Below are 144,179 nucleotides of genomic sequence, written 5' to 3'. Positions count from 1 at the left end.
CAAATGGAGTTTAATGCGGAAAAATGTGAGGTAGTTCACTTTGGAAGAAGTAACAGGAATGCAGAGTACTGGGCTAATGGACAAAATTCTTGGCAGTGTGGATGAACAGAGAGATATTGGTGTCCAGATGCATCAATCCCTGAAAGTTGCCACCCAGGTTGATACGGTTGTCAAGAAGCTATATGGTGTGTTGGCGTCTATTGGTAGGGGATTGAGTTTCGGAGCCACAGCTGGTAAGGCCACATCTGGAGAAGTGGGTCACCGCATTATAGGAAGGATGTGGAAGCTTTGGAAAGGGTTCAGAGGAGATTTACTAGGATGTTGCCTGGTTATGGAAGGAAGGTCTTACAAGGAAAGGCTGAAGAACTGGAGGCTGCTTTCATTGGGCAGAAGAAGGTTAAGAGGTAACTTAATGGAGACAAATAATATAATCAGAGGGTTAAATAGGGTGAGAGCCTTTTCCCTTGGATGGTGAAGGCTAACATGAAGAGACATAGCTTTAAAATGAGGGGTGATAGATTTAGGACAGATATCAAGGGTAGTTTCTTCATTCAAAGAGTAGTAGGGGCGTGGAATGGCCTGCCAGCAACTCGTCGACATTAAGGGCATTTAAATGGGCATTGGACATATACATGGATCATAATGGAACAGTGTAGGTTAGATGGGCATCAGATTAATTTTACAGGTTGGCACAACATCGAGGACCAAAGGGCCTGTACTGCGCTGTAATGTTCTGTGTTCTGGTGAACTGTGAGCAAGTTAGTGACAGACTTTGAGAGGGTACAGAACCTGATTCCAGTCAAATAGGGAGATACTAAAACTGATGAAGGTAGGGTTTGAGAAGTCTCTTAAAATGATCAGAAATGGAGACAGAGGAAGGGAGGGAGGAAGCGAGGGAGAGAAAGGGAAGGAGAGAGGGGGGGAAAGCAAGAGCAAGGAGAGGGAGAGAAAGAGAAAAAGGGAGTAGGAGAAAGGGGAGAGAGAGGGAGAGACAGAGAGAGAGGGAGTGGAAGAAAGAAAAGGAGGGAAGGGGAGGAGGGATGAGAGAGAGAAAGAGCGAAAGACAAAAGGGAGGAAGGGAAAGATAGAGAGAGGTATGGGGCAGCAAGAGAGAGAGAGAAAGGAAGCGGAGGGAAGAGAAGGAGAAAGTAGGAGGTTGACAAAGAGAGAGAAAGGGAGGAAGGGGGAAAGAGTACGGTGAACAGTGTGGATGACAGGTGAATGGGGTCTCAATGTGAAGTCTTAAGCACATGAATTTCAGAACCATTCTAGCTAATGGAGACTAGAAGGTACTTTTGGTTTGTGAACAATGCATTATAAATGCCAGCATTTGCTGCCATCTCTTCTCCAAATTAGGAATAGGGAAATATTAAACAAAAGGACCTTCCTTACGGGCCTACCTCGGTCTGTCTCCCCATTAGATATTTCTGCATAATTTCTACTCCTACCTCAGTCGCAACCTTGCTGTTTTATTTACTTGGCTCCTTTCCAGTATTTTGCTTGAAAATTCTTGTCTAGGAGTGGAGCTCATTTATTTCAGACAGTCAAGTATCAAAGCCCACTCTCAGGTGAGGTACAGCACAGCTCAATGCAGAACAAAGACTCCTCTCCTCAGACAGTGGGTCTCTCAGTCTCCACCCTCAGGTGAGTAACTCTTCACTTCGTTGTCATGACATATTCCATCCCTCAGATCCTCTGGGAAACTCGAGATGAGATTCTGGCATTTAATGTTGCATTTAGGGGAAGGTGTGAGTTGTTGATACCTAAAATCTGGTCAAATTTCCAATGTTTTTGTGGCCAGTATCTCATCAGTACCAACGTGACTCCTTCAAACCTCACCTCTGCGTTGCCACATAAATAAAGACATGCTGTTGAAGGTTGTCATCCTGCAGCGATCAGTACAGCATTGCAAGAATGCCAAATCTCAAAGGGAACAACAATTTATACTGCATGAAAAGAAGGTGCTAATTGTTGAGTAAGTAGACTCACTTATGCACGCTAGAAACTACACATATTCACAAGCAGGTCATAATCCTTTGAAGACAGAGGGAACAAATGCATTCATTGTCCCTTTTTGACCAAGAGAGAAGCTTTCAGGACAGCCGTTCCTGACTAAATTCCCCATGGCAATCAGAGTCAACTTCCCTGGATTGAATTTGAACCAGTGCTTGCCAGTTCGTGTTCCCTGGTACATTCTCCATGGTAACATCTCCACCAATCAGAGTCCATTTAACAACCAATCATCACACGTTTCTCGTTCAGTATAAATTGGTGTTCCCTTTGAGATTTGGCATTCTTGTGGCTCTGTCCTGATGAGCTTCAGGTGGATAGCCTCAAAAGTATGTCTCCTTTTTTGGAAGTTTTACTCAAATTCTATAACAGCCACCTCCCATCCACCGCCTGTGTCTAATCTATCAAATTCATTGACCTGTGCTCACTGGAATAAACTGGTTTCCAGCCAGAAATCCTCAATTAAAAAATGCTCCTATCTGTTTAAAAATCCCTTTGTCATCTCATCGCCCCTTTTTTTGCAAAACCCTCAAACCCTAAAATCCTCAAAATCCCCTACTTCAATTTGCCCACCTTCAACAAACCAACTGCTCGATCATCGGCAGCCATGCCTTCAACTACCAAGAGTTTTACCTCTGAAATTCCCTTCCCCACAGTTTTATCTTCATTAATCCAAACCCCCTAATCCCCTCTCTCCTCCTCCTTTAAGATGATCCTAAAAACTGACCTCACTGAACTAGCAAGTCTCCCAATGTGTGACTCATTGTAAAACACTGCACTACAAAAACCTTGGGACATTTTATCATATGAAAGCAACTGAGGGATAGTGCTGGTGATGTAGTGGATTAGTAATCCCATGTTCTGGGGACACAGGGTTCAAATCCCCCACCATAGCACGTAGTGTAATTTCAATTCAATAAACTTTGTATAACCCATCTGCTTCATTAATGTCCTTTAAGGAAGGAAATCTGCCATCCTTACCTGGTCTGGCCTACAGACCCACAGTGATGTGACTGACTCTTAACTGCCCTCTGGGCAACTAGGAATGGGCAATAAATGCTGGGCCAGCCAGTGATCATGCAAGTTGTCATAGAGGGTCATACAGTATAAAAACAGACCCTTCAGTCCAACCAGTCCATGCCAACCATAATCCCAAACTGAACAAGTCCTACCTGCCTGTACCTTGACTCATATCCCTCCAAATCTTCCTTATTTATCTAAATGTCTTTTAAATATTGTAACTGTACTCGCATTCACCACTTTCTCGGAGTTCATTCTACACGCAATCTCTGTCTAAAAAATAATTGCCCTTCATTTTGTTTAAAACTTTTTCCTCCGACCTTAAAAATATACCCCCTACTCTTGAAATCTCCCATCACAGTGAAAAGACATCTGCTATTCACCTTATCCATGCCCCTCATGATTTGATAAACCTCTAGAAGGTCACCCCTCAACCTCCTACACTCCAATGAAGAAAGTCCCAGCCTATTCTTATATTTTAAACACTTGATTTCCAGCATTATCCTTGTAAATCCCTTCTGAACCCTCTCCAGCTTAATAATATCCTTCCTATAACAGGGTGACCAGAACTGGACACAGTACTCCAGAAGGGGCCTCACCAATGTCCTGTACAACCTCAATATAATGTCCAACTCCTATACTCAAAGGTCTGAGCAATGAAGGCAGGTGTACTATGCATCTTCTTAACCACCCTGCCTACTTGTGATGCAAACTTCAAAGAAATATGTACCTGAACCACCTTGGTCTCTCTGTCCAAATACAATACCCAGGGAATTGTAGAAGTCTTGCCTTGTTGCTGTGGAATGGGCGGAACTTTGTTTTAGTGATGACCAAGATGCCCCCCCACCCCCCCACCCCTAAAATCTACGTGAAAACTGTAACAAACTCATTTCACAGAGGGCTCGTAACCCAGCCAAGGGAAGTCTTTATCATTGGAATGTAGACAGCAGAAGGTCGACAGTTAACACATTGAACTATCCAGTTCCTCATTGCCATGACCCAAGACTGGAAATGCAGAACTCTCTGATACATCAAAGAAGGAATGAGAATGCACACGGGACAGGGCTGGGTGAAGGTATGGTCAATTTAACCCAGTTATCTTCCGCTGATTTTAAAGTAAAACTTAGCAACAATGGGTATATAGGAAGAAGACCACTCAGCCCTTCGAGTCTGCTTCACGGTTCAAATCGATCATGGCTGTTCTACCGCAAGCCATTTTCTGCACTATCCCCGTATCTTAAAATATCTAATTGGTTATCTGTCTTGAACTTACTCAATGACTGAGCTTCCATAATTCCATGGAATACAGAACCCACTGTGAGTGAAGAGGTTCCCCCTCAGCTCAGGCAGGTGAAAGTGAGGACTGCAGCTGCTGGAGATCAGAGTCAAGATTAGAGTGGTGCTGGAAAAGCTCAGCAGGTCAGGCAGCATCTGAGGAGCAAGAAAATTGACATTTCGTGCTTTTGCCAGAAACATAAATTGTCCTGCTCCTCAGAAGCTGCCTGAACTGCTGTGCTTTTCCAGCACCACTCTAATCTTGACTCTTCCTCAGTTCAGTTCCAAATAGTCTACTCTTATTCTCAGACAACATTTGCTGGATCTGGACTCCCAGCTATAGGGGATACATCTATCATCCACCCACCCTGTCAAGCCCTTGTAAAAACATCAATGATTCTTCTAAAAACTCGACAGAATCACCTCATCTCTCCACCCAGGCCAGTTCCACAGGCCCAGCGGTCAGCCTGTTGAATGTTTGCTGTACATTTTGAGAGCGGTCTATCCTTCCTTGGACAAGTTCAGCAAAGTTGGGCACCATGGTCAAGGTAGAGCTCACCAAGGTCCAGTACAACAGCAACAAGACACCCTCACTTCTCTACGTCACACAGACTTGCTACAAAATGGATGTCAAGAGCAAAGTTTGCCTTTACAAAACCAGTATTCTGTATTTTTAAACTTTTCACATCAGAATAGGAATACGTGATATACTTAAGGCCATAAATATATTGATGTGATCCACATGGATCATGAAGAAGCAGCACAGTGGTAATATCACTGGACTATTAATCCAAACTCCCAGGTCAATGTTCTGGAGAGATGAGTTCAAAACCCATTGTAGCAGAGGGCAAAAATGACATTCAGAAAGATCGGGAATGGAGAACTGGTCTAATTGTGACCGTGTAACCATTGTCAGTTTCTTAAAAACCCAGGAAACTGCTATCCTTACCTGGTCTGGTCTCTATGTGACTGCAGGCCCACAAGCAGCTCTTAACTGCCCGAGGGGCAATAAAGGGCAATAAATGTACATGGAATGCACCCATGTGATATATGGTGTTGTGTCGTGGATGTTTTGCTATGTGAGTATTTTCACTTTCTGTTTTACCTCAGAGACCCACAAGTACAGAGCAACAATAAACTGTCCGTGCCTACATCACTCATCAGATCTGAGGGTCACTGAAACAGTTGATTTGTGCACACTTCTAGACAGGCAACAAAAGAGTCTGAGCGTTCAGTCTATTTACATACTTCGACATCCTACAGCTAATGCTCAAACTCTGTGTGTACATCCATAGGCTTCGGACTGGAAGGCACAGTGTTGTGTGAGTAGGAACCTGATCAGAGGCCTTCCGACCATCCTCTCCGATAAGATCACTCTCCTGTAGCCTTATTTCTTTCTCTCGCACTGAGCCTTCCAGTAGCACCTCTGCTGCTCATGTTTCTTATAAAGCAAAGCATTCCACATTCTTTGTAGACTACTCCCTTTTGAAATAATTCCAGAGGCTGGTATCCCATGATCAAGGCACCTGAACAATCCTTGAGTCTAGTACTGCCCCATTCAGAGCCAGCTACCAAAATGTCAGTGTCTCTGACACAGCCCTTATTATATGTCAGCCCGGGCTCCCTGATTGGACAAGATTAACAGTCCCAATCAGGGAACTCATATTCTATGAGGTCCAGGTGGCTGACCTTATTATATCTTTGAATTGTCTTGATTCTAATTATGAGACAACGTCCCCCAGATCCTGGAGTCCCCTACTGAAGGAAGAGGCACACCCTCCCTCGCCTGGCCTGCATTATTCGAATACAATTAGCTATTAACTGCTTCACATTTATAGAATCTAGAATCTACACTGGACCTCTCTCCTGTGTAACATCTCACAAGGGGGAGGTGATGGCCGAGTTGCATTTTCACTGGACTGGTCATCCAGAGACCCAGATAACGTTCTGGGACCTGGGTTCGAATCCCGCCTCAGCAGATGGTGGAATTTGAATTCGATTTAAAACAATAGTCTGGAATGAAGAGATGACAATGAAACCATGGCGATTGTTGGAAGAAAACCCATCTGGTTCATTACTGCCCTTTCGGAAAGGAACCTGGTCAAGTCTCCAGGGTCACAGCAATGCGGTTGACTCTTAACTTGCCCCCTGCACAATTAGGGAGGGGCAATAAATGGCCAGAGATGCATGTGAATGAAGAAGGTGAAAGAGAAACCTCAGCGGAGTTGTTGATGGACTCCACTCCATGGTCAGTGTCACCTCCTTGAGGCACCTAAAAATGGAAACCAGTTAAAGTCCACCCAGAACTCTGCACAGGACAGATCTTTGTCTTTAGATTGTTTGCTTCTTGTAGTGGAGCGCAATACCTCTGTTGAGTCACGTTTACACCTGCACAATGGCCATCACTAACCTGGGCCTAGAGATTTCCAAATTCCATCCTCTATGGTTCTTCACTTCAGTTGCCAGCTGCTATTCTGACATCCTGCACCATCTCTCAATCTTGTTATGTTAAATTGTGTCTGCTAATACTCAGTGCACGCTTTCCGTTCTCTGCCTCACTCACAGCTGCAAACCTAGAACATGTCCCTCTCCATATCTGAATATTGCTGGAAAGAGAGACACAATTCGAAAGATTTCTGTCTTACACCCATCAGGACACTTGCAAGAACACCCCATTTTCAAACAATCGCAACAATTATACCACAGGTGACGATGGGTCAGCAAGTCGACTCTGATTGGCCAAGACATCGTCATGGGGAAAGTCACAGGGGTTACTGACCCTAAAAGTTCCCACCTACTGCAGGAATGGTGCAAGGCTTGAACATTCATTTGCAGACAGTGGGACCCAACATATGTCGCTTTTAACAGAGTAAATGAACTCAAATGGTTATCTGAAATTGATTGCTGGTGTAGCTATCGGCACACTTGGATTGTTCAGCAAATGTCACCTCATCACATCGAAGAGCAAATCAAGAGTCATTTAAGCATAAAGAGCAAGTTAGGAATTATCACATGACAGACCCTTTTCTAAACCAAAAATCCAAATTCTACCTCCGAGTTCCTTACAAGTTATTTATCCATGCCAGCTAGTTGTCAGCATTGTCTTCACTTTTGCAAATAATTTCCTCAATTGGCTTCTTAAAAACTCATGGAATTGAACACCCAATGACTCCTCTCAATTTGCAACCTGGATATGGAGGCTGAGGGATGACCTTATAGGGTTTATAAAATCATGAAGAGCATGAATAGGGTTAACAGACAAGGAATCCCCTGGAATGGGTGAGTCCAGAACTAGAGGGCATAGGTTTAAGGTGAGAGGGACCTAAGGGGCAACCTTTTCACGCAGAGGGTGGTACATGTATGGAATGAGCTGCCAGAGGAAGTGGTGGAGGCTGGTCCAATTGTAACATTTAAAAGGCACCTGGATGGGTATAGGAATAGGAAGGGTTCAGAGGGATATGGGCCAAGTGCTGGCAAATAGGGTTAGACTAGGTTGGGATATCTGGTCAGCATGGATGAGTTGGACCAAAGTTTCCATTTCTGTGCTGTACATCTCTATGACTCTATGAATATACAGTAATAGAGTACAGGGACTACAGCAGTTCAAGAAGGCAGCTCACCACCGCCTTCTCAAGGACAACCAGGGACGGGCAATGACTGCTGGCCAGCCAGCAACGCTCAGGTCCCCCACGTCAATACAAAAAAGGCAAAGAAATTATCCTACACTTTTATAAATCACTGGTTACCATGCACTTGAATATAGGATCCAGCTCCAAGTGCCACACTTTAGGGAAAAAGGTAAGGTCTTGGAGAGAGTGAAAAGGATGTTTACAAAGGGAACAAGGGGCTTCTGTTACCTGGAGAGATTGCAGAAGCTGGGGTTGCTTTCCATTGGGTACGCAGTGTTAATGGGAAGTTTAATAGTGAAGCTCATCAAGAGAATAGAAACCGTTTCTAAATGCGAGGAGTCATCGATAACCAGAGGACATGGAGTCATAATAGTCAGAAAAATGTCTGCAGGGGGCTGAAATAAAGTTTCTTTGAAAACGTACAGCAGTTTGTAAAGATCTGGGACACACTTCCTGCAAAGTCAGTGGAAGCAAGGTTATGTTCAGAAGGGAATTGAAGGAATCCTTGAAGAGCAGAAATTTGCAGTGTTACAGGGACAGTGCACAGACGGTGAGACTAATTGGATAGATCTTTCAAAGAGCTAGGACAGGCAGAATGGCCTGTTTCTGTACCAGATGATCCTCCAATATTTCAGTGACTACCAACGAACATTTATATTCTGATGTGGTGTTCCATTCATTTCTTAAGCACTCCTTTAACTAGTATCAGTGATGTTTTCTAACCATGTTCTTGTCTCTGAAACAACCCTGTAAATGCTTTACACCCCCCCCCCCCATCCCTTTATGAAGCTAGAGTGTACAACATCCCAGACTCCAATCCTTTGCAAAGGAAATCTGACTCGAGTCAAACATGAGCCAGGTCATTCCTAAAGCCTTCCCAACAGTTTGGAATGTTTCTGCAAATATCAAAGAGACCTTCGAGTGCAGGCATATAGCTCCTTGAAAGTGGAGTTGCAGGTAGATAGGATAGTGAAGAAGGCATTTGGTATGCTTTCCTTTATTGGTTAGGATATTGAGTACAGGAGTTGGGAGGTCATGTTGCGGCTGTACAGGACATTGGTTAGGCCACTGTTGGAATATTGCGTGCAATTCTGGTCTCCTTCCTATCGGAAAGATGTTGTGAAACTTGAAAGGGTTCAGAAAATATTTACAAGGATGTTGCCAGGGTTGGAGGATTTGAGCTATAGGGAGAGGCTGAACAGGCTGGGGCAATTTTCCCTGGAGCGTCGGAGGCTGAGGGGTGACCTTACAGAGGTTTATAAAATCATGAGGGGCATTGATAGGATAAATAGGCAAAGTCTTTTCCCTGGGGTCGGGGAGTCCAGAACTAGAGGGCATAGGTTTAGGGTGAGAGGGAAAAGATATAAAAGAGACCTAAGGGGCAACTTTTTCACGCAGAGGTTGGTACTTGTATGGAATGAGCTGCCAGAGGATGTGGTGGAGGCTGGTACAATTGCAACATTTAAGAGGCATTTGGATGGGTATATGAATAGGAAGGGTTTGGAGGGATATGGGCCGGGTGCTGGCAGGTGGGACTAGATTGGGTTGGGATATCTGGTCAGCATGGACGGGTTGGACCGAAGGGTCTGTTTCCATGCTGTACATCTCTATGACACTACCTTACGGCCAACGCCGAGATTACTGGATCCCCACTTTATATATGTGACCAGTGGGAGCCTCCTGATCCCTCGCCCCTTTCACTAAACTCAGATTTGTGTGGAACTGGAACCAAGTATTCATTTGGCCACTCAGCTGTGACACTAACCACTAAAACTGTCATTTGGTTGCAACATTTCATGAGCGAGTCACTGCCTAATTGCTCATTGTGTACAATGTTCTAAATAGCCACATTCTGAGGGTAATTGCAGAGTAATGTTCTCTATCACATAAACCACTTGACTCCTTCACTTGAGGACAGGCCAAGTTTGTGAAGGTCAGGAGAAGACAACAGGCAATGACTGGCTCTCCCTTTTTTATTCAAAAGGACATTAGTTATAATTTACAAAGTGTTAGGTTTGACAAACGATACAGACACAAATTGATCAATCTACTCGTGTGTGACAAAGCGAGAGCAAAGAGATGGAGCGAGAAAGAAAAGGGAGGGAGAAAGCATGGTAAAGGGATAACGGGAGAAAGGAAGGAAGAGAGAAAGGAGAAAGAAAAAGAAAAGGAGAGGGAGAGAGAGGGAAAGAGAGAAGAGAGTCAGAGGTGCAATGAGTGACGGGAGTAAGAGAGAGAAAGAGAAAGGGAAGAAAGAAATGGAAAAGAGATAAATAAAGGGAAAGAATGAGAAGAGGGGAGAGAGATATAGACAATGAGAAAAGGAGATGTGGAAAGAGTGAGAAAGAGAATGAGAGCCAGCAAGACAAAAAGATGTAACTTTATCACTAAGCGTGTATTCCAATATCACATGTAGAACCTGGACTCTGCAAATAACGTAGCAAACCCTTCCTCATCTGACAGGGCTCAATCAGTTGGACTCAAACGCCTCAGGGAGGTTCAAGTCCCATTTCAAGGCATGAGCAGAAAACCCAGGTTTTCAGATTTCTCTGAGCGCTGAGGGAATGCTGCAATGTTGGAATTGCTTTCTCTCAACTCATACTTAAAACTGATCCGAGGAGGAAACCACCGCCTCCCCCCCCCCAAACCCTCCTCCCCCAGACTCCAGGCTGATATAGGCAGGCTGGTCAGACAGGTAGAACTGTAGCAACCTTTCATCCTGAAAAGTGTGAGGTGATGCATTCTGGAAGGACAAACAAGGCGAGAGAATACATGATGAATTGTGGGACCCTGGGCAGTACAGAGGGATCTTGCTGTACATGTCCACGGACCTTTGAAAACAACAGAATGGATAGATAAGGTGGTTCAGAAGGCATATGGGCTTCTTGCCTTTATGAGTGAAAGCACTGAACACAAGGGCAGGCAGCTTCTGAGGAAGTTGTATATGATGTTAGTTAGTCAACAGCTGGAGTATTGTGTGCAGTTCTGGTCACCACACTACAGGAAGGATGTGATTGCACTTGAGAGAGTGCAGGGAGAGATTCACCAGGATGTTGCCTGGCCTGGTGGCATTCCTGCATGAGACAGGATAGGTTTAGGCTTCAGGCTGAGGATGGATCTGATTGAGGTTTACAAAGTTCTGAGGAACGGAGACAGGGTAGATAGGGAGAAACGTTTCCCTTTAGTAGAGGGGTCAAAAACAAGGGGCCGCAGATTTAAGGTTGATTAGGAAATTTAGGGATTTGAGGAAAATATTTCTCACCCAGAGAGTGGTGAGTGTATGGGATTCACTCAGAAAGGGTGCTCGAGGCAGGAATCCTCAAGATATTGAAGTCCAAGTATTTAGATGAACATTTGACATGCCACAGCAATGAGCCAGGTTCTGGGAATGGGTTGAGGACAGATAGACACTTGATGACACTGTGTTTGCGTGGGTTTCCTCCAGGTGCTCTGGTTTCCTCCCACAATCCAAAAATGTGCAGGTTAGGTGAATTGGCCATGCTAAATTGCCCGAAGTGTTAGGTGAAGGGTAAATGTGGGGGAATGGGTCTGGGTGGGTTGCGCTTCGGCGGGTTGGTGTGGACTTGTTGGGCCGAAGGGCTGTTTCCATGCTGTAAGTAATCTAATCTAAATAGCAGGATGATTATCTGTGGGAGCTGGCTGCAACATTTCCTGATGTTACAACATTCAGTTGGGTGGACAGTGCTTTGAGATGCCCTGAACGGTGCTACACAAATGTAATTTTTTTTTCTAGATCAGTAACAGTGATTATTTATAACAACAGGTGGGTTGTGAATAAGGTGTGACAGAGAAGGAGGTCAGTGCAATAGTCACAGGAAGAGTTGGCTCCACAACAGACGGTGCAATTTGAACTTAATAAAAATGTGAAGTGAAGAGTCTAATGATGAGCATGAATTACTAACTGTTGGGGGGAAAAACCATCTGGTTCACTAATGTCCTTTAGGGAGGGAATCTGCCTTCCTTACCTTGGTCTGGCCTACATGTGACTCCAGACCAACAGCAATGTGGTTGACTCTTACCAGTTAGGGATGGGCAATAAATGCTGGGCCTAGTCCTCATCCTGTGAATGAAAGAAAATAAATCCTGGCAGTGCAGCACACCCTCAGTACTACACTGAGAATATTGGCCTGCTCAGGGAGATTTGAACCTGCAATCTTGTGATTTAGAGACCAGAGCTGTACCCACTGACTCACAACAACCCCGACAGCTGACTGCAACCCTGGGCTCGGTTAGAGCCTTATGGCTGCCCATGCACTGTGGCTGATCCAATGTGTTTGCAGATATCTATTCCCTATTCGAAAACTGACAGACAACCTGAAATCCACACCAGCTCATCCCACTCGTGAAAATCTAGGAACACAGCAGCTAGTAGGAATGGGCCATTTGGCCCTTCAATCCCGCTGCTGGATCTGGCTGTGTCTTAGTTCCACTTCCCTCTCACTTTAACTCTCTCAAAAAAAAACTAACTCAGCCTTGAATAACTTTAAAGTCCTAGCCTCCACTACTGAGGAAAATTCCACATCGTTCAAAGAAAAAGGTTTCTCAGTATTAAAAGCAAGACCTCCTTTTCTTATGCTCTGTTTGCTCTTTCTCACCTGTCTGTATAATTGCGTGTTTTTAACATTCAGACATGCAGAGTCCAAACTGGAATAAATGCTCTCCCAATGTTTCCATAAATATCTGCCAAAGTCTGGCGTCACAACTCACGATTAATCAGGGGATGCTTTGCTTGGTAAAAGCAGAACTACGTAGCACTATGCATCTGGACTAAGCGAACCACGTTTAATCTATCTGAAGTTAGGCAAAACCTGGGTGAATTCAAGTCAGGGGTGCGCCTTTCAGGGGAGATATTAAACTGAGGCCTCTCTTCGGCAAATGAGAAACATCCCACGGTCACCCATTTCATAGATGGCCTGGGGAGTCCTCCCTGACCAATGGCCATCCCTCTAACAGATTGGCCGTTATCACATCGCTGCCTGGGATCTTGCTGTGCACGCTGCCTTCATCACAATGGGTGATGACACTTCAGAAAGAGATCATGGGCTCTGCAAAGTGCTTTGGGAGGTGGGGGAAGGTAGAATGGAAATAGCATCACTGCCTTCTTTCTCTTCAGGTCGTTGAAGAGATGGCAGACATTGTGGCTCCAGTCATTTCCGAGCAAGTAGCTGGCTGCACATTCTAAACAACCTTTATTTCTTTTTTCCCATTTCACCCACACCCAAGGGCAACTTGGAAATTATCACATGACCCCCCCTACCCCCCCAAAACACGGGAGAGACGAGTACTAACTCTATAAATTATAACTGCTTGTTGCTTGATATCCCACAGTCTGCGTCTAACATTATAAAAACCAAAAGAACTCCGGATGCTGGAAATCAGAAGCAAAAACAAAATTTGCTGGAAAAGCTCAGCAGGTCTGGCAGCATCGTGGAGAGAAAGCAGAGTTAGTGTTTCGCATCCAGTTCTGAGGAAGGATAATTGGACTCGAAATGTTAACTCTGATTTCTCTCCACAGATGCTGCCAGACCTGCTGAGCTTTTCCAGCAATTTCTGTTTTTGTATAACTATATAATATCGGATATTACAATGACAGAAGTGCACTCTATATTTTATATTCACCTCATTGTCACCTAAGTAGAGGATTTTGCTCTCTCTGTATGAACACAGTCTGTCAGAATGCATGTAAACATTGCTTGGGAAAGTGATTGTCCTGCTATCACAACAGACCTGTGTGAAAACTGACCACTGCTTCCATGGTCCTTACTGGGGGGGAAGCTGGTCAGTTCAGATGAAGAGGATTATAAAGTTCGCCTCAATGTCAGGGTGCTTTTATCTCTTTGTAAATCATTGGGCCCACACAGAAATATCCGTGATGAAAAAAAAAATACATGCTTGCTTTAAAATCTTTTGCTTTTGACAAAGGGGCAACATTTTGCTGCTGTATCCCATGGATAGCTATACCACAGTGTGTGATATAAAGTATAATACCATACATCCCACTGACAAATACACAACAGTATGTGATTATGGTATATTACACAAAAATATCTCAATCAGAGAGACAAATTTATATTCTTCTGTGTGCCAGTGACAGAGGCATCATGGTATGTTTATAGTCTATATAATACCTTATATTCTACAAAGAGATACAGCAGGGTATGTTTATAATCTATATAATCTATATTCCCCCGACAAAGGCAGCAGGTTACATTGTATAATGTATATAATTCCCTGTGCCCCACTGACTGATAAAGGGTGGTATGTTTTATAGGCGTGCTGACAGACCCTGCAGTCCACACATTGTCTCGAAGTGGCTGGTGTTTCACCCCCTGCTCCTGAGGGGGATCTGCAGCTCCCTGGTTTCTTTGGGCTGTACCCCACGTCCCCAGTGGCTCAGCCCTGCCCCGTGTCCATTTCTTTGCAGTTCAATGCAGCACATCGAAGCATCGCTTCCCCCCCCCCCCCCCACCCCCTGCTCTCTCGCCACTCCAATCAAGGCCACAACAGCAAGAGGCTATCCCACTCCAGTGGGAGGAGGTAGGGGGTTGAATAGTGTTGCAGTCTATACTTCCAACTGGCTCACACACATATATATAAAAAAAAGCACAACTGCTTTCAATAAAGAGGAAAAATCAGGCATCCAGTTCCCTTGCACTAACTTGGTTGAAAGGAGTATATCCCCTCTTCCCCCACCCCAACAAACTACAATCTAATTTCCAGCATTTCATTTATATCTGAATCTTCCCCTAACCAGAGGAAGGGCTGAATCGAATTTATTTCGCTGTTAAGAAATTATAAACCATTTTTAAAATGCTGGACACAATATTTTACACACAAATTTACACTTTGAGATGTTGCTTCCCCCACCCCCCCAAAAAAAACACGTCAAGCGTAAAATTAATCACAGCCTTTCAAACTTCTCCAAAATTAAACTGAATGCTGTAAAATCTTTCCCTTTATGTTATCCCAAAGGGCTGAGGTGTGAGGGGGGGGACAGACTGTTATAGCATCTGGTACCTCACATTGGGAAAGAAACGGGGAGGTGGAGAGGGAGAAACAAGCAGGTTCCAGCGCTGGGAGTGACAACGAAAATCGCTTGCTTCTTTTTTTTTGTTCCATTTTGTGATCACTCCCAGGGATTAAAGACAGTGAATACATCACAACCCGCGCAAGTTAGCAGTCCCTCCACCCGCCCCTGCGTGCAGGAAAATACCTTACGACGCAGCAACAAAATAAGAGCTTTCTGTTCAAAAAAAAATTACATTCATCGATTTTTCCCTCCACCATCCCCCCCCCACCACTCTCCCTCCTGTGGCCCCATGCATCCCAGACAAGACTATGTGCAATCCTGCATTGAAACAGCATCATCGTGGACACCGAGCATCAAACAGACTCAATAAAAATCGTTCCAAACCTGTCTGCCCTTTTCCCAGTGTCTTCTCTAGACGGTATGGTCCCACATACTGTGCACAGCCGCCTTCTTTTGTGGATGTTGTCATTGTGTCCGTTTTATCCCCTTCCTCCTCTCAGTCTTGTTTTATTTTTTTTGAGATTTGAAGAGGGACCACTGTCCTCCCTTTTTGTTCAATGTCTTGCTTCCTTCCCCCACCCCCCCCCAACCCCCCCCCCCCCCCCAAACCCCACTCTGCCTCCACCTCCCCAACCCCCACTCTCCCCCAAGACCCTTGGGTTGGCAAGACAAGAGATGGAGGTTGCCTCAAGATCCTGGTACCAGCATTATTCTCCTCTCTCTATCTACTGCTCCCCCTCTCTTCCAATCCAACCTCAGCACTAAACTAATCCTGCAACCTGCTTCTTTTTTTTCTTATTAAGCTTCCATCCGGGAACTCTCAATGACAACCAGTCCTGACTTAACCCTCTGCTTCCCTGGAGCCTGCCGAGAACAGGAGTGAAAATATATCTGTGAGGGGAGAACTGGTGTTGGAAATAGGACAAAGAATTGTTCTCACTTGGAATATGTCACCCTCTGGTTATTTTTGCATGTGTCTGGCACCTGGATCAATTTTGAAAACATCACAGAATTTTTACAGCGCAGGTGGTGGCCATTTGGCCCATCATGCCTGCCCTGTCTTGTGCCATTTCCTGCACATCCTTTTAAATTAATAGTGTGATCTGAATACCAGCCATGACCCATTAAACTGACTCAATGTATCTCACCATTATTTTTCCTCAAATCTTTGATGTATCAGGCTGTGTTTGTGTTTATGGTTTCACATGTCCTCTGTGTCATGAGTTCACATGGTATTGGCAACTGACTATATGCATCCAGGTAGCACAGGGGTTAGCACTGCTGCCTTACAGCACCAGGGACCCAGATTCAATCCCACCCTCGGGTGATTGCCTGAGTGGAGTTGGTATATCCTTCTTGTGTCTGTGTGGGTTTCCTCCAGTTGTCGCCCCCAGTCCAATGCAGGTTAGGTGGATGGACTGTGTTAAATTGCCCCACGGTGTGCAGGCTAGGTGGGTTAGCCTTGGGGAATGCATGTTTACAGAGATGGAGTGGGTCTGCGTGGGATGCTCTTTGGAGGGTCAGTGTTGACTCAATGGGCTGAATGGTCCGCTTCCAGACTGAGGGATTCTATAAAGTGCTGGGATATGGATTTTATACTGTACCAACCTTGCTGCAGCTTTGTCAGGAGGTCTTAGGCTAAAGTCATTCCATTAATCTGAGCAGATAATCCAGGCTAATGAGGCAGTGCAGATCTGAGGGAGTGCTGCAGTTTCAGGAGCTCAAAATTTTTAACCTCCCTTCCCTGACAGCACTACATGTGTACTGCCACTGGCACGGGCTACAGCACTGGGAGAAGGCAGCTCCCCACATCCTGATTTGATGAGAGATTTTTTTGCTAAATTACATTCACAAACAAATGGCAAGAGCTTTTATGGGTATAGAGAGAGAGTGGGGGAGAGAGACGTGGAGAGAGAGATTGTAACTAAAGTAAATGTGGGAGCCTTGAAGAATTCAATTGGACAATTAATAGCAAGGACTAAGTAAGAAATTTAAACTAATACTTTTTCATTGGCCTTCACAGTGAGGACAGTATAAACATCCCAAATCTGTCACATGAACAAGGTGCAAAGGGGAAGGAGAGAGTCAGAGGGAAAGGGGCGAGAAGGGGTGTGAGGGTCAGGTTGGGGGAGGAGGGGGATGGAGGTGTTGATTCCCATCCTCACTCCTCCAACCTGAATGTCATAATACTCCACCCCTCACCATCCTGTGGTCTCACTTTCCATCCTCACTTACCCTGCTCTCATTCATCACTCTCATGCTCCCTCTCCTCACACCCCCATTCTCTCTCCACCCCCCAATTCATCCTCCCCAACCGCTCCCATTACTCCTCCTGTCCCCACTCATCCCCACACTCCCATCCCCATCCACCTTTGTGCTCTCTCTCTCTATACTCACTGCCTCTCCATCACTCCCACCTCTCTCCCACCACCTCCACTTCCCCCACATCACTCCCACCTTCACACCCTCCACCTTCACTGCTCCACCTCATTCCCCCGCCTTCACTCCCTCCACCTTCACTCCCTCCACCCTCACTTCCCCACCTCACTCCTGCCTTCACTCCCTCCACCTTCACAAACCCATCTCACTTCCCCGCCTTCTCTCCCCTCACCTTCACTCCCCCCCCTTTACTCTCCCCACCTTCACTCCCCCCACCTCACTCCCCTTTCAGGACTCCAGTCAGTGGTTCGAGTCTGCCTGAGCAGTCCTTTGTGTGTGGCACCATTGGAATAGCATGTGGAGATGGAGCACGTCAGGAATCAGCGTCATGCTGGGGGTCAGCAGATGTCCAATTTCTGGAGGCCATTCAATAAGGTGCCATAGAAAAGATTATTACCCAAGATACCCCACAACATGGACAGGTCGTGCACTCACCTGGACTGAGGATTTGTGAACACACAGGAGATGAATAGGTCATTTTCCAGCTGGGAACAGATACTGGGAGGGGTGCCACAAGGGTCAGCCCTCGAGCCTTAATTATTTTCTTTCGATATTCATAACTTGGAGCAAGGGGAAAACTAATGTGTCTAAAGGTGCTGATGATACAAAAATAGGAATGTGGGTGGCATGGTGGCTCAGTGGTTAGCACTGCTGCCTCAGAGCATCAAGGAGCTGGGTTTGATTCCAGCCTTAGACTGTCTGTGTGAGGTCTCTCTGGGTGCTCTGGTTTCCTCCCACAATCCAAAGATGTGCCGATCAGGGTGGATTGGCCATGGGAAATTATCCCATAGTGTGCAGTTAGCCTTGGGAAATGCAAGGGAAGAAGTCTGGGTGGGATGCTTTTCAGAGTGTTGGTGCAGGCTTGATGGGCTGAATGACCTCAAGCTGCACTGTAGGGACTCTATGCCCTTCTGGGGTGGCCTCATAGCACCAGGGTCCCAGGTTCAATCCCAGCCTCGGGGGACTGTCTGAGTGGAGTTTGCACATTCTCCCCATGTCTGTGTGGGTTTCCTCCCACAGTCCAAAAATGTGCGGGTTAGGTGAATTGGCCATACTAAATTGTCCATAGCGTTAGGTGCATTAGATTAGATTAGATTACTTACAGTGTGGAAACAGGCCCTTCGGCCCAACAAGTCCACACCGACCCGCCGAAGCGCAACCAACCCGTACTCCTACATTTACCCATATTTGTTCACAGATTTAGATTATTCTCATCAATACAAGATCAATTAATTAGTCAGAGGGGAATGGGTCTGGGTGGGTTACTCTTCAGAGGGTCGGTGTGGACTTGTTGGGCTGAACGGCCTGTTTCCACACGGTAGGGAATCTAATCTAAAAAAAACAGATGGGAGGAAATGTTGTGATTACACATGCCAACCTCCCATCCACGGACTCCCACCGACACCTCTCACTGCTGAGAAAAGGCAGCCACTATCATCAAAGACCCTTCCCAGCTCGGTGGTACTCTCCGCCAACCTCTTCTGTAAGGCAAAAGAAACAAGAGGCTGAAACACAACAGGAAGGGCTTTTGCTCGAAATGTCGATTCTTGTGGTCCTCAGATGCTGCCTGACCTGCTGTGCTTTTCCAGACCATTCTAATCTTGACTCTAATCTCCAGCATCTGCAATACTTACTTTTGCCAGGTTCAAGAACAGCTTCTTCCCCGCTGTTATTAGGCTGCTGATTGGATTTGAAATTAGAGAGATCCAATGTTGATTTTGCTTTTGTGTGCCTCCGGTGCAGTGTAATCTGTGTGTAATCTCTGTCTGAACCCTCTATGATCTATATGTCCTTGTATGTTATGATCTGCCTGTACTTCTTGCAAAACAAAACTTTACACTGTATGTAGGGACAGGTGACAACAATAAATCAAATCAAATCAAACATTAGGAATTTGCAATGGGATATGGATAGATTGAGTGATCAGGCAAACATTTTGCAGTTGGGGATGAATGTAGTAAAGTGTGAGATCATGCACTTTGCTTGGAGTTGGTATGGAGGTGCAGCAGGTAATTAAGAAGGCAAGTGGAATTTTAGCCTTTATTGCTCAGTATAAAAATAGGGAAGTCTTGTCACAATTATACAGTGTGTTGGTGAGGCCCCACCTGGAATACTGTGTCCAGTTTTGGTCCCTGGATTTAAGAAAGGATATGCTGGCACTGAAGGTGGTTTGAAAGAGATTCGTTAGGCTTATTCCTGGGATGAAGGGATTGACTTATCACAAACAGCTAAGTAGGTTAAAGCCTTTGTTCATTAGAATTGAGAAGAATGAGGTGTGATTTTATACAAACGTACAAGATTCTGAGAGGAATGAAGATGTGGGAGAGTCTCTAATGAGGGGACACAGTTACAGAATAAAGGGGACACTGATTTGAAACTGGGACATGAAGGAATTTCTTCTCCCAGAGGGGAGTGAAGGTCTCAGACTTTTCCGTCCCAGAGAGTTGTGGAGGCTAAATCGTTTAGAGTATTTTGAAGAGGAAGTGGATAGGTTTTTGAGATATTGAGGAGTTAAGGGCTACGGGGAGCTGTCAGGGAAGAGGAGTTAAAGACTGGGGCAGATCAGCTGTCATCTTATTAGGAACAAGGAACAAGAATAGGCCACTTGGCCCTTTGAGCTTGTCCCACCATTCAGTAACACGGTGGCTCAGTGGCGAGCACTGCTGCTTCACAGCGCCAGAGACCCGGGTTTGATTCCCACTTCGGGTGACTGTGGGGAGTTTGCACATTCTCCCCGTGTCTGTGTGGGCTTCCTCCGGGCGCTCTAGTTTCCTCCTACAATCCAAAAGATGTGCAGGTCAGGTGAATTGGCCGTGTTAAATTGCCCATAATGTTAGGCACATTAGTCAGGGGTAAATATGGGGTGGGGGAGTGGGTCTTTGGAGGGTCAGTGTGGACTTGTTGGGCTAAATAGCCTGTTTCCATACTGTAGGGAATCTAATCATGGCTGAGTTAATTTTAACCTCAAATTTACATTTCTGCATATCCCCGATAATCTTTCATCCCCTTGGTAATCAAGAATCTATCTACCTCTAACTGAAAAATATTTAAAGATTCTGCATCTACAGCCTTTTGAGGAAGACAATTCCAAAGACACTCACCCTCAGAGTCATACAGATATAGAGTACAGAAATTCGGTCCAACTTATCCATGTCAACCAGATATTCTAAATAAATCTAGTCCCATTTGCCAGCAGTTCACCCATATCCCTCTAAATCCATCTTATTCACGTACCCATCTAGATGCCTTTTAAATGTTGTAATTGTACCAGCCTCCACCACTTCCTCTGGCAGCTCATTCCACACATGCACCACCCTCTGTGTGAAAAAGTTGCCTCTTTTATATCTTTCCCCTCTCACCTTAAACCTATGCCCTCTAGTTCTGTATTCCCTTACCCTGGGAAAAAGGCCTCAACTTTTCACCCTATCCATGCCCGTCATGATTTATAAACATCTATAAGGTCACCCCTCAGCCTCCGATGCTCCAGGGAAAACAACCCCAGCCTATTCAGCCTCTCCCTGTAGCTCAAACCTTCCAGCTCTGGCAACCTCCTTGTAAATCTTTTCGGAACCCTTTCAACATCTTTCCGATAGTAGGCAGACCAGAAGTGAACGCAGTATTCCAAAAGTAACCTAACCAATGTCCTGTACAGCTGCAACTTGACCACCCAATTCCTATATTCAATGCTCTGACCAATAAAGGCAAGCTTACCAAATGAGAAAAGAACGGTTCCTCATCTATAGTTTAAATGAGTGACCCCTGGTTTGACACAATGACCTCCCAGTTCAACATGTTTGTTTTCAACAACCACCAGGTCAAGTCCCCTCAGGAACTAACATGTTTCAATTAAGTCACCTCTGACCCTTTGAAACTCTAGAGGCCTGGCCCATCCAGCCTTTCCTTATAAGGGATTCAGCTCATTGTCTCATCCACTTGTTGAATGTCGTTACAAGTTTGAGGGGCCAGATGGCCTAATCCTGCTCCTGTTTCTTATGTTCTTGTTCTCAAGGGATGGGTAACAGATTCTTGCCATGGTGCTCGTGTCCCATGAATGAATGAATGTTCTTTTGGGCGAACTGCATTTTGGAAAAGTACCTCCAGTGTCCTGGCCAACCCTGAAAACAGACAGCCATGTTGCTGTCAGCGGGATCTTGCTCCGCACAAAATGGCTGTCACGTTTCCCACGTCGCCATGGCAATGGCACTTCTAAATAAGCACTTCATCAACTGGAAAGTGTTTCAAGGTTGTAAAAGGGGCTATAAAAATGCAAGATCTTTCTCGCACAAACTTTTATTGACTTAGTCAGTTGTTGCTGCTACTCAGTTTAATGTTGGTGACGTTGGGCATGAGTCTTCCTACATGCCGTCTGCTTTTCACAAGCTGAAAGGGACATTCCAAAACCCATCTTTCACAACTTCAACACATCCCAAAGCACTTTCCATCCAATGGAGTGTGACTACTGTTACCTTACAACGGGGACTACTGTTCAGAAATTGTAAAGTGCATTGGGACATCTTGATGTCATGAAAGGTGCTATACAATCCCAAGTTATTTCTTAAATGATAAATCACAAGTGAAGATATGAAAACATTCTTTTTTTTTAAAACATGAAAGTTACTTCAGTGTGGGGTGCTGGATGTAAACTCGATATTTTCTAGGAAGTTAGACATTTTTCTAAGCAATCTGTTTGGAGATGTAATGACACACATCTGGAGCAAGTGGGTTTTGAACCTTAGACTTGTAGCTCAGAGGTATGGATGCTACCACCGTGCAACTGGAGTCCTCCAGTCTTGTGTTACATAGGCTGATATCGCACACTCTCTCCAATGACTGTTAAGGCAGTGTTTAGCACATTTGCCTTCATCACTCAGACCTTTGACTATAGGAGTTGGGACATTATGCTAAGGTTGTACAGGACACTGCTGAAGCTATTTCTAGAGTACTGTGTCCAATTCTGGTCCACCTGTTATAGAAAGGATATATTTAAATTGGGGAGGGATCAGAAACAATTTACTGAGATGTTACTGGGTCTGGAGGGTTTGAGTTATAAGGATAGGCTGGGTCTTTTTTTCACTAGAGCGTAAGAGGTTAGGGGTCACCTTATTGAGGTTTATAAAATCATGAGGGGCATAGCTAAGGTGAATGACAGGGTTTTTCTTCCCCAGGGTGGGGGGAGTTCAAAGTAGGGGGCATATTTTTAAGATGAGAGGAGAAAGATTTTAAAAAGACATGAGGGGGATTTTTTTTTTACACAGAGTATGGTTTGCGTGTGGAATGCACTTCCAGAGGGAGTGGTGGGCGAGAGTAGTTACAATGTTGAAAAAAACATTTGGATAAGTATATGAATGGGAAAGGTTTGGAGGGACCTGGGCCAGGAGTAGGCCGGTGGGACTAGCTTAGTTCGGGATTGTGGTTGGTGTGGACTGGTTGGGCCGCAGGGTCTGTTTCCATGCTGTATGACCCTGTGCGTCTGAGGGTACACACGTGTTTACCCCTAACTGGGAGTTGAAGCTTGATTGAGGATGTCATTTAGAGACAGGCTCTAACCGCAAGCCTTTCGTGCAGTGTCTGAACTGAGATATCACTTTTTTTATATACTGATAAAACCTGAAGTTGTCTTGGGATCGAGTCGTGAAGGAAGTTCTGGGATTTACATATTGATCAGTCAAAACCTGCATCCCCATTCTCAGTGATTAAACACTTAATGGCAATCCAGATTTGTTCAATACATCACATCCGTTCTATGACACTTCGAACTTCTACAATAAATTCTGTGTCCCATGATCTGTCCCACCTGACAAAGGAGCAAATAAACCACTTGGACTATATTTGGTGTTGTGTGATTTATAACAAGGTTCATTAAAGCAGCCAACACCTCTCTGCAAACAGTCTGGAGGTTTCGGCTGCAGCTCCAGTTGCCCTCATGCTTTTGGTTTTTGTAGGTTCTCCAGCCAAAGGCAAGTCTGACCCTCAACGCTACAATCTCCTCCACAGACTGAGCAAAGGGGCAAGTTCAGAATCCACCCCCAGGCTGAAGGGGTTCAATTCTCAGCTGTTGGCACCAACCTCATCCACACAGGTCTGTACCCACCTTCCCTCCATCCCGACTGGGGATGTTTGCTGATGACTGTACAATGTTCAGTAACATTCACAACTCCTCAGTCCATGACCAAATGCAGCAAGATCTGGACAATACCCAGGCTTGGGCTGACAGGTCGCAAACAGCAGTCATGACACACAGGTGGCACGGTGCTCAGTGGTTAGCACTGCTGCCTCACAGTGCCAGGGACCCAGCTTCAATTCCTGCCTTGGGCAACCGTCTGCATAGAGTTTACACATTCTCCCCATGTTTGTGTGGGTCCCCTCTGGGTGCTCCAGTTTCCCCCCACAGTCCAAAGACGTGCAGGTTAGGTGAATTAGCCATTCTAAATTGCCCCGTGGTGTTAGGTGGATTAGTCAGGGGTAAATGTAGGGGAACGGGTCTGGGTGGGTTGCTCTTTAGAGGGTCGGTGTGGACTCGTTGGGCTGAAGGGCCTGTTTCTACACTGTAGGGAATCCAATCTAACCATAATCAAATATCAGGCAATGGTTATCATCAATTAAAAGATGATCTAACCGCCATCCCTTGACATTCAACGGTGTTACCATCACTGACAACATCCTGGTGGTTATCATTGACCAGAATTGGACTCAGCAGATAAACACAATGGTTACAAGCAGGTGAGAGACTAGGAATACTGCAGCACAAAACTCGCCTCCTAACACCCCAAAGCCTCTCCACCATCTGCAAGGTACAAGTCAGGAGTGTGATGGAATACTCCCCAAACCCACAAGCACTCCCATCTAGAAGGACAGGGCAGCAGATACAAGGGAACACCACCCGCTGCAAGTTCCCCTCCAAGTCACTCACCATCCTGACCTGGAAATATATCACTGTTCCCTTCACTGCTGCTGGGTCAAACATCCTGGCATCCCCTCCCTAAGTGCATTGTGGGTCTACCTACAGCACAGGGAGTGCAGCGGCTGAAGAAGGCAGCTCACCCCCACCTTCTCAAGGGCAATGGGGGATGGGCAATAAATGCTGGGCCCAGCCAATGACATCAACATCTCACGAGTGAATTTAAAAACCCCATCTTCACCAAGGACCTAGGGAGACAACCAGCAAAATAACAACATTTGGAAATGAACTTGCTGGAGCTCCATGTTGAAGCAGGAATGACAAGTCACCCCAGTGTCTGATTTGTAACGTTGGCTGGCTTCTCTTGCTGGGGATTCTGAGTTGCCATGGCAACATAACCATTTACACACGTGCTGACATCTTGGCTCACAATCTGTCTGGCACTTGTTGGGGGGGGGGAAACCCGTTTTTTATAAACTGAATCTCCAGCATGAGCAGGAGGACGCAGTGCCTAAGAATGTAAAAAACAGCCAGGAGTCAGCAGTTTGAGATGTGAAGCCCCGGCTGCTAGAGGTTCAACAGGCTGTACTGGAGACCATCACCAACTAGAGACATTCAACCCACCACTCTTTGAGAATCAACAGCATTGAAACTTTACAAACAGGGGGCCAACACATTTCAGAATTAGGTAAGTACAGGGGCTCCCTGATTTACAGATGTCTGACTTACAAATGTTCATATTTATGAAGGCAATCCCATACGGGAGCTGTCATAGAGTCATACAGCACGGAAACAGACCTTCGGTCCAACCAGTTCATGCTAAACATAACTAAGCTAGCCCCACCTGCCTGCTCCTCGCCCATATCCATCCAAACCTTTCCTATTCATGTATTTATCTGAATGTTTTATAAACGTTGTAATTGTACCCATATCTGCCACGGTCTCAGGAAGTTCATTCCACACGTGAATCACAGTGTCCAGAAATTTGCCCCTCATGCCTTTTTTTTAAAATCTCTCTCCCCTCACCTTAAAAATGTGCCCCCCCTAGGGAAAAAAAATTATTAACTCTATCTATATCCCTCATAATTGTATAAACCTCTATAAGGTCACCCTTCAACCTCCTACGCTCCAGTGAAAAAAAGTCCCAGCCTAAGCAGCCTCTCAAACCTTCCATACCCAGCAACATCCTGATAAAGCTCTTCTGAACCCTCTCCAGCTTAATAATACCCCTCCTATAACAGGGCAACCAGAACTGGACACAGCACTTCAGAAGAGGCCTTGACAACCTCAACATGAAATCCCAATTCCTATCCTCAAAGGACTGAGCAATGAAGGCAAGCTTGCTAATTGCCTTTTTAACCCAGTTTAAACACATGAATGTTTCCTGTACTTATGAATGGCCCTGCATTGAGTTCCAACTTGATTAAGTTTTTTTGAAAAAGTAACAATGAGGATTGATGAGGGTAGAGTAGTAGATGTGACCTATATGGACTTCAGTAAGGCATTCGACAAGGTTCCACATGGGAGACTGATTAGCAAGGTTAGATCTCCTGGAATACAGGGAGAACTCGCCATTTGGATACAGAACTGGCTCAAAGGGAGAAGGTGGTGGTGGAGGGTTATTTTTCAGACTGGAGGCCTGTGACCAGTGGAGTGCCACAAGGAACTGTACTGGGTCCATTAGTTTTTGTCATTTATTTAGATGATTTGGATGTGAACGCAAGAGGTATATAGTTAGTAAGTTTGCTGATGACACCAAAATTGGAGGTGTAGTGGACAGCAATGAAGGTTACCTCAGATTACAACAGGATCTTGATCAAATGGGCCAATGGGCTGAGAAGTGGCAGATGGAGTTTAATTTAGATAAATGTGAGGTGCTGCATTTTGGGAAAACAAATCTTAACAGGACTTATACACTTAATGGTAAGGTCTAAGGGAGTGTTGCTGAACCAAGAGACCTTGGAGTGCAGGTTCATAGAACCTTGGAAGTGGAGTCGCAGGCAGATAGGATAGTGAAGGAGGTGTTTGGTATGCTTTCCTTTATTGGTCAGAGTATTGAGTACAGGGGTTGGGAGGCCATGTTGCAGCTGTACCGGACATTGGTTAGGCCACCGTTGGAAGATTGCATGAAATTCTGGTCTCCTTCCTATCGGAAAGATGTTGTGAAACTTGAAACAGTTCAGAAAAGATTTACAGGGATGTTGCCAGGGTTGCAGGGTTTGAGCTATAGGGAGAGGGTGGGGGCTGTTTTTCCTTGAACATCAGACACTGAGGGATGACCTTGTAGAGGTTTACAAAATCATGAGGGGCATGGATAGGATAAATAGACAAGGTCTTTTCCTGGGGCGGGGGAGTCCAGAACTAGAGGGCATAGGTTCAGGGCGAGAGAGGAAAGATATAAAAGAGACCTAAGGGGCAACTTTTTCACGCAGAGGGTGATGCATGTGTGGAATGGGTTGTCAGAGGAAGTGGTGGAGGCTGGTACAATTGTAACATTTGAAAGGCATCTGGATGGGTATATAAATAGGAAGGGTTTGGAGGGATATGGGCCGGGTGCTGGCAGGTGGGACTAGATTGGGTTGGAATATCTGGTTGGTATGGACGGGTTGGACCGAAGGGTCCGTTTCTGTGCTGTATGTCTCTATGAGTTGGGTGCAAAGCGACTTGTGAACGGATTCCAGAATGAACCAGTCGGCAGCTCAGAGACTGCCTGCACACATTACACCAATTACCTTGTGGGCCCCAGCACAATCTAAACAGGACAGATATAGTTCCTAGGGAGAAAGGGATCAAAGAGTATGGGGAGAAAAATGTGAAGTTGTTCATGTTGGAAGAGAGAACAAGAGAACAGAACATTATTTAAATGGAGAAAAGCTGCAGAAAGTTGCAACACAATGTGATTTGGGGGTTGGGGGGACTTGTACACAAAACACACAAAGCTAGCACAGAGGGGTAGCAGATAATCAGGAAGGGTCATGGAATGTTGGTCATTATTTCAAGGGAGTTGAAAGCGTAAGGGACTCTTACTGCAACTGTGCAAGGTGCTGGCGAGGCCATATCTAGAGTACTGTGGGCAGTTTTGGTCCCCTTATTGAAGAAAATATATTATTTATTTGGAGGTAGTTCAGAGAAGGTTCAGGAGGATGATCCCCAATATAGAGGAAGCAAAGGGTTATCAGGTTGGGACTCGACTCACAGGGAGTTCAGCAACACGAGAGGTGACCTCATTGAAACGCACAGAATTCTCCAGGGGCTTGACGGGACAAATGCTGAGAGACTCTGGGACCAGAGGGTATAAGTCTCAGAATAAAGGGGTACCAGTTTAAGTCTGAGATGAGGAGTATTTCTTTTCTTTCAGAAGATAGTGAGTGTTTGGAACTCCTTGCCATGGAGAGCTGTCGGGGCAGAATCCTTGTGTATACTTAAGTCTGAGATAGATTCTTGATCTGCCTGGGAATCAAGATTTACAGGGAAAAGGCAGGAAAGTGGACATGAGGAATATCGTATCATCTGATTCTCGAGGGGCCGAATGGCCTACCCCTGCTCCTATTTCGATTGAACGGGGTACTGAGTTAGATGATCAGCCATAGTCATATTGAAGGGCAGAACGGCCTACCCCGATTGGATTTTCTCTGCTTCTACGGGAGGGCAAAGAGACAAGTGAAGCTTGCCTCATCTGGTTACTGAATGTCGGGGCAGGTCTGAGGGACCGAATGGCCTGCTCTAATTTCACGTGTGTCATGGTCCCCTGATCCCAAACTATGCCAGGGACAACAGCCACTCCAAACGGGAGGGGAACCAGCAACGAAAAAGTTCAAGCTTCTTCCAAATGGAGCTGAGAGAAAAAGGCTTGAGTCTCGTCCTGTTGGGAAAACACTGCCCTCACCTTCCTTTGCTGGAAAGGTTCTTTAAAATAATAACAAACGCAGAACACGAGGATCACCTCCGAGTCCAATACCATTACAGTCAGGCACAGAACGGTCAATGCAGTTGTAGACAAATGGCCCCTGAGCTGGTTACAAGTCCCAGTGCATTATCAAGTGGACAATTATATCCAATCTTTCTCAACAGCGCTGTTAGCTTGATCAATAAAAATAATATAAGACCCACTAGTTCTCCAATCTCATCTCTGCCCCGAGCAGATCAGTCACAAATCATCTGTCAAGTAGAGAGCTAATCACCGCAGCCATCAAGAAATTATCACTTTTGACAGTAGCAGGAATGAAGGACTGAGGACAATTCTTCACACATTCCATCTAAGATGTTGTGAAACTTGGAAGGGTTCAGAAAAGATCTATAAGGATGTTGCTAGGGTTGGAGGATTTGAGCTATAGGGAGAGGCTGAACAGGCTGGGGCTGTTTTCCCTGGAGCGTCGGAGGCTGAGGGGTGACCTTATAGAGGTTTATAAAATCATGAGGGGCATGAATAGGGTAAATAGACAAGGTCTTTTCCCTGGGGTGGGGGAGTCCAGGACTAGAGGGCATTGGTTTAGGGTGAGAGGGGAAAGATATAAAAGAGACCTAAGGGGCAGCTTTTTCATGCAGAGGGTGGTATGTATATGGAATGAGCTGCCAGGGAAGTGGTGGAGGCTGGTACAATTGCAACATTTAAAAGGCATTTGGATTGGTATATGAATAAGAAGGGTTTGGAGGGATATGGGGTGGGTGCTGGCAGGTGGGACTAGATTGGGTTGGAATATCTGGTCGGCATGGGCGGGTTGGACCGAAGGGTCTGTTTCCGTGCTGTACATCTCTATGACTCTACTTTTGATCTTGGAAATTCAACAGACAGTGCAGGAGGGTGTGCCAGGAGCAGCACCAGGTATATCTGCAAATAATGTATCCGTCTGGTGAAGCTACCAAACAGCACAAGCAGCAAGTAATAGACAGAGCTAAGTGATTTCAAAACCAACAGATCGGATTTAATCCCTGCAGTCCTGCCCCATCCAGTCATGAATGGTGGTGGAAAATTAGACAACTCTCTGGAGGAGACGGCTCCACTAATATCCCCATCCTCAATGATGGGGGAGCCCTGCATTTCAGTGCAAAAGGCTAAACTCGGACATTTACAGCAATCTTCAGCATAAAGTGCCAAGTGCATGATCTATCTTGGCCTCCTCCAGTAGTCCCTAACATTACAGATACCAGTCTGCAGCCAATTCAATTCACTCCAGTCTGAAAAACACCCCTCCACCCTCACTCATTCTATCGTTAAGCTAACTTTGTATCCTATTGGCAAGCTCACCCCGACTCCCACGTGATCTAACTTTACTAATTCGTCTACCATGCAGAATCTCGTCCAAGGTTTTAAAAAGTCTAAGTAAACAACATCCACTGCTCTGCCCACATCAATCTTCTTGGTTACTTCCTCAAAAATTTCAAGTTTGAGAGACATGATTTCTCTTGCATGACTATACCTAATCATTCCTTGCCTCTCCAAATGCATATATATCCTATCTTTCAGAATCACCGGCAATAACCAAAGCCAGACTCACCGGTCAACAGTTTCCAGGCTTCTACTTACATCCCTTCTTAAACAAAGGCATAGCATTAGCCATTCTCCAGTCCTCCAGCACTTCACCCAGGTTATAGGTGAACAAATATTTCTGCTAGAGGCCCCACAATTTTCTCCCTCACCTCCCACAACATCCTGGGTTACACGAGAACAGGGTCCCAGAGATTTGTCCACATTTATATTTTCTAAGGCATCCAGCACTTCCTCTTCAGTAATGTGAACTGTTCTCAAAACATCAATATTTTCCTGAGTTCTCTAGCCTCCATTTCTTTCTCCACTGTAAGAACTGATGCAAAATATTCATTTAACGTCTTTCCCATTTCTGGAGGTTCAATGCACAGACGGCCCTGTTAATCTTTAAGGGGCCCCATACTCCCTGTCGTCACTCTCTTGCCCTTAATGTACTTCTAGAATCTCTTTGGATTATCCTTAGCTTTTTCTGCCATTCATCTCAATTGTTATTTCATATTCTCTCTTTGCCTTCCTGATCTCCCTCTTCAAAATGCCTCTACACTCTTTATACAATTCAAGAGATTCATTTGACCCCAGCTGTGTCTAATATCAATTTTTTTTATTCTTGACTGGAACCTCAATAGCTTTGTTCAGTGACTGTTCCCTACTCTTACCAGCCTTCCCCTTCACTCTAACAGGAACAGAACGTCGCTGGACTCCCATTATCACACTTTTGAAAGACTCCCATTTATCAGTTGTCCCTTTACCAGTGAACCGTCTACGCCAATCAACTTTTGAAAGTTCTTGTTTCATGCCATTAAAATTTGCTTTACTCCAATTACAAACTTTAATTTTTATGTAAGGCTTATTCTTTTTCATAACTCTTTTAAATAATTAGAATTATGATCATTAGACCCATAGTATTCCCCTACTATCACTTTCAGTCACTTGCCCTGTCTTATTACCCAAAAGGAAGTCAAATTTTACTCCTTCTCTATGAGGAACATTTATATCTTGAAGATGTGTGCTCTAGGACTTGCTGCTCCCATAGCAAGCTCTTCCTGTACAGTTACAACACTGGCTTCTCCCTAACAATGAGGAAAATTGCCCAGGTATGTCCTGCACACAAAAAACAGGACAAATCCAATCTGATTACCGCCCCATCAGTATATTCGCAATCATCAGTAAAGTGATGATCTCATTCTTCTACATCCCAATGAGTACAGGCTCAAAATACTCAACCTCTCCTCAGAAGAAATTCTCTCCATACCCAGAACCGTAGAAATGCTAGGCAATAATCATCCCCATTAAGCGAGGGTCAAAAAGTCAAAGTTTCAAGCATAAGCTCTTCATCAGGCATAAGTTTATGCCCGAAAAGTTGACTCTCCTGCTCCTCGGATGCTGCCTGACCAGCTGTGCTTTTCCAGTACCACACTTTTTGACTCTGATCTCCAGTCCTCCCTTTCACCCATTGAGAGACAACCCAACCATCCCCCCCTTTTGACATTCAATAGCATCACCATCACTGAATCCCCCATTAAAAACATCCTGGGATACCATTAACCAGAAACTGAAGAGGACCTGCCTTATGAAAATCTGTAGCTGCAGGGCAGGGAAGAGGTTGGGAATTCTGTGACAATTAACTCACCTCCTCACTCCCTGAAGTTTGCCCACAAGGCACAAGACAGGAATGTGACTTGCTTGGATAAATTTAATTCCAACAAGACTTAAGAAGCTTGGCTCCATCCAGGACAAAGCAGTCTGCTGGATTGGTATCCTAACACCATTCTTCAACCCTCACTCCCTTCACCACTGAAGATCACAGATGGCAACATGCCCTTTTTAAGATGCATTGCAGCAATACACCAAGGCTTCTCAACCAACATCTGCCAAACCTGCAACCTCTACCATCAAAACCAACACTCACAGATACATGGGAACACCACCTCCTCCAAGTTACACACCAGCTTAATGTGGGACTAGATCAGCTGTCCTTCACTATCATTGGGTCAATCTCCCTCCGTAGCAGGGGTGTGTGTGTATACACATCTATCCCACAGGAATGTCAACAGTTCAGATTGGCAGCTCTTCACCACCCTCCTGACAAATAGAGAAAAATGTTCTATGCAAGTATCTCACTGACAGGTTTGCATGAGCTTTATCACTCAGGGTAAGAACTCCATGCAGACCCGATTGATGGTCCATGTCAGATTTGTTTCAAGCTTCCTTTCCTGATGCTTGTCAAAGTGCTCAAGATCCCCCTTTAATCCCTTCACTTGTCGCACCCTCAGACCATTATTCCTTTGGTTATTTAATCTCCCCACTCCTGATGATAGGCCATCACAGAATCCCTACAGTAGAAAAAGAGGCCATTCGGTCCATTATGTCTGCACACACCCTCTGGCCAACATCCCACCCAGACCCATCCCCATAACTCGTCAGTTCCCACGGCCATCCACCTCTCCTGCACATCCCTAGACACTACAGGCAATTTAGCATGGCCAATCCACCTAACCTGCACATCTTTGGGCTATAGGGGCAAACACACACAGAAATGGGGAGAACAAGCAAGCTTCATACAGACTGCCACCCAAGGAATAGAATTGAACCCGGCTTCCTGGCACTGTAAAGCAGCAGTGCTAACCACTGGGCCACAGTGCTGCCCATTGATCCTGAATGCTAATTTCCCTTCTCTATCCCCAGCTATTGACTGGTCTGTGAGATGTTGCTGGCATACCCTGGTTTTCATTAATTTTGGTGGTCGAACTTTGATTTCCTTGTGCTGACGTTGACCACCACTGTTGCTTCTCTTCCGCAGAGATGGGCAGGCTCAGCACAGGACAGCTTCCTTCCTGTAAAATACTGCCCCAATGATCCAGCTCCAGTAGCTGGCCCCTGCCATCAGATAGAATTAGGATGAGAGTGTGTGTGGGTGAAAGATACCAACACGGGCTATAATTTTCATTTGAATATTTGGCACACAGTCCATTTGGCACGGCTAGTCTATGCCAGAGTTTATGGTCTACCCTAGCTTTCTCTAATCTATCATCATAGTTCTCAATTTCTGTAGTTTCTCCCACAAACACATCCAGGCTGTTCACTCTAACCACTGGTTACTCCCCCACTCGAACCATGCTGCTCTGGGAGAAGGCAGTGCTTTCTGAATTCCCCAGTGGATTTCTTGGTGATGATGATGTCGACGGTTTCCAGCTCTATCCTTAACCCACTGAAACACTCACTCAAAACCTTTCAGAATTTTAAAAGATCTCTATTCGGTCACCCCCCAGCCACCTTTTTTGCAAGAGAAAAGAGTGAAAGATAAAGATAAAAATAAATCCAACTTCTCAATCCTTCCTGACGTAAATCTTGGGATACCTTGTACCATCTTTCTAAATTTTCATGACGCTCTCCCTCATTTAACCAGCCCATCCCCGTGTGCCTTGATATCCTGTCTTTAATAGTGTCCACAACTGCACGTAGTACTAAAAACATGGTTTAACCAGAATGATACATAAACTCAATCTTCTTAGTTAATTTGAATATGGTTACTAATGTCGTTTAAAGACTTCTATGTACATACTTTACATCACCAACGCAGGCTATTCGGTCCAACTAGTCTATACTTTTTTTAGTCATTCACGGGATGAGGGTGTCACTGGCTGGCCAGCATTTATTGCCCAGAGGGCAGTTAAGAATTAGCCCCATTGTTGTGGGTCTGGAGTCACATGTAAGCCAGACCAGGCAAGGATAGCAGATTTCCTTTTGGTCGATATGAACAAGTTGGACCGAAGGGGCTGTTTCTGTGCTGTACAGCTCTATGACTCTAGGGACATTACTGAATCCAAGTGGGTTTTCCTGGCAATCAATGTTTTCGTGAGATTCTTAATTCCAGATTCTTTACAGAATTCAAATTCCCCTATCATGGTGGGATTTGCACCTGGGTCCCCAGAACATTGGTTAAATCTTGGGATTAATATTTTAGCGATAATACCACTATTCTATCGCCCCTGAGGCCTATGTTTCATGTGAGCCTCCTACTTCCATCTACTTTATCCAATGCCATTACCAAAGGTAGAGAGAGAGAGAGAGAGAGAGAGAGAGAGAGAGAGAGAGGTATGACTGGTGGTGATTTAATTTGAGGGTCACCATGCCTCAAGTGAACAAACAGGTTGAGGAGAGTCCTCACTGACAGTACAGGAATTGAATCCATGCTGTTGGTGTCACTGTGTATTGCAAACCAGTTATCTAGCCAACTGAGCTAACCAACTACATTATTATAGATTTTACTCCTATCATTCACCATCTTGCTCGCTCTTAATTGCTATTCAGTGCAGCTACCTTTTTAGCTGCATATGGGTGTCACCCTTTGCCTATCCTGAATTACCCATGGACATTTGTTCATAACCAACTCTCTCAGCCCGCTGCCGTTTGGATCATGTGGGGGAACTCAGTGCTGTTAGGGAGCTCCAGGATTTTAACCCAGGACAGCAACTGAACAGTAACATATTCCCAAAATCAGATGGCATGGGTCCTGAAGGAAAACTAAAGACCATAAGATGTTGGAGCAGTAGGCCATTCAGCCCATCAAATCCAGGAACATTAAGGAGGTGGCTTTCCCATCAACGTGGTAGCCACTTTCCATATTCTAATTACTTGCTAGGTAACTAAGTTTCCCCAAAGTCCTTATTACGTTTATTAATGACTATCTTATTTACTCCCTGGTTTCCCCCACATGCTGAGACACCATCAGTACCATTAAAGCCTTTCATCACTTACAGCTTCTTACTCAGTCACCCCTCGGCCTTCTCTCGGTTGGATAAAGGTGCAGTAGCCTGTTCAGTTTTCCCTGATAGTTAAAGGCTCTCACTCCTGGCAGCTGCTCTGACCTAGATTCAGGCCATTAGCTCGATGCATTTTGGACAACTCTACCCACCCGGGGATTATAAATGGCTCCTGAGTAAATCCTTTGCTCAGCTATCTATATTATTTCGTCTTGTTTTTGTGATTGTACATTTTCAAAAAGGAGGCACGATGGCCCAATCAGTCCATATTACTCAGTGTTAGCCAGCAGCATGATCACATTTGCCCATTTTAATTGCTGCTTCTCTTTCTTCATGCACCCATTCATTCTCACCTTGAACATCGGGACAGCTCTTGCCTCAAAGCACCCATTCTGGAAACGAGTTCCACAGAACGTAAAAGGAAAAAGGCCTCCCCCATCCCCTTCAATGATGGGATAGTGTGGGGGAACGGGCTTAGGTTAGTTCACAGGTCGGCGCAACATCAAGGGCTGAAGGGCCTGTTCTGCGCTGTACTGTTCTATATTCTATGTATATATTCTAGTTCTTGAACATTCACCGGTCTCTCCTTGGTGCTGACCCTTCAGCAGCTCGGTTAAAGTAACCCCAAACTATTTAAACACGGGATGTAGGAGAGGAAGCAGACGCTCCCCACTGCAAATTAAAATCCTTCGCAGAGCTGGCTTCATTCTGCATTTCATTTCTCTCATGCTTTGACTCTGAACAACACAATCAATTAACATCCTACTGCTGTTACTGAATAAAGGCAACCCTAAGCAAAAGCTCAAAGTACGCCATAAGGAACTAGTCTGTCAGGAGACACAGGCGGATGAGAGTGTGGATACTTTTGGGTGTCCCATACAACAAACAGCACCAATGACCTGTGAAATGCACAAAGGAAGGAGACGGCACGGTGACACAGTGGTTAGCACTGCTGCCTCACAGCGCCAGAGACCCGGGTTCAATTCCCGCCTCAGGCGACTGACTGTGTTGAGTTTGCACATTCTCCCCGTGTCTGCGTGGGTTTCCTCCGGGTGCTCTGGTTTCCTCCCACAGTCCAAAGATGTGCAGGTCAGGTGAATTGGCCATGCTAAATTGCCCGTAGTGTTAGGTAAGGGTGGGTTGCGCTTTGGCGGGGCGGTGTGGACTTGTTGGGCCGAAGGGCCTGTTTCCACACTGTAAGTAATCTAAAAAAAAATTCAGCAACAGAAATTGCTGGAAAAGCTCAACTGGGCTGACAGGATCTGTGGAGAGAAATCAGAATTAATGTTTCAGGTCCAGTGATCCTTCCTCAGGAGGAGTCTGAAGGGTCACTGGACCTGAAACTTTAACTGTGGTTTCTCTCCACGGATGCTGCCTGACCTGTTGAGTTTTTCGAGCACTTTCTGTTTTTGTTGTTGATTTTCTGCGTCCACAATTCTTTTGGTTTTCATTGAGAAATTCAGGAGGTCAGGCAGTATCTGTGGCAAAGAGCTCCAGTTTCAAATCTGACACAACCACCAGATGAAGGAGCAGTGCTCCGAAAGCTAGTGCTTCCAAATAAACCTGTTGGACTATAACCTGGTGTTGTGTGATTTTTAACTTTGTCCATCCCAGTCCAACACCGGCACCTCCCAATCACGATTCTTAATACAGATGATGTCTTTATACCATTAGCACTGTCCACATTCTTGACCCATACTCAGTCTCCAATACAAGGGAGTTGGTAAATAAATTGTTAACCATCAATCATTTCGCGTCCTGGTCTTGTTGGTACCAAATGCTGCTGCCTGCAAGTTTATTTTACGCTTTTGTTACTAACGGTTAAATGAAAGAAGTTACACATCCTTTAATCCAGACAGTTTGTAGCGTTCCGATCCAATGCATCATAATACAAATACAAGTGAGTCAGGCCAAGGAAAAAGTTATGGCAGAGAAGTCAGCAGTGGGGGATGAAGTAAGGAGGGAAATCAGTGGGGAAAAATAAAAGGATAAAAGGGGGATGGATGAATAAAATGTTGGGAAATGGGAAAAGAGAGAAGTAAAATAAAGTTCGTGTAATTTTCATCTCATGGATTATAAATTTATTTCAATTTCCCCGTTGTCTGTGATAACTCATGGATTTCTGATTCCTTACGCAGTCCCTCAAACTATACGACCAACTGTCTCCTTCAGCTGGATAGAGTTGCCTGTGGCCATTTGTGGACAATGACTAATTACCTATCATCCTACTTTCATCAACTACCTCTTTATAGAAATATATACACATACACACACATCACTGGGGCTGTTATGGTGTGGTGGTAAGCCCCTACCTCAGAGCCAGGAGGCCCAGGTTCAAGAGCCACCAGCTCCAAAGACAAGTCATAACATTTCTGAACAGACTGATTAGAAAGCTTATTGATCTAAGCCCTAAGGCTCTTATGGTGATGCAGTGACAGTGTCCAGGTCCGAGTTCAACCTGCTCCAGAAGTGTGTTATAACATCACAACAGGTTGAGTAAGATAATTATACACATCTCAGTACTTAGGTTAATGCTGTAATATCAAACAAACCCATTTTCAACACTACAAAGTTCTGGTACCCCAAACCCTGCTTCATTCTTTACCACTTGAAGTCCTTTCCTGCAATTGGGAGTTGGGAAGTCTTCAAATTTTAAAGTCACAAGGTCATGAATCCATTGATTTAGCACAACACCTCTCCAATATTTCAGTGCACGATATAGGCAGTGGCATATTGTCACATGTAAACTTTGTATTATAAGTGGATGTAGTAAAGGGACAGCAGGGAAATCATTCAATTCACTTAACTCTCAAAGAAATGCACTAATTAACCCATTAGGGACCTCACTGCGTGAAATTGGTTATCATTTTCCCACTTGAATTCATCACCGATGGAAGTTTTAGGACGTCTGAAAGATTGGGAAATCATCAAGTCTGAATACTTTACCAAATTTGAAGCCTACCAAGGACTATCGTGAGAGTAGACAGGGCCTCAGATGAACATCTTGCCTAAAAGATGGCATCTCCAACATGACAGTTCTGGTCATTCTGCTGTAATGCACGTTTCATTAACACGAATCCGCTATAACATAATTGACAAATTGGGGATACTGCTTCTAAAGTACTTTTAAAACGTGTGCTGGCTGGAACACGATTGCATCACCAACACTTTAAGTGGTGTTTCTAAAGCGCGGTTTTTCTGTAACACAGGGTGGCACAAGATTGCAACCATCACGCTGTAGAAGAAGCATCTGTGCTCCTTCAGTCCTCCTCAGCAAATCAACTTTTGGTAGCAACTTCAATAATAACTTTCAAAAGGGGGTAGAATTACGGTTATGAGGAAAGAGCATGGTAATGGGAGTATTTGGTTAGTTACTTAATAGAGGCACAGACACGATAAGTCAAATGGCCTCATGCAATATCATATTAGCGTTTGTAACAGTCCTGAGGTGCAGTGGTAGTGTCTGCACCTCTGCACCAGAAGCACTAGCTTAAAGCCTCACCTGCCTTAGTAACAAGCCATTGGTTTGTGTCAGTTGTATATAGGAGCTTAATTAGAAGGGATTGTTGTGGTGCAGTGGCAGTTTACTTACCTCTGAGCTAGGAGACTTAGCTTAAGCCCCACTTCCTCTACAGAGGTGTCTGACAACTTCTTTGAACATTTGGACTAGGAAACACCTGAGGGGAATTTCATCAATTTAGCTGCCAAAATAATGCAGCAGAAGCTCTTGTGATGCAGTAGTAGTGTCATACCTTTGATTCAGAAGACCTGGGTTCAAAACCCACCTGTACCAGGACTCTGTCATAATATATCCAACCAAGTCGATGAAAACAGGGTTGATTGCACGTGGAGCATTTTGGGCAGTTTTGGTCTCTCTATCTTTGCTGAGCTATTATACCATGGATGGGGGTGCAACAAAGGCTCATCAGCTATCTTCCTTAGTTGGTAAGCAAAGAGATTCTGCCTGCTTTCTCCCAAGTCCTGAAGAGTGAGAGGTGAGCTTAGAGACTTACAAAAGGGATAAACAGGGTAGATACAGATGAGACACTTCCCCTGGTTGGGGTCTAGAACCAAGGGCAAGTTTATAAATATAAGGGTGATGTCATTTTGATTTAAGATTTGTTTTAAACTCGGGGGTATGGAACATTGGATTTTCTATACCACCGAGGGCAGTGGTAGCTCAGTCCTGGAGTATATTCCAGGTAGAGATTGATAGATTTCTGATTATTAACAGAAAACAGGGATAGGAGGGTGAAGATTAAAGGCACTGAAGTGTTCAATCAGCCATGATTCCATTGAATGTTAGGGCAGGCTCGATGGGCTGAACAGCCTTTCCTTTAAAGCTTGTTAAACACAAACAATGCACTGCACAAAAGGTTAATTCAGCTGATCAATCACTTGCCTGAGAAGCAGAAGGGATTGTTCCCAGTAATTGCACTCCTGGCTTGTAAATTGATCTTCAGGCATCTCAGAACCTGCCCAGATCAGTGGCCAAGTATTCAAGCTTATACAGTTTGAGTTTCAAATGAATGCTCAGGGGAAGAGATGGCTTAGTGGATTAGATATTGAACCATACCTAGCACTGAAGTCCCAGATTTAAAACCTGCATATGCAGCTGACTTCAGTCAATACTTCAGAGACAGAGCTAGAAAACAGCAGGGGTTTGGAAAGGCAAACAGTCAAGTCCCTTACTTATGATCATCAGTCACTTCTGTTCACTGCAATTCTGGCACCACTATCGCTCCTCCCTTCGTTCAGGTTCTGAGGTGCACCCACTCGATTCTTCTCCAAGCTGGCCTGACCTTCCCGGATCATTCACCTTCCGCTGTTGCCAACATCAGACTCCCATCTAGTCTTTTCAGTTTTAGTTATATTCCATTAAAAAGCCCATGGAACACATGAACATTATCACTGCCCTATAGACCCAAGTTGCTCACTCACACCTATCCAAGAGGTTAAAAAGCAGATTTATGGGAAAAAGGTTTCAATGTGAAGTTGCAGAATGAACAGGGTAACCTATGACAGATTACTGATAAACCTTCAAATACTGAATGTTTAACCATTGCATCAGATTGCAATTGGAGTTCCTTGTCTCCAACCAAGAACTACTTTGTGGTTTTGAACAAAGTGCTGGAGAAACTCAGCAGGTCCGGCAGGATCTCTGAGGAGAAAGCAGAGTGAACATTGAGGGTCCAGTGACCCTTCTTCTTTAAATAAGGCGACCAGAACCGTACACAGTCTTTGAGACACAGTCATACTAATGTCTGAATAGCTAAAGTATAACCTCCTGATTGTTGTATCCAGGTTCTAAAGTCACTGGACTCAAATGTTAATTCTGTTTTCTCTCCACTGATGCTGCCAGACCTGCTGAGTTTCTCCAACAATTTCTACTTTTGTTTGTTTCAGATCTCCAGCACCCTCAGCTCTTTGTTTTCCTTAACTTACAGCTTTGGCTGGAGGGAGAGGTAAACTGCTGTGATTAAAGAAGATTGAACAAGTGTAATGCCACTGACACTGTTAGCCATAGCTGTGTGTGTGTGTGTCACACTGTTGCTGAGATGCAAAGTATCTGGTTCAAGTTCAACTCTGGGGCTTGAGTTCATAAATCAAAGCTGACACCACAGGCTAGGAGGACGGAGTGCTGCACTGTCAAAGGTAGCAGCTCCCAGATGAGAAGATAAACTGAGGCTCCATCTAGTTGGGTAGTTGTAAAAGATTCTGTGGCACTTTGGCCCAGATGTAAGATGTGCTGTAGCTAAAGAGGGAATGGTAGAGGTACAGTACCTAGATTTCCATAAGGCATTTGCTTGGCTATCACTATGGTTATTGTGAAAAATAAGAGTTTATGCTGTGGAGAACAACATATGGACATGGATAGAGGATTGGCTTGCTAACAGGAAACAGGGCATGTATAAATTGGTAACGTTTCGGTTTGCAAGATCACTGCTAGAGAAAACTTTTTATAATTTATCTAAATAGCGTGGATGAAGGGATGGAAGATATGACTGCTAAATTTATAAGAAGCAATTTAATTGAATTGTTTCAGATCTTGCAGATTATGCAGGGTGGATGTCGAAAGGATGTTTCCTCTTGTGGGAGATTCTGTATGGGGGGGGGGTTTCACTCATCTAAGACAAGGTAAGGAGAATGTATATTTTTCTTCTGGGTTGAGTGTGTTTGGAACTCTCTTTGAATCTTAAGACAGAGATGGATAAGATTTTTGATAAACAAGAGGGTGAAAGATTTTCAGAGGTAGGTAGGAATGTGGAATAATCAGATCGGCCATGATTACACTGAATAAGCAGACCCAAAGGGGAGGAGTGGAAATTCCTGTTTCTAATTCCGAGATTGATATGTACTGTTTTGGAAAGGGCAGGGGAGTTCTCCAGTGTCCTGGTCAACATTTAATCCTCAATTGACATCATGAGAAACATATTACTGAGTCATTAGCACAAAGTTATTTCAAAACTTAAAATTCAAAGTTTGTGCGTAAACTGGTTTCCTCTGCCAGTGACTGCGTCACAAATGAACTACTTTTTGGCACAAAGTACGGTACTTTGTGACATCTAATTGCTGTGAAAAGCGATAGATAAATGCAAGCCTTGTCTTCTTTTCTCAGATGTTACTTAGGATGGGAAGTTTGTTAAATTTTCCTTTATCTAGCCCATTATCATTTCTTAGCCTTGTTGTTGCTTGGATAGCTAGGACCATTGAAGAGTCCTGGACCCTCAAGGCAAGGTGAAATTCAACTCTTGCCTCTAGTAGGTAGGTTAGGTAAAAAAAAAATCACAATTTGATCAGCCAGCGGATTAGAATGACAGCCACCAGTAACTCTGGATCGAATTACATCTTGTTTGTGGAAGATGCTCTCTACAAGAACCATGGCAGAACTACTGGCAGCTGTTGCTCAGCCAGACCAGGAACTTAGCAACTTCTTTGTTGAAGATGAAAATGAAAGGCATTGGGTCAATTCTGAGGAGAGACAAAACCAAGGCTCAGCTGCTGTCGGTTGTGGATGGAAGAAATACCCAAAGAGCAGCAAGAGTTTCTCCAACCACCGTGTACCCTGGCTAACATTTATCCCTCAACTAACACCACAGAACGGGGAAAGCCATCCATCCTGTTACTGCCTATGGAACTTTACTGTTCACAACTTGCCTGCTACAACTGCCTAAGCAGCAGTGAATGCTCAATGTCTCAGGATGCTCCACGGTGAGAAATATAAACACGTCGTAGGCCTTTTATTGCATTATCATCTTAACATCTACTCCACGATTAGATAGGATCACGGGTGATTGACTGCCTCAACTCCCATTTCCCCTGCTTGCTACTCATTTCCTTTGAAGGCCCTTTGGATGTGTACAACTGGGGAACATCCCAAACTTGCCGGGGTAGACTGTTCCAAAGGTTCGCAACTTTTGAAGTGAAGAAATCTTTCTGCTCGACCTGAGATTCAGATGATCAGGGTTCTTAGGGAGTTTTAAAAAGAAACAAAAAAAAAATCAGTAAGAATAAAAATCTAAGGTACTCTCCCCATATTTTAACCACAGATTTACTCAAACCAGCATCACGGGAGTCTCAAGAGAACACATAAATTGCACAGTATCAGATATCAATGAAGCTTAAATAAAACACTCAACTCTCCAACTCCTATCAACACTCTATGCCCTCCTTTCAATGCAATATAATTTTAACCAAACTCTAGTGAGATCTTGGATCATTGTCAACTTGCAATATTCAAACTGAGAGATTAAATATTCAATAATCCTTTGAAATTGATAGAATATTTTATTACAACAGTCAGGTTTGTACAGCCCTACTAACGTGTTCAAGTCTGTACAATTCTGGTATATAAACAATAACATTTCTCCTAGAATATACGTTTACTTTTACAACAAAAAAATGCTTTCATAGATTTTTTTTCTCTCTCTCCTCAGAATCTCCTTTTCGTTTCAGTGTTCATTACCAAAGGGAACAGTAATCAGCCAGACAGACACCTGCTCTGGTTTTATATTTTATTACGATTTGCCGCACACTTCAAACATCAATAATCTTAACAGAGACGGGATTTCCCCTCACTTCAACCCACTTTTGGCTGGATTTCAAAACTGCTTGCACTGGAGCTGATTACAGATGCTGACTTGTGTGTTACCGTCCAGTGTCCACGGCACTGGGCTCCTTTTCAGCTGGCTGAACTTTTATCAGTGATCCCGCAACAATTACAACTGTTCATCGAGGTGGTCAGAAACAGAGATCCCTCATGACTAAAAAATGTCCTACCCTCAGAAAAGGGGGGAGGGAAAAAAAATGTTAAGAGTGAACCTTCCAGAAACCCTGGCTGGAACTTTCCACTTTGAAATATCCCTCCCGCTGCTCTCACTGAGCTCAGTTAACAGCAGACGTCAGGGATCAAACTTTAGATATGGTATAAATAGATTACTTACAGAGAAATGGAAGGATTTCTAGGCAGCAACGTGACTTGGGGGATTCGGACACCCAACTTGTTGAAGCTTCACTCCCATGGTTTAAAGCATCGTTTGAAATCCCTTTGCAAAGTTACAAGCTGGTACCCGTTATCCGTCACGCGATTGTTATTTGTCTCCTTCACCTTTATCATGCGAGGTAAAGCAGGTTAAGAAAACTGTCTCAAAACAGAAAAAATATGACTCCTAAGTGTGTTTTTTTTTGGCTTTTAGTCAGCTGGAGAGTCAGGTTCGGTTGATGACAGCGGCAGTCATGATATTGGAGCTGACTTAAAACAATATGTCGAATAAACAAACCATTGGTAAATGGCTTGTGAGCTGATTGCTGTCAGTACACCATTCACATCGCCTCACTGACTGCCTCTTGTGGGAGGAATGGAGTTTTACAGCAGGACAGCAAGTGGCTGCAACATAAAATTCCAATGAATGATTCTCCTAGACCTGGTGGCTTACCAGCCAATTAAACTGGCACTTAGGTATGAACTGCTTCAGACATCTCACACCCAGGTTTGAGAGCAGAAAACTTAACATGGAGAATTAATGTATTTTCCTCTTTGGGCAGAGGTGCTGACTGTATAAGCTGCATTCGCTCTCTGAACCTCTGCAGCAGACCACCTAACCCCTGCTCCTTGGGAGTTTCAAACAGTCGCCTACAAGTCAACACGAAACTCAAGAATGCCGTGTCACAAGCATATTCCAACAAAAGATAAAAAATATCCTCATATTACTGGCTTTAAGTATCCTCATATACAAGACTCAAAAGTAACAGAGAGTATTCTAAAGTTGCATCACAGAAGAGACCTACTCTTTCAGAGTCATTTACAATAAATGCCACTAAATCCACCACTGCCCAAGACCAGTGCAGAGTTGTTGGGCTACAGTGTGGTTTGGGGTACCAGGATGACAAACTAGATGATGAGTAAACTTGTTTATTTTTTTAAGCTGCTTGCTTCCAAGAGATACTTTCTCCTCATTGACTCTCACTGCTCACCTACAACAGAGCCCAAGCTGCTAATGCACGCTTGCAGGGAGAGGTTCATGTATGGCCTGCAGTAGAAATGACTGCAGGTCACATGTGCAATTTCTCCACAGTCTATAGGTCCATGTGGTTTTAGGGAGGTTTGATAAAAGATGGACCATCTTATCCTCAAGAAGGGGGTGAGGAGTTTCTTAACGACTCTCCTGACCTGAGCGGGATGTTTTCCCATCCCCCCACTCAAGATGGCAAGGACTGGACTGTCTGTGCTTATTAATGGTACAAGGTCTGTAGATGGCAGGAGGGCAGATGATAACATGCAGCATTCACCCATGCTGCCCTGCCCAAGTGCTGGCAAACCTTGGTGGGGCGTACCCAAGAAATTCCAATACCCACTCCCAGTGGTGATCAATTGTGAGCGGTATAGTGAGCAGAGGATGGAGCTGGAATTGGACAACCCACCACCCCTCCCCCCCCCTCCCCAACTCAAAACATGCCTGGGCCCATCTGGAAAGACACCCTGCCATTCCTCTCTCTCACCCCCCCCACCCCCCAACCTCCGCAGATCTGTTTTTGGAATCCAGCCAATCCTGGACCGTGGAAGGTAGGCCCATCTCTTCCTAAAACATCATTTTGCACAAAAAAAAAGTTTCTTTTTTTTTCTCCATATGAAAATATAGATAACTCACCATTTAATATTTAACACTGATCAGCTCATGGCATCAAAGACCCCAAAAGTTTTGAAACAGTTGCACGAGAAAGAAACTGGTTGAATAGTGTGAAGCAGTTTTCAAAAGGAAAGTGAACCATTTGCCTTGATCACAGCTACTTTGGGGTTGGGTTTCAAGGTGTTTGCACTGCTGTTACTCGCTGAAGTATTTCACATCAGTCCAAGAACAAAGTTTTACAGCGGTCCATGCCGATGTTATTTACAGTGCAGAACCCCCACCCTCATTACAGTGGGGAGGTTATAGCTCACTTGACAGATAAACGCTGAACATTAATAGCCACCCGCTTCTCTCCCATAGAAAGTGTGGTGGAGCAGCACAGGATGTCAGCAGCTTTTATTGCTCCTCGTCTTCGCTCTTCGAATGTAACAGGAGTTGGAAGAGCTTCAAGCGAACAGAAGGAAGGCTTTAAAAAAAAGTCACACAGCCGGATCTCACCGTCTCAAATCCAACTTAAGGATGGCTCCTGAACTGAAATCATTGCAATGCTCACTGTACAAAATGAGGAGAGGAACACCTTGGTTTAGCGTCACACTCTTATCCACACAATGGCAGCTGGAAACTTTTACAAGCAGCGACTTCTGGGTTTGCAAGGCAAGAATTCCTGATGACACTGTGTGTATGCTCAGGTTTTAACCGCAATCGCTTTGCAGATTGAATTCAAAAGCTTATTGTGTAGCACATACAGTAAGTGACCTTTTTTTTGGGGGGGGGGTAGTTGGGCTCCCTCATTTGAGTTTTACTGGCATTACGATTAATGTACATTATGGCAAGATTAAGAAGCCCATATATGCTCACCTTTTGTGAGTGCAACTCTGTCCCTGTTACATTCTGCGGAAGTTCGAGAAAACGAGAATCTGTCCAGCATTTAATGCCAATCGCCCCAAACAGACCCCTCGGACTGTAAATAAGAGAGCTGGGGTGCTTTGTGACTTATGGAGATCCCCCAAACTTCTGGTCACATGGCTTCAAGAACCAAAAAATGAATGAAAAGAAATCCCATTAATCATTAGAGATTGAGACCCAACCAGTAGATGTATCTTTGGGTCCCTTAACTGATTACAGAGATCCCTACTCCCTCATTAATCTGGTTCAGACTTGGATCTGAAAGGAAGGTGTAAAACTGTTGTCTGATTCTCAGTATGGTTTTCATTTATCAAACTGCGTGTTTTTGTGGTGATTTGTTGGGGGGTGGGGGGCAGGGGGTGGGAAGGGGAAGCAGTTGAGGCATGAATCCATAAGATCTCTACACCAAGAGCCTATCTTTGCAAGATAAATTCAAAGAAAAATATTTAATTCCACTGCCCACCTTGTTCTCCACTCCCCCCCACCCCCCCAATATTAGAGAGAGAACATATCCCCTCTTTTCAAACTCGCCTTTGTTACAACGGGTGCAGCACTGGAGCATACTGCTTCACCTGTATACCTTTCGTTATACAGAATTCTCTCCTTGGATTCCATGAGCTGAGTTACACATATCGTATTGCTGGTTTATAATAAGCCTCACCCCCTCCCTCCCTCCCTCTCCATGCCACCCACCCTCCCTCCCACCCACCCCCTCAATCTTTGTCGAATCAGTGCAGCCCAGAGATTTGCCCCCGGGAAGGTGAAGTCTTGATGGCTTTCACGGCAATGCCCAGCCGATCAGCAGAGAGTGAAGAGACCAGCTCCCGTACCCGGACTGGGACAATCCGGGAGGAGGCGGAGGAGAGGAGGGGGTTTCCATTCAGGGATGCACCGAGAAGCACTTTCCTTGTCGTTCTCTGTGGTGTTACCTACAGAAGAAGAAATGTGATTTAAACAGAAAGGCACAAATTCTGACACAGCTTCAACCCCCAACAAGCTTTCCTTGACATACTGACTCCCACTGCAAGGTGGGTCTGTGCGAACGGTTCAAACTCATTACCAGTATCCTACTTCAACTTCAGTCTAGAATCACTCCAGTGTGAAAACAGGCCACTTGGCCCAACAAGTGCACACCAGCACTCCGAAAAGCATCCCATCCAGACTCACCCTGCTACCCAATCGCAGTAACCCTGCGTTTCCCATGGCTAATTCACCAATCCTGTACACCCCTGGACACTGAGCAATTTAACATGGCCAATCCACCCAAGTCTATACTGAGGATGTTGGCAATGCATTTGATGTAGAATGTCCAGTGTGACGTTCTACAAGTATTTGAAAGGAAAGGAGTAAATAAAACGAGGATTGTTGCACTAGAGAGTGACAATGCTGCTAATAAGAGGTCATGAGGAAATTTTTTGCTTCTGTCTACACTATGTGATTACAGTATTTATTCCAGTAACAGCTATAAATCAGGAGGTGGAAGGAAGAGGGAATCTTGGTGAAATGCCATTCACCAGTGAAGGGGTAATGAGCAAACTGATAAGAGATACAGGCTGACATGTCCCTGGTCCCTTGCTTTAAAATGGATGATCACGGAGGTTGGCTGTAAATCTTCCAAAGATTCAGTCAGACTGGAAGGTGGCAAATATAATTCCCCTCTTCAACGTCGGGATAGAGGCAGAAAACAGGAAACTACAAATTGTTCAGCTTGACTTTGCCACTGGAGTCAATGATTAACAAGGTTATAGCCGGGCACTTAAAACATTCAAGGCAATCAGGAAGAGTCAGCATAGTTTTGTAAAAGAGAAATCATGTTTAATAATTTATCAGAGATCACTAAAGATATGGAATTTACTGTGGATAAAGGGGAGACTGTGGATGTATTATATTTTTAAAATGCCTTTGAGAAATCCAAGTTCCATATAAAAGGAAAGCAATGTAGGAACTCGTACTATAGATGGTACTAGCAGGGATAGAGATGATGAAGGGCTTTTGCCCGAAACGTCGATTTCGAAGCTATTTGGATGCTGCCTGAACTGCTGTGCTCTTCCAGCACCACTAATCCAGAATCTGGTTTCCAGCATCTGCAGTCATTGTTTTTACCCCATAGAGATTTGACTGGCTGGCACAGAACAAAGTATTCATTGGAGGCAATTCAGAGAAGCTTTACTAGGTTGATACCTGGCATGAGCAGCTTGCCTTGGGGAAAGGGTGCACAAACCACCAGAGGCCCAGGTTCGACACCCACCTCGGGCAACTGTCTGTGTGGAGTTTGCACATTCTCCCAGTGTCTGCGTGGGTTTCCTCCGGGTGCTCCGGTTTCCTCCCACAGTCCAAAGATGTGTAGGTCAGTTGAATTGGCCATGCTAAATTGCCCCATAGTGTTAAGTGCATTAGTCAGAGGGAAATGGGTCTGGGTGGGTTACTCTTTGAAGGGTCGGTGTGGACTGGTTGGGCCGAAGGGAGTTTCCATACTGTAGGGAATCTAATCTAATCTAAAACCAGGCTTGTTTTATTGGAATCTTTTTAAAAAGTGAGGAATGACTTAAGAGTCATACCGCACATACAGACTTCGGTCCAACCAGACCATGCTGACCATAATCCCAAACTAAACTGCTTCCACCTCTTTGCGCTTGGCCCATTTCCCTGCACACATTCCTTATGCATGTACTTAACTAAATGTCTTTTAGCCATTGTAACTGTACCTGCATCAATCACTTCCACTGGAGATTCATTTCACACATGAACCATCCTGCGTGAAAAAAAACTGCCCCTTCATGTCTTTTTTAAATTCTCTCTCCTCTCACCTTAAAAACATATCCCCTAGTCTTGAAATCCTGCACCATATGGAAGACACCTGCCATTCACCTTTATCTACATCCCTCAATGTCTTGCACGCCAGTGTAGAAATGTCCCAGCCTCCTCCTCTAACTCTAACCCTCCATTCCTGGCAACAGCCTGGTAAATCTCTTCTGAACCCTCTCCAGCTTATTGATATCCTTTCTATAACAGGGTGAGCAGAACTGGACATTATTCCAGAAGAGGCCCCACCAGCTCCTGTACTCAAAGGTACGAGCAATGAGGTATTGATTAATTGAAGTATATAGGATTCTGAATAATCTTTAAAAGGTGGGCAAGGAAAGGATGTTTCCTCTTGGAAGTCTGCTCGGAAGTAGATGGCAATGTTTAGAGATTAGACATCACCTTTTCAGATAGGGAGAACATTTTTCTCTGAAGCTTGCACAACTTTGAAACCTTCTGCCTCAGAAGGTGGAGGAGGAGGAGGGGGTCATTGCATTTTTTCTTAAAGTGCGGGAAGATCAATTCTCATGCTTATCATGAAATTAAAGTTATCAGGGTGGATGGGGATGTGAAACTTGAAACACAAACACAATCTTACTGCTCGGCTTATTCATGCTCCTAATTCATAATTTAGGAAGCATTTCTTCATAGAGTTAAAACAAAATTTTGAACTTTCCCTCAAAAAAAAACCTCTCAGGTCAATGTAAAATTCAAAATTGAAGGACTGGATAATACTCAAAAATACCCTGTGAAAGGAACAGTGCTCAGATTTCAGGTCAATTAATTTTTGTTAGAACATTGATTTTGCCATCAACCTGAAATGTCAGTTCAGTTTCTCTGTCAACAGACACGGCCTGACCTTGAGTGGCACAGTCTGGAAGCTAGGTCGGTGGGATGGAGTGGAGATATAGACCAACCATGATGTAAGTGAATAGCAGAACAGACTCAAGAGCTGAATGGCCTCCACCTTTCCCAATGATTGTGGTGGCAGCAGCAGTGTGTCCTCTTTTGACATCTAGATACGCAGACATATTTTCCATTATGTGGAACACAAACATGGCGTATTTCACTGCCTTAGCACATAGTCAGCAAAGAGAATTGTACCTTTACTATAACCCCAGATGAGAATACAAACCTAACGCAGATTGGAACCTGCAGCTCTGATTTGTTGGTCTGCACAGCTCATTAAGGTTCGGTCTTTACTAACTGAACCATCAGAGGGAGCTGCGATTCCAATATTTCAGCAGGTGACTTTTTTTTTAAAAAACCCATCAATCTGAAGACCATTCCCTGCAGCCGCTCCAAAGAGCCACATGTCCGGGATTATGTCCGGGAGTGACATAATCAGGTCCTCTCCTCACTCTTTGACTATTACAAACCACACCGATTAATCAATTTGATGAATCAATTAGGTTCATAAAGTGACAGTGGATGCATACTGTGCTCCAGCCGGTAGCTTGTTCCAGTTAGATGGATGAGGAGGAATGGGGGTGGGGTGAGGTGAGGTGGGGGTTCACAATTTCAACATTACATACAGTCAGACCAAGTTTAAAGACCAAGTAGTGGTTCCCTAAACTGGGAAACGGTGGACACCATGCAATTTGTACAGCGGCCTCCAGTTCACCTAATCACTTCAAGCGAGAGACAGAATGTTCTTGCTTGGGGTGGACTTTACCTTTTACAAAGAGGTACTCAGGAAATTAAGGGTCATTGTGACTTCCTGCAACTGCGTGGATGGGACACAGAAAACTCTCCCAAATGCTTCCCATCAAATCGATCTGTGCTTTTAGACCAGTTTTTCACTAACTCCAGGACAGCACGGCATTTTGAGTGAGGTGAAGAGCAAAATACACGACATCAGTTACTCCCATTGCTTGGGAGGGGCAAGATGGACTACTACGTCTTTATTCAACCATCAATGCTCTGATGATGTTCCACTGCACTGGAGAGGATGGGTGGGGACACGGACCTTGCCTGTACTGCAAGGGCTGTCATACGTTTGCTCTGCAGCAGAGGTTAGAAACAAAAGCTGCAACACGTACAGTCGGAGGCTGTAGGGAAGTTCACTTTTTCCAATCACAGCCATGTCACGCAGAGATTCATGAAGCGTGAAAGATTGACCTTACATTTATATTGAGCTTTTCATCACCACAGAAGTCCTAAAACATTCCCACAGTCAACGGAAGTGCTGTGCAGTGGGAAATACAGCAGTCAATTTGCATGCATTGAGCTTCAATAGCATGTGAAAACAGCAGATAATTTGTCTGAAGTGATGTTGATTGTGCGACAAATTAACCAGGGCACCAGTGAGAGAACACAGCTGTACTGCTTTGAAATAGTGGCAGGGCTGCTTTTAAATCCACCCGACGGGGAGGCGTTCAGCTTATCATCTCATTTCAAAGTTCGCACCTCCATCGGAGCAGCACCTGCTTGGATGTTTGTGTTCAAGCGTTCTAGAGTGAGGCTTGAACCACCACAGCCTGCTGGCTCGGGGCAGGCCTGCTACCAGTGAGACAAAGCTGACTCACAAAGGAAGGGCATCTATTCTAGGTCAAGGAGGAAATGCCTCTCTCACTCCTCCCTTTATGGCCAGCCACCAGGAACCAGCAGTGACTATTTACCACTTCTCGGCCAGGGTAGATGGATGGTTCTGAAAGGGAGCAGAAGAATAAACACAGTCTCTTACTGAAGGACCAACATCACTCTCCAGGTATAAAATGCACTGCATTAACTGAAGTGCCAGATTAATTCATCCTCAATGTCACTGGACTGAGCCTTGAAGTGTGGAGGGCAGTCAGTAGTCTGGAAGGGACTGCAGTTTAATCAACAGCAGTTGTCAGTATAAACCTCTGGATAGCTCACTGAAGCAACAAAGCAGCCAGGAATAGACAACCATTTGGAGACAGAATGGTGAACTGTGCAAGGCAAATGGAGATAAGGAAGAGGTCTCAAACTATTCCTCTACCTGCCGGGTTAAGTCTTATATCGTTGCAGCGATGTGCCTTCAAGTTCAGGTGATCACACTGGAAAAAGAGGATCCTGAAGGGACTTGATAGGATAGACACCCAGAGTGGAGCACTAGGATAGGGGCTGATGATTTAGAACTGAAATGAGGAGAAATTTCCTCAGTTTGAGAGTTGAGAATCTTTGGAATTTGTTTGCAACTGCTCCAGCATTGAATATATGAGCAGCTGACAATAAATGGATCTCAGCTCGCTCAGGAAATTAAGGCAAATCAAATGGGAACAGGCTGCTGTGCTTCTGCCATTTTGATGTTGTGTACATATGGTCACTCCTCCTCTAGAAGATGAGACGATAAGTATTAGAAAGATATTGATCAGCATAGTGACTAAGCTAATGACAAGGGCATTTTGAGATGGGCCAATAGGAGCTGGTCTTGCGCGAGAAAGCAGAAAACAATGTGAATACAGTAGCCTGACAAATCCTAAAAGAATAAGGCTCAAGGGGCTCAAAGTCCAACTCCTGTTCCTTTTACTTAATAAAAATTAAGTGCTGGATAAACTCAGCAAGTTGAACAGTATCCATTCGGAGTTCCAAAGAAGAGTTATGTCAGATTAGAAACCTTAACTTTGTTTCTTCCTCCACAGATACTGCCAGAAGTTTAGTTTAGTTTGGGCTTGTGGTCAGCATGGACTGGTTGGACTGAAGGGTCTGTTTCCGTGCTGACTGACTCTAAAAGTGCTGAGTTTCTACACCACTGTTTTTATTTTAGATCTCCAGCAGTCACAACACTTGGTTTTTATTTGACAGGCGAATCATTCCTTTGCTAATCTGGTTAAGCAGCATAATAGCCTCTACCCAAAACACCTCCACAAAAGGTCTGAAGCTCTCAAGGGCCAGGCATGATGCAGGTACAGGACTCAAACACTGCTCTGACGAGATACCACCTCCTTCCTTAGTAGTGGCAGTAGGGAGAGCGAGGTAGCAGTCCTGACATCTTCAACTTGAAGTTCACCAAAAATAAAAGGTGGAATCTCAGAATACAACTCCACTCCACCTCCAGACAAAATCTCAATCCCAGGCTGTGAAAGCAGAGTGCCACTTATTCAGTCACCAATGACCCCATCATGAACGGGTACAACGCAATCCTCAAAGCTCTGGTAAAGAGCCTCAAATCCTGTGAAATAAAATTGGAATTTAACTTATTCAGTTGCAGTCAGCCAAGAGCTCCATTCCTACTCTCCTGCGCCTCTTGGTGGCGCTTTGAAAGAGATTGATGAATCAGCGCCAGCAAAGCCTCAATGTTCAGACTGCGCAAAATGGCTTTGCTGAGGATACAGAACAGCACACAGCGAGGGGTCCTTCATGGACTCCTCCCTCTGCACTGAGTTGAATCAAGGTCCCAGAGATTAAACAACAACGCTGCAACCTAATGAAATACTTATGAAGATCAGGGACAAAACTCAGAATATAAAAAGAGGTAAAGATTATAAATAGCCTGGGAACATGAGAGGAAGTCATAGTAAAATACCAATTAAAGGCATTGCAAAAAAAACAAAAACACATTAAACAGCTGGAATAACATTACACAGGTCAGGCAGCGAGAGAAGCATACCACCAGAAACTGATGGAATGAATGGGTGTGGGGAGACAGTTACCCTAAATAAAAGTACACAAAGTATGTAGCATAAGAAATAAAGAAATGGGTTTGTATTTTAGCATAAAGGTAGCCATTATAAACACCTGGTTAGAAGCTTGGCTTGATAGGGAACTAAATGTTCCAGGCTACAGGACTGAATCAGGAAAGGAGGAAGAATAGCAATATTGCTTGTAAGGCACTGTGACAGCTGTGAGGAGATAGGGCTTCATGGGAAGAATTAATGTACAGGAGCAAGAGTTTAGGTAGAACAAAAGGACAGGAAAAACTACAACACTCTGCGGACAGTTGACTACAGATCTGACTCAAGGATGTGCAGAAACTACAGAGATGGGAGGGGAAACAAGTGGAAGAGATGAGGTTACAACAGAAGCTTTGAATTTTTTGGAGACTGGCAAAAGCAGATTAATCTGAAAACTCTTGCAAATTATTAGGAGGAGTTCACTGTCCAATATGTGGAAAGGGATAAAGTTAGTACTGCACATAGAGAAATGAATTAACAACCTCAGTGAAGGAATATTATTGAGAATAGTGATGATAATATGAATAAATTTGGTATTATGTTGGAGTGTTTCAACTTTGCAAGACTACACACCAAGACCAAAGCATATATCATTCTAATGTGTGAGCTGTTGTTTGCTGATGACACTGGGGTGGCATCCTGTACTGAGATTCATCTGCAACAGACTGGGCCTGGCCTGTAAGGCATTTGGACTGACGATTAAACTTAGCCCAAAGTTAAGGCCAGGAGGTAGAGACTCCACCTTCTGTCAAAAGTGACCACCTCACAAAGTCGGCATCCTCGCATATCTTGGAACGGCTACCAGAAACATTTCCTTTGATCACAAAACCAGCAGCAGGATTATCAAGACTGCAGTTATCATGGCAAAGCTCAGAAGTTGAGTGTGAAACAACAGCACACCTCTGCAAGGCAGGAAAAGCAACTCTACTGCCTCCAACCAATTTTGGGCATCTTCTGGAAGAATAGGGAATCAAACAGGAAAGTCCAACAATGAGCAGGAATCCCAATACTGCCCCAGGATCAACAGTGACTCCATTGGCTGGGTCACAAGAACTGAGTAAATGATGGTCTCACCATGAAAGACGAGTGTTATGGTGAGCTTGCCATTGGCATAAGGTCAACAGGTTGCTCAGCCTAGGATGCAAGGATGTCCTCAAGCAGGACCGCAAGTTGACCATGGTCAGAGTTGATACATGCGAAGTCTTCACTGCTAACTAGAGTGCTTGGAGACAAGAGATCAAAAATAGCTTGGAATAAGCAGAAGACAAAAGAAATGAATGAATGATGGAAGAGAGAATCGGCAAAAGGCAAAAAAAACTTGGACAATCATAGGTCAACACTATTCATCTGCACTGGGTGTTAAAGGGACTGCCATTCATGAATCGACTTCTCCAGCTAGAACACAGACTGAATCCAGAAATGACATTTAGCCAGCAGAAGTCATCATCTCCAGAGATAGATGGATGCAATCAAGTTGCGTTGAGGGGGAGAATCATGACTCACAAAGGTAAACCTCAAAAGGATGAGAAATAAATGGACCACCTTAAACAGGGCTGAGACGCAATAGCTAAACCTACACAGTAGGCAATATTCAAGTAGTATATGTTGCAATACAACATCAGTGCAACCTCAAAATTTCTACTGTTGGCTTTGCTATCTCTTCAGAGATTTTCCAAGTATATCAAGAAAAATTGTGTTCTGGTGAATATGGGTCCAAGATGACGATAATAGAATGGGTAATAAAGTCTGAATAACTTATTCACGCTCCTATTTTTAAATAAGGAAATGTCAGAACTGTTAAAACGAGTACTCTTTGCATAGTGGGAACACCAAAAAATGCCAGCAGTAGAAGGAAATATAAAAATAAGCTAAGTGTGATATTGGTAGAGTTTCTGTGCAGTTTTGGGCAAATTACAAGAAGAGGAGTGTGCATTGGAAAAAGTGGGGAAGCAGTTTGCAAGTATTGTCCCGGGGATGAGAAACTTCAGTTGAGCACGGATTGAAGAAATTGGGACTTGTCTCTTTGGAGAGAAGGCTAGGAGGATCTGGCAGAGGTTGTCAAAATCATGAGCCGGTTTGATAGAGTGGATAAATACCTGCTTGTAAAAAGGAACGAGAACAAGACAACAAAGATTTAAAGTGATTTACAAAAAGAGCAAATGTGACAAAACGAAAAATCTTTTTCGCAGTGAGTGGTTAGGGTCTGAAATGCATTAGCTCGAAGCATGGTGGAGGCAGGTCCAATTGAGAAATTCGAGAGGACACTGGATGGTTATTTGTACAGAAATAATATGCAAGGGTATGGGAGAACAGTAGAAGGCTGGCACTATATAACAATGCTCGTTTGAATAACCAGTGCAAACACGATGGACTGAATGGCCTTGTTCTGCACCATAATAATTCTGCGATTCTATTCATGTCAACCAGTAACAAGATAATATCCTTAACGAGTTGAGAAATTAGATGACTACATATCTTAAATGTTGTGGTTATGTTGAAGCCCAGAAATTCAAAACTACATTACCATAAAACTTAATAAATGATACGTTCATGTGGAACATATTGAAATTCTATGTTGCTCAAGGACATATAGACAGGGTGGTTAAAACGGTGTTTGACACATTTGCCTTCATTGCTCAGTCCTTTGAGTATAGGAGTTGGGACGTCATGTTGCAGTTGTACAGGACATTGGTGAGGCCTCTTCTGGAGCACTGTGTCCAATTCTGGTCGCGCAGTTATAGGAAGGATGTTATTAAGCTGGAGAGGGTTCAAGAGATTTACCAGATGTTGCCAGGTAGGGAAGGTTTGAGGTATAAAGAAAAGGTTGGATTGGCTGGGACTTTCTTCACTGGAATGTAGGAGGTTGAGGGGCAATTTGATAAAAGTTTATAAAATAAATAGACTTAATGGTACTTGTCTTTTCCCTAAGAAGGGGGCTTTCAAGATTAGGGCACATTTTTAAGGTGAGAGGAGATTTAAAAAAGACAAAGGACAAATTTTGTTTACACAGAGGGTGGATGGCATGTGGAATGAACTCCCTGAGAAAGTGGTGGATGTGGGTACAGTTACAATGTTTAAGAGACATTTAGGTAAGTACATGAATAGAAAAAGTTTGGAGGGACATGGGCCAGGAGCAGGCAGGTGGGACTGGTATAGTTTGGGATCATGCTTGGCCTGGACTGGTTGGACCAAAGGGTCAGTTTCCGTGGTGCATGACTACAATTTTATAAATTCCCTGATAATATTTCTTCCAACCTTTCTTCTGTCTGAGAAGTAATAGCACCCTCATTCTTTGTTTTCTGTTCGTTAGACGATTTTTTTATTTGTGCTGATGGAGGCTCTTTTTAAACAACTTGCCTGAATTATTTTAGCATCAAATCATATCTTAAAATTTATAACTGCACACCTAATGTAAAGTCCTAACCTATCAGGTCATATTGCCAAAACGAACAGCCATTAAAATTAACTGAAGATGCATTGCCTTTAACACCATGTCAGCTGCCCTAGATTAACCTAAATACTCACTTTCTGAAATTATGTTTGCCCAGAACAGACAGACTAGTTAGTCTATAATCCTTTACTCTTTTCATGAGTATCTACACTCCTTTCTTGTTTAACAGTGCTGCATGGTATTTGGGCAACCCATATCCCATTTTTACAGAAGACTGAAAGGTTGTAACTTGAGCCTCTGCAATCTCCTCTATGACTTCCTTCAGCAACCTGGCATGTGTGCCATGATCTTTCCCCCCAGAAATTCGTACCTCTGTTCTTGCCGCACAGATTCTGAAGCTTGGGGAACTGGACTGGCTTTTGGAGCTTCAGAGCCTTCCTGTACATGTCCTGTTGTAGGTCCAACTTCAGAGGTAGTTAAGGATGTTTCCTCGCTACATCAGAAATTTAAGCAATAAAGTTTCATTAGTAAGGGTGCAGCATCTCCCCAATCCCTTGTAGAAAGCAGTTAGCAAAGTTCATTAAATGTTCATTTATATCAATAGAAAAAACATTAGCACCTCCAAAACTCAGAAGGAAAGGAAAGTTTGCATTCCTGAGGCCCCAGATTGGATGTAAAACATTCTGTGGTGCTATTTTGAACAATCGGGTAGGTTTTCCTGATGTTCTGGTACAAAATTATTTCTTCAATCAACAAAAGAACATAGGTAGTGCCCGCAACAGAAGATCAGAGGTTATGAACTTGGAAACAAGGTATGCAGCTCCTGTCCACCATTCCTGATGAAGGGCTCCTGCCCAAAACGTCGATTTTCCTGAATGCTGCCTGACCTGCTGTGCTTTTCCAGCACCACTCAAATCTAGACTCTGATCTCCAGCATCTGCAGTCCTCACTTTCGCCTATGTCATCATCTACAAGGCAAAACCAGGAGTGCGACAGAATATTCCCCACTCATCTGGATAAGCAAGAAACCCAACAATATTCAGCATCACATCTAGCACCTTAAACATTCACTCCCTCCACCAGCAACACAAGGCGCAGAGTAAAATGTCAAACTCGACAGCTGCAACCACCTGCAAGTTCTCCTCTGAGTTACACACCTTCCTGACTCCCAATGGGTCAAAATCCCTGAACTGCCCCTGCACCAGCAAGATTGGGGGTACCTCTAGCACATGGACTTCAGCAGTTTAGGGAGGCAGTTCACCACCACCCTCTCAAGGGCAATTAATAAATGCTTGGTTAGCCAAAGACACCCAAATTCCATGAATGAAAGAAATAGAAAATGAAAGATAGATTAATTGGTCATTGTCACATTGCTGCAAGTGGGAATACAGTATGTACAAAGTGGTTGCAGTGGTTCCAACATTACAGTGACTACATTTCGAATAATAGTTATTAGGCTGCAAAGTGCCTTGATATGTCTAGTGGTTGTGAACATGTATTCATTCCACTCCCCCACCCCCACCCCCACAATTGGTTTGAAGCCCTGCCTTCAACCACAGCATTTCCCTTTCAAATCCAACAGAACCAGTGCTAGTTTCACTATACATTCACAAATACTAGGGTGTGAATCCTGACTGCAATGATCAGGGTACTGGTTTGAACTAACTTTGAGTTGCTTATAAGTTGAGTTTTATTTTGTTTCTGGCTGTTTTCGTTTTGTTGTTGAATTTCTTGGGTCTTAGCATCAGGTCCCAGCAAGGGGATTGCACCAGCGAATCTCTATCCCATCACAGTACATTGTAACTCTCAGAATACAGTGACCATCTAGTCAATCTCCAACACAGAGGCCAAATGACTAATTCATTTCCGTGCACCAGACATGCAAGGACAAACATTTAGAATATTCTTCCTGGAAGCCCCTTAAGAATACAATCAAAAGACAAGGTGGGAATCTGTCACAGATGTGAGAAAAATTAAGTCCCTTCCAGATTTGTATTATGAAGTTGAGAGTGTGGTGCTGGAAAAGCACAGCAGGTCAGGCAGTATCCGAGGAGGAGAGTCAATGTTTCAGCAGGAACGAGCTCAGTTCTAACGAAGGGCTTATGCCCAAAACGTTGATTCTCCTGCTCCTCGGATGCTGCCCTGACTTGTCATGCTTTTCCAGCACAATAGTCTCGACTTTGATCTCCAGCATCTGCAGTCCTCACTTTCGACTTGTATTATGAATGCCTTGCTTTTACATGGCAGTTTCTTGCAGGTTTTTAATTAAAAAGATGTAACTCTACATTGACTTTTAAGACAGATGCAGTGTAACAGCTACCAGGTAACTGGACTACACTCTAACATCCGCGTTTCCCAGCAGATGCACTGAATGCCCCATAGCAACACTGGCTCTGGATAGCTGAGCGTACACTCTATCATTCTGCAGTTCAACTCATCAAAATGTCAAACACCTCATCACACTGCCTCCTCAAAATACAGCTTCCATTTATAACTCCACTCACCAGCCACAGCCCAAAAAGTTTGACTGGCTCTTGCAACTAAAAGTGTGAATGACCTCAGGCTGTAATGGCATTGACAAACATTTGAGTTGATGCCAGGGTTAGCTCTGTCGATCGGTTTACAACTCTGGAACCAAATCCAACATGCTCTGATGGCGTCAATTAACTGTTCAGCCTTGCTAAACATGAGCAAAGGCTACCTCGTGATCTGCAGATTACAATCAAGACAAACCCACTGCTCAAATTCTTCTGTAACAACCACTCGGACACAACATCTTTGATAAATACCTTGTGCGTGTTTTAACTTCTGGACTTTTCACGTCAGAGGGACGGACAGCTTCCGGCATGGAGCCATTGAGCACCATCACATTGTCCACCATATCAGCTTTCTCTGTACCCACATGCGATGTCGTATGCGTCTTTGCACTGGCCTCTGGCACCTTTTCACTCTCTTCGCTGCTTAGTGCAACTGGAGCCTCTGCAAAGCCATTGAAGAAATTGATTTTTACTAACACTGGATATTGTGTACCTCTTTTTCACCTAACCTCCAATTTTCTCTGTGTCACCATTGGTATACTAGCGCTAGGTCTTAGGAACATGCTCCCCAGCATAATTCAGCCATTTTTATTTGAGTATTAGCAGCATGTACTGAAAACGTTACTTGATAGTGCGATGTTTAACTGTTGAACCCAGTCTCCTCATCAGAGTCCACAGACGAGATCAATGAGGGATGAGGACAAGATCAAACTGGGAAACACTTGCTCCTACTCAAAAGGAGAATGAGATGGCACAACCTGAAAATAATCAGCAAAAGAAGCAAACGTGACGTGACAAAAAGCTTTTTCTCACATGAGCGGTTAAGGTCTGGAATGCACTATGTGGTAGTGCGGCAGAAGCTGGGTCAATTGGTGCATTCAAAAAGGAATCAGACTGCTGTCTGAAAAGAAATACATGTGCAGGGTCGCAGGGAGAAGGGAAGAGAATGGCGCCAAGGGAAATTAGGAGAGCCAGTACCAACTCCGCCTGCACTGTGACAATTCTGCTACACAAATGCACATTCCAGTGGGAGTAAGTAGATACAAGGCAAGAACAGGGACAATGGTAGATTTACAAATTTCCTAACCTAGGATGTCGAGGGTTAAAAAATCTACAATCACTCCAACCAATGTCATCTCACTGGTCAAAAGACCTTGCCATCAAACTGACCAAAAAACAGAGCTCTGCTTTTAAGAGTCAGAATATTTAATCCCGTTAAGACTTCAAGGCACATTATTCGCCCTTTGTATTTGTTCTTATGTCCCAGGGAATAACGTTTCTAAATCTTAATACATATGACATAGTTGTAAAGGTGTTCCTCCACATTTGCCCCCCCAGAAGTCCATATAGATCACGCCTACTGTTCTGCCCTCATCAATCCTCTTTGCTACTTCTTCAAAAAACTCAATCAAGTTTGTGAGACATGATTTCTCACGCACAAAGCTATGGTGACTATCCCGAATCAGTCCTTTCCTTTCCAAATACATGTACATCTTGACCCTCAGGATTCCCTCCAACAACTTGACCACCACTGACATCAGGCTCACTGGTCTATAGTTCCCTGGCTTGTCTTTACTGCTCTTCTTAAACAGTGGCACCACGTTAGCCAACCTCCAGTCTTCCGGCACATCACCTGTGACTATCGATGATACAAATAACTCAGCAAGGGGCCCAGCAATCATTTCCCTAACTTCCCAAAGAGTTCTAGGGTACATCTGATCAGGTCCTGGGGATTTATCCATCTTTATGTGTTTCAAGACATCCAGCATTTCCTCCTCTGTAATATGGACATTTTTCAAGATGTCACCATCTATTTCCCTACATTGTATATCTTTCATGTCCTTTTCCACAGTAAACACTGATGCAAAATACTCGTTTAGTTTCTCCCCCATCTCCTACGGCTCCACACAAAGGCCATCTTTGAGCGGCTCTATTCTCTCCCTAGTTACCATTTTGTCCTTAATTATTTGTAAAATCCCTTTGGATTCTCCTTAACCCTATTTACCAAAGCTCTCTCATGGTCCCTTTTTGCCCTCCTGATTTCCCTCTTAAGTATACTCCTACTGCCTTTATACCCTTCTAAGGACTCACTCGATCTATCTTGTCTATACCTGACATATGTTTCCTTCTTTTTCTTAACCAAACTCTCAATTTCTTTTGTCATCCAGCATTCCCTGTATCTATCAGCCTTCCCTTTCACCCTAACAAGAATAAACTGTCTCTGGACTCTCGGTATCTCATTTCTGAAGGCTTCCCATTTTCCAGCCGTCCCTTTACCTGCGAACATCTGCCCCCAATCGGTATTTGAAAGCTTTTGCCTAATACCATCAAAATTAGCCCTCCCCCAATTTAGAACTTCAACTTTTAGATCTGGTCTATCCTTTTCCATCACTATTTTAAAACTAATAGAATTATGGTCACTGGCCCCAGAGTGCTCCCCCACTGACACCTCAGTCACCTGCCCTGCCTTATTTCCCAAAAATAGGTCAAGTTTTGCACCTTCTCTAGGAGGTACATCCACGTACTGAATCAGAAAGTTTTTCTTGTACATGCTTAAGAAATTCCTCTCCATCTAAAATCTTAACGGTATGGCTGTCCCAGTTTATGTTTGGACAGTTAAAATCCCCCACCATAACCACCCTATTATTCTTACAGATAGCCGAGATCTCTTTACAAATTTGTTTTTCAAATTCCCTCTGACTATTAGGGGATCTATAACACAATCCCAATAAGGTAATCATCCCTTTCTTATTTCTCAGTTCAACCCAAATAACTTCCCTGGATGTATTTCCCGAAATATCCTCCCTAAGTACAGCTGTAACGCTATCCCTGATCAAAAACACCATTCCCCCTCCACTCTTGCCTCCCTTTCTATCCTTCCTGTAGCATTTGTATCCTGGAACATTAGGCTGCCAATCCTGTCAATCCCTGAGCCATGTTTCTGTAATTGCTATGATATCTCATTCCCATGCTGCTAACCATGCCCTGAGTTCATCTGCCTTCCCTGGTAGGCGTCTTGCAATGAAACAAATGGGCGGCACGGTGGCACAGTGGTTAGCACTGCTGCCTCACAGCGCCAGAGACCCGGGTTCAATTCCCGCCTCAGGCGACTGACTGTGTGGAGTTTGCACGTTCTGCCCGTGTCTGCGTGGGTTTCCTCCGGGTGCTCCGGTTTCCTCCCACACTCCAAAGATGTGCAGGTTAGGTGAATTGGCCATGCTAAATTGCCCGTAGTGTTAGGTAAGGGGTAGATGTAGATGTAGGGGTATGGGTTGGTTACGCTTCGGCGGGGCGGTGTGGACTTGTTGGGCCGAAGGGCCTGTTTCCACACTGTAAGTAATCTAATCTAATCTAATCTAGTTTACTTTATCAATCCTACCTTGTTCTCTGCTTTGTTCCTACCTACCTGACTGTTTGGCTCACTTCTTTTCTCAACTGTACTAGTCTCAGATTGATTTCTTTCCTCGCTATCTCTCTTGGTTCCACCCCCCTCCCCCCACCTTACTAGGTTAAATGCTCCCAAGCAGCTCTAGCAAATCTCTCTGCCAGTATATTAGTCCCCTTCCAAAACAAGTGCAATCCATCCTTCTTGTACAAGACACCTCTATCCCAGAAGAGATTCCAATGATCCAAAAAGTGAATCCTTCTCCCATACATCAGGTCCTCAGCCATGAATTCATCTGCTTTATCCTCCTATTTCTACCCTTACTAGCTCGTAGCATAAGGAGTAATCCAGATATTACTACTCTCAAGGACCTCCTTTTTAAATTCCTGCCTAACTCTCTATAGTCCCCCTTCAGAATCTCAATCTTTTCCCTTCCTATATCATTGGTTCCAATGTGTACAATGACCTCCTACTGGGCCCTCTCCTCCTTGAGAACATTCTGCACCCTCTCGGAGACATCCTTGATCCTGGCACTAGGGAGTCAACACATCATTCTGATTTTTCGCTGCTGGCTACAGAAATATCTGTCAGTGCCTTGGACTAGAGGGTCCTCCAACACAACCAATCTCTTGGAACCTGACTTAAGGTATTCAACAAGGATCCCCATGGCAGACTGGTTAGCAAGGTTAGATCTCATGGAATACAGGGAAAACTAGCCATTTGGATACAGAACTGGCTCAAAGGTAGAAAACAAAGTGGTGGAGGAGGGTTGTTTTTCCAGACTGGATGCCTGTGACCAGTGGAGCGTCACAAGGATCAGTGCTGGGCTCACTACTTTTCATCATTTATATAAATGATTTGGATGTGAGCATAAGAGATATAGTTAGTAACTTTGCAGATGACACCAAAATTGGAGGTGTAGTAGACAGCGAAGAAGGTTAGCTCGGATTACCACGGGATCTTAATCAGATGGGCCAATGGGCTGAGGAGTGGCAGATGGAGTTTAATTTAGATGAATGCAAGGTATTGCATTTTGGGAAAGCAAATCTTAGCAGGACTTGTACAATTAATGGTAAGGTCCCCGGGGGTATCGCTGAACAAAGACATCTTGGAGTGCAGGTTCATAGCTCCTTGAAAGTAAAGTCACAGGTAGGTAGGATAGTGAAGGTGGCGATTGGTATGCATTCCTTTATTGGTCAGAGTATTGAGTACAAGAGTTGGGAGGTCATGTTGCGGCTGTACAGGACGTTGGTTAGGCCACTTTTGGAATATTGTGTGCAATTCTGGTCTCCTCCCTATCAGAAGGATGTTGTGAAGCTTGAAAGGGTTCAGAAAAGACTTACAAGGATATTGCCAGGGTTGGAGGATTTGTGCTAAAGGGAGAGGTTGAATACGCTGGGGCTGTTTTCCCTGGAGTGGCGGAGGCTGAGGGGTGACCTTATAGAGGTTGATAAAATCATGAGGGGCATGGATAGGGTAAATAGACAAGGTCTTTTCCCTGGGGTGGGGGTGTCCAGAACTAGAGGGCATAGGTTTAGGGTGAGAGGGGAAAGATATAAAAGGAACATAAGGAGCAACTTTTTCACGCAGAGGGTGGTACGTGTGTGGAATGAGCTGCCAGAGGAAGTGGTGGAGGCTGGTACAATTGCAACATTTAAAAGGCACCTGGATGCATATACGAATGGGAAGGGTTTAGAGGGATATGGGCCGGGTGCTGGCAGGTAGGACGAGATTGGGTTGGGATATCTGGTCGGCATGGACGAGTTGGACTGAAGGGTCTGTTTCGGTGCTGTACATCTCTATAACTCTATGACATATGGACACAGATGGATACCCAGTCATAGCCGCAGAATTAGAACTCGGCTTTAAAACAAGACAACTGCAAAGAGCAAATAATCTCTGACACCAGCAGTCATCCACATATGCATTTCCTTTTTTTTAAAAAATGGAGAAAGGTACATGAAATATCAACACCCATAAACAGGACAAGAAGAAGAATTAGGAGGGGGTGGCCTGACCATGGCTATTGTCTGTGGCCTTAATTCCACACTCTTGCTTGTTCTGCATAAATGCCAAAGATTAGAGAGGCTGAGGTAAGGCATGGAAATGACAACAAATTTGGTTTGTGAAAGTCTGAAGGTTCTGAAAAGAAAGGGAACAACTCAGACAAAAATCAAACCCCCTGTGGACAAAGATGGTCGGCTTTTGTACTCAGTTTGAAGCTGGGCCCGAGGTGAAGGGTTGAAACTAATCCCACTCTTCAGAAATGCTCAACTTGAAAACAGTAGAGGAAAAATGTACAAAATTGTCTCAAGAGTTAAAAGGTTTGCAGAGAAACTACTGCCTTGTTCTGCTTTGCCGACAAGAACAGTTCATCATCTGAAATTGCAGAAGAGGCGGACTTGGCTGCTAACAGCGCTGAGAGTTGGCAAATCAACTCAGTGTTTTGATTTGATTTCCACAGTGATCTAATTAAACGACTGTGGAAGAAGCTGTGCGAGATTGGAGCACAAGACGTAATTGCTTTATTACTTTTAATTGTATCTTAATTTCGTCATCCCCAGGCAAAAGCTAGAAAATTGTGCCACTACTTCTTGTTTTGGAATAAAACAATGCTGCAAATAACTACGTAATCTATGTATAAATATCACTACATATCTAGGTCTCACCCTACTAGTCCTAGGCATATATAAATTATATCTCTTGCTGTACGCAAGATCTGAATACATGCCCAAGCAGACTACTTTGAAATTTTCACATGTAAGACAGAGCTTACTTGGTGCAAGACAGCATCTTACCTGTACGCTTCAATATCATTCTCAAACCTCTATAGCTGCAGCTCTGTTTTCATGATTATAAATTTCAGGCGAAAGCAACTCGCTCAATTCCATACACCATCAATATATATTTAGTAACAGCAATATCTACTATCTGTAAGATGCACTTCAACAAAGCTGCTTCAACAGAAACTTCAAAACTGTGACCTCTATCACCTAGAAGGACTAAGAGCAGCTGACAACGGGGAACTTACAAGAGGAAGCAATGGCCTATGGTATTATCATTAGACTGTTAATCCAGAGACCCAGGTGATGTTGTGGGAGCCCATGACAGATGGTGGAATTTGGATTAAAAAGGAAACCTGGAAATCTAATGATCATGGAAACGTTGTTGGAAAAATCTATCTGGTTCACTAATGCCCTTAAGCAAAGGGAACTGCCATCCTTACTTGGTCCAGCCTATATATGACTCAGGATTCAATGTGGTTGAGTCTTAACTGCCCTCTGGGCAATTACAGATAGGCAATAAATGCTGGCCTAGTTAGCGACTCTCACATCTATTGAAAAAAAGTTCTTCTCCCAGCTGTGCACCAAGCTGTTAGGCAACTAGACTAATGTGTCGGATCAAAATCCTGCAACGCCCATCCTAACATTACTGAGAGTGTACCTATACCAGACGGACTGCAACAGATCTCAGAAGGTGGTTCACCACCACCAGCACAATTAGGGACGAGTAACAAATGTTGGCCCAGCCAGAGATGCACACATCAATAAAAAAATAAAATCCCCTTTGGCAAAGAGAGTAACATTTGAATATAAGCTTACTTGCATTGGGAAAGACAGATAAAGAAAGTATAGGTTAAAAGAACCTGAGAGATTGTGATGCAAAGATCAGAGTGGAATAATGCCAGGAGTTGTCACAGTTAGACGACCTATAGGAGAGTATGGACTGGCACTGGAAGAGCCCCCTTGCCTACAGGTGCAATATTTAAAATGTGTACAATTGTACTGTATATATGTTTTTTTAGAAAGTGGAAAGACTATGAGTAAAATACACAAAGCACCACCCAATCCTGAGCTGGTATTTGCATACTTTAGCACAAGCCGTCCAACTATTTGTTACATTATCTCATGCACAGCGATCAGTAGCACATTTTTAAAGCTACTGCCTCAAGGCAGGAAAGTTAAGACAATTAAAGCAGAACAAAAACATCATTTTTACCACACTGACACTCAGAGGCTCTCATAGCAGTTTAAGGAACCCACTCCGGAAATTAAATAAGAATATTTCTGACTTAAGGCACAGAAACACCCATAGACATGTGGCCAAGGACAATTAATTGTTCAGTCAAAGGAATGAGCATTTGGCAACAGACTTGGCAACATAAACAAGTTTGTAAAGAAAGCAAAATGTAACTGCACAAATTGGGTTAAAATGGTTATGCTAGGACTGCCTGCTTAAGCATTACCTTCCCAAGGGCAATTAGGGATGGACAAAGAAAAAAGGACCCTGCCCATAACGTCCATATCTAGAACATAGAACAGTACAGCACAGAACAGGCCCTTCAGCCCACTATGTTGTGCCGACCACTGATCCTCATGTATGCACCCTCAAATTTCTGTGACCATGTGCACGTCCAGTAGTCTCTTAAATGTCCCCAGTGACCTTGCTTCACCAAAAAAACTTTAAAAATGATTGTATTTCCTGATGTTGGACGACCTATTTGAGTTGTGCAAAAAGTTGATGGCGTAAACACGGGGAAACAAGTTCATTTCAGAGCAAAACCCAGAACAAGGGCCGGCATCACCTTAATATGAGACCAGGCTGATCAAGAAGAGCTTCTTCACACAAGATCCATTGGAAGTCTTTTCCTCACAGAAGAACTGGCGAGGGCTATGGGGTCATGCAAAGTTTTTGAAACCGGTTGCTGGGCAAGGGTTGTAGAATCCAGCTGGGCAAGTGGAAGACACAGCTCATCCATGATTTAAACGAATAAAGGAACAGGTTTGAGGGTCTGAATGGCCACCTCACACCATTTCTACTTGACATCCAACATGTTCTGAGGAAGAGTGTGCGCCCCTGTGGTCAGTTGCTGTTGTATTGAAGATAATCAAATGAAAAGAGAATGAGGAGAAACTACTTCACCCAGAGAGTGGTGGCTGTGTGGAATGCTCTGCCCCAGAGGGCAGTGGAGGCCCAGTCTCTGGATTCATTTAAAGAAAGAATTGGATAGAGCTCTTAAAGATAGTGGAGTCAAGAGTTATGGAGATAAGGCTGGAACAGGATACTGATTGGGAATGATCAGCCATGATCATATTGAATGGCGGTGCAGGCTCGAAGGGCAGAATGGCCTACTCCTGCGTCTATTGTCTATTGTCCATTGAAAACGTGAACACTGGAATCTAACATACCATAGGAAGAGGAACTTGCTCATTTGAAATTCTATCCATAACGATTAAAGATCCTAATCCGTTCATTAGAATTCTAGCTTAATCTGCAATTGTCAATCTCACAGCACAGAAGATCCCTGTACAAAACTCACTTGTTTCAACTGTTTTGCTGTGTCCATCACCACCACTCTGGAGCTCATCCATAGGAGCAGAATTTGTTTCCATAGATACGGGAGAGTTTGTTCGCAAACGTCCAGAGGGCCTGAAAGAAATAATATTCTGATTAACTGAAGCTCGGCTGGGGATGACTGCTGCCAATTTGCCTCAAATTTGTTCTTGGGGCTTCCAGTGCTGTTTTATTAGGCTGTTATTCCTTCTTCAGAGACAGTGAACACAGCCCTGAGCTATCACAAGGTAATGGCACAATTAGCTCAAAAACAGCAGGGTCTCAAGCCCAGATCCAACCCAGGCAGTTAATTCGAGTCTCATCTTGAAGTATCTTTTCCTCCTTTTTGCCCATACATCATTTGCCTCTACCCACCACCCCCTCATGCTAAAGACAGGCATATACTAGGCAACATGCCAAGGGTAAGCCCCCCACTTCACCCTCACTAAAATGGACATGTGCAAATCCAAGACAGCAGGGACAACATTAAACTGTTGAAAGTTTGGTGGGTCAGGAGCCAAGGTAGGTTTAGAGAGCACAGGCATGATGGGTAAAAGGGGCAGCTTGAGATGAACCACAAGCAGAGGTTTGGATGAGCTCAAGTTTATGGAGAGTGGTTGATGGGAGTCAGCCCGAGAAATATTGGGAGTACTTGAATAGAGAGATATCAAAAGTACAAATGAAGGAATTAGCAGGATACAGATGGAAGTCAGCCATCTTGATAATGGAGAAGATCGGTGATTGGAAATCCTGCTCAATTCCTGTGCAATGCACTGGACCACACTGTCATTCATGAGAAAGGCTTGTATTCAGGGACTCGGCTAAAGGCATAAAGATCGACTTAAGGTGATTGGTAGAACGATTAGAGGGGACAGGAGTAAAAAATGTTTGCAGAAGCTGTTAGGTGTTTGGAATTTATTGCCCAGTTTGGTGGTCGAGGAGGAAACCATGAACTCATTTACAAGGTACTTGGATCTACACCCAATGCAATGCAACATGCAAGGTTACCAATCAAGTGCTAGAAAGTGTGATTAGAATGGATAGCTAGGCATCACACAGACGTGATGGACTGAATGGTCTCTTTTCTATGGCTCTACACTGATTGGCTCTGAGACATACCTGCTACAGAGCAGGGCAAGATTGCCAATCTGTGCCTACTGTGCTCACCTTAGCAGCCGATGGGGTGAAAGGTAAAGTGAAGTGATGCGTTCAGTTTTTACCCAGTTGGGAACAAAAGACATTGGGGGGAGAGCAGAATGTGGAACTGTTGTACCAGACGATGGTATCAGTGAGATGTAGACTTATATGTTAAATAACTTGGGTGACCTTTTAAGGGACTGTTAATTTGCTAACTTGTTTATCTGGTTTTAATTTTCTTCAAAGAGTATACAAGACACCAGGTAGACAATGAAAGATCATTAATACAAGAGTTACTAACCCTAAACCTGCCTTAGCATGAATCAGTCAGTCCTTCCATGGAGGAACTGAATGAGAATTAATAAACCCTCGCACTGGACCTGAAATGTAGACTGTGCTTTCTCTTCATGGAGTCGAAGAGTGTGATGCTGGAAAAGCACAGCCAGTCAGGCAGCATCCGAGGAGCAGGAGAATCGACGTTTCAAGACATAAGCCCTTCATCATGAATTAGGAGATGGCTCAAGGGTGCTGAGAGATAAATGGGAGGGGGGCAAGGGGGGCGGAAAGTAGCTGGGAATGCGATAGGTAGGCAAAGTAGGGGGTGAAGGTGATATATCAGAGGATGCTGCCAGACCCTCAGTTTCTCCAGCAATTTCCGTTTTTGTTTCAGATTTCCAGCATCTGCAGTTCCCTTTTTTTGTTCAGAGGAAATAATAGTTTATTCTGGTAGTTGTATATCCTACCCTGCTTGGGAGGCAAAACTGGCAAACACTGCCCATCCTTCTATCGGGGGTGGCGATGTAGCTGGATCGTTGTTGTCCCACGCACTAAATCCAGCATCTGCAACACACTGACTGGCATCTGTGTTTGCCATAGGCACAGCATCAAAGTTCGCTGTCCAACCAGCTTCTGAAAGTCAAATTAAAACTTCTATAAAAAGGAAGTATATTCATATTGTGCTTTTTGTGATCACTGCACATCTCAAAGAATTTTACACATAATAACATACTACTGCATTAATGGAGGGAACAGTAAGAATTATACTAAAAAAACTGTTTCTTCAATGAAACTCAGCATCTGACTGAGCCAGAATTTTCCACGTTCAATTCCTCATTCCCAGTAGCAAGGTAGATTAACAGTCTCAAGCCCACCTTGCCAGAACGGTTGTGCATTCTGGTTAATGTTTTTGCACCTCTCCAGATAAGGAATGTTTATGTAGTGAATGGAATCCTTTCATTTCAAGGGGCCTAATGTCGGCTTCAAAATCTCCCAGAGCAGGTAGAAATAAAAAGGTGCAGAATTGATTTATAGATTGTTGTGGTTTATTTCTTTAAAAGATATCTTGGTACTTAAGGGTATGAAATGTGTGTGAACTAACCAAACTTTGATATACATTGATCATAACCTCTTAAGTACAGTTGTCTGTCATATAGCACATCACCCCAAAATGGCTTCACAGAATTTGCCAATATATGCATAATACTTAATTAAAGAAACGCATGAATATGCACCTACAGTATATACACAACTGGTTCATGAATTACATACATAATTGCACACTTGTGTAAGAACTTGGACTTTGTCAAGAATCTAACTTAAAGAGCATGTGTGCATGTCCAAACCAGTCAAGGGCACACTGGGCTCAGTTCTGGCTCCAGTAAGTGGTCTCTTCGAATTACATAGCTCTCTCTCCAATGGCATTGAAATGTCAACTTCGATCACCAGCATTAATTATGAGCTCCTTACTTGTCTTCCCTGTGGCTCACACAGAATGTCCTGTTCGCCTCTTCCCTTCCCAATCCATCCCACCTGCTTGCCTCTTCCATCCCTGGGGCGGTTAAGTTCAGGGCGGGGTGGGGGGGGGGGGGGGAATAAGCATGCAGGAAGGTCAAAGAGAAAAGTGTAAGGGATGGCAAAGTGAATCAGCGAGCAGGATGGTCAGTGAGGCAGGATGGCCAGTAGCGGTGGTGAACGGATGGTCAGTGAGGCAGGATGGCCAGGAGCGGTGGTGAACGGATGGTCAGTGAGGCAGGATGGCCAGGAGCGGTGGTGAACGGATGGTCAGTGAGGCAGGATGGCCAGGAGCGGTGGTGAACGGATGGTCAGTGAGGCAGGATGGCCAGGAGCGGTGGTGAACGGATGGTCAGTGAGGCAGGATGGCCAGGAGCGGTGGTGAACGGATGGTCAGTGAGGCAGGATGGCCAGGAGCGGTGGTGAACGGATGGTCAGTGAGGCAGGATGGCCAGGAGCGGTGGTGAACGGATGGTCAGTGAGGCAGGATGGCCAGGAGCGGTGGTGAACGGACAGCAGCTATTGGCAAGAAGTAGTGAAGTTGAAGATGTTATTCATAGTCAGTATGTAAAGGAAATTAAGATTTTAAGAAATTGGAAGATGATTTTTGAATAAATTATGTTCCAAGAATGACATCGGCAACATAACACTGACTAAAGGTTTTCTTGTAGTTCAGTGTCTTTTTTTTAAAATAAGACAGACATCAGGAGTGCTATATGACAGACAACTGTACTTAAGAGATTATGATCAATGTATATCAAAGTTTGGTTAGTTCACACACATTTCATACCCTTAAGTACCAAGATATCTTTTAAAGAAATAAACCACAACAATCTGTAAATCAATTCTGCACCTTTTTATTTCTACCTGCTCTGGGAGATTTTGAAGCCGACATTAGGCCCCTTGAAATGAAAGGATTCCATTCATTACATAAACATTCCTTATCTGGAGAGGTGCAAAAACATTAACCAGAATGCACAACCGTTCTGGCAGGACAGGGCAACATCTGTTCAATGAAGAAATGTCTAAACTGGCTAGAAGTGCCCCACCATCCCCTCCGTGCTTCAGGAGAATATGTCCTACAGAAAAGAAATCACTCAGTCTTGCTCATTTATTTCTTTACATAAACGGCCGAAAGTGATCAACAAAAATCAGTAATGACTTTCTAACTTGCAATGGTTTCCTTGCACCAGCTGTAACTTCCACAACAAAGCCTCTGATCCAGGAGCACAATGAGAAGCTGCCACTGGTAACAATAGTTTGAGTACCTTGAAAGTAACCAGGATGAAACCTCAGCATTCACCCACCTTTATGAGGATCCAAGTCTGCCTTCTCTTCTGTGGGCTTTGTGGTGCTCTGTCCCCCATCCTCATCATCCTCCTCTTCGGAGTCTCTGCTTCCTTCACTGTCTGTACTGCCAGAGCTTCTGCAACACACACACACACAAGATTAAGCTGTAATGTTTGTGCAACCCACTTTTGTGTTGCAAGTTGTAACAGTGACAGATTAACCACCGATAAATTTGGAATTTCAGCTGTCCAGGTAGTTCAAGCTCTGCATGGGAGGACAAAGCTGACCAGACAGGCCTAAAGATGCTTGCTATCTGTGCTGGGCTAAGTGGTCTCAGGAGAGGTGTCTCTGGTGCAGAAAGAAAAATCAGTTTCCTAATCATACTGCGTCAGAAATGGATCATGAATGAATATTTGCTTAGCCAAGATGCTCGTCCAACGCAAAATAATCTTTTTTAAAAAACATTCTTTCATGGGATTTGGGAATAATTGACTAGGCAAGAATATGTTGTCCATCTCCAAATGCACTTGAACCAATTGCTCGCTGGGTCATTTCAGAGGACAGTTCAGGTCAAGCACATTTCTGTAGGTCTGAAGTCACATGTAGGTCTGAAGTCACATGTAGGTCACATTGGGTAAAGATGGCAGATTTCTTTCCCTAAAGGTCATTAAGGCACCGTAGTCAAAGACAGTTACATGCCCTTGGTTTTTCAATTTCAGCTTTTTATAGAAATCTACTGAGTTTATCAATTTATATAAATGATTCAGATGTGAACATTAGGGGTATGGTTAGCAAGTTTGCAGGTGACACCAAAATTGGAGGTGTAGTGGCCAGCCAAGGTTACCTCAAAAGTACAATGGGATGTTGATCAGATGGGCTGAGAAATGGCATATGGAGTTTATTTTAGATAAATGTGAGGTGCTACATTTTGGAAAGGCAAGTCAGGACAGGACCTATACAGTTAATGGTAAGATCCTGAGGAGTGTTGCTGAACAAAGAGACTTTGAGGTGTAAGTTCATAGTTCCTTGAAAGTAGAGTCATAGGTAGACAGGATAGTGAAGGTGGCATTTGATATGCTTGCCTTTATTGGTCAGCACATTGAGTAAAAGGAGATGGGAGGTCATGTTAAGGCTGTATAGAACACCGGTTAGGCCACTTTTGGAAATACTGCATGCAATTCTGTTCTCCTACTATAGGAAGGACGCTGTGAAATTTGAAAAGATTTACAAGGATGTTGCCAGGGTTGGAGGATTTGAGCTAGAGGGAGAGGCTGAATAGGCTGGGACTTTCTTCACCTGGAGCATCAGAGACTTAGGGGTGACCTGAGAGATTCAAATCATGAGGGGCATGGATAACTGTGAAAACACAAGGTCTTTTCCCCAGGGTGGCAGAGTCCAAAACGAGGGGGCACAGGTTTAAGGTGAGGGGGGGAAAGACTTAAATAGGACCGAAGGGGCAACTTCATCACACAGAGGGTGGTGCATGTATGGAATGAACTGCTAGAGGAAGTGGTGTAGGCTGGTACAATTACAACATTTAAAAGGCACCTGGATGGGTACATGAATAGGAAGGGTTGAGTGAGATATGGATCAAATATTGGCAAATGGGACTAGATTAATTGAGAATATCTGGTCAGCATGGACAAGTTGGACTGAAGGCTCTGTTTCCATGCTGTACATCTCTATGACTAATTAATTTAATTTGAATTCTGTCAGCTGGCGTGGTGGTATTTGAACCCGTTCCCTGGGTAGGAGCCCAGGCGCTGGATTATCTGCTGAATGACATGACTGCTATGTTACAGATTCCCCACTTGCTATCTAAGTTCACAAATAGGGTAAGGAGAGTTTACTAATTGCAGCTTGCGGGACTGTACCATGCTTGAAAGCAGAGGGTAAGAAACTGCTCTCTAACAGTGCGTACCGTGGTGCACGTGGTGCATCTGTTGCAAAACGCAGATCCTTTTCTTGCCAAACGTCATCTTCGTCTGAGCCGTCATCATCGTTGAACTGCCGTATCCGCTCCTTCCAACACTCCTCAAACAGATTTGTGTTTGGCTGAAAAGGAACAAAGAAAATTATGCATGCACTCAAGTTTCGAAATCATGCTTATTGTGAAATTATAATCTTTAAATTGAGAGATGAGCAATGAGCATCTGTAGTTTCTGTGATAAGTTTGAGAACAGAAATCCGCCTCTGTCAGGGTCTCTTTTAAACAAGCAGATTTGCTGTTAAGCGAAAGACTGTACCACAACCTATGAGTCACATCTTCAGTGCAGGCCATTCAGAGATTATAACATTTCTGGTTTACTCCGCTGGTGAATCAGAATGTAAAACCATCGCCTACGAGTTGCTGCACAGGCCAAGAATGTTTCTGTTTTAATCTCAAAGCTAGAGCAGCACAAGAGTTGCCAAAGCTAGCCTGAGAGCCGCTTAGATGAAAAGGATCAGAGATAAATCACCCTGGTTCATGTTTGCAGTTGCCACCCAGTGACAGCCACTGGAAAACATAAGTAATACAAATGTTTGGCCTGACTGCCATGCCCCTGTGGTTGAATGGTCTTAGTGCCAGCCACCGTACAGGGAAAGAATGGTGAGCTGCCTCAGTGACAGAAGGGTTATTGGCATCTCCAGAACCACAATTCAGCGGAAACATTGGGATAAAATATTAGGAGATGCTGGCCATGTTAAATCATAGAAGTACAAATGTCAGGTGAGCACAATTAGGGGCAGATCGCATTGCAAATGCTGTCGTTCTTCCATGGCAGTGGAGCAAACAGCCCAATTCATCTGCATGTCTGTGTGGCTTATCTGAGCCAAAGAATGGTGCAAATTAATTTTGCAGTATCACAAAGCAGTAAAAAGCATAAGTCGTACTCACACTGTCACTGTTGGCGTCAAAAACAAAGCTGATGTTAGCTGCCCTCTCAAATGGGGAACTGTTAATTAAATGGGAAGCAAAATGTCAACATTCATCTTTTGAAAGGGGAAATAGCTCTAGTCACCCTGCAAATCAAGTTAACTCAGGTAAAAGTAACTCCTTTACACAACTTCTGCATGTAACGAGATGTGCCTATTTGCATGTGTGCATGTGAAACCTTGCAACTGCTGGCAATTCCTAACTGGTGACTCCATATCGGCACCTTTGGAAAGCCACAGTATCTTACAATAGAAGAACAGTGCACTATGTTTCAAGGTCAGAGGTTAGTGACCAGCCCTTTGCCCAAATCCTACTTTCACAATTTCCTTTTTCAAAATATTTCCCCATTTCCTTCTCAACGCTATTCCCCCTATACAAGGGTCCTCCATGTCCTTCTAACACCACACAATCTTCTCAATCTCCCTTTTCATCTTAAAATGTTGCCCTCTAGTCACTGCTGGCTAGACATGATGCAGAATATCCCCAACTGTGTAGGTTCAATCCCCATACCATGTGAAGTAGCTCTTCAGGCCTAATTCCTCGCCTTACCCCATATAATGGTGTAAGAATGATCAACACCACTGAGACAATGACATGGTAAAGTGTGCAGCTATGTCATGAGTAATTGGGAACAGTTCTTTCCAGTTTACCTTGTTAAATCCCTCCTGTGTGTGAGGGACTCATTAGTCCTCAATGTTTTTTATATTAATAGAAGAACTCCAGTTACTTTATAATGTTTGCCAGGGTGAAAAGCATAATTAACAAAAACAAAAATTGCTGAAAAAAACTCAGCAGATCTGGACGCATCTGTGGACAGAAAGCAGAGTTTTCACGTTTTGGGTCCAGTTTTTCCAGCAGTTTCTGTTTTTATTTCGGATTTCTAGCATTCATAGGCTGGAGGAGCTTTGAAGTATGTGGTAGCTGTTGCTTTTTCCCCATTTGTATTTGAGGTTAAATAAAAGTAGTGTTTGGGGGGGGCAGTTTGGAAGGTGAGGGTTGCGACCACAACCTGATAAAGGTGTGATTTTATTGAACGTAGAGCAAGCTGGATTGACCCAATCCTCAAAATCCTAACTTGCTATTATAGCTTGCCTGTCATTCTTCCAGACTTGGTCGTTCAGAGGGTTTAGGCTTCCAAGATACTTCTAACAATATGCCCACAGTGCTCACACTTAACCTTCTCCAGTGATAATCTGCTTGATTCTGAACCCAGGTTTCCCTTGTGGAAGTGGTTGCATCACCAGCGAACAGAACTTACTTCACACTTTCCTCCTGCTCGGCAAATTCCTCATCGTTAAAGCCAAACTGATCGATGAAGGTGGAAGTCATTTGCTGGATCTGGTAGTCTGAGAATGCCTGAAAATATACCACAAGTGACACATCAATCAACCAGGGCAAAGGGCAGGTGCCAAGCATTGAGACAAACCTGAGCTCCAAATTGTAAGGGATCACCAAAGTGATTGACAGAACAGAGGAAAGCAATGGTAAATCCTGCTGCTAACGTTACACGGAAATTATTGTGGGACCAATTCCAAATTTGCCCCAATGGTCTCCATTTTTTAATTTAATAACGAGGCTACCTATACAATCAGTAAACGTAAAGTGCCTGAGACCTACCAGACCAAAGGGCTGTTCTCTCATTAGAAAGACACAACTGGTTTAATCTGAGGGTCACCGTGCCTCAGGCAAGGGGAGAGGTTCAGCAGGAGAATCATTCAATGGTAATCTCAGCCAGTGCAGGAACTGAACTCATGCTGTCAGCATCACTCTGCATCACCAACCAGCTGTCTACCCAACTAAGCTAACTGGAACACCCCCCCCCCTATCAAAAAAGTACACCTCACTAGGTAGCACTTATACAATCTTGAAGAACGGACAGAGTTTCAGGAAATTGGTCAGTTAACAGCTGACAATAATTCACCCAGAGTTCAACATATTTGTATGACAAAGTACTTTTCTTGTCCCCCCACTTTTTTCAAACCACCCTTCTGACCTGGAGATAAAGGATATAGAAGCATCATATAAAGTAAGTAAAGGTCACAGAAAAAGAACAATGAGAAAGAAAGATCAAGTTGACCACTCCACACTACTCCTAGTCATACCTGCTGAAGAACAGCCTCTTGCGGGAAGCTGAACTCTTTTAGATCATTCTCATCGTCGTCACTAGAGGAGTGCAGGTTCCGCATATTTACCTGAGCCACAAACATTAATTATTGCTTACTGCAGAAAACAATCAGTCAAAGCTTTATTAGACACCTCAAAAATATATGCATATTGGTCAATCATTCTAAAAACACACTATCATAATGACTCAGTATTAGACTTCCAGAAGGTAGTGAACATCGCAAGCTTCTCCCAATTTCAGCGAGAAGGACACTTTAACCATTGGATACAGAAGTTAAAAGGAAATGCTGACAATATTGGAGGGGATGTTACACCCCCAAGCTATAATAGCAAACAGCAAAATTGGACTTTTTAAAAAAAGGCATAGCAATTTCTTGACATGATGCCTATTTAACACAGTGGGTGGTGTGCACATGCTTATTGGTAAAGGCTCTGTTGTTGGTCCCTCACTCCTCAAACCTCTCTTCCCACTCCCAATGCTCCCCGCAGCCAATAGACAGGAGAGCAGTCAGTACAACAATGCCCTCACTGAGCCAGCGACTTGCTTCTAGACACACAATCAGCATCTCTAGCTCACTGGCTATCTACTTATAATGCCTGAAGTCTACTTTCATTTCCCCCCTGGTGAACATATCCAACGTGCTCTAGTTCAGCCCTGAAAGCAGGTCAAAATTAATTTCTGTCGATGTTACACTCTAAAATCAGCTGAAGATTTGTATTGGGTTCCTGGCCCGATACAAAGTGCTGGAGAAACTCAGGTGTGTGCAGAGAGAAGCAATGTTAATGTTTCCAATCTGACAGGACTCTCCTTCAGGTCAAAAGGAAATGAAAAATGGTGCTTTATTATACTTTTGACAAGTAGGGAAACATATGGTGTGGAGGCCCCAGTACAAAAGAGTTGTTCATTGTGGTGAAAGAGAAAGATGTAGGATGGGTGCACAAAGTGTGGAAAGAAGAAAAGGGATCCTTTCTGCTGCCAACAAAGTAAACAAGACACAAACATGACAAGGAAGGAGGTGGGTGGTGGGGTCAGGGGAGGTGGTGGGGGAGGGGGTGAGATTAATGTAAGAGGAATGGAGGACAGACATCATGTGGTCTGGCTTGGAGGTTGTGGAATTCAATAATGACTCCTAAAGGCTGCAAACTGCATAAATGGAAAGTGTGCATATGTAAAATGACATATTATTCCTCCAGCTTGTGTTATGCTCCTGCTCCAAGTGCAAGCTGGAAGGTGCACTGTTTCCCTGCCAGTTGGCAAGGTGGGACAGAAGAGCAATTCCTGTACAACATCAAGGCATCCTAAATAAAAATGAAACGCTTGATCATCTTCAGCCAGAAGCGGCGGCAGCCTTGGAGGCTGGCCAGTTGCTCTCAGTCACAATGCAAACTTACCAGATCAACAGTGTTTTTCTTGTTCATTTCAGAGAGTGATCCCAGAACAAACTTGTCCCATCGCTCCCTCTCTTCATCTGGCAGTTCTGAATAAAGACAGAAGTCCGTTGTGTAAACTCTGCACACCATTATCTGTCACAAGCTTCAGGGTCAAGGAAATATAGCCAATTCAATTTGTCCTCTCTTAAGAAGCTCATTAGCCATTAATACCTGACATCACCCTTGTGCAATGTGGTACTTAACCACTTGAAAATCATGAGTAATTTGTAGCTTCTACCAATGCAAAGATCATTACCCACCCACACTGCCAACCACATGAGCATTCAATGCTCAAATATCCAAAGTCAGAAGTCACACGACACCAGGTTATTGTTCAACAGGTTTATTTGAAATCACAAGCTCTCGGAGCACTGCTCTGAAAGCTTCTGATTTCAAATAAACCTGGTGGGACTAAAACCTGGTATCGTGTGACTTCTGACTTTGTCCACCCCAGTCCAACACCAACATCACCTTATCACAAATATCCAAAGGTCTCCTTTCACTGGTCTTGTTGCCCATGAGGAGCACAGCATTGTCTGATAAAAAGATAATGACCTTCATAGAAACTGATATTTTCCAGGGGACGTTAGCAATGCTAACATCAGGGTGCATATTGAGAGTTGCTCTCAAATTGGAATTCTTTAAAAGTGATTCTAACTTAGTTGACACAAGACATTTTTGAACAAAACACAGTAGGTATGTATTCACCATGATGAATTCACAGTCTGATATCAATACTGAATCATTGTCTTTCACATCCTACTGGCTAAGTAACAAATTACCTTTGATCATCTGTGCTATTGAAGTGTGGTTAGGACCGTTTTCTGCATTTTGTGCCATGGCGTTTGCTATTCTTGTTAAATGGCCCATGTAGCCTTTCCGCCTGCCACCTTCCGACCTAAGTTAAAAAGAATAATTTAGCACTGGACTAGATCAGATTCTCACGTCATAAACACTTGCATTAAGCAATAAAAATTCTTAGTGGGAAAGGTATAGTGTCAAACACACACAGAACACAAAATCCAAGGTCCCAGTCCAAACCAGGGGTAGCTGATCTCAAGCTGGGATTGCTCTGATTTCTCTCACTGTTCCTTGACACTTAAAGGAGAAAGCAGCTAAGGTCTCCACACTTGACATTTACCTGATGACAGAGGTGTTCCCTAAGGTTACCTCAGAATACAACAGGATCTTGATCAGTTGGACAAATGGGCTGAGGAGTACAGATGGAGTTTAATTTAGATAAATGTGAGGTGCTGCATTTTGGAAAAGTAAATCAGAGCAGGACTTATACACTTAATGGTAAGGTCCGAGGGAGTGTTGCTGAACAAAGAGACCTTGGAGTGCAGGTTCATAGTTCCTTGAAAGTAGAGTCGCAGGTAGATAGGATAGCGAAGGCGGCATTTGGAATGGTTTCCTTTATTGGTCAGAGCATTGAGTTGGGAGGTCATATTGCAGCTGTACAGGACATTGGTTAGGCCAATTTTGGAATATTGCATGCAATTCTGGTCTCCTTCCTATCGAAAGGATGTTGTGTAACTTGGTAGGGTTCAGAAAAGATTTACAAGGATGTTGCTAGGGTTGGAGGGTTTGAGCTATCGGCAGAGGCTGAATACGCTAGGCCTGTTTTCCCTGGAGCGTCAGAGGCTGAGGGGTGACCTTATAGAGGTTTATAAAACCATGAAGGGCATGGTTAGGATATATAGACAAAGTATTTTCCCTGCGGTGGGGGAGTCCAGACCTAGAGGGCATAGGTTTAGGGTGAGAGGGGAAAGGCATTAAAGGGACCCAAGGGGCAACTTTTTCACGCAGAGGGTGGTACGTGTATGGAATGAGCTGCCAGAGGAAGTGGAGGAGGCTGGTACAATTACAACAGTTAAAACACATCTGGATGGGTAAATGAATAGGAAGGGTTTGCAGGGATAGGAGCCAAGTGCTGGCAAATGGGACTAGATTAATTTAGGATATCTGGTCGGCATGTACTGAAGGGTCTGTTTCCCTTCTCTATGATTCTATGATAGATAGGGCAATCTGGAAAGCAGTGCCTGAAACTCAGAAGCAGATCTCCGCTCCATGCTGCACCACTGCATGGATGGAGGAGAAAACTTGTGGAGCAATAACTGAAGAATCCTGAGCAGACAAACAGGTTGTGGAAATTCAGATTAAAACAGCTTATCCATCTGTCACAGGGCTCGAAGTAACCGGCTCCTAAGAGCTGTCATGTTGGACCATTAACTCTCCTACTTTCTCCATAGAATCTGCCACATCTGCTGAGTTTCTCCAGCACTTTGTTTTTAGTCCAAATCTCTAGCAGCCTCAATATTTAGCTTTTGTTACTGAAAATAACAGGCACTGCTTTACTAATGACCCAATAAAACTAAGAGCTTTCTAGATTTGCATTGTTTAAGCTCGATTCCATCTGTATGCTGAGGTGTGACTGAGATAACGTTTCTCCAAGGCTCTACTTTTAGCTTTCCTTCCAAAACAGATGCAAAAGCAATGGATTATTATTTTTTCACAGAATTTGCATCTTCACTGCTTGTTTTACTTGACTTCAACATCTAGAAAGTAAATCGTTGAGTTTAACTTTTCTCCATTCCTCAGATCTCTCCTGTGTTTAGGGGTCGACCATGTCGTTTGCCAGGCTCCATGACCAGAAGCTAGGAAACAAGCAAAAGCTCAAAACGGCTATTCCTTTTCTTGGTTGATGAAGAGGCAAATGGCATTCTAAACAAATAAATTTATGGACTCTATTAGGGTGGCATTAACGTTACTAGGAGGAACACTGAATCACAGAAGTATTACAGCGTAGGTGGTGGCCATTTGGTCTGCACCAACTTGCCAAAGGAGCATTATGCCCGCCTTTTCCCTGTACTCTTGCACATTGCTTCTACTGGCCAACGTCCTTTGGATGCCACAACTGAACCTGCCTGTACTACACATCCAAGCAGTGCTTTCCAGACCCGAACCACTGGTTGTGTGAAAATGTTTTATCCCTTTTCTTCTGTTGCAAGTCACTGTAAATCTGTGCCTCTTGTTCTTGCTCCTTTTGGATGGGTGAGAACTTAAACACAGAAGTAAGGTACTGAGTCAACGGGCTAGAGGGCAAGGGCATCCTTGGATGCAGCAGGTCCCCAGGTTCCTGATTTGCTCTATAGTCTTCACTGATTTAATGGAACTCAGTCAGGATAATCATTATCAGATCACATACACAACGTGCGTTAAGAGAGGTACACAGTTCCTTATTCTGCCAGAGGCAAGGACAGAGCTGCCTTCATCCAGACTCTCCTTTAATTGCAGCTCAGAGGTTGGCACTGCTGCCTCACAGTGCCAGGGACCCAGGTTCGATTCCAGCCTCTGGTGACAGTCTATGTGGAGTCCGCACATTCTCGCTGCGGCTGCATGGGATTCCTCCCAAAATCCAAAGATGTGCAGGTTAGGTGGAATGACCATGCTAAATTGTCCCCTAGTGTCCATAGATATGCAGGCTAGGTGGGTTAGCCATAGTAATGTATGGGGCTACGGGGATTGGGAGGCCTGGGAGCGATGCTCTTTGGAGAGTCAGTGTAAACTCAATGGGCCAAATGACCTCTTTACACACTAAAAGTATTCTGTGATTCTAATTCCAGCACCCACTCTATGGGCGTGCATCGTGGAAACAGCAGAGAGAACATGACAGCCCAGTAACAAGTGACCTTTCTGGTCAAAGCTCTCCAAAGCAGCTGAACTGAGGTGGCCAGAGGAATTGCTGATGAGCTCAGCCACCTAGGTGGCTCGTGTGTGCTTCAGCACACCATCAACAGTGCTGAACCCCAAGCCCAGATCGATTCCTGTCCCAGCCTGGGTACACTTTGTGCTTGCCTTCTTGCCGTGCCCCACAGTAAAACCACACCTTAAGGAGTAGAGGGCATATATTTAGGGTGAGGGGAAAAGATACAAAAGGGACCTAATGGCAACTTTTTCATGCAGAGGGTGGTAAGTGTATGGAATGAGCTGCCAGAGGAAGTGGAGGAGGCTGGTACAATTGCAACATTTAAAAAGCATTTGGATGGTACATGAATAGGAAGGGTTTGGAGGGACATGGGTTGGGTGCCAGCAGGTGGGACTAGATTGGGTTGGGATATCTGGTAGGCATGGATGGGTTGGCCCGAAGGGTCTGTTTCCATGCTGTACACCTCTATGACTCTATGAGTACTTTGGCAACTCCTGAATAATTAAGAATGCAACCTGGATGAAGAAAGTAAACACTACAAAGTACATATAGGAACTCCCCAGCAGTGTTTCAGAAGGCAAGTGTGTTGTACAGGCAGAAGGTATATGGCAGATCTGGTCTGGAGTCAAGACTCGGTTGAAGGGGCAGTGCAGACAACTCCATGCTGCTCCTTTGACAGGGCTCGCCATTTCTGCTGCTCCCATCTATCCCTCAGGTTGGTTGGATACTTACTGCACTCTTTCATTTTCTTCCCAGGCCGACACCACTCGGTGCAACAACCGGCACTTCTGAAACAGCTGAGTAAAGAGAAAAATACAAAAATCAGACTGAAGATATGATTTCAGGTTCCACTGTACACCGATAATAGCCAGTTTTAGTTTACCAGCTTGTTCAACAACCAAGTGTGGAATGAGCTGCAATTTTGCTACATTAAACTTGGGCAAGAATGAAGCCATCACCCTGCTATAAAAACATTCCCTCACTATTGAATCCGACCCTCTCTTCCTGACCGTCACCTCAGGATACATGCAGCTGATACACTACTTCTCCAAACAACCTACTTCCTTTTTATTGATTCAAAATCCTAAACTCTCTCCTGATCAGTGTTGTTTGAGCTCTCACTCCAAATGGAGTGCAGCAGTTCAAGGTGGCAGTTCACTACCACCTCCAGTGCAACTACGGATGGGCAATGAATGCTGACCAAGCCAGCAATGCCCACAGCTCATGAATGATATTTTTAACAAAGGTGAACCAGAACAGTGCTAACATCAGCATCCGACATGATCCTTAATTGAGCTACCAGCCCATATCCTCACTGTCACAATGAGTATCAACTTTCACCTGCACAACATCAGCTGTCTCAGCACCTGTCCTTAAACTGCTGCAGAGACCTTCATTCATGCAATTACATCCAGACTTGAATCGTATAATGACCTCCTGGCTGACTGCCCAGCATTGACTCTCCATAAACTTGACCTCATTCATACACTACAGTGAACATAAGAACAGGAGTAGGACAATCAGCCCCTCAAGTCTGTTCTGCCATTTAATGAGAATGTAGCTGACCTATGGCCTAAACCTGTAACTGCTTACTCTAATCAGTACTAAGTCCTTGTAGCCATTATTTCTGGCTTACGTTGTCAAGAGGGGAAATTGGGCTTCCTTTCACAAGAGTTCAGAAACAAAAAGTTCTTACAGGGTGGACACAAGGAGGATGTTTCTCCTGGTTGAGAAGGGTCTAGAAACCAGAAAATGGTCTCACAATGAGACTTGGGACCATTTAGGACGGAGATGAAGCAGAATTTCCTCACTCAAAGAGAAGTAAACAACGTTCCCTCTAAATATTTTCTCTGACGTTCAAATCCCCGAGGTTTGCGTGCGGCAGTAGCTTCTAGCAAGAGGAAGCCAATGTGCTGGCCCACCAACGGGCAGCAGTATAGATGCACAGCTTAGAGGGAGCACTGGTGAGGGATTTTTTGCAGTCTCTACCCAGAGGGGTATAGAGGCTCAGTCATCGAGTATATTCAAGACAGAAATTGAATGATTTGTAGATATTAAGATATGAGGGGATGGTGCAGGAAAATGACATTGATGTAGAAAGCCAAGACTTGGTTGAATGGCGAAGCTGGCTCTTAGAAGAGAAGAACAACCTCCTGCTCATAATTGCAATTCAGGCAATCAGTGGCTCCTGTCAGTGACATATAAATATTAAAATTCTCATTTGTACACAAACCCTCCCCATAGGTTCAGCATTCCCTCTCTCCACAACCATTTTCTACACTAAATGCTACAGATTAGCTCCTCCAGCTCTGGCCTCACATTTAGCATGATCGAGATGATTCATAAAGGCAGCTCACCACCACGGTTTCAGGGGCAATTAGGGATGGGTGATAAATGCTGCTAGCCAATGATGTCATGCCCCACAAATAATCATGAAAATATTGTGGAAAGTACCTATTCGCTGATACATGTTACGTTTGCATTCTATTCAAAACTTCTTACTTGGTTAAACTGATCACTCAAAATTATTTCACATTAGGACCTTTACAGGCAACAGGAAAAAGACGATTTTATCCCCTTCAGTTTGGACTGGATTTGAATACAAGCTTCAGATATTAAATGTCAGTGTTGAACCCACTGCACTAAGTTTCCTTGACGCACTCCAAACTAAAATGCATATTCCCTTCACCAAGGGCACGAGATTACATACATGTTTGATGATTGGATTCTGGCGGGGGGACTCAGTGCTGTTTTCGGTGTGATTTTCCACATTGGTTTCAGTGCAATCTTCTGCTGGCGGGTTCCCCAATGCCGTGCTAATACACAGCTCCACTTGCAAATGGAGGAAGTTATTCCACACATACTTGAAGTAGAGATCCTGGGGAGGCAGACCCAATTAAAAAATGGAGATGAGAGTGGAATTATAAGAAAATACAAACTAAGCAGGATAGTGACAACTCATCAGTTGGTCACTCTTTTTACAAAAATAACAGACTTGATCTGCTAGTAATTGTTGCTATTATACAAGACGACAATAGGTTTATGATGAATCATACATACATGTCTGCCACACACATTTCTCCCGTTACCTCAAATATAATCACTGACCCTCTTCACATTCTTATGAAATGCTTTCTGAAATGCAATTACAAAGACACTAGCGGCCATGTTTCTCTAATTATTCCATTCAGATACAGTGTGCACTATAGCTGACTCTCGATGAGTGGCATGGTGGCTCAGTGGTTAGCACTGCTGCTTCACAGGTTCAATCCCAGCTTTTGGTGGTTGCCTGTGTGGAGTTTGCACATTCTCCCCATGTCTGCCTGAATTTCTGCTGCGTGCTCTGTTTTCTCTCACAGTCCAAAGATGAACAGGTTAGGTGGATTGACTATGCTAAACTGCCTTGTAGTATCCAGGTATGTGCAGACTAGATGGGTTAGCCATGGGAAATGTGGGGTTACAGGGATAGGCTGGACTGAATAGACTCTTTCTGCACTGCAGGGATTCTTCGATTCTATGACTTGAGACTATGTATGCAATGTTTCTATAAAAATTATTGGGTTGCAACAAGAGGGGGGAATTTGGCTGCTCCTCCTCTATCCAAGGTCTAGAGATTGACAACAATAAGCCAACCACAGTTAATCCCAGTCTGCAACACTGAGTGGGAACACAGATCAATGTCTGCTCAATACCCTTGTCTACTGAGGGGTCAGAGGTGCGACAGTGCAGTGTTATAATACACCACATGGCTTCAGAGAAAGAAACAGATTTCCAGAATCCAACACAACAGATGATCAAATATTCCAGAATGATGTGGTATAGGAGACGGCCATTTGGCTCAGCAAGAGCACGATGGTTCTTTAGAGAAGACACCCATTAGTCCCAGTCCCTAGCCCTTCTCCTTCAAGCAATTATTCAATTGCTTTTTTCTCAAAGTTACGACTGAATTTGCTTCCATCACCCGCTCAGGCAGTGCAACCAACTGTTGCCTCAGTGTAGCCTTTTTAGTACACACACGGCATGAGGTAAGAATAACAGATTAGTTTCACTTAAGTTTGTTTCCTTCTCTAATAGGCAACTTGCCCCACACTCACAAGAAGAACATCCAGCGTGTTCAACTCCATCAACTCCTGGTTCACTTCACTATTGTTCACTTGCAAGACACTGGTGATGAGTTTGACAACATGAACCCGTGTGTTCCCTAAAGGTGGGTCCAGGGTACCCCAGGTAGTCACCATTTTATTCTTCTGTAGAAAAAGAAAAAACAAACAAATTGGAGGGGTAAGTTAAATGAACATCAACTTCAAATGTAGGTAATTTCTAGAGTCCTGCAACTATTAGGAGGTACTTGTTAACAGAATCCTTGGATTAAGTCACAAGTACCAGAACTAGAAGTAGTTCCTCTCTCCCTTCAAGTTTACTTTCCACCCAATGAGCTCATGACTGACCTTCTACAATCAATTCTACTTTCTCTCCCTAACCCCTCAGTACCAAACTTGAGAGTCTTGAATATGATAATTGATTAGATCCATGGCCGTCTGGACAGAACATTTCAAAGATGCACTACCTTGTGCCATGAAATTTCCCTTATCTCAGCACTAAATGGCAGGCACATGACCTCAAACTAACAATGCCTCGTGCAAGACTCTCTACATAGGAGAAACTGCTTTGCAGCAACTCAGATTAATTCGAGCACAATTGCATGAAATCACTGAACACAAAATCTCACCGAAAGCACAACATCTAAACCGCCTTATAATCATTCCACTGTACAAAATTAAGACATCAACAAAATATAACAAAAATCCAAACTCAATTATTGCCTAGCCTATCCCTCAATCCGAGCAATCAGTTAAGCTGTAGACCAACTATCCAAACTCCTTGTGTAAATTCTAACCAATAACTTGCTCTTGGATACCTCTTATGCTATATATAAACCATCTGAACACCTTCATTTATTTCCAACCTATAATTCATTCTCAGGAAACCATTATTTTAGATATAGCCTGTCTGAAACCCTTAATTAAAACCTAATCTGTAACTCATCCTCAGGGATTATAAATAGACCTGATGAGTCCCATCTGAGCTTTAACTTCCATTTTGTCTATTGAATGCTCAATGCCTTATTACACTTCAACAACATTTACTCATTTTAGCAAGTTTTGAAAAGATTTGTAGCTCAGGTTGAGGTTCTGGATGTAGGTTTGCTCACTGAGCTGGGAGGTTCATTTCCAGACAATTTGTCACCCTACTAGGTAATATCTTCAGTAGGTCTCAAGCGAAGCAGTGTACATGATTCCTGTTTTCTATTTATATCTTTGGGTTGGTAATGTTATTTCCTGTGATGATGTCATTGCCTGCGGTGATGCCATTTCCTGTTCTTTTTCTCAGGGGGTGGTAGAGGAGGTCTAACTCGATGTTTCTGTTGAGAGAGTTCGGGTTGGAATGCTATGCTTCTAGAAATTCTCTTGCTGGTCTTTGTTTGGCTTGTTCAGAAACGTCTGGAAATGAACCTCCCAGCTCAGCGAGTAAACCTACACTCACTCACTCATTTTATTACAAATTCACACCAAATGATTTCACCCCCTTCCCAATAATCCACAGATCTTTCCCCCAAGCAGAAAGGTTAATAAAAATCTCCTGTACCCTTTCCAGACTATTCATACACGGCAGATGAAAATCACTGGCAAGGCCAGCAGTCTCTAATAGCCTTAAACTGAAAACGGTTTGCTTAGCCATTTCCAAGGGCAGTTAAGAGTCATTAAATTCTGTAAGGTTAGGCCAAATAAGGATGGCAAATTTCCTTCCTTAAACAGTAATGATAAACCAAATGGATTTTTACAATGATAATTACAAGGTCATTGTTACAAGCTTTCTTAAAAAAATGAATTAATTTAAATTCCACCAGCCACCATAGTGAGATCTGAACCCACAACCTCACAGAAATCGCTTGGGCCTCTTGAACATTATTCTAGTGACATAACCATCATGCCACTGTCACACTCCACCCATGGAGCTGACATCAGGAAGTAATGATAATAGAATGCATTTCATATCAGACTTGCCTTTGGTGGGTCGAGGAGTAGTTGATGGAAATCCCGCAGTCTTAATTTGATGGCGAGTAGTGTCCCGGCGCTGACCTGACTGCACGCGTGGTCCATTCCAGGGGGGCACAGATCCAACTGGCCATCAAGGTTACAGAAAAGGCCACCCATACCACCCAGATCAGACCTGCACCAAAACATACACAAGTCTGAGTGAACTGCACTGTCATTAGCTGTGACAATTTATGAAACAGAATTATTGGCTGGGTCATCAACAAATGCAAAACAGAAAATGCTAATAAAAGTCCTGAGAGGATGGTGCTCCACTGTTAAGAGATAGATGCGAAATCTGTTTGGGTACAAAACTACTGGGTGAGCACACATCTGGCTTTCAGCCAAACACAGTGATTATGATGGGTATTTGGGGGGTAAAAAGAAACAGACCTCTCAATTAGTTTTCAACTGTTGGTAAACCCGAGATTGATAGATTTTTGTTATCCAAGAGGTTTAAGGGATATGGCCTCAAGGCAGATAGGCAAAAGGAGCGAATAACTTACCTTCTGTTGGTATTTTCCCAATGGCTGAGTTACAGAAATGCAGGCTTCACTCACAGGATATGCACAGTAAGTGTCTCATGCTCCCAGCTGTATCTAATTTGATCTCAAACAGTCACCAAGGTTGCACCTATGTCTATTCATTCATGGAAGGTGGGCATTATTGTAGACCCTTCATTGCCCTTGAGGTTATCACCTTCACGAATACAACTAAGTGACTTGCCTGACAGGTTCAGAGGGCAGCTGAGAATCAAGCACATGGCAGCCACGTTTATGACACATCCCCATCCCTAAAGAGCATTAGTGAACCAGATGGGCTTTTAACCTAATCTGGTGCTTGCATAGTCAATACTTCTAATGCTATGTTTTCATTCCAAATGTATTAATTCAGTTGAATTTAAACTTCTCAAGGGCTGTGCTGGGAGTTGAACTTCTCTCTCAAATAGTTAGTCCAGGTTTTGGAATCACACATCAGGTAACATAAGTGCTATGCTACCTTACCTCATTTGCATTTCAGGAGGATGTGGTACAGAAGAAAGTGGAGACGATAAGACAATTACTATAGATGGTGTAGACTCAAAGTGATCACATGGATAACTCTGCTGAAGAAATCTGCCAGTTCCAAAGCTGACCTGGTTTATTTTTGAAATTGAAGGTAGATTTATTTTTAAAAAAATCTAGTTTGAACCAATAGAAAACAAGATCCTGCATTCAGAAAGACTGTAGAGCCTGCAGTCAACGATATAGAGTATGATACTGAAACCTGTAAAGCAGGATTTGAAGACACCGTCTCCACTGACATGTTTTCTAATTATATTTTTCCAAAAATATCTGCTCTCCTCTTCTTTCCAGGCTACCCAGGCCTTACACTTCTTTGAGCAAACATGTTCTCAACTCCACTCCTCCGATGCATTGGCAAATTGGCTCCTCGAGGTGCATAAGCTTCTGAAGTACAGACAACAATCCCCACCATGATTTAAGGGGGCATACCTAATCTCCTAAGAGCAGCAAAAGGACTGAAAACAGAGTTCCAACATGCAAGGAAATGAAATGTTCCATCCTACACCCTGTTACAGTTATTTTAGCACTTGAATCGGAACATTCACAATAGTACGACAAAATCTGACTAAACTTGCACATTGTTTTCTCTTTGACAAAGATACCTACACGATGGTCATGCTCAGTCATACAATTACCAGAGAAAGGGAAATTCCATTAGCTGCCTTATTGGCAAGGCTCAGCTCAGATAAACAGATGCTAAATTAAATCCAATTTCTGTCAAACACAAAACCACATGACACTAATAGGGAAAAATCGAGTTTGGTTTTTGAGTTAACTACCATCACTTCACTTGGACAATTAATTCACTACATGTGAAATGCTTGGAGACTTTACACAGTAAAAAAAACAGCAAAGTCTTTCAATCAAACTATAAATCAAGCCAGGAAGCCCTGCAATCCATTGTCACACAAACCAAGTGGGACACCCACTTTAGAATCTCTCAGAGTTAAGCAGCAACCTGTTACAGCAGTAAAGACAATGCAAGTGCTGGAAACTGCTCTCACCCTCCATCCCAGGTTAGGCAGAGGAGTGACCAACCAGGGCTCTCCCTCCTGATTAAATAACCTGATCCAGTGATTTAATCTGCTGACGCATTCCACAATTTTTGTATGTGGTGTAACTTGCTGCTGCAGCAAAAAAAAACCCCAGAGGCAGTGAAAATACTCACAAGTAGTCACGTGCCATGCCTTCCATTTTTTTACACACTTACCGAGGTCTACGTGTCTCCAACAGTGTCAGCAGTACCTGGATCCCATTAACGATCACTGACTCGTCCTTCTCGATATCAAACATGTTATTAAGAAGCTGCTCAATGGTCTCCTGTCTAGGAGAAGAAAATCAAGTGGAGATCATGATCAAAAAGCAAATATATTAGCAAAAATCTAGTTGCATCCTAAAAAGTATGTTGCCAATCGACGGTAAGCCCTAGTACTCAGTTCTCAATTACTTGGAAGTAAAGGGTGCTAAAAGTTGAAATTCTTGCCACAAGCAACAACTGATGCTGGATCAATTGTTTGTTGTCTTATATCACAGATCAATCACATTTTCACTGAAAGCTGGAATAGGCCCAAGGGGCAAAATGTTCAAAGCCCACTGCGATATGCTTGAAAACCAAATGGCAAGTAGAAGACTGGGAAATAGGATAGCAACTTTTGGGAGTTGTGAAACCGAATTTTTTGTTTAGATAGGAAAGGAGTACACCCACGTCCTTATAGAAGGTGAGGGTGCAGACAGAAGAACAATGAACAAGAGGAGAGCAACAAGGACAGACAGAGGATTCAAGTCCCAAAAGTGCACACTCCTCGCTTCTCTGCAGGAATTATTTTCTCATATACCATTACTCCCAAAACAATAGTTTTACCAATCGCTGCTTAAAGTTTCAGTTTGTCCAATCGCAGTAACAGTGTGACATTTTGGAGTTACACACAGCTGACAGCTGCAATATAACTTATTGTAAAATTCATCAATATACATAATCATGCACCAATTAACAGAGACATGCCATCACAGTTTTGGGGATCAAGGCAGACTGGTCAAGAGAAAGCAAGGCCAAGAATGGGTCTAAGGCTTGGATTTCTTTGTAACGCCATTTATTATGCATAAAGACTAAACATTACAATACTTGATACTCAAAGACATTCCAGGCTCTAATCTTGTTACACAATTGATAAACTATTCTATATATTCTACTGCTTAATGCTAGTTAGTCTACACCACATGTTTCTCTGCACGAGTTTCTAACATTGACATGGCTAGACTTCAGGCTTCAATCCAGCTCTCCATGTGTTTTTCTCTTCTCAAATCTGCGCACATTGTGCTATTTATATCCAGTGAACAGCAGCTCTGCAACATGAGTGCGAGGATGTACCAGGGTCCTAATGCTGTTACAGGTCATGGTGCAACACATCTGTATGCCAAGGTTTTGCAACAGACAAGTCAAGGTAAAGAAAAAAATTGCAGACTAAAGACCTGTTAATACAAGCATGATGAGAAGCATTAGTCAAAAGTGGCTGACAGACCGAGTGAGGTAAGAGGCTGAGGAAGATATATTGATGGAGCAAAGGTTAAATATTGTCAACAGATGTAGCAATAAGCCAGAGCAGGAATCAATCTTGATTATTTGCAGACTGCTGACATGAATAGCCTGGGCTCAGATATGAAGCATGGGCATTTGGCGAGGTAGTCGAAGAGTTACAGGCATGCCAGGGACAGTAGCTGCCTCTACAATATCAAATTCAAGATGGTGAAGTAATAGCCATTGCTAAAGACCCCAGTTACTGAGCTTTCACAATCAAATTCAGCCATCCTTACTTTGGAACTAAGCAAGCACAGGACAGACATCCTTTCAAAGACAATTACATACCAGAAATTCAAAAGAAAACACTAAACTTACTTCTCAAGTGTGGCCAGCAACTGGTCTGGTTCGGGACTGTCCTGAATCTGAATCATTTGTTCTCTGCTTAGCCGGATAATATCACACAGAGACTGAGACGCATTAGAGTGTTGCTAAGGTAAAGGAATGGGAAGGGAGAAAAACAAAGCTATTAAGACCGTAATTTTCATGACATTATCTATTATCAAAGTCTCATTTATATTCTCCCGTCTTATCCTGAAGGTTCCCCAAAGGGTTGCACAGCAAATGGAACATTCACCAATTTGCGCAAAGGATGAATGGACCAGCTAAATTATATGTTTTAACATTTGATGAATATTGAAAAAATTCTGGGTCAGTACAATGGGAGAATTGCCAGCTGACTTTCCAATAGTACAATGACATCTTTTAATATTCACAAAACCAGACAAAGCAGACTTTCTGGTTTCAATTGAACATCTAGTACAAAAGGTGGCAACTCTGACAGGGTAGTTTTTCTTTAGCAGTGCACTTGAGTGCAAGTCCAAATTATGTGCTCAAATCTCGATACGGCCTCCTTACTTTGGGGAAGTGATGGCTTAGTGGTATTATTGCTGGATTGTTAATCCAGAGACCCAGGTCATGTTCCGGGGATCCGGGCTCAAATCTCACCATAGCAGATGGTTGAATTTGAATCCAATAAAAATATCTTGAATTAAGAATCTAATGACGACCATGGTCAGTTGTTAGAAAAAAACAAATCAGGTTGACTAATATTCTTTAGGAAGGGAAACAGCCATTTGCACCTCTTCTGGTCTACATGGGATTCCAGACCCACAGCAACTGGCTGACTCTGAACTGCCCTCTGGGTAAGTAGGGATGGGCAATAAATGCTGCCTAGCCTGCAACATCCTCACCCCGAAATGAATAAAATTAAAACCTTGATATGGCCTTATTTAGTAGTAAGGGTAGCTAAGTTAGACAACTTGCATCATTCCAAAGGGCTACTCAATAAGTACTAAACTCAGAGTTACATCGCTGAAATATTTCTCTAATCTGCTTAAGTTCTAAATAAAATTAAATTTCTCCCTACTGTTGAAAGAAACAAATATAAAATCATCACATAATAGATACACCTTGGTAACACTGCAAAACTGGGACACTGAAAGGAACAAAATTACAATTAATCACAAGGCACAATTTACAGTGAAATGAAAACAAGTAGTACTGAAGAAACTCAGCAAGTCTGACAGCATCTTTGGAGAGAGAAACAGGGCCAAGGTTCGAGTCCAATGACTGTTCTTTCGAATAGAACAAGAATGTAATTTGATCATGAAAAATAATAATTAGTCCCAAAATCAAAGAGAGCAAATTTCAGAACACAGGTTTGAGTGATAGGTTGTTGCCAAGATGATATCGCTGGATTCGCCTTTAATTCTCAGATATCCCTGGCCTCAGAACAAAGGAGCTTTGAACACCGCCCATAGAACATTTTGCCTTGACAGTCCCCTAGGGTGAACTTTTGACTGGAAACTCTGGGCAAGACACAAAGCTGGATAGAATCAATAATGTATCTATAGATAAGGTAAGACCACGTGACACAGAAGCAGAAATAGGCCATTCGGTCCATCGGGTTCTGCTATGCCATTAAATGAGAGCATGGCTGATCTGACAACCATCATCGCCACTTACCTATCTTTTCCTCATGAATTACTGATTAACTGTCTATTGCAACCCTGAATATACTTAGCAAGCCAGCCTCATAGGACATAACAGTGCAGTACAGGCCTGTCGGCCCTCAATATTGCACCGACCTGTGGAACCAATCTGAAGACTATCTATCCTACACTATTCCATTTTCATCCATATGTCTATCCAATGACCATTTAAATACTCTTAAATTTGGCAAATCTACTACTATTGCAGGCAGTGCGTTCCACGCCCTTACTACTGAGTAAAGAAACATTTGACATCTGTCTTATATCTATCATCCCCCAATTTAAAGCTATGTCCCCATGTGCTCGCTATCGCCATCTGAGGAAAAAGGCTCTCACTGTCCACCCTATCTAACTCTCTGATTATCTTATACATCTCTACTAAGTCACCTCTCAACCTCATTCTCTCTAATGAAAACAGCCTCAAGTCCCTCAGCCTTTCCTCATAAGACCTTCCCTCCATACCAGACAATGATCCTTGTAAATATCCTCTGAACCCTTTCCAAACTTCCACATCCTTCCTATAATGCGGTGACTAGAACTGCACGTAATAGTCCAAGTGTGGCCACACCAGAGTTTTGTACAGCTGCAGCATGATTTCAAGGTTCTGAAACTCAAACCCTCTAACAATAAAAGCTAACACACCGTACGTCTTCTTAACAACCCTACCAACCTGGGTGGCAACTTTCAAGGATCTATGTACCTGGACACCAAGATCTCTCTGCTCACCTACACTGTCAAGAATCTTACCATTAGGCCAGTACTCTGCATTCCTGTTACCCCTTCCAAAGTGAATCACCTCATGCTTTTCTGCATTAAACTCCATTTGCCACTTCTCAGCCCAGCTCTGCAGCTTATCTATGTCTCTCTGTAACCTACAACATCCTTTCTCACTATCCACAACTGTACAGACCTTAGTGTCATCTGCAAATTTACTAATCTATCTTTCTATGCCCTCATCCAGGTCATTTATAAAAATGACAAACAGTGGACCCAAAACAGATACTTGCGATACCCCACTAGTAACTAAACTCTAGGATGAATATACCCCATCAACCACCACCCTGTATCTTCTTTCAGCTAGCCAATTTCTGATTCAAACCGCTAAATCACCCTCAATCCCATGCCAATGTATTTTCTGCAATAGCCTACCGTGGGGAAGCTTATCAAATACCTTACTGAAATCCATATACACCACATCACCTGCTTTACCGTCATCCACCTGTTTGGTCACCATCTCAAAGAACTCAATAAGGTTCCTGAGGCACGACCTACCCTTCACAAAACTGTGTTGACTATCCCTAATCAACTTATTCATTTCTAGATGATGATAAATCCTATCTCTTATAACCTTTTCCAATACTTGACCTACAACAGAAATAAGGCTCACTGGTCTATAATTACCAGAGTTGTCTCTACTCCCCTTCTTGAACAAGGGAACAACATTTTCTATCCTCTAGTCTTCTGGCACTATTCCTGTAGACAATTACAACATAAAAATCAAAGCCAAAGGCTTGGCAAACTCCTCCCTGGCTTCCCAGAGAATCCTATGATAAATCCCACCCGGCCCAGGGGACTTGTCTATTTTTACAATTTCCAGAATTGCTAACACATCCTCCTTACGCACCTCAATCCCATCTAATCTAGTTACCTGTATCTCAGTATTCTCCTCAGCCACGTTGTCAGTATTCACACTAGAAAAAGACAAAAAGTATTCATTCAGCGCTTCCCCTATATCTTCGGATTCCACTCACAACTTCCCACTACTATGCTTGACTGGCCCTAATCTTACTCTAGACATCCTCAATAGCCCTCTGCAATAAAATACTGCAGATTGACTACCCTCGAAGAAGTTTGCCCTCATTTCTCATCGATTCCTTCCTCAGATTATGCCCACTCGTCCTACGTTATTCCACGAGGAGAAACAACTTCTCAGCTTCTACCCTGACAAGCCCTCTAAGAATTCTATATGCTTCAATAAAATCTCCTTGCATTCTTCTAAACTCAAGTACAGAACCAATCTTCTCAACCTTTCCTCATAAAAAAAGAATCCCTCCATATGCAGGATCAATCTAGTGAACATTTTTTGATTGCCTCCTATTTTTTAACTAAATATATACATATTATATATATATTTATATGTACACATTATGTAAGATAACAGGACCAAAACTGTTCACAGTACTCTCAGATATGGTCCCACTAGCATCTTGTATAGTTTTAGCAAGACCTCCCTACCTTTATATCTTTGCAATAAAGGCCAATATTCCATTTGCCTTCCCAATACCTGCTGAAAAGATTGCGATAATCGCCACTCCACCTCCCAAATCACACTTAAACATGTGAACAGGCATACTAATGAGGCAGGAAATGAGAAATTCCAGGCAGAAATAGAGCACCACTACATTAGTAGGTCACCAGAATTGATGCAAAATATGGCTTTTTTCACTGCAGTTTAATATCAATATGGTCCTTGATGAACAAAATCGAGTTCAATACTCTGAGTTGAGTTCCTTAAATTCAGTTGAAAGAAAAGGACACACATTTACATAACACCTTTCGTGACTTCAGAATGTCCAAAAGTACTTCTGAAACAATGACGAAGGTTTGAATTAGCTACTTCTGCAATGTGGAAAAAAATGATTGTTACTTTGCAAGCCTCCTTACACCGTGCAGGATCCCACAAAAGCACCGTGATAAGGGCTGTTTACTGACTGACGGAGGGAAAAATAATCGACTGACTCGCGCAGAGAAACCTAGGCTGACACCTTCACTTCCTCAGCGGCAATTAGGTATGGGCAGTAAATGCTGGTCCAGCCAGAAATGTCCACATCTCATGAACCAATACAAAAATAAGACTCCATTTAGGAAGTGCTGTACTCAGAGGCAGCATGTTTCAGACAAGATTCAAGGTCCTCACAGTTGGCTCTGATCAAGCAAGGCACTATTTCAAAGCTGACCAGGAGTTATTCCTATGTGGGGTTGGTAAAAAGACCATTAAGAGTTTGCTGGTTAACATCCAGCAAATTTCGTGGGAAGCCAGAAATCCAGTTTAGGATCAACTTTGGTGTTAAGGAAGGGCTGTCAAATATCTACCTTTTAGGTACAATGAAGATATGGGAGTTTAGCTCCCTGTTCCCATTAACTCACATGTGTCTCAAGTTACTGATAACAACACATCTTGGTGTTCAATGAAGCAGGAGCACTAACACCAGTTTTTCCAAACAGGCTAGGAGTAAAACAGGCTTCAGGGCTGAACCAGGGCTTTAGGTGGCCCTAACACCTCAGGTTTGACACCCTTACCTTCCTCAAACATTTAAACCACTTTCAGAACCTCAGGTTACTTTGGATGAGTTTTAAAGGGAGAAGTTTGCAAATCTTAAAGATTGATGTAATATCTGCACACAATGTTCCAACAAGGTTGCTGTCCATAGATTAGACGGACTGCACTGCTTGCTGCAGCTTTAAGTTCAGGCTCAACGAACTGTTTTGGGTTGGCAACTTCACCTGGATAAACACAGGAGAAAGCGCACTACTGTAAAAATGGCACTGAAGGAGCTAGAATTCTTGGGATTACATTCTGCAGCTTGTGAATGCCAAGCCTTCAAATCAGATAGCCTGGGGTAAGACTGAAGAGTAATCACATAGGTTACATAAAGGATTGCAACCGCATTTGTGTAACTGAACTTAAGGTAAAGTTTATGCTTTCAGTAGAAGAGAAAGGAGGACAGTTGAAAAAACTTGATACAAAGCTATTCACCACTTTAAAGACATCTGTTTCTTTCTCCTTCCTTCTACAGCTGAAGGCATTCCATTCCTTCTGTACATTAAAGCAAATGGCAATTTGCTGTCAGTAAGCTTCAACATTATTCAATTTTAGAAGACATCATAATGAAGTCCACCCATCCTGATTTGACATCAATGCAAATGCATGATGAACTGTAATCCTGATAGCAAATGGCTAACTCAGAACACATCAGGAAGCAAATGTGGGCACTTCATGGTTTTAAATCAAATGAGCAAGACATGGCTATTTGAAAGCTGAGAACTTGAGCTGTAGAAAACTCTGAATCTTTTATTTAAACAGGATCCTTACATTACTGTAAAGTGAGGGTACTTAATCAAGCTGAAAAACATCTAGATTTACGACCGGAAAATGTGACAGGTAAGATTTTTAATCTACTACTTTCATAAAAATGGCTTCGACATCTGTGAACCTGCTGGGATCTTTGTGGGAGATTTCATGCTAGTTTTAACAAGAACCAGTCATTTTGTACACGTTTGGGATTTGTTCTTTGTTTCAGTTTTCCAGTTTGTAGCGTTAGCTCAGCCTTAGATTACAAACAAAAATATAAATGAGCAGACAATTTCAGGTTTCATGGTGGGAAAGTTGTTGCGGGGGATTTTGAGGGACAGAATTTATTTGAAAAGGCAAGGACTGATTAGGGATAGTCAACACTGCTTTGGCCATGGGAAGTCGTGTCTCACTAACTTGACTGAGTTTTTTGAAGCGGTGACATGGTACACATTGTCTATATGCGTTAGACAAGGTTCCATGCAGAAGACTGCTTAGATCCCATGGGATCCAGGCTAGCCAACTGGATATAAAGTTGGCCTGAAGGTAGGAGACAGAGGATGGTAGCAGAGGGCTGTTTTTCGGACTGGAGCCTATGATCAGTAGTGCACCACAAGGATCAGTACAGGGTCCATTGCTTTTTGTCATTTATATAAATGATTTGGATATGATAATGTGAGGTATGATTAAGTTTGCAGATGACACAAAATAGATGGCGTAATGGACAGTGAAGAAAATTATCTGAGTACAACTGGACCGTGATCAGATGGGCCAATGGACCAAGCAGTGGCAGATGGACTTAAAATTTAGATAAATGGGAGATGCTGTATTTTGGTAAGGCAAGCCAGGGCAGGATTCATGCAGTTAATGGTCGGGCCTGGGGGAGTGTTGCTGAATGAAGAGACCTAGGGGTGCAGGTGCACAAGGTGGTGTTTGGCATGCTTGCTTTCATTGGTCAGAGCATTGCGGACAGACGTTGGGATGACACATTGCAGTTGTACAGGACATTGGTGAGGCCGCTTTTAGAATACTGCGTACAGTTCTGGTTGTCCTTCTACAGGTAAGATGCTGTTAAATTTGAAAGGGGGCCGTAGATTTACAAAGATGTTGCTAGGACTGGAGGGCTTGAGCTATAGCGGGAGGCTGACTAGTCTGGGGCTATTTTTCTCTCTGAAGAGTAGGAGGCTGAGGGGTGACATCATAGAGGTTTTAAAAAATGTGAGGGGCATAGGTAGGGTGAATAGCCAAGGGCATTTTCCTTGAATGGGGAGCCCAAAACTAGAAGGTATAGGTTTTTGCCAGGGGTGGGGGGTTTATAAAGGACCCGAGGGGTAACTTTTTCATATAGAGTGTGGTCTGTGTATGGAACAAGCTGCAAGAGAAAGTGGAGGCGGGTACAAAGACGACATTTAAAAAGGCACCTGATAGGCAAATGAATGGGAAGGGTATAACAGGACTTGGTCCAAATGCAGCAAATGGAACTAGGTCAGATTGGCATTCTGTTCTGCTTGGATCAGAGGGTCTATTTCCGAACAGTATGACGCTCATGATTCTACGTAGCCATGATGCCAAAACAGAAAGCAATGTCCAAAGATATTCCCACAGAATGATTTGAATGTGACCATCTTCAAGTTTAGCTGAAGGCCTATCTTTTGAGATAGGCAGCACTTCTGGGCGTAAATGATTAATTCCTAGTCAGACAGGAAATGGACAACCTTTCTAAAGTGCGATCAAAGGGAAAACTCTTCAAAATATTGGTGACATAATGGGCTTAGCAGTAAAACGGTTCTGAACAATTTATCAGCAAGTCAACATGCACTAAATCAATTAAAGGAATTAACTGATTAGTTCGTTCGCCATTTCCTGGATTTTATGGAACACTTGCACTTACATCCTCATCTTTGGAACGGTGGATCATCTCGATGAGTCTCTGGATGATTTTCTCTTCGTTCAGCCACTGTTGGATTACAGAAATGGTTACGGAGGAAAGGCAAGTACAGCACTCAATGCAGGACAAAAACAAACTTTTCTGATGGGCCATCCCAAAGAGGAGCATGCCATGGAATACATGAACCTAAATGCTCATGGACACAGAGTCAAACACCGCAGGGTGGCAATTCAGCCCCTTGGGCCACTGCAAGCTCTTTAAAAGGGATAAAAGATTAGTACCGTTTCCAAATATCTATCCCCATAATTGTGCATTTTATCCCCTTCTTCAAATATTTATCCAACCCTTTTGAAAGCCACCACTGCAAGTACTTCCATTATCCTTTCTCAAATTGAAACCCTGATTATCTCTCAAGAGTTAGAAAGGGTGAGTAAATCTGAGCCAGTGTGTGCTTATTCTCGTTAATTTAACTTATTGTTTTTTTTTAAATTAGATGACTGAATCAGGCAGTTCATAAGCATAAACCTGTAAAATATCTGCGGTCAAATTAGTACACTTCATCAACTCCCATTACCTTATTCACCCTTGCCATTCCATTCCCCTCCTTCTAACATGATTCCAAGCTTAATCAACAAATGCATTTAACCAAATTATGATAAAATGCAAGATGTAATAATAATACAGTATATCAGTATCCCCTTTCCAGGGAAATCTGCACAATTACCAGTGTTTCAGTCCCTCCTTCAAAAGGATGCTTTCACATTATAGATGTCTCTCAATACTTATCTTTTGGAGGTTATCTGTGCATTGACTTGAATCTCAGGCCCTCTTTCGTTGCTTTCATTCCAGCAATATTTCAAAATTACCTTGCAGTCCAAAATGAAGAATACTAAAGACTACTTACATTCAACACATCCTGCCTGAGTTGAGGCTGCTCCACACACGTGAGAAGCCGGAGTAGGAGGTCCATAATGGCAGAGGTTCCTATGTGCTTTAACAATAAGTTTACAAAATCAACCTTCTTTCGTAGAAAATCCACTATCTGCAAAATAAAAAGTTTAAACACATGAGAAAATGCAGCCTAGCAAGTACATTACTATTTAGTTAGTGTTCTACGTGTGTTTCGACACCCAACCTGCATGGAATTTATCACAAGTAGAACAGCTTTTCTCTCTCCCTAATACACTGGTCAAAGGTGAAACTTTTCCTGCATAGAAATTGGAAGTTACCTTTTTAAAAATGTGTTAAGAGTGTGTGGAAGCTGCTAGTTAAGCTACCATTTAGTTCCATCAACTCACAATGGAGGTGTTGGTGATGAGCAATCTTCTTGAATTGCCGTGGTCTGTGGGGTGCCCAGGAGTTTAGCCAAAATGACAATGAAGCAACAGCAATACAGTTCCGAGTAAGGATGATATGCAACTTGGAGGGAAATTTTTAGGTTGTCATTTTCAAAGCTATTTGTTGCTCTTAGTCTTCTGGTTGCAGAGGTCTTGAATGGGGGAAGAGGTCTTTCGTAATCAGTGATAATGGCAGGCCTTCATCTCATAAAACAACTGTTTGTGCTGTGGTTGTTAACTCTTAATATATTGTAAGCATTATCCTTTGGGATTCAGGAGTCCATTCTGGCATTGAGGTCTCTGCTGCATTTGATAGATGAAGGCTTTGGGTTGAAAAGGTGCTTGACTCGCTGGTTTCTTTCCCCTCTGGGCCCTCCTCCTGGCCAGCTGAGCTCTCCATTTCTGCTTACTTCTTCGATTGCCGTTTCGACAGTTAGGCTTCAGAGGTCATGACTATCAGCAACTCCTTCCTACCTGTCAGCATCAATCCCCGTGATCTTCCTGTTTCACTTGGTGTGCTAGTAGCAAGGTTATGGATGCCAGAAGGTCACGGCAAAATAATGAGCTCAGCATGCAGCAGGTCTTTGGATGAACACAACGAAGCCACCACAGAGGTCGTTGGATTAGCAACAAGAGTATGCAGATGGAATTAACATATTACAGAACTATAGGGTTGGTAACTTTATCCACAGAATCTCCTAGCAGAACATGTCTAAGGAAAGATGGAAAGTCTTCTCTATCTAGCATGTGTTACCCAGGTCTCAGCCACATAGTACAACACTGAGGGAACAAACTTGGTAGATTTACAGTTTGGTTGCTGTTGTTCTACATCCTCTCACTCAGTTTCGACCTAACAGTTGCAGCATTTGTGATTTGTGTGCTGACTTTAGCATCATTTATCGGATGGATAATCATACAGCTTGGATAGCTTGTGAACCGAGCAACAATCCTCCAATGTTGCATTTTCAATACTGACAGATGGTCAAAGTTAAAAATCTCACAACACCAGGTTATAGACCGACAGGTATATTTGAAAGTACAAGCCTTTGGAGAGCTGCTCCTTTGTGAGGAGCAGTGCTCTGACAGCTTGTACTTTCGAATAAACCTGTTGGTCTATAACCTGGCATTGTGAGATTTTTAACTTTGTCCACCCCAGTCAAACACTGGCACCTCCACCCCCTGACAGATGGTAGCATGGCGACATCCTGGACAATGACATTTGCCTTCCTGATGGTCAAACTGAACTCCACAGATGTGAGGAAGTCTGTTTTGTTGCTACCGAAGGCACTTTTTTCACGGAATGCTACCGTGGTGCTATCATTCTAAAGCAATTCAAAGAGAACTTGATGCACCTTGAAGTTGAATCTCTGGTGAACAGCTTCTGGTCAGTTTTGATGTATCAGTTGACCCTCTCTAAAGATAACCTGAAGGCATATGCAGCAAAGAGAAGAATAGCTCAAAAGGTACAACAACTGGCAAATAATTTTCTTGCAGCTTTCAGCAAGGAAATAACTCCATAGTTGCAATCTCTGGGTGTCACCCTTGTTTTGTACAGGGTCACAATCAAGCACATCCTCCACCTTCCTGAGGATTTTGTGTAGGTGCTGACAAAGTGCTGGCTTCCTGTGCTTCATGAGTTCAGCTGGTATAGCACCATCACCTGGAGCTTTGCCTATAGCAAGCGAGTCAATAGTTTCGCTGAGCTCCTCCACTGAGGGTTTGACATGCAGCTCTGCCATGACAGACAGGCTTGTTGTGGTGCCGAAAGCTTCCTTGGTGTGTCCCCCTGGAGTACAACATAAGGGTATGTTCCATTAAAACTCTCCAACTGTTGAGTGCTGTCAGTGATTACCTCCACCGTTTGAATTCGAATGAAGCAGCTTTCTTTGCTGATTAAATTGATATCTTCTTAATCTACTCATACATTTATTTCCCTTCACATTCACTACTGAACCAAATATTAAAAATCACAACACCAGGTTGTAGTCCAACAGGTTTAATTGGAAGCACACTAGCTTTCAGAGCGACGCTCCTTCATCAGATGAAGGAGCATCGCTCCAAAAGCTAGCGTGCTTCCAATTAAACCTGTTGGACTACAACCTGGTGTTGTGTGATTTTTAACTTTATACACCCCAGTCCAACACCGACACCTCTAAATCAGAACCAAATATTAGTATTGACAAGGTTCGTGAAGCTACGTTTGCCCACAATGCTGATATAGACTGGTTTTGCACTGTTATAAACTGATTATCAAACTGCAACAATTTACAAACAGATCTCTTAATTCATTGAAGAATTGTAAAATCTGCAAAAATGAGAAAGGAATTTTAATTCTAACTACTAATTTTTAAGCACACCTTCTGATGTATTTTTTTATTAAAACCAGAGTCTCGAATTAGAAGCACAACATTGCACCATGACATGCATCTTGAGAGCACAGGGCACTCATCAGGAAACAGAAAAGTAAACAGACAGGAACTGTTTTCATCAGCTCTTGAGCATTTGCTGTATCATAACCCTGTCCATTTGGGTTAAAGACATGTTCATCCATCCAGAGAACAAGAGATGATAAAATCTGTCCATGTTGACACCAGTGGTCAGTTTACATGGTGGATTTATATTTAATCACAAAACACCTGCCATTGTTTAATGCCAAGCAAAACCTCCACATGTGTCAAAAGTTACTAAACACACACGAGTCAGCATAACTTTCCCAGTTTCCTAATTTAGATTAACTGGCAAGACAGGATCAGTGGTGCAGGTACTATGTTTATTTTTCACAACAGCACTTCAAATTCCCATCGCATCTTTCCCACATCATATTCATCCTGTTGCTTTCATTCCCCTCACTTCATTCCCATCTTTTCCTTTCGTCCTAGGTATTGTTATTCCAACCACCCCTTGCCACCCTCCTCCTCCTTCTCCCCCACACTATGCCTGGCCTCCTTTGCAGCAGAGTGCTTCGTGTCTTGTACAGTAATTTAGTATAACTGGCAATCTGCACCTGTGGGATGGTGGTTAGTTAATCTGATCTTTGATAACTTTACTGTGGCATTTGGGTACTCAATGTACAAACCCACCAAGTGAAGCACCTCTTAAACTGTCTAAACAGTCCAGACAGGCAAAAGTAACAGATTATCATTGTTTCATTCCACTGTCTCAATCCCACATTCATATGGATGTTCCTAAGTCACAACCTACTAACTACAATCCCAATTTCTGGCTCAGCCTAATCAAAATCCTTAAGATGAGATGCTATAGGAAGAACAGAAAGGGGGGCAAGAGAGGAGGGGAGTGGTGGCTTAGTGAAAGATAACCCAGTACAGTTGTACTTAGGTAGGATATTCCTGGGAGAACATTCAGTGAAGTTACATGGGTGGAACTGAGGAATAAGAAAGGAATTAGGATTGTATTCTACGCCTTTTGAAGAGTCATTTGAAGAGGCGACAAAGATTTAAAGGGACCTGTGGGGGGAACAACTTTTTCACACAGAGGGTGGTGCGTGTATGGAATGAGATGTCAGAGGAAGTAGTGGAGGCTGGTACAATTACAACATTTAGAAGGCATCTGGATGGCTATATGACTAGGAAGGGTTTAAGAGGGAAATGGGCCAAATGCTGGCAAATGGGACTAAATCAGTTTAGGATATCTAGTCAGCATAGATGAGATGGACCGAAGGGTCTGTTGCTGTGCTCTACAGCTATGACCCTATGAGGTGGTAGGCTACCACCACTCCACTTGTGCAGCAACAAAGGACTTGGTGTTTCTTCAGACCGTTCTCAATTTTTAAAGGTGCTACAGGTGAGTTATAGAATTGTGTGTGAATTATGTCAGACAGAGAACGAATCAGGCTTTTCTGTAAAACTTTAGTAATCAGGGACAAACAAAACTCCTCTCTGTCATTAGTTAACAAAAAAATGATGAGATTAGATTCTCTACAGTGTGGAAACAGGCCCTTTGGCCCAACAAATCCACACTGACCCTCCGAAGAGTAACCCACCCAGACCCATTTCCACTTGAGTGAGGCACTGGTGGAACTCCTGTTCAGGAATACATTGTTCTGCGAGGAACGAGAAAAAGAGCTGGCACTCTTTTGCCTCGAGCCCTCTTCACCTCCCCCTGTTCTCAGTGATCATCTCAGTGTCCTGGACGCTTAGTGAATTATATACAATCACTAGCCAGGAATGAGGATGGCTGATCCACTTCAAACTTCTACAGATCAGTCTGAGAATCTAAGCTACACTGTTACCCTTCTCTGCAGCCTCTCCACAGCAAGCATCACGATTCAAGATCAGTAGAAAGAAATGGTGGTGTATTCCATTAGAGGAAGCAGCAATTCTAGGTCAGGAAATGGAGATCTGCTTGCTTATTGATGCTGCTTCAATCACCCCCAGTCATCAGCAAAGAAGAAAATCTCCACTGTGGAGGACTGACATTTTTCCATTTCTTGCATTTATCATCCTGTTGGGCATCATTTGGTCGTATGATCTGCTGCCTGTTAGGAACATCGGTGAAAAGGAAACACAAAGGATCTCTAGTCAGCAGACCCATGTCATCTCAGTCTGGAATGTAGGTCAACCTAGATTCCATCCACTTCCTACCCACCTGCCCAAAATTCCCTCTCCTACTGGGAAATTATGAAAGGAAACAAAATCAATTTAATACTTTAACTGGCTTCAAATTGCACTGCTCCCAGCACAATTGAGTATTCCAATTCTTCTCTGCTGACCTCCTATTTTCTATCTCCATTTACTTTGTTGACTAAATTCTAAGTCACACTGTCCCTTTCACTCAACATTTTCCTATTCCCAAATCTACTAAACGTTTTCAGGCCACCATTTTAAGATCTTATAGCAGCATTTAAATTCCTCCCCATCACTGAAATCTCCTCCACTCACCAAGAACTGCAGATTCCTCTAACTCTGGACTATTATGCTTCCTTCATCCCCACAGTTAGCTCTAGTCATTTATCCCCAGGACCATCCTTTCAAAAGCATTTAATTATCCTGCTCGCAGTCAACTAACTCACTGACCAATCCTTCGGTCATATGTCCCAGAGCTGCTCTCTTTGGCTCAACAGCAGCTGTTCTTTGATTATGCTCCTATGAAGCAGCCTGTGATATTCTACTGCATTAAGAGGTGCTATACAAATGCAAATATTTGTTGTTGTTGCAAACCCTGCAGCTCTCAGCAAAGTCTGTAATTGGTAGTAGCAGTGATAGGAAGAATTCAGTAGTGTAAAAGATCTGGACAGAAGTGCATTAAATAAAAATTAAGTGCACTGGCTTAAGGACACCCAGTTTAAAAGAATCAAATCCAGTCACATACCTGTTCGCTCTTCCTGTTGATGAGGATGCCCATTACTTTACTGAAGAAGCTTGCCAACAAAGGGTTAAGTATACTGTCATTTTGCAGGAAGGCATAGAGACGGCTCAGCAGTGACTCATCCTCGCCCAGTGCATCATTAACCTGTGTCACATCAGCAGTCAGGATCTCACAGGATATATTAGGGTACCTGGATCGAGATAGCTTAATTTGTAGATTAAACATTCCCAGTGAAAGCTATTTTCTGCATTATAAAGAGGCCTTTTCAGGAAAACTACTTCATTCGCATTACTGAGATTTCAGGCACAGTACAGGGTGTGGGGAATTTTCATACTAAGCAGACCCAACAGCACAATTATATGTTTCATCCTGGCTAACTTAGTTCTGTCTGGGTGGGAGCAGTTTCAGCTACATAACATTAGGGTGATTAAAAGTCTGTAATTAGTAGTGCCAGAGATAGAAGAATTAGTAGTGTAAAGGATCAGGACAGAAGTGCATTAAAAAAAATTAAGTGCACTGGCTTGAGGACAACTTTCCCAACCCTCAGAACACATTGGCAACAACACGAACGGTTCCGATAAATCCAACAGCATATAAGGATCTCCATATTCTCCATGCAAGCGCTGCACAAAAGATACAAGATTGCTTGGAACATTCAATACAATCAAGGTAACAGTTATGGAAAAATTAGCAAATTTTCTGTTGAGCATTGCAAGAAGTACAAGCCTGTGTGAGAGACACAGACAGAGAGGGGGGGCACACGAGAGGGGGAGCACGCTCACTCTGTCTGTCACAAGAAAGAGAGAACAAGCGTGAGAATGAAAAAGCATGCGAGAATGAGACAGCACGCAAGAGAAAGAGTGTGCGTGAGAATGAGTGAGAGGGACAGAGAGAGAGAGAGAGAGAGAGAGAGAGAGAGAGAGAGAGAGAGAGAGAGAGGGGGGAAAAAGAGGGAGAGAGAGAGGGGGGAAAAAGAGGGAGAGAGAGAGAGAATGCCCAAGTGTCCCATTTGGGACGACAATGAGACAATTCTCACTTTGATTCTGCGCAAGTTTAAAGAAAATACATGAACCATCACACCGTATTTGTACTACTCCATTAAGCATTCTCAGGATAGGCATGGGATTAGGAAGGCAAATGGAATGTTGTAGTTGTTTACTGGAAGGGAAATGGAATATTATTCCATAAAGGGATATTTTGCGACAGTTGCACAGGTCATTGATGAGACCACATCAAGAGAACAGTGTACCTTTGTAGAGGGTTGTTTTTCGAAAATGACATAATTGCATTAGGAGTATTAGGAAAGAATGTTCATTCAACTGATTCCTGGCACAAAGAAATTACGTTTGAGGAACTGTTGGGCATGATGGGCCAATACCCATCGGACACCCAAGGGGTCTGTTTCAATGTTCTGAAGGGAGTTTACTGGGTGGATGCTGGAAAAACAGTTTAAAAATAAGGGGTGTCCCAGACAAGACGGAGATAGAGAGAATTTTCTTTTTCTGATTCTCTTCCCAGAGAATGGTGAAGGTGGAGTTGTTGAATATTTCTCAGGCAGAAGTTGATGCAGTTTTGATGAACAAAGGGTATTGGGGATTTGCAGAAACCTGGAGTTGAGGCCACAATTATATTAGTCTCGATCTTATCAAAAGGCAGAGCAGGCCTGACAGACAACTGGACTCCTCCTAACCCGCTTGTTTTGATTAAATGCAGAGTTAACCTTGCTCTTATGCCATGCAACACTTTGATACCAGACGCATGCAAAGCTTCCTCATCGTTCTAGTGGCCTATTTTAACCACAACTATACCCACTGGAGCACCAACTGAATGCAGCTAGTTGAAAGCAAGTATCTTTCCACTCAATTACATTAAAAGGTTGCAAAAAAAAGCAGAAGCCTGTTTGCAGTAGATCAGATTAAAATTAACTAAGTTCAGGAGCTAACTTTCCTCCCACAACCTCCCTGATGATTTAGTGGTTAAAAGTTTCACTCACAACCATACTGAGGAATACAGAATGGGAGGATCCATGGCTTGATTGCTGCTCTATCCTGAGGTTTCTAACTTCAAACAGACAAGCAAAATCCTAGCGGGTGGGAGGATGCAGTTAAGAGAAGAACAAACGTGGAGGGTGTGTTCACGTGCCGCGTGGCGCAAGTAATCAGCCTGCAGCTATCCCTCTTCCTTGCCACAATCCTTACAAACCTTGCCAGAAAATCCAGTCAGATGCCTCAGGTCGTGACAGAATTTTGAAAGATGATCCAATTAGTCCTGCTCTTCACCTTTTTACTTGGAGCCCTTCATTTTCAAACACTGATGCGCTTTGACAGTTTTCTACTAGCCTTTCGATCTGTTCATTCCAGATGGTTCTGAGGAAGTCATTTTCTTCACTCTCTCACAAACAAGGGCCGTTTTTCCCTCCACAGGTGCTGGCAGGCTTGCTGACTGTTTCCAGCACTTTGCATTTCCTTTAGATTTTCTACACCTACAGAATCTTAATTTTGCTGTTCTCTACGACAATTCTGGGGAAACACTTCATTGCGCAACATTATTAGTTAAAGAGTGCTTTGATGAGCCACTATTGCAACTGACTCTGGATCGGTAGAATACAAGCAGAGTCTGGGCTGTAGATCAACAGTTTTCACCCCAAGAATACAAATGCACAGTGTGTTCTGAAACTTCTGCATTTCAGGCCACATCAATGTACTCATTCTAGTTAAAAAACAATTTTCTCCTTTCTTTACAAGTGCCACCCTCCCCGACATTCCCTTTAATGGGAGACACAAGACCAGCTCCAATAACCACTATGGCAAGTGACATCTACAGTTCCTCCTCTCTCCAGAATTAGGGAGGAGCCTGTTACCCACAGAGCCTCCCATATACCACAACTGTGATAACGAATATGACTTACACCACACTTTCAGCAGATAGCATCATGTTCGAGAACAGTCACAGCAGCGAGCAAAAATTGCTCCTGACACGTCATTACCGTTCATTAGCTAAAGTTTGGTTTGAGTCACATGGTCATGCACTCATCCCCTCGTTTATTCGCAACACTTCAGTGCTTCACAGAGGAAGTGCTGCATCATTGGAAGTACATCTCTCAGAAGACACAGTAAACCCAAGGCACAACCTACTGGTTCAGGTGGATGCAAATGATCAATGGGAATATTTGAAGAACTGCAAGAGCCTGCTCACTAATCTGGACATTAATCCCTGGTTGGACAGTTTACTACTGCATTCCAGATGCTGCTGTGTTCAGACTCATTGGTCCATAGTAACTACACTTCAAAAGCAATTCATTGATTGTAAGGAAGTCCAAGTGAACGAATGTTCCTGTCTTGGGAATAGTTTCAGTCTCAAGTGTTTCAATACATGCCTGTTTCTGCAGAACACAGGACATTTTTGAAAAAAAGGTTTTAATGGATGTGGGTGTTAGTGGTTAAGCCAACATTTATTGCCCTTTAGAAAGGTAGTGAACAGCGTCCTTGGAACGCTGCAGCCCATGTGGTGCTGGTACTGTTTCAAAACTGTTAGAAAGGGAGTCCACAGTCTTGAATAAGGAACATTGAAGGTTGTGGCAATATAAATCCCAAATCTGGATAGTAATTGAGTTGGAGGGAAATTCACAGACGGTGATATTGCCACGTGCCTGCTGCCCTTCTCCTGCAAGATAGTAAAGGACTTAGGTTTGAAGTTGCTGCTGGAAGAGCCTTGGTAAGTTGTGCAGTGCACCTATAATTGGTCAACACTAATGCCACTGTGCACTGATAGTGGACTGAGTGAATGCTGAAGATACTCAAGTGGAAGTTGCTTTTATGCAAGTTGAGCCCAAATTTGCACACTACCAACATAATACACATTTATTTGAACATACAGGCAAAGCAAATCTCACAACTGAGCCGTGGCTCAATAAGCAGCACTCTCGTCAGAGTCAAAAGACTATGGGTTCAAGCTAATCCAGAAACAGGAGTACGTGACCTTACCTGAAACAGTACTAATGAAGAAATGCACTAAGTAAAGCCTTTCCAGCAAGATGCTAAATGAAGGCCATGCCTGCTCTTTCAGACAAATGCAATACATCCCACAGCATTAAGCAAAGGAGAGTAGGGATGTTCACCTCAATCAGTATTCTGACTAATATTTATCGCTCAATCATGAAAAGAAAATCTTTCATCATTGTTCATGGGACCTAGCTGTGCACAAATTTACAAATGCACTTCCTACATTGCATCAGTGGCTACATTTGAAAAGCACTTGAAAGTTTCAAGGTGATGTCTAGAGCTCTCTCAACGCAAGTCCTTCTTTCAAGAGGGCATGGACTTTTATTTAAAACTCTGTTGTGATCAGAAGCGTTTATTTCATAAGCTCTGACTTGTTAATAAGATTCAGGGTACTTGACATAAATAATTATTAGGAACACTGTTTTATTTATATAAAGGTTACGAATTGAAACTTCTGTATCTGGAGCAGCACCAAAATTGACCAGAGTGGTTTTTTTTGGTGGTGTTAATTGCAGGAGGAATGTTGGCAAGGACATAGAAAGCCTGCAGCTCAGTGAGCAATACTGTCAGAGGCAGTAATGTCTTCCTGATTCAGAGGAACAGACACAAAGAACCTCAGGTTTTAGGTTTCATCTGACGGACGGCATTTTTGAACAATTTAGCTCTCCCTCAGTGAGCTTTGGAATATCAATTGAGATTATGAAGTGAAACCTCTTGTGCTGCACGAATCCATAATCTTCTGACCCAGATGCACGATTGTATGTCAATTGACATACAAAGTAATAAACTTCATAAGAACCAACACCAGAAACACCAGACTGATGTTATTTTATAACTTGCTGTGGTGCATACCTAAAATCTAGAGGTGGGAAGAGAAGAAAGAAATGAAATGTAAATGTAGGGGTGAAAGCTTCAATTGTCAGGATTACAGCTTTTGCATGACCAAATGGCTAAAATTGCACTTTTATTACAGGAATTTTACAACCATTTTGTGATCTCATTCCAAAATTCTGTCCATTTATAATTAGATTCTAGTAGTTTATGGTGCTTGAATAAGTAAATTCAGTTTTTATTGCCAGGGACTTGGTATTTTTACTCATGGTATGAGGATCTTAAGCTGCAGTTCCATCCCTCCGTGCAGAAAGTGCAAATTAGCAGAGCTGATCATGTGAGATAACTTAACAAATACAACGGAGGCCATAACAACACTCAGGCCAATGATAATATTTTATCCTAATCATTTTTCATCTTCTCATTAACATTATGAATTTAAATTTTGGATTAGTGATGCTGGAAGAGCACAGCAGTTCAGGCAGCATCCGAGAAGCAGCAACATCGACGTTTCAGGCAAAAGCCCTTCATCAGGAATAAAGGCAGAGAGCCTGAAGCATGGAGACTGGAACAAGGACTGTCCCCCATACCCTATAAAGAGCCACACATGTGGGTGCCCACAGCCACTCCTTTAACTTGGCAAAAGTGAGATGGATTAAAGGAGAAATTGTTCAGTGAGCGAACACGTTCAGTCAGGTGCAGCAGCAGTGGTTGTAGATGGGGATTGTTCAGGCCTCTGGTTGAAAAAGCCGGGAGCTCTCAGACCATCCTGGTGGGGAACAAAGGTATATAGAGATTGGACACTCCTGGTGAAGAGGAGGCAGTTCGGGCCAGGGACCTGGAAATTGTCAATACGGTGGAGATATTCCAAAGCTGCACTGAGGGAGAGCTAAATTGTTCAAAAATGCCGTCCGTCAGATGAAACCTAAAACCTGAGGTTCTTCGTGTCTGTTCCTCTGAATCAGGAAGACATTACTGCCTCTGACAGTATACCTTATGAATTTAAATATTGAGTCAGACACATAATAGCAGGTAATGAAAAGAACATTGCTAGAGGAGGCAGCAATATCAGTGGTTGTGATGCCAGTTCATCATTAAAAGCATATGCCAAATTTTGATGCCAAAAATCTTGCAACTTTACTTTGACTGGTCTGTGAGAAATGAAAAAAATACGTGAGTCCAGAAAGGATTTCTGCAACGGTGGGACAGAGATAGTAGAACACAGGAAGAAGTGCTTTACTCCATGTACAGCAGTGATACATCTGATCTCAGAATGCTGGATAATGTCACTCTGTATCTGAATTGGCCAGTGGCCCATTCCCAATTTTAATATAACTCACCAGGATTTGCATTCAAATGAGTTTAAAAATAAAGAGAGAGTAAGGCAAAATTAGTTGAATTAAAATTCACCCTCCTTTAAATACTTACAGACAATATACTACAACACTTAATTTAAAGCCATGGTTCAAATGGTCCAAATAAAATTTTTCAACATTAGATTCTCCTCAGTATCAGCTACCATTTTGTGGGAAGAACATTCGTCCCAAGTCAGAGGGCTGCAGGCTTAACTTCCATTTCAAGATTTGACAAAATAAGGCTGGCACTCCAGCATTGTAGTGAAAGATTACCACACGTCAGAGGTGCCACTTTTCAGATGAGAAGTTAAACTTAGATTCTGTTTGTCCTAATAAAAACAGAAAGTGCTGGAAATACTCAGGAGGTCAAATGCTCAGGAGTTATATTAGACTTGAAACCTAAACTGCTTCTCACTCCACAGATGCTACCAGATACAGGTTTCTTTACTAATTTCTGCTTTTAGAAAAAAAATTCTGTTTTCCAGCATCTGCAAAACTTTGTTTTTATTACATTTGCCCTTTCAAGGGGATGTACAAAGATCCTACAACACTACTTCAAAGGCAAGCAGGAATTTCTTTAAACCTGCCTAATATTTATCAATCAGCCAATGCCATTAAAAACAGATCAACTGGGCATTATCACATTGCTCTTTGCTATGTGTAAATTGGCTACCATGTTTTCTGCATTACAACAGTGACTACACCACACAGTATTTCTTCAGCTGTAAAACATCTTGCAATGTTCCCCTGGCTGTAGAAGACTTAATATAAATACAACTCTGCTCTGTTGTTCAATTGAAACAATTGAAGAATGGGAGTTTTAAGAGGAAACTTGCACCCTAAGTCAAGCCAGGTCTCATTCCATTAGTCTTCATGAGTTGGAGGTGCTAGGATTGGACTGGGGTGGACAAAGTTAAAAAGAAAATCACATAATATCAGGTTATAGTCCAACAGGTTTATTTGGAAGCACTAGCTTTTGGAGCACTGCTCCTTCATCAGGTGGTTGTTCGGAAGCTAGTGCTTCCAAATAAACCTATTGGACTATAACCTGGTGTTGTGTGTGCGCGCGCGCGCGTGTATGCTCATGTGGTGGTGGTGGGTGGTGGTTGTGGAATGGCCTAGTGCTTCTCAGAGGGAACAATCCCCGCAAAATGCAGACAGGGGAATGAGGGGAAGATGAGTTTGCTGATGGTGTTCTGCTGGAGTTGTCTGAAATGGTGGAGAATGATCCTTTGAATGCAGAGGCTGGTGGAATGAAAAGCGAGGACAGGGGAGCCCGATCACGCTGTTGAGTGTGATGGGAAGGGGCAAGGGTGGAAGCACGGGTGACAGGATGGTTACAGTTTAACGGCCGTGTCAACCACAGTAGGTGGGACACCATGGACATGGAAGAAGCAAGCCCTGTCACCAGCGCTGTTTTGGAAGGCGGCAGTGTCCGAACAGATATGATGTCGGCAAAGGAACTGAGAGAAAGGGATGAAGTTCTTGAGGATGTGGGGTGTGGTAACCTGTAGTGAAGATAGCTATGGGAGACAGAGGCTTTGCAGTGGACAGCTTATTCCCTGAAATAGAGACAGAGAGATCAAGGAAAGAAAGGGAAGTGTCAGAAATGGACAACGTGAAGGTTATACAGGCATGAAAATTGGAGACAAAACAAATGAAGTTTTCAAGGCCTTGGCAGAAGTACGAAGCGGCACCAAATCGATAGGTTGAGAAAAAGACTTGTGGAAGGGGGTTTGTGCAAGACTGGAACAAGGACTGTTCCCCATACCCTATAAAGAGCCAGGTATAACTGGACACATGCGGGTGCCCACAGCCACTCCTTTGACTTGGCAAAAGTGAGAGGAATTAAAGGAGAAATTGTTCAGTGAGCGAACAAGTTCAGTCAGGTGCAGCAGTAGTGGTGGCAGATGGGGATTGTTCAGGCCTCTGGTTGAAAAAGCCGGGAGCTCTCTGACCATCCTGGTGGGGAACAGAGGTGTATAGAGATTGGTGAAGAGGCGGCAGTTAGGGCCAGGGACCCGGAAATTGTCAATACGGTGGAGGGCATCAGAGGAACCTATATCAGCAGATATAGGTGGGCAGGTTCTGGACAAGTGGGGAGTGGATTGAGACATTGTAGGAGGAAAAGAGATTGGTGGGTCAGGAACAGACTGATATGATGGGCCTACCAGGGCAGTCTGGTTTGCGGATTTTGGGAAGGAGGTAGAAGCGGCTGTTCAGGGTTGGGAGACGACTATGTTGGAGGTTCGGGGTGGGAAATTTCCGAAGGTAATGAGGTCAGTGACAGTCCTGGCAATATTGCAAATGTCTACCTACGAAGTAAATGCAAATTGATGACGACAAAGGACCATGAAGGCTTTCTGGTGGGTGCTAACAGTCTTGAAAGAAAGTGGAACTGCATGAAAAGACATAATACAGATTTCACTATCAGATTGTATTGTAATTTCAAGGGAAATTGACTAGTCAGCGCTTTAGGTGGAGGAGAGGGTCAGTACAGCCAAAGATTTGTTTCATGTGCAAGATGAGGTTAGAGAGATCAAATTTAGAAAAAAGGAGAAACCAGAAAACTGTGCAAGTTGAAGGCACTTCAAGACAGGGGAGCAGCAAAGGCAGCTGAATGGAGAGTCTCAATCTTAGCAACAAAGCAGCTCACAACTTCCTTGCAACAGAGTTCAATATTTCATGAAGCAAAAACAAACAGCTAGAGAAACTCAACAGGTCTGGCAGCATCTGAGGAGAAAACAGAGTGTCAGTGTTTTGGATCCAGTGACACAGAATTCAGAAGAAGGGTCATTGGATCCAAAACATTGACTCTACTTACTCCTCATAGATGCTGCTAAACCAGGTGAGTTTCTCCAGCTGTTTGCTTTTGTTTCAGACTTCCAGCATCTGTAATTCTTTGTGTTTTGTTTCATATTTCATAGTTTGTGCATTTCAAAATCTGATGTCAAGGCACTGTTATATAATTACTACCAACTTCGAACAACTAACGGCACTTTGAATCATTGCTGACCCAGCTCACAATTTAGACAGGTTCTGTTGCACTGTCAACTGTTGTGGCAAGGACAGACTACTGAGCTGTTACAGATGCGCTTTATGGATGCAATATAAAAAACCAAGGCAGCATCTACCTGCTCAGGTAAGACTCTAGAGATCTATTTGTTGACCAGCAGGGAAGCTTCTAGATGTTCTGTCAACATTGCCTATGATGTTGGTGCATTGAGCAAAGATGAAGATAAAGTCATCATAGTCCCAGAGGGCTGCTCTCTCATCAGTGAGACACAACTGATTGTGGTTTAACGGGAGTGTCCTGCACCTTAAGAGATAAGAGAGGCCGAGATGGAGTGTCCTTCATGGCAACCTGAGCTGGTGCAGGAACTGAACCTACACTGCTGGTGTCACCCTGTAATACAAACCAGCTGTCCAGCCAACTGAGACAAAGCAAAGGTAAAATGCCAAGAACAGATGACCTGGTTATCCTCGTAAATGCCACATTTGTTACATTTGTTAATGTTGCAAACGTTTAGGAGGCAATCTCTTGGCTGGCATTTTTGACTCCTGGGAGCAATGACTACATGTCCACAATGGCAGATGAGGACTATGTGAGTCTTATCTATGGAACTCTGTCCAAATGCCTCCATAGAATCCACAGATCCATGGAATCCCTATGGTGGGGAAACAGGACCAAAAAGTCCACACCGGCTCTCCAAAAAGCATCCCTCCAAGACTCACATGCCCTCCCACCCACCCTATCACTTCCCATGGCTAATCCACCCAAATTACACATCCCTGGACACGATGAGCAATTTGGGATGGCCAATCCACCTAACCTGCACATCTTTGGACTGAGGGGGGAAACTGGAGCACCTGGAGGAAACCCATGCAAACATGGGGATAATGTGTAAACTCCACACAGACAGTCGCCCAAGGTTGGAATTGAAACAGGGTCCCTGGCGCCGAGAGTTAGCAGTACTAGCCACTGAGCCAATGTGCCGCCCTCTTAAGTTCATCTTGCATGAGGCAAATCTTTAGGTGAGGAAGAGGGTGAATACAGCTAAAGTGCCAACCAATTTCCCTTGAAATTACAATACAATCTGATAACATACACAATCTCTCTTTTCCAGTGCTATTTAAATCAGCCCATTCAATGAATAAATGGTAAATATCTAACAGGTATCAATCATATCTTTGGTTAGAAATATCATGCAAATAAAATCTTAGATCAAATGTAGCATTTAAACTACATTTCACAGTAACAAAACAATCTTGTTTACTCAAATTACTTTGTATTTGGTAAACAGAATGGTGAGCAAAGACATTCAAGGAGAGAAAATTCATTATAAAGCAAGAAAGTAATGTTATTCATGGTTCTGGTGAAAGCTGTCAATTTGATGGAAGCATGAAAAACAAGAAAGATGGGTATTGATCTGGAAATGACAACTTGTTGAAGGACCTGCGAGACAAAGAGAATTGGACACAGGCTGGACGTTAATAAGGCAAGGGGGTCAAAAGGCAAGCTTTTTTCCAGGGAGGACGTTGGGAAAACTAATGGCTGGTATTTTGAAATATAGCTAGATAGTGACTAAGGAGCAGCAACTACATAGAATGTCAGTTTCCTGCTCAAAACCACAGGTGTGAAAAGTTGGGCTTGAACCAAGCTCTGGTGCTTTTATAGTCAAGCACCTTACTGATGCTGATGGCCCAGGATTGCATGTGAAATAATAGACACATGGATCAGATATCATTGTATGCTTAGCACATGTGAAGTCAAACTTAGCAAAAAAATAGTTACTACAGGAGAAATAGGATATAAACAGAGGTAGAAAAATATTAAAATTGCTTGGATGATCAAGGCAAAAATTTAAGGCTTCTTTACTATCTACAATCCACTAGTAGGTTCTGGTGTTTCCTCAAAAAATATTGCATAACTACCGATACTGGTGCTTATTGCCATACGTTGAGCTCGCAAGACTTTGGGCTATTTTAAGAAACAGTTAGAGAAGAATTCACTGCCCACCATAAAAAAAGGGTTACATAACTGATTTGTAAGAAAGAGGGGCCAAGGCTAACCACAGAGCAGTTCACATCAGTTTGACTCGACATGAATTTCGTGCTGCCTCACTACCGGCCACGTCATGCTTCCTTGCGCTAATGCCGAAGGTCTAATATTTGCATATACACAAATCATGGGCAGACACAAACTTTTGTTTATGAGACTTAATACCAGGATCTACTTTGCAATTGAACATACTAGATTCAAAAAGAGTTAGAATCTATGGAAGGCCGGGTCTTAGTTAAATCAAGGCGAGTTTAAAGTGTCATTGAATCATAAGAGTGCTTATATTGTGGATGGAGGCCCGTTAGCTCATCAAGTCCACACCTACCTTCCAAACACCACCCTGCCCAACCTTTACCGTTTCCCTGAAACCTCTCATTTCCCATGGCTAATCCACCTAGCCTGCACATGCCTGGACATTATGGGCAATTTCCCATCGCTAATCCACCTAGCCTGCACTTCTTTGGACGACGAGAGGAAACCAGAGAACCAAGAGGAAACCCATGCAAACACAGGAAGAATGTGCAAACCCCACACAGACAGACAGTCGCCAGAGGCTGGAATCGACCCTGGGTCCTTGGTGCTGTGAGGCAGCAGTGCTAACCACTGAGCCATCGTGCTGCATGATCAGCTGGGAAGTTTGACAAGCAGGAAACAGAAAGCTGCTCGAGGAGGTACCTCCTCCTAGAAAGTAGATGCAGTGGAGAAAATTGGTAGCAAAATAAAATTCTGATGAACAGCAATACCAAGCTCTGGATTTAAAGGCTGCACAAAGTTGGGAACAGAGGGACAGAAGGTAAGAAGCGAAGCAGACCCTACAACTGAAGATGGAAATGGTGCAAAGTTCAACTCCCAAAACTATATGGAAATAAAACTAGATTTCATATTAAGCTTTCTTGATATAAAGATTTATGCATTGAACTCATATCAATAGGGTTGCAGAGTTGTCTCATTCGATTTGAATGGGAAAATAAACCCTGTATTTGGAAGAATAATAGTTGTACCCTTCACTTTTTCACTCGGTTGGTGGATATACTGCATAGCATGGAAGACAAGCATCGCCCAAATTCTGATCCCTATCCTGAAATGGGATCTGCTGAGTCAATAGATAGTGGCACAATTGTGGGGATGGGAGAGGAAAATGTTTCTCCATCCCAGTTATCAGCCCTCCATAGTTGCCAGAAAATCCAGGGTGCACAATGGATTAATGGGGACAGTTCCATCATAATACAACTATATAGCCTTGCATCATATTCTACCTAGGCTAATAAATTAATAAAAGCTCACATGAATGAGATGTAAGAATATATCTAATACTTCTGGACTGCATGCCAATGTCTTAATAACTTTTATTAAAATTTTATAAAATAACTTTTATAAAAAGGTTTTAAAATGAATTTAATCCAGAGCCAAATTTTACAAAATCAAATGCTTTTGCCATTGCAATCAAGCGTTTGGAACAACCCCTTACTTGTATCGAACTTTTTCATCCATATCTTCAGATGGTTCCATCGTGATGCAAGTGACAAGAGCTTCCATACTACTTGGCCGTGTCAGGAATTCCACCAGTTTGCGATTATTGGCTTTGCATTCTTGTAGGACATCCTCCTCGTCCATGAGCTCAAAGAGCGTAACATCCTCACGTTCCAGGAGCGTGTCAATGTGTGATGTCGTGTGTAGGTCAAACTTCCAAAACATGATGCGCTGTAAAAAACCAAGAAACAATAAAATCAGGAACTTCAGCAAACCGTAAATGCAGTCACACTATATCCAGCCTGGAATGCTCGGGACTGAGCCACCCCGGGTCTCAGAACTTTCTGGATTGTAGAAAGACATTAGAATGCCTTACCACAAGTCTAAGCTGGAAAATACCGTAGATATAAATATTTATTCAAAATACAAAACAAACAGTATCAAAATATTTTGCCTTGGACTCGTCAGAACAATTCTCAAGAATACCAATGTAAGGGGAAAACCAACACATACTCTGAGAGGAAAGCACTAATTAGTTGGCAAGTAGACTCTGACTGGTAGAGGCAATGCTTGGGAGAATGCACCAGTCAATGATGACTGACATATAAGTGCACAGCTTTGTGAAACTTCAAACCAGGCAGGTTGACTTCCATTGGTCAAAGCCCAGTACTGAGAAGTGAATTAGCAAATGGCTGTCATGTATGTTTAAGAGTACATAAACGATGAATGGGATATATAAACTTCTGTGTTGGTATAACATCAGGTGTGTAGGTCATACATCCTGAAGATAGTATCAAACAGCACAACCCTTTGGCTGTTTGCAGAAAGCAAGGTTCCTACCAGATTCTGCTTACTAATCTCTCAATTCAATGTCCAGCGTCATGTTTCATAATTGGACAGCATTTGCTGGATAATCCTGCGTGTACAAAGAATTACACCGACAACCAATTTAGGATTTGCAGTGTGATACACTTGCATACCCTGGCAGTTACATATGTTAATACTCAGGAATCTGACTGCTGCAGACAGAAAGAATATATACAAGCACTGCATCTATTTTAACTCAACAAAATAGGTGACAGCCTACCATACAAAGTACTGTACTCAAAAAAACGCCAGGTCTGCTTAACTTCCAAATAGTAGATTTCTGAACGTGAGATTGCAGTACATAAGCAATCAGATATGAAATATAGCAGATCATGACTATTGTAATTGGGCTTTACCCACAATACTGTATCTCAGGTTTGTTCGACAGGCAGCTCCCAAATCCACAAACTAGGTGATCAGGGCTGTAAACTGCTGACCTCTAAGTCAATGTCTAGAATTTCCTACTTAACAGCAATCCAAATTATTTTTGTCACACAGACTGCAGTGGCTGAAGATAGCTCACTACCATCTTTATGCATGGCAACTAGAGACAGGTAAGCCTGACTTTGCCAACACAGCCTTATCTTAAGAATGAGCAAAACAGAACCAGGGAGGAATCAAACTGTATCAGCTGTATAGAGCAGAAAGAGGACATTAGAGAGTTAGGGACAGACCATCAGCATCAGGAAGAAATCCTTTTCGGAGAAGGCAACTTGGAAACTAGTGGCGCTCTCGTAATAACTCACTTGGTAAATTAAACTCATTAACCAAGCCCCACACATCCACCCTTGGGCTAGAATTCCCAATGTTTTGGAGGGATATATCTAGCGAGCAAGGCAAAGATGGTATTAGTTTTTCAAAGAAATCCTTTGTTAAGCACACCAAGTCCACATTTAAGTGAAATTGCTAACCTGGGTAAGGCACAGACTCCAGCGCCTTTCCCTCACCTGAAACAAAGAAAATACATTGCATCCTTAGAAGCAAAAGTCAAAGCATTTGAGAAGAGAACTGAAAAAGAGGACGTCCTTGCTTGCAGGTGGAAGGAATCTGCTGCAAGTTCTCTCACCTGTAGGGATATACTCAATCACGGTCACTCAGTCCATGGCCAGATGTGGTGCTGCTGCCCCATTTGACCTTCCACCCAAACAGTAATCACTGTACGGAAGGACTCACGAGTTGTTTTAGAATGTCATATTGAAGTATCATTTTAAGTATCATACGCATGGACCTCACTATGTCCTGTTTAATGGTGGTCCCTTTGTTAAGTTCTAACTAAAAGCTAGACCAGATTTTAAAATATGTACATCAGAAGAACAAAATTAAAGGGGGAAGAAAACCCAAACAATATAGAGACAGAGTTAAATTTCTTTGCCTGAAAATAGCTTAGCTGAAAAATGAATGAACATCCAACAATACATGGGGGAAAAAGGGGGAGCCTGAATGCTTTCTATTGGTCTAGTTCGACAGCCCATTCATCAGCAAACAGAGCAGAATGTACGCATGCATATATGTACTTCTTTAATTATTGTTGTTTATTCAGCAAAACACCAGTTTACATACATTACATATTGTGCAGTAATTTATTTTCCTGTCTCTACATCTGAGGTATTGGTTTGCATGTGTATAAAAATTTGAGTGCCAGGCTAGAAGGAACACAGACCCTTACACACTCACCCAATGTTCTATTAACTTAATGCAAGAAAATTAAGTTAGCAATCCTTGTGGATATTTCTCTCTGTCCTATTTCCCTACACTCAATTTGCTCTTAAATGTTATTAAATCAATGCAATTATTTCACCACTGTTACACTGATCAGGAGCAATGTCAAAGAAACACATCTAACCATTTCAGAATCCCTTGCAGAAAACCTTCTCAACAAATTGTCAAAACACACAACAAATATTTTCATCTTCTTGATAAGTCGTGGTTTTAATAAACAGATCATTCCTGTTTTTATCTCACCACACAGCGGGAGGACCAAGTTCAAACTTGAAACACCCAGCTACAGTGGAACTCCATTTTCAGTGAACTCAAGAGTTTCAGTACAGGTCTGGTTATAAACTACATCGCTACTGAATCCTCACTTCCACTTCTACCATCTCAGTTAGCCAACCTCTCAATTTGAAAACATATCGCACGACCAGGAGGTGCTGATCATAAACCTGCATTGGCTGGCATCATTTCAGGTAGCAGAGTGACGCGAAAATAGGTCTCAGAACCAGTGGGTTTGAGGAAAGTATAGAAGAGAGTCAGGTAAAGCTCCTGCACCTGATCTTTCCCAAATCTGAAGGCAGTGATGGGTTTAGGTCTTGTATCAAGAAAGTTCAACACAAAAATATAATCTTGATGTTAAACTGAGGCCAATTCTGCTCTCTGTTGGATATGAAGAAATCTGATGTGCTGTTTCAGAGAAATGTAGGGGGGTTTTCCCTGGTGTTCTGAGCCAATATTTATTCTTTAACTAACAACAGGACAAATTATTTGCCTGCTCACAACCATACCATTGTTTAGTGGGAGCTTGCTGTGCATAAACTGGCTGCCATGTACCCAACAGTGACTACAGTGCAAAACATACTACTGGAAAAAGACTGGAAGCACCCAAAAGGTTGTACTTTATATGAACACAAATCCTTTCTTCCTGCTGCAAAGTACACATCTGGCTACTGGGTAAGACCTAAATTAAGTTCAGCTGTAATTTCCTCCCATCCAATAATCAATAAACTTCCAGTATTCTCTGCCGAATTAACGTAATAAGAATAGACAATCAAGCTAGGTAGTTAAGTGCTCCAGGGAGTGGCGGAAATGCACGTCAGGATGAGTCACTGCCTTCAAAGATATAGCAGAAGAAAAAAAAAACACATCATAGATTGACAGAAGAGACATATAAAAATATAATTAGGGAAACCACAAATGTTGGGTCAGAGAAAGGAAAAGAGGAGATTAAAACCATGCGAGCAACAGACACACGCACACAAAATGAAATAAGTACCAAGTTTAGGTTTGCTGAAACTTAATTCTCAATACCTAAGCTGCTTTAAGAAAAAAGTTAACTGGCAAGAGCTACCAGTAATTGGCAACATATCGATTACAGTATGATCCAAAGGTAAATGGACAGGGGTAAGAAGTATTAAGCTCAACAGGTGACCACACTGGGCAGGAGACTCAAGATGAAATTCTACCATTTGCAGTTAGTATTCTATAAGCCAGATCCCATGATTAACCACTGTGCAAGACATCTGAAAATAATGTCTGTTCTGAAACATGTTAGCTGTGCTACAGAACATATGAAGATGGATTCAAGTTAGAGGTGGATATGAACAAGTCTAAAAAGATTGCGTTCTCCAGTTTTATGGCAGATGTGATAGATCGTATAGCCCACTGGAAAATGTCAGCTATTCAAAACTAAAAATTGCATCACAGTGCATCCATTTTCAGCTATATCACCTCCAAGTTACATCACACTTGCTCCAACTCCTTGAACCACAATAGACAGGATTTTAATTCAAGTGTTAATTTACCTAACATCTCTTCCCTTCTCTATGTCAGTACATTTCAATTGTCAGTCTTCTCAAGGTGATGATTGAGACCTAACTAGGAATGGTTCTTACATCATGACAGATGTGACTAGTTACATTGATTGCTGGTCTCGGAGCATAACTAAGCTCAAACTTTATCCTCTTACCTGTTGTTTACCGTGTAGTCAATCAGCAGGCTCCAACAATCTCCTAAACTCTCAATGCTACCTACCCCAGCTAACTCAGATGAGAGTGGCAATTTGTCTGTCACCTAGCAAGGCTCTAATGGTCACAGTTGCTGAAGGGGCTTCTCTCACGTTCTGGCATGAAACATTAGTCAAAGTATTTGGGGCTTTTACCCTTAACCTCAGCTTTATTCCAGTGATACTAAATAGCACATTCTTTCCGTTTTCTGCATCTCATTGAGCAAGGCAGCAAGAACCTTCCTTTTAGGCCTATGAGTGATTAGTAGGCATAGAGCCCAAGTCATTTCCTTCAGCAACTTACAAAGCATCACACCTGCACTATCTTTTTCATAGCTTCAAATAAAAGTACCCAGGGAAAGCCCACACAAGTTACACTCCAGGCTTCCTCTTATTGGCAGCCAACGTACCCAAATATTAAATATTTTCATTTTGTTCAGTAAACACCATTCTGCTTATTGGGGGAGTAAATTCATTCAGACGTTTCCTGCAATCAAACTGCTGCAGCACTTTAATGACCTCAGCCATCTACATCCACCCACACTTGGGCCACCCACATATTTCAATTCAGAAATGGCACCCAGTTCATGAAGCAGCCCTGATGGAAACACGTTTGCATTGCAAACCCATTCAGCAGTTTTATATTTTGCACAGGAAATCAAAGTCAGCGCAGGATGAAGAAACAGTGCTCGAGATGACATATTTTAACATTAATCCTAGCTGAGATTGCCATTTTTATTGAGGTTTCTTTGCTAAATCAGCTCCCTATTAGCATCAGCAGGACTTTATTGGAGCTAAAAATACACTCAAGATCCAATCCAAGTTTGGAAGCAGACAAATCTATAAACAAATCATACTGCTTGGTACTGTTATACTTTATATGTGAACGGGCCAGGAAAACATCTCGAAGCCAGCAATCCTTTGATGATTTTGTGATAAAGCAGTATCCTGCTCTTCTGGCATGCCATGATTTACACATTGCACTCACCACCATCTGCCACATCTAAAGCCAACAAGCAGAATCAAGGTTGAATGAAGATTTCCTTTTCTGGCAGACATATCATTAAAAACCTCTGCACTCCCAATAATTCCCTCACACCATCAAACTGGTAAAATGGAGAGAAAAACAGATACTTACCCTTCAGAAGTCTCCAGACATTATGCGCAAAGTGGATACTCTTCATCATTCTACATAGGTGTACAGGTCTCTGTTGGTGGAGCTTTTCCAAACAATATATAAAAAGGCCTTTATTTTAAGAGGCAAGGTGATGAGAGGGAGGGTGAGGTCACAGCTACAGTATTTGGGAGCATCCCCTGGAGTTCTTTTAAAGATGGAATTTAGTTTGCCTTATTAAATTAGAAAATGAATGCAATCCCTGAAGACCCATCTATTGATGGGCATGTTAAAACAAGCGTCTGATGCTCCTTCCTATTTTTGCCATTGTACATCCTATCCTGAAAAAGCTGACTATTTGACGGGCCATCGCTTGCAAGTGGTGCAGCTCAGTAGAACCGAAATGTCGACTACAGGCAGGTCAGATACGACAGAGGACTTCAACTCCAAGCTTTCTCCAATCAAGCATTTATATGTTCATTTGCCACCACAAAGGGTTACAAATCTCAGTTAACTGAAAGCTTGGTGTGAGATCAGGCATGCTGGCATGGGACTGGTTTACATGCTGCATCAGATTCATTAAAGTTGCACTTAATTTTGAAGCAAAGGGAAACAGTTACACTGAAGTTGCAGTACTGAGGTACATAGATCACTAGGTCCCAAGCTCAGTTTATGATATATTTGGTTTAGCTAATTCAATTTGGTTAGCAGTTAAGAACACAGATGCTAGGGATGAAGGAAATAAAATCATCAAGCTTGTTATCTTTCAGATCACATTCCCATGACCAAATGAAAATGCACATGCTGGCGTGATGTCCATCGCAGATGAAGAGCCCACCATCATTTGCCATTTATTTCTTACATAGGAAGGCTGCGAAATAAAGACAGCGTGGCAAGCATTAATCTAAACGACAATCACTGGCATCCAGATGAAATGACAATTCTCTCTTACGGACGTACTTTCCTCTTAAAATTGTTATTTAGGTATCAGTGACATCCATGCTCCCAGACTGACATGGCTTTGACACTTGCCTGTCCCTGCAGGTGCTGATGCAGTCCACCCTGGTGCAACAATTAAATCCCATCACTTTCACCCCAGCCAAATGATATGCCACAATTTCTGGTCAGGAGTTTTATAATTCCTTGTATAGCTGACCTGTTGATCTAGGAGTTTAATTCTCACTTTAGAATGATCAGTGACTGAGTACATGAAAGCACTTGGGTTCAAATTCCAAGTGAGCCTTGCTGAATTGTCACTTCCTGACCAAGTCGCAGATACTTTGGGCTCATGTGGCAGAGTGATATTGTCACTACCTCTGAGCCAGAAGATCTGGGTTCAAGTCCCACCAGCTCCAGAGGTGTGTCATAACATGTCTTAATAGATTGACTGAAATACCTATAAACTCCTTGCCTACACTTTACTACTGGCTTGAACTAAAGTTAGCTGATGCTTCTGGGACAGGAGTTCAAAAACACCACAGGAACTGGTGGAATATGAATTCAATTAACAAATCTGGAATTTAAAGATAATCTCAGTGGTCTTGTGGTGGCGTGTTGTATCCCCATCTCTGAACCAGGAGGCCAGGTTCAAGTTCCAGCTCTTCCAGAAGTGAACAATAACACCTCCAAGTGAGTGGTTTAGGAAATAGCTTTCAAGCTAGACTCAGTAATGGTGACCAGAAAACTATCATGGATTGCTGTAAATACCCATCTGCTTCACCCTTGCAAGATATGACCTACATGTGAATCTAGACCCATAGCAATGTGGTTGACTCCTAACAGCCATCTGAAATGGATCTTGCAATTTACTTTAATGTAAGGGCATTTAGGGATGGGCAAATGCTGATCTTGTTAACACCACCTACATATCATGAATAAATTAAAAAAAACAGTGAATTTTACTGGCTGCTATTTAGCTCTGCTTCGGTTTCTTTTCCTCAACCAGGCGCTGAAAGAAAGTATTAAGGGCCCAAATTCAACTGTAACCTGTTTCTAATAATTATTTGTTTTTGACAAACTTTAAATTTAAAGTTTCTTCCTCCATAACAGCTGACTAGACAGTGATTTGTAGGTATTGATTGGTGCAGTGTTAAGTGATTTGAAAAGACCCATCACTAAGCTCTCAATAGTATTAGACTAACAGCTTTCCCACAGAATTGCAAATCATTAAATCATTTGCTTGAGTATGAAACAATGAGGAGAGAAATAAATGTCCAGTCCAACTTCTATACTGGTCTTCGGGCACAGTACAAACACTTCAATAAAAAAAAATCAAAGCACATTCTCGCATTTCCACTGCAAGCAGCAACTATGATGATGTTCGGATCTATCCTGGCCCAATAGGCCATCTGTAGACATGTTCTATATTCTCTGAAACATATAGAGGTAAGACTGGAAGACACATGCATTACTTTCAAGTTTATTTCTGATCCTAATCTCCACCAACATTTCTCTCTTAACCACATCTCTGCTAAAGTGGTGAAACAAGTAAGAAAGAAGAGCCACTCTTCTGGTGTATCAATGTAATGTCCATTCATCATTAGTGAACTGATATAATGAATTTCAAATAGGAGGAGACAGAAAGGGGCAGACAGAGGGAGAGGAAAACAGTATTTTAAGTGTCAAAATCCTGCTCTCGATTCATATCCAAACAGGCACACTCCCATCACAATCATTAACCACCAAGCAGAAGTTTAAGTGATTCACACAATCACTCCTCCCCAAATATGTTTGCCTAAGGAATGCCTTGGACGACTACAGGAATAAGTGGATATTTCACTGAGCAAGAGACTGTTGACAGCATTACAATCTCACAAAACAGTACTAGGCAAGCTTTTAAGACAGAACCACAAACTGCAAGGAGGCACCCAGTAGAATATGGACTAGTGGTCCTGGAGGGATAGATGTACACACTTATTTAATTTTGAAAAATGTGGTGCTGGAAAATCACAGCAGGCCAGGCAGCATCCGAGGAGCAGGAGAATCGACGTTTCGGGCATAAGCCCTTCTTCAGGAATGAAGAATTCCTGAAGAAGGGCTTATGCCCGAAACATTGATTCTCCTGCTCCTCGGATGCTGCCTGGCCTGCTGTGTTTTTCCAGCACCACATTTTTCAACTCTGGTCTCCAGCATCTGCAGTCCTCACTTTTTCCCTCACATTTATTTAATTCTCAACATGCAGAAAGGGAAAATCTTTTGAAGTTAATATCCTTTATCTTTTGGTCAATGAAACCTACTTTATGTCAGAATCAACTTTTGTAAGCATTCTACCCAATGCTGGAAATCAACAACTACCCTTGATTAATGGTGGCAACAATGTCCCTTATGCAAACCTTCATTCACCTTAACTAGCTCCTCCATATCCCACTTCAAACACAAACACCGCTTGTATGAATGTGGAATGATACACATACATCACTATCACATCCTGAGATAGGACGTGAACCTGGAACTTTTGGTACAAAGTTAGGGATGTTACCACTGCGTCACAAGACCCTATCAGCTAAGCTTCTTTACTACCAGGCCCACCAATCCAACTAATGATTAGCACACTAACTTAATCATTCCTTCTTATCCAATTAATGCATTGTTTATAGGTTAATACAGTTTTCCCAATAGTCTTAGAAACTTTCAGGTTGATCGGTCTCTCTCAGTTCACAGAATTTTCAAAAATGAAATACTGCTCCTCTATCTACAAATCTTTTAAATCATGGCTCTCCAACATTCACAATCTTTGATGGCAGCCAACAGCTTGATGTTGTTCTCAAATTTGTACTGTTATGCCACTCAAGTGGTCAGTGTTTATCTCCCTTGTTTCTCTCTTGCTCTACTACCTGCAACTTTACCAGTCACTTCCAGATGTAGTTGCTATTTCCTAGGTCCACACCCAAAGAATTGTAGCTGTCTTGGTAACCATCCACAAAAATTCTGATGCGTAAATTTTTCTTTGAAATGTTTAATGATCATCACCATGCATATCAGAAACAATTCACAGGGTTTTAACTTGAGGTCTCTGTGATATAAAGATACCAGTAGGGACATGAGCTAAGCCTGTGCAGGCACTCAGAAATAAAGGGACAAGGAATTTGAAACGAACATACAATGAGATAGGAAGTCAAGCAGAGATCAGGATGATGGAAGTGTGTTGGGTTGAGGATAGAGAACTTGCTCTGAATTGCCATTAGGGAAGCGACACACAAACATTTTTGCAGATACTTTAAGACCCATCTTTGTCACTTCAAGTTAAGAATCTCATCAACACTATAGGAGAAAGGGAAGATGTAGAAGTTGGTCTAATCATGAAAGACAGTATTATTACAAATGACATGGGATAGAAACCTGATTGTCAGAAAGGAAAACATCAAGATTTTGATACCACTGGATTTAACCCAAGACGAAGTGGAAGGCAGGAGCTGATGAGATTTCAAAACTACATCTTTAATGCTGCCAGAAATTATGATGAATTTAAAAATTGGAACAGATAGTTAAAGTGAAGTAAGTCTTGGAGTCAAGAGGTAGCAGAATGGTGTATTTAATTGATATAACTGTAACATACAAATGCTGAAAAAGGAAAGAAACTAGGATTTATCCCTGGTACACTTATTGAGGGAATTCACAGTTAGTTAAGGCAGCCTTAAGTACCAAATGGACCAAATGGTGAACAGACTCGTAGAGACATGCTGTCAAGACATTGAATAGGGCTAGAAAGATCAAAGCAAGAGATTTGTGGATGATAAAGGGATTATAAAAATAGCCATGGTGACCAAACACAAGGTCACTCGTGACTCTAATCGTCACATCTGTGTCTTATGGGGAAAGAGACAATGCTGCAGAATCCCAAATAGACAATGAGAGAGCTGGGTACCTAGATGCAAGGCAAAAATAGATCTGAAACTTGAGAAATGCAGGAAAGATACAGCAATAACCGAAAAGGATGGTTTAAGCATGATTTTAAGTTATTTGGTTTGACAGAAGTAGGGATTTTAAGAAAGATAGTTTTATAACCTCACCTCCAGATCAGGGTTGGAGTAGGAGTTTGATTAACAAAATACAACAGGAGAGGAAGAAACAGGAGAAGGGAGGAGTTAGATTCAGGGAGTAGTAACATATATAAAACTACGAGTGGCCTTGATTTTAAACAAAGACTCTCACTTCAAATACTAAGAAGGGGTAGCAAGAACAGAGAGCAACCATGGAGATAAGTAGCACAGAATCTATAGTTACATAAGGATAACTGAAAGAGTTGAGGTCTCTGCATTACTAAAAGGAGACAAGAAGTTGATGTTTATCATTTTGCAACTTAGTCCTGATGACTGCAAGACAAATAGCTTTGACCTCTTGCCTCCTTTAGCAATGTTTAAGTCTCTGCAACATTGATAACATCAATGCCTCTCCAATAATGCTGCAATTACAGAAAGCATAACTAGCCAAGGGAGCACTGATTATCAGGAAAATGCAAAGGAAAAGATGTGGATTTTGATTTGTCTGAGAGGACAGACATTTTGGAGGTATACACAAGGGACACCGGATACAAGAAATAAGTAAAACCAACACTGTTTCCTCATCAAACCGCTCACCATCATTGGCAAAAGCTGAGGGGAAGAAGTTTGAATGTGTCAACTCAACCACAAGGGTTTGTGATGGATTTCTCCACAGTTAAAAGTCACTATTTATCCAAGTCCTATTTATAGGTAGTTGGCAATGTTCCTTTCAAGAAATATGACCAGAGCAATCTATAACAAGGATAACTTGCACACAAGTGCCTTGCAAATGTCAACTATATGAGTAACCAAAATTTTCAGCCACTCTCACATTTTGTTTCCTGAGCTATCTTAGATTTCTGTATTGAGTGCAAGCACAGACAAGAAAGCAGCCATGCATTATGCTCCAAGACATCTGCTCAGGACAATTTCTTGTATCTAACGAAAAAAAGAAATGACAGGGTGCAATCAAACAGCTGATGCCACACATTCTTAACACATTCATTCATACATTTTGGTTGTGAACAATCACCATATTACGTAGGAGTTAAATTATTCCAAATATATAATCAGTGTAGGCAATATTTCTGTTAACTCCTCGAAAATTCAATTCACCAATTTCAATTTATACCTTTCCAGTGGCCTGAAGTATTGTCGAACTTTAGATATTGTAATATTTAGATACATTGATGGGTCTACTTAGCTGACTTTGTTATTAACTGCAAAGGTTAAGCTTCATTAACCTTAACTTGTAGCTCACTGCATTTTCACCTGGGGCCTGTACTGTTTCTTTTCTCGGATGTAAATTTAGCTTGTGTGGGTATTACCACTGAACTGCACTCTAAGCATAGCTAACCAGTGCATTCTATAACTGCTATCTCTCCTGACTATACACTTCCAGGGCAGGTGAGACCTCTACCCAAACTTTCTGGCCCAGACACTATGACTGTGCCACAAGAGCCCCTTCTCTTTCCTGACTATATAACAATTTTTATTTAAAGCTTCTTAAACTGGTTCATTGTATTTGTCTTTTATCCCGAAGATGTCAGCTTTGTACAGGTAGTTACTCTCAATTTCTTTCTCGATGTGCCAATCTCATTTCATGCAGTGGTTGCTCTTTTTATGCCCGTGCTCCTTTTAATATACACGGAAGAAGTCATGATTGTTTAGTGTGTGTCAGGTTCAATATGTAATTGGAGTTTCTTTGCAAATTTTATGCTGCATCCTTCTTCCTAGAAAAGTCACTCCTCTAACATTGCGTCATTGGCAAATGTAACCAGTTCAGTACGTTAGCAGCAGCAGCCCCTCCCATTCAGCCCTATCTGGAAGAACAGTGCCTAACCTCAGATCAACACCTCCCCCAACAGGTCTGCTCAGACAACACACAATATGGGGGTATGTTGCTGGCCCAAATAGTTCAGCAGCTCAGGAAACACATGTACTTTAATATTGTTACCAAGTCTGGCAATGGGCCTTACAACAGCAGTGCAGCGCGCCAAGAATGCTCTACTTTAGATATAGTGGATGTTGCAAGAATTACATGGTTATATATTGTTACCAAGGTGATTTTATTGTAACATTTCATAAACAAAACCAGCAAGAGGGGGGGGGGGGGGGGGAAGAGAATTATTCAGAGTTTCTGGAACCAAACCAGTGGCCAGCCTGTGAAGCAGGTAAGGAAAGATTTCTTTCAGCTGTTTTTATAGAGATGTAAAGCATGGAAACAGACCCTTCGGTCCAACCCGTCCATACCGACCAGATATCCCAACCCAATCTAGTCCCACCTGCCAGCACACGGCCCTTTTCCCTCCAAACCCTTCCTATTCATATACCCATCCAGATGCCTCTTAAATGTTGCAATTGCACCAGCCTCCACCACTTCCTCTGGCAGCTCACTCCATACACGTACCACCTTCTGCGTGAAAAAGTTGTCCCTTAGGTCTCTTTCATATCTTTCCCCTCTCAAACGAAATGTTTTCTTCCTTGCTCTCCTGCTGTGTGCTGACACTTGCCAGAGTGTAGTCATCTCTGGTATATTGTCCAAGTGTTTACGCACAGGTTAATCATACCACGTTGAACCACAAACTCATCCAATGCTGTACACGCACCATTTCACTACGAAATCAGTGGACAAGACAGTTAACTGCAAGAATCCAGTGCGATCACTTGCCAGAGATGCTGAATATACCATTTTCACTGTCATACATTCAGAGATCAGATAACTCAACCTAAGGTGAGAATGTTAAACCCGCAGTTTTCTCATGTGCATGGTTCAAATTAAAACGTGCTGTTATGTGCAACAGAAAGAGCCAAGTTTTCGGAGAACATGCACTACCCTGCAAAGCTGCACACCTCTTCAACCCTTCAACAACTCCCTCCAGCATCACCCAAGGTGGGGATATAGCTAAAGCTTCGTAAGAGGATAGGGCATGTCAAAGTGCAAACAGGTTCACTATGGGATAGTTGGGCTTAGGTTCACAGTGACGTTATGAATCATTGAGATGTACTGTCTCAAACATGGCAAGCTTCCAATCTCAGCTGAGCTGCCAGTGAAAGCAAGATTGGGCGAATGTTTAAACAAAATATATAAAAGTTCCAAATACCAGGACTACAACTCAGCCAAGGGAAGTTTGGGTAATTTCTTTTGATGCTCAGAAAGGGATGTGTGTGTTGCAAAACGAATTGCCAAAGAAATGTTCCGAAACGATATAAACAGGTTCAGGAGACATTCAGACCAGGGATTAAGTGGTACAAGATGGAGGTTACGTAGGGTTGACAGTTTCCCAAATGGAATAAGCTTTGTAGAGCTAATCTTTTCTTCCTGAAAGTTCATGTGAGTTTGTTAAGCAACAATGATAAACAGTCTTTCTTAAGGTACAGAAAAAGGCACAGCAATGAAGGCTGAACTAGGGAAAGCAGTTTAAGCAACACATGGTTTACCATTCCGATTACTGTTAAAAGCTATTCTTAGTTGTTTCTAGTAAGATTTCAGATCAAACCCATTCCTTTTCCAGCTGCCATTATTGCAGGTGGTGTAACTAGGTCACTGTGAATTAGTTAAACAGCACTTGATTAAAAAGAGAGACATTGATCAAGGTAAACTAGGGAATCATGAAATCTCATGCGATATTCCCATCTCCCACTCCAGTGGGATAAAGTTACATAGTCACAAGCACCCCTTCAACCTCAAACAATCATTCACCCTTTGTGCATTTACCTGCGGAAAGCATCAGCCCACAGTCCGACTTTACATGACATCAGAGCCAAACTCAATTATCTCCTTCCAACAGCCACGTGCACATTTTCCAAAATGATCAGCAATGGAATTCATTTTAGGTTCTGGGTTCAAATGCAAAATCCCCAAACAATGCTCCAATTAGCAAAAGATGAGCATCTATTACTTTGCTGACCAATTCGGTTGTTCCAATCTTTCAACCAACACTGACAGTAAGAGAAAGATATAAAAGTGCCTAACAATTAAAAATAATTCAACATACAAAATTAAATTAGCCCCATCAGAAAACTTTCTTTAGTGAAGTACAGAGGAACCTCGATTATCTGAATATCGGATTATCTGGCAGGATCGCAATGTCCCGATGCTCAGCTAATCCACGTATCCAGAATTCGATTATCCGGGATTCGATTAACTGAACGAAATACTCCCCGCCTGTGTCCTTAAGATAATCGAAGCCCCTCTGTAAACCAATCCAATTTAGGATATAGAACACATTGAATGTGTTGTATAATATTTTCCAAAGTAAGGGTTATTGTTTGACATTGTTAAGGCAATTAAAATTAAGAGGCAGCCTAATTAAATCAGCTTCCTCATCGATAATGGTCAGTGATTCTAGAACATTGGGAGCAAACTTTAACCTTAAATCTCTCTTCAGAGTTGCAAAGTTAACCTGCAGAAACTACACCCTGGTCAGACCATGTGATTAATCGACCCAGCTATTACACTACCACTGTTCCCAAATCAAACCTTTCCTTCACCACAACCCTATCTCCCTTTCTTCCAGATCAGAGCACTTAAGATAATGCAATTATTCCCTGCACATATCAGCAAAGTACCACAGGTGAGGACACATCTTAGTGATTGGCATTTTAATAGTTCTTAATTCTAGATTAAATATACACAGAATCACATACAGGCATGTACCTTTGTGACTGAGAATGTCATTTCAGTTGAACTATACTTGTCAAATAAACAATATGGAATACTTTACACCCGATGACTCAGTTAAGCGATAAGGACCTTATCTTTCTCATCACAAATCAGCAAATTCACATTACGTACCATAACCAAAACTGGACCAGTGTAAATAAGACAAATGAACATTTATACTGTTTGGATTAAATCTCTCCAAAATTCACAATCTTCTTTATAGTGCAAACTTGGTAGCCATTCTACATTGGCAATATATCTGCAATAATAAAAACGACTAGTTCATTTGTTTACTGTGGCGCTAATTAAATAAGAATACTCCCTTATATGCTTGCTCAAACATTGACATGGAATATCTACTGGCAGGACAATAGTTTGAAGTTTCAAACAAAGGACAGTAGCTCAGACTATACAGGATTCCCTCAGTACCACTTTACATGCCTGCATCAGGAATGCACAAGTCTTGTATAATCCACTTGGATAAACATCATGAAGCCACTCGGAGAACAAACAAAAAAAATCCTCCCATTGTGTTGCACGTATCTTCTAATATTAAATCATCTTGACATTCTTCATGGTGCATACTATGACATGATAATGGAGAGATATAAAACAATTTTGAAATGCTTGAAACAATCTGTCACATTACATCACTCAAGTCCAAATAACCTGACTAACTGTGAAGCTTCATTGCTATGTAGAACACATTATTCAGCGCATGTAATTCTAAATTTCTCCAATTGCTTTTGCCCCTCTGTCCTCTGATTTTCTCCTGTGATATTAAATCTTTGAAAGGAATCATTCCCATCAACCTCAGTGGTCTCCAGTAATTGTTGTGTGCCTAAGTTATCAATTCAAGATAGATTGCAACCTCCTATCCTGCAACCTCTGTGTGGGACCAGTTGCTTCAGCAGACAGGGAACTTACTGCAGGTATTCTAAATTCAGTTGTTCAGGAGCACTCATCTCCTGCGCAGGTGATGACCTATCAATTCAGCTGTCACCCTATGCTGCTCTGTTCTTGTGAGCCTTTTGGGGCCCAAGACTAAGTCAGAACCTATTCTAATGCAAGGGAGACAGTTTTCCAGCAGAAATCATTGAATAGTGGTTAAGACAGTGAACATAAAACACACATTGGCAATGATATACTCCTTTCCCCCTCACTATCAACACTTTAAATAAACCAAATTCCATTCCACTGAACAACCAAGATCCAGCAACTAAAGGAAATTACACATTGAAGTCTACACCTTTTAAATTATGGGAACTCGAAACAGGCTGTGAACTGCCTCCTCAGCAGCACAGCAGATTGACAAATCATAGAAAAGCTTACATGAGGAAGATCTTTCATCCTCACCAGCAACTGTTTGGAATAATTTGCTGGGGGATAAAAGAAAAAGAAAAACATGCAGTCTATTTAAAATCCAACCAGATTTCAGGATGGATGAGCCAATCTCCAAAAATAAAGTTCTGATGGATTAAATGACTATTTTGATTTTTTAAAAAACATTATTTCTAACCCAATGTTTAGATCAACTCTATCATCATAATGGCTATGACTGCCACTCGGTCCGTCATCTCCAGCCCAGCTCACTACAAGCACAACTCTGCTAGTCCAACTCTTTTCTCCCCACCCACAGGCCACAAGTTATTTGAAACAATTATCTAACTCCCTTAAAAAAAAGATTGAACACACTTTTACCACACATGCTGGTAGAGCATTCTGAATCCTAGCCCACTCACCACTAAGAAAAACTATTTCTCAAAGTTATTTTCTTCATGTTGCTGTCAGTATTTTTGCCACTGAACTTCAATTGGCCTGCTCTGGTTTTCAGCCCTTCAACAAAAAAAAATTCCATGTGCTTTGTTTACTCTCAACTGCCCAGCATCTGCACTCAATCCACACCCCACATCCCTGAAGTCATTCTTGTAAACATTTTATGATTAGATTAGATTAGATTCCCTGCAGTGTAGAAACAGGCTGTTCAGCCCAACCAGTCCACACTGACCCTTCAAAGAGTAACCCACCCAGACCCACTTCCCTAACACTATAGGCAATTTAGCACGGCCAATCCACCTGACCTGCGCATCTTTGGACTGTGGGAGGAAACCGGAGCACCCAGAGGAAACCCACGCAGACATGGGGAGAATGTGTAAACTCCACACAGGCAGTTGCCCGAGGCTGGAATCAAACCTGGGACCCTGGTGCTGCGAGGTAGCAGTGCTATCCACTAAGCCACCGTGCCGCCCTATACGCTGTCTCAAATGCCTTCACATCCTTTGCAGAAATAGGATGCAGTCAAGTGAGGGCCACTCGATGAACACACTAACTTCCACTAACATTGAAATCCACAGATACCAGATACTCAAGTAACTCATCCAATTTTTGTTCTTTCTGCACAGATTTTAACAAAAGCTATTGACAAGCTATTTAACTGTGATCAGCATCACAGTCCAGCCTCATTCCCCTCTCAACTGACGATGAACATCAATTTTTTTCTATAAAACTGCCTTGGCCTTTGAATAGTGAACTGGGAAAAGATGTCAAGTTGATTTATTTTCCTGAAGAGCATCTATATTGGCGAAGCAGATCCAATATGGGCCTAATTCTGCTCTTGTCTTATAGAACTCAGACTGAGCTAACAATTAAGAAATTTAAAGCATGGATTAGGCTATTCAGCCCATCACCTCAATGACAGCAGAGGAAGAACCATCCACTTTACCCCACTGTCTGCTCTTGGTCCATAGTCATGTTGGTTCCAGCATTTCCAGCACAGGGATTCTGCCTCAACACCCTTTCAGGTCAGGCTCCAGACTGTACCATACTCTGGCTAACAGAACCCCAACTTTCACCGAAACCTTCCACCTCCAGTTTACACCCGTTCGCTGCCTAGGGAAATGCATCTCCACTTCGGCCCCTCATAATTCTGTACACCTCAACTGAATAGTGCCCTCTGCACTCCCACATATGACGCATTCCTTTCAGAACCCTGCAATCGGGCACTGCTCAGTAAATCAGCAAAACATGATGTGCCCTGAAATGCTTCGTGCAATGATTTTCACGTTTGAAAGATAATCTTGCCAGCCGCCCCCTCCCCCAGTGGTACCAGGAAGAGAGGGAGGGAGGACACACAGGAGGAGAAAGTGAATGTAAAAGTATCCACAGGTTGAACAGGCACAGCACCATCACCCCCACCCAAAACAAAAAAACAACAAACAGAAGGAGTGAAGAGGTCCCAAGCTGTGAGAGGTAGACACTTACTTTTAAATCAGGGTGAGTGGGTAGGTCCCCACCGCCAGACGGTAATGGAGGTGCTGCTGGTTGGATGGAGACGGTGAAATGCGAAGCAGTCGTCCGCCGAGAAGCTGCATTGGGCGCCCGTCTGGTCCACTTCCCAAACCTGACGGCAACTTGCCCTCCGGCTTACCCCCGTGCCCTCTCCCCCCCCACCCCACCCACCCAACACCCCTGCCCCGCCCGCCTTCCTTCACCCGCAGCCCGGCCCGGCTCGCCAGGAAAGCCCGGGGATTGACCTATTTCCGCTAGGCCTCGGCGACCAACTTCTCTCTCTCTCTCTCTCTCTCTCCTGTTCGGTCGGAGATGGTGAAAGACCAAGAACGAATATTTTTTTTTTATAAAAGATTTAAAACGGGGAGGAGGGAAAAGTGAAGGCTGGGTGGGGGAGTTGGGGAAGGTGGCTCTCTCTCTCTGTGTGTGTCTGTCTGTCCCTCAGGCTCGGTGTCCGTCTCCCTCCCGCTCGCCCGTTGCTATTTACTATCGCTCACTCGCTCCGGTTCCCTTCACACAACATGTCCGCCCGACCCGGTCCTCCAGTATCCCGAGGTGCACCGCGGTGCCGAGCCAGCCGGTTGCGTTGGGGGGGGGGAAGGGAGAGGCTGACCATCTTACACCCCCTGCACCCTCGTTAGCTGGGACATGGTCTGGGAGACCATGTGCCCAGAGCAGTGGGGAGTGCCAAAGAAGACTCAAAACCTTAATTCTGTTTTCCTTTGCTCTCTCCACTGATAATGACTGATCTCCTCCAGCAATTTATGTTTTTGGTTTTATTTTAGATTAGATTACATTACATTGTGAAAACAGGCCCTTCAGCCCAACAAGTCCACACCGACCCGCCGAAGCGCAACCCACCCATACCCCTACATTTACCCCTTACCTAACACTACGGGCAATTTAGCATGGCCAATTCACCTGACCTGCACATCTTTGGACTGTGGGAGGAAACCAGAGCACACGGAGGAAACCCACGCAGACAGGGAGAGAACGTGCAAACTCCACACAGTCAATCGCCTGAGGCGGGAATTGAACCCAGCTCTCTGGCGCTGTGCCACCATGCCGCCCACTATGAATGGTTTTAACAAAATAAAAGAGCTGGGTTGTGGCACTGTGGTAGTGCCCTTACCTCTGAGCTAGCAGGCCAGACTCAAATCTCACCAGGTCCAGAGGCGTGCCAGGTTGATCAGGAAAATAGGGGCAAATTACTGCAGATGTTGGAATCTGTGCTGGAAACAAAAAAAAAAGTGCTGGAGGTCACAGCGGGTCAGGCAGCATCTGAGGAGCAGAGAGTTGATGTTTCAGGCATAAGCCCTTTATCAGGAATGCGGTGCCCAAAACATCGATTCTTCTACTCCTCAGATGCTGCCCGACCTGCTGTGCTTTTGCCAGCACCTCACTTTTCGACTCTGACTCTGCAACATCTGCAGTCCTCACTTTTTCCTGGTGAAGTGAAGCTTCGGCTCTGATGAAAAGTCATCTAGAGTCGAAACATTAGCTTGCTCTCTCTTCATGGGATGCTGCCTGGTCTGCTGTGATCTCCGACATTGTTTTCTGATCAGAAAAATATATTGCTGTGGTATGTCCCTAACTCTGAGCCATCAGCTTCAGGCTCAAATCTCTCCTGCTCCAGAGGTGTGCCGTAACACATCTCCAAACAGGTTGATCAGAAAAGTATCTGGCATAGTGGTACTGCTCCTACATCTGGGCCAGGTGCCCCAACTCTCACCTGCTCCAGGATTACACTATAACACCACTGAACAGATTGATCAGAAAAATATTTGACGCAGTGGAAGTGTCCCTACCAGTATGCCAGGAGGTCTAGTTTCAAATCCCACCTGCCCCAGAGGAAAGTCATATCATCTCTGCTCACAAAAATAAAGCAAAGAACTGTGAATGTTGGAAATCTGAAACAAAATTAGAAATTGCTGGAAATACTCAGCACATCTGGCAGCCTCTGTGGTGAGAAAACAGAGTTAACATTTCTGGATCCAGTAACCCTTATTCAGTTCTTCAGTGAAGCAGTTAACTGCTTTCTCACTAGGTTGCAGACCTATTGAATTTCTCCAGCAACTTCCAATCGAAAAATATCTGGTGCAGCAATAGTGTCTCTACTTTAAGCCAAGCGACCTTGATACAAGTCCCAACTGCGCTTGTGTTTTGTCGTAATCTGTTTGAACAGTGGTTTAATAAAAGAGCTTGGTTGTGGTAGTGCCCTTACCTCTAGGCCAGAACATCTGCATTCAAGTTCCATCTTCTCCAGAGTTGTTTAATAATATCCCTGAGCAGATTGATTGGAGATTTTTTTTGGTCAACCTGCACATGGATGCTATATCACACCTCTTGAGAAGATCTCCTGGCTCATGACCACTTGAATACCATCTGTCCATTACAGAAGTGTCATCCACAGCTTTTCAATTGTATGCAGTCTGGCTCAGTTGGTATGGTTCGAGCTCCTTAATCTCAGGGGCATTGGTTCAAGACACATATTTGCCATTGTTTTGAGGGTCTTGTGGTGCATTAGTAGTGTCCCTAACTCTGTGCCAGAAAATCCATGTTCAAGTCCCACCTACCCCAGACATGTATCAATAGACGTATGAACAAGTCAGTTAAATATATCTATACATGCAAACCAGTGTATAACATGCAGTGCAGACACACAATGTATATCATAAATATTAAGAACATTACTACTGTATCAAGACACTAGAATGGAACTTTCAATGTCAAAGAAAGCTGCATTTTAATTCACTTGACACCAGTTTTCAATTTGAAATGCTTGCCATCAGAACATTCCCCCTCAAGTATTACGATTACAATTGTAGTGAGGAATTTTGAGAGTGAAAAATGTTCAAAATGCACTGAGTGTTGGTAGGGATATTTGGCAAATTATACCTAAACTTCACCTCGAGACCTTAATTGAATAAAGTCACCCCCATAAATAGAATGGATGGAAATGGTGAGAAGCTACTCCTTCAGTCACAGGTTTATTCTCTCCTATGCTTACATGAATCAGTATATGGGGAAATGAAATGGGTGCTACGTTAATGAACAATGTCAATTGTACAATTGTTTCAATTCATAAACAGACAAGATCCTTTCCCTGGGGTGGGGAAGGCCAGAACTAGATGGCATAGGTTTAGGGTGAGAGGGGAAAGATTTAAAAGGGATCTAAGGGGTAACGTTTTCACGCAGAGGATGGTGCATGTATGGAATGGGCTACTAGAGGAAGTGGTGGAGGCTGGTACAATTACAACTTTAAAAGGCATCTGGATGGGTATGTGTATAGGAAGTGTTTAGAGGGATATAGGCCAAAAGCTCAAAGTTTGTGAGATTTGTAGCTCGGGTGCTCATTGTTGTGGTTCTGTTCGCCGAGCTGGGAATTTGTGTTGCAGACATTCGTCCCCTGTCTAGGTGACATCCTCAGTGCTTTGGAGCCTCCTGGGAAGCGCTTCGGTGTTGTTTCCTCCGGTATTTGTAGTGATTTGTATCTGCCACTTCTGGTTGTCAGTTCCAGCTGTCCGCTGCAGTGGCCGGTATATTGGGTCCAGGTCGATGTGCTTATTGATTGAATCTGTGGATGAGTGCCATGCCTCTAGGAATTCCCTGGCTGTTCTCTGTCCTAGAGGCATGGCACTCATCCACAGATTCAATCAATAAGCACATCGACCTGGACCCAACATACCGGCCACTGCAGCGGACAGCTGGAACTGACAACCAGAAGTGGCAGATTCAAACCACTACAAATGCCGGAGGAAAGATCACAGAAGCGCTTCACAGGAGGCTCCCAAACACTGAGGATGTCACCTAGACAGGGGACAAAACATCTGCAACACAAATTCCCAGCTCGGCAAACAGAACCACAACAGGCCAAAAGCTGGCAAATGGGACTTGATATCTGGTCGGCATGGATGAGTTGGATCAAAGGACCTGTTTCCATGCTGTACATTTCTATGATTTTAAATATTTGCATTTACATGCTATATGTCAAAATACCTTACATACTGTGATTTACTTGAGGTCAATGGCTGTTAGAGCAATGGTTTAGCGGTTATCCCACCAGTCAATGAAAAGTGCGTTTAGGATGATGGCTGATGATGTTTTGAAATACGCAATTAAAAAAAAATGTTGCCAATTTATACCTATATGTGATGCTGATTTAAGTACTGTGGTATTAGGGAAATTATGCTTACCTAGTACATTAATGGAGCAGTGATAATTATTGGGGATACTGATGACAGAGTCCAAATACCCAAAACATTAACACAAATCATCAAATCCCTACAGTGTGGAAACAGGCCCTTTGGCCCAACAAGTCCATACCGAACCACTGAATAGTATCCCACCAAAACCCATTTCCCTACCCTATTACTCTGCATTCACCCTTGACTATGCACCTAACCTACACATCCCTGAAAACTATGGGCAATTTAGCATGACCAATCCACCTAATCTTTGGATTGTGGGAAGATACTGGAGCACCCAGAGGAAACCCACGTAGACATAGGGATCACGTGCAAACTCCACACAGACAGATGCCAGAGGCTGCAATCGAACCCGGGTCCCTGGCGCTGTGAGGCAGCAGTACTAACCACACAAGGTAATCTTACTAAGCAATTACAACACTTAACGAAGGAGTTAGTGAGACAAAAGCAGAAACATTTTGAGCTCCAGTACGGTGTCAAGTTGAATTTTATTGTGCTTCCTGTAATTTTGGAGTTAAAACTTCTGCAAAATATATAACAGTCTCAGAGAGCAGTGGGTAATGTCTCTGCCTCAGAGTCAGACTTCTAGATTCAAGTACCACTCCAGGACTTGATGGCTGATGGCCACAAAGTTGCATTGATAGATTGACCCAAAGTGTGTGGAAAGAGAAATGGAGACAGGAGGGCAGCTTTAATGGGTCTGAGTGGGGAAGTACCGAGATCCCATGGGGTGTTGACAAGGACTTGGAAATTGGAAGAAGGTAGATTGCTATTAGCTTGGATGGAATCAATCATTGACCTGGATGCATCACATACAGCCATATTCACAAGATTTGTCCTGAGTACCGTGTGCACCCTTAGCAAGGATGATGTATTTTTTCATCAACACCCATCAGAACAATTCACAAGAATACTTTGAGTTATAATGTCTGAATGTGCCAATTGGTTGAGAATTGGATTCTGATTTGTAGATGTGTTGCCATGAAGAATGTACCAACTAATGATCAGAAAGGCCATGTGTTCATGCCACCTTCAGTAATATGGTTATCCTGGTCAGAGCACTTCTTACTGTATAGCTCATAAATGCATAAAAGATCTCAAGACTCTTGGTCTACCTCAGATTACTGAGGCAGGGCAAGGTATCTCAAAGGTTTCAGCAAAAAAGTGAAGCTTGGTTGTTCATTCTGATATATACTAGGAACAAGTGGTGCCCGCCACTTACAGGATGCTGCCATAATGCCAAAAGATATTCAGTCCATCGCACAAACGAGAATTGTGGTATATAAATTTCAGTATTGGTGTGATATCAGGTATGTATACCCTGCATCCCACACAGAGGCACGTTGTGCCAAAACAACATATTCCTTGAGCTGTTCACGAAAAGCAAGGGATTGAAAACAACCAACCAGCCTACATTTGCAAAACACGAAATAGTGTGCAACATTGGAGATAATCGACAAACTTTTAGCAGCATTGTGTGGTTGCTTTCATCAGGGTTGGTCTGTGACTCCATGCAGTGTTTTCTTTGGCAGCACGGTGGCTCCAGTTCAGACTTCCAACACAGGCAAGGGTTCATGTCCTCAAGCCCAGAAATGGACCAATTGAATTTTGTCGTATACTTTTTTCAAACATTTTGCTTGATAATATTATCATGGAAAGACTTATTTTTGAACTTTTCATTTTTTTTGCTATGATTTTGAATTTTAATGCTGGACTTTTTATTTCTTTATTTTTCTAATTTCTTTCTGAAGAATTTGTACTCAAGAATCTGCATAGGTACATATGTACCGAAGATGGTACCATAAGTGGTGGCTCGTAAACTTTTCACTGTACTCATTTGAGAACATGTGACAATAAAGCTAATTCAATTGCTGGAGATTCCTGAGTATACAGAGAGTTATGCTGACAAAGTTCAGATTGTCAATGGATCTCTGTGTGTACTGGAAGCTATGTATCTTAATGCACAGGACCCTGTTCTTTGCCGAAAGAAAGAGCACATACATGCAATGCACCTGTTTCAAGTTAATGAGTAAGTAATAGTCAGTCACTGGTTGAGGAAGTCACTTGGAGGGTTTATAATGTTGACTCTGATTTGTCATCAATCTGTCTGAAAAACTGAAACAAAGCCTGGCACTTAATTATCAAACATCATCATGGCAATTTTACCATAGTCCACGTG

At 43.1% G+C, this 144,179-nt stretch overlaps 2 protein-coding genes across 4 annotated transcripts in view; both read right to left on the bottom strand.

Moving 5' to 3' along the window:
• Positions 1-15,560, bottom strand: part of LOC140489299 (serine/threonine-protein kinase BRSK2-like) — a 189,300-nt gene extending 173,740 nt beyond the window's left edge. For all 3 annotated transcript variants that reach the window (XM_072588690.1, XM_072588691.1, XM_072588693.1), the window contains exon 1: positions 15,370-15,560. In XM_072588690.1, coding sequence (XP_072444791.1) covers positions 15,370-15,454 — 85 coding nt within the window. In that variant the 5' untranslated portion in view covers positions 15,455-15,560. The remainder of the gene's footprint in view (positions 1-15,369) is intronic.
• Positions 15,561-46,315: 30,755 nt separating this feature from the next.
• Positions 46,316-137,932, bottom strand: LOC140489298 (serine/threonine-protein phosphatase 6 regulatory subunit 3-like). The gene is made up of 23 exons (XM_072588689.1): positions 137,766-137,932; positions 119,159-119,391; positions 106,445-106,631; positions 100,684-100,821; positions 99,783-99,848; positions 92,144-92,256; positions 90,461-90,574; positions 88,157-88,322; positions 86,186-86,338; positions 84,802-84,969; positions 82,824-82,888; positions 79,165-79,280; positions 78,344-78,429; positions 76,930-77,019; positions 76,086-76,183; positions 74,789-74,846; positions 73,832-73,965; positions 71,928-72,046; positions 69,573-69,738; positions 67,679-67,788; positions 59,226-59,415; positions 56,807-56,929; positions 46,316-46,532 (listed from the first exon to the last, which is right to left on the bottom strand). Exons 2-23 carry the CDS (start codon positions 119,383-119,385, stop codon positions 46,529-46,531), a joined length of 2,691 nt encoding a protein of 896 aa, XP_072444790.1. The 5' UTR covers positions 119,386-119,391; positions 137,766-137,932; the 3' UTR covers positions 46,316-46,528.
• Between the last annotated feature and the right edge of the window lie 6,247 nt (positions 137,933-144,179).

The sequence above is a fragment of the Chiloscyllium punctatum genome, chromosome 18, assembly GCF_047496795.1.
Source record: "Chiloscyllium punctatum isolate Juve2018m chromosome 18, sChiPun1.3, whole genome shotgun sequence".
Taxonomy (NCBI): Eukaryota; Metazoa; Chordata; class Chondrichthyes; order Orectolobiformes; family Hemiscylliidae; genus Chiloscyllium; species Chiloscyllium punctatum.
Note: the sequence above shows the minus strand (reverse complement) of the source record. Positions and strands in the feature narration are given on the sequence as shown.

Coding starts and splice junctions, on each gene's coding strand:
- LOC140489298 (XM_072588689.1), bottom strand. CDS start 119,385: ATGTTTTGGAAGTTTGACCTACACACGACATCACACATTGACACGCTC. Junction 100,822..106,444: donor TCAACAGGAAGAGCGAACAG/GTATGTGACTGG, acceptor TTTATTTTGCAG/ATAGTGGATTTTCTACGAAA. Junction 82,889..84,801: donor AGAATCCAATCATCAAACAT/GTATGTAATCTC, acceptor CTCTTTACTCAG/CTGTTTCAGAAGTGCCGGTT.